This window comes from Mustelus asterias, chromosome 10, assembly GCF_964213995.1.
Source record: "Mustelus asterias chromosome 10, sMusAst1.hap1.1, whole genome shotgun sequence".
In the NCBI taxonomy this organism is placed as follows: domain Eukaryota; kingdom Metazoa; phylum Chordata; class Chondrichthyes; order Carcharhiniformes; family Triakidae; genus Mustelus; species Mustelus asterias.
The window spans coordinates 93,931,930-94,064,618 of record NC_135810.1 but is presented as its reverse complement, the minus strand read 5'-3'; the positions used below and the strand labels follow the sequence as shown (position 1 = coordinate 94,064,618).

The 132,689-nt window shown below is 44.0% G+C and overlaps 1 protein-coding gene across 1 annotated transcript; it reads right to left on the bottom strand.

Annotated features, from left to right (window-relative positions):
* Positions 1 to 21,909: 21,909 nt before the first annotated feature.
* On the bottom strand, positions 21,910 to 108,141 carry LOC144499464 (relaxin receptor 2-like). Its single transcript, XM_078221452.1, has 17 exons — positions 108,132 to 108,141; positions 104,838 to 104,984; positions 102,203 to 102,280; positions 101,407 to 101,512; positions 96,017 to 96,088; positions 91,691 to 91,762; positions 79,966 to 80,037; positions 74,611 to 74,682; positions 71,650 to 71,724; positions 71,421 to 71,492; positions 67,435 to 67,506; positions 67,272 to 67,343; positions 66,833 to 66,904; positions 58,385 to 58,614; positions 53,823 to 54,233; positions 45,442 to 45,660; positions 21,910 to 22,157 (listed from the first exon to the last, which is right to left on the bottom strand). Exons 1-17 carry the CDS (start codon positions 108,139 to 108,141, stop codon positions 21,910 to 21,912), a joined length of 2,100 nt encoding a protein of 699 aa, XP_078077578.1.
* Between the last annotated feature and the right edge of the window lie 24,548 nt (positions 108,142 to 132,689).

Genomic DNA, 132,689 nt, shown 5'->3' with positions numbered 1-132,689 from the left:
ACAGGCCCTCCAAACCTGCAGCGACCAGGCTGTCCATCTGAATTGTAACCCCCTACCCTTTCAGGGAACCATATGCCTCTATTCCCATCCCATTCATGTCTCTCTAAAGATGCCCCTTAAAGGTCACGCTCATGCCTGCTTCCACGGCTTCCCCAACAGTGAGTTCCAGGCACCCACCACCCTCTGAAAATAAACGTGCCTCGTTCACCTCCTTTAAACCTTGCCCCTTAAACCCACGCTCCCTAGAAATTGCCTCATTTTGAGTGGAGGATTGACAAGTGCTCACTTCTTGACGGCAGCCTGACCATGCTGTCTCTGACAGCCCGGATATCCCGTTCCCTGGACAGCTCCAACTCCCGCTCTTCAAAGGGGGTGAGGACCCGGAGGTCCGGCTCCCCACCTCCTGTCTTCGCCTTCTCTCGGGTGTTATGTTCGGTCTTCTGTGGGGACAGAAGGAGCCATGAAAGAAATGATGGTGTGACCAAAGCGGCAACTGCCTCCCAGGCCGCATTGCTATCAGCCCCTCTCATGGCAGTTCCCAAGCCAACACTCCAATGTCGGGGGGGGGGGGGGAAAGAGAGAAACAGGTGCACTTTGGGCAATGCTAGACTGGCAGTGCCACCCTGAGACCTTGGCACTGCTAGCCTAGCACCTGAGCAATGTCTACTGGGTGACTTGGCACCATCCACTGGGCAGTGCCAGGGGGTGGGGCTCGTGGGGACAGTGCCAGGGTGCAGGGCCAATGGGGGGTTGGGGGCCAATGTGGAGTGGGAGGCCCACTGCCATGCTGCCTATGATCGGTGGGGGAGACAACGGGGGGCGTGATTGGTCTGAGCAGCACGGGGGTGGTGGGGGCTGCATTTCGGGCCGCAGGCCCCTGCAATTGCGGGGGTGTGGTGCTGTTTGAGGCTGCCTGCAGTAACAGAGGCCTGACAGCTCTCTGTCAGACCCTTGCTACTGCTAACGCGCATGTGCAGCATCAGAGGTCTGCACATGCGTAATACCTCCCTCCCTCCCTCTTCGCCGGCTGGCGAATTAAGCCCAGCCCACCGCCTCTAGTGGCTAGAAACTAACTAGCTCATCTTTTCAGAGACTAAGTGCATAAGATTGGGTGTAAAAACATGCCCAAAAAACGGATCAGGAACTCTCCCATTTTCATGTTAGCTGTACATTTAGAATCAATCTCATAAAATTCCACCCCCAGTCTTTACTTAGCCTTACATTTATTTTCAGTGCAAAACAATGCACACATACACCTTCTGACTCAACTGTAGGGGAGGGGAGATAGTGGCATAGTGGTAATGTTACAGTGGGGGAAACAAGGTGTTTGATACTTGAGTTAATTGGACAAACATTGTGTTTATCCTTAACCAGAGTCAATGACTATGAAATAAGCAGTGCAAGGACTGGAAAAGAAATGTAAATTACAGTGTCTGAATTCAGTGTCATACATATCAGGTATAGAAATAGAAATATAGAGAACAATTGATTGACAGAAGGAAAGGTACAGAAAGGAAGTAAAAAAAACATTTAATTTAAAATTTACACTTCTAAAATCTCTAGCAACAATTAAATACTGACCTCGACTTTCTGGGCTAAATACATAGTATTTATGTATTCATTTTGGGGAATTAGACTCCACACTTCTAATTTCTAATTTTCAGTGTCAGAGGTTGATTAGCAATAATTGCCACTTACCACATGGTTAAAAAAATGCTTATACTGACACAAAAAAGACAACTTTCTGTGGTGAGTTTTGTTTGTTTCTATTGTTCAAACACAGCAACTTTACGACAATCAATGATAATAATAATGTTTTTTTTCAAGAAAGGCTGCATTGTAGAGTGACTTAATTTTTAAAAATTATTTTGTTACATGGAAACATGTAACAATCTGGTAGTAACAAAAATAGGCAAACAAATTCAACTGGTAACAGGATATTAAAACAATATTAAATTAAAATTATATTAAAATTGCAAACCAATACACCAGTGCTTAACTTTTTCCTGCTCGGATTCCTTTTTAATACATGAAAATTGACAGAACCTCACAATGAGAGTGGGGAGTGTCGGGGAGGGGGCAAGAGTTGTTGAGTGGGGAGGGGAGAGCTGTTGGGGAGAAGTACCCTTGCCTGAGAGCGGGAGGTGAGTTGTTGAGCTGTGGATTTGTTGAGAAGGGGGAGGAGAGTTGTTCAACAGGTGGGGTCACAAAATGTTTGTTTTTTTAAGCAGCGTAAGGGGAAAGGGAATATTTTTTTCCACAATGGTCTGGCAGGCTCCAAAAGAGGTAGAAATGAGACATCAGAGTTCAAACATCCAAACCACAGCAAGAAAAAAAAAGTGTACGCATATATCATGGGGCCTTGGAACCAGTCCCAAGGCTGTACTGCCAGACTCGTTGATCTATAGTCACCATTACTGCCTTGGAGCTTATAACCTCAATTGCTCATCCCATGGCCCCACTCAGGTCATAGCCCACAGTTTGACTTTAGAACCCCTGCAACACACCATTCCTACATTACAGGCACTGGAGTATATATAGATTTCATCATTTAAATACTCAATTGAGGACCCAAAACATGTAAGGAATAAGAAAATAAGAGCTCATGGCGTAGGGGGTAACACATTAACTTGGATAGAGGGTTGGTGAGCTGACAGGAGACAGAGAGTAGATGTAAATGAATAATTTTTGGGTTGGCAGGATGTAACGAGTGGAGTGCCGAAGGGATCAGTGTGGAGTCTAAACATTTTACAATTTATATTAAAGACTTGGATGAACGAACCAAATGTATGGTTGCTAAATTTGCAGATGATACAAATGTAGGAGAGAAGTTAAGTTGTAAAGAGGATATAAGGAGTCTGCAAAGGGACATATGTTAAGTGAATGAACAAAAAATTGGCAAATGGAGTATAACGTGACAAAATGTGAATTTGTACACTATGGCAGGTAGAATGGAAAAAAAGCATATTATTTAAATGGAAAGATTGCAGAACCTGAGGTACAGAAGGATCTGGCTATTGTTGTGAAAGTCATACTTATCTTGTTGAGTGTGAAGGTTGGAAACACCATGTCTCGATGGACCTTAGACTTTCTGCGCATATGCAGGCTGGGAGCAGGTTGTTTGACATATTTTACATTCTTTGGGCTAGTGACTGTGCAAAGGAAGAAGGACGCAAAACTCATAGCCAGTAATTGTCCAAGAGAGAGGGATATGGGAGAGGGGAAAGGGAAAGATTCCAAGAAGTGTTCCAGGTGAGGGAGAGGTCCAGTTAAGTTCAGTCAAAGGGAAGGAGCAGAGAAGGAGGCTCTAATTAGATAAAGTCTGCTTCTTGCAGCCCTTTTAAGTGAAGTGGACTTGGGAGAAGCCCTGCTAATCAAGGAAGGCTCAAAAGAAATCCTGAAGATCCAAGAAGGCAGCTGAAGCTTGGATGACTTCATGTTGCGTTGGGGCAAAGGTACCCCTTTGGAGCAGTAGTGTTCTGTTTGGCACAGCCAAAGAGCTAAGATTGTGCTTGTAATTTGATGCTTGTGTGTACTTGTGAATCCAGGGGAATGGGATCTCGGAATGTAAGATCGAAACTTTGCGAGGTGGACTGTCATTGAAACCATCTGACTGTTGGAGAGAATTCCAAAACAAGATGTTCAAAGGTAAAGACTGGAAACCCTTGTGAGAGAAAGAGGGTTTCAGTGAGGTTGGTTCACTCATAATGTGATTAACGTCCGGGTGGGTTGCTGAGAAAGCCGTGGAATTTGTTTTGGTCACTTCTGTCATTTATTGTGCCTTGTGGTGTGCCTGACCACAGTTTGCTTGTTAGTTCACATTGACCTTATACTCAAACAAATCGGGGTATGTATTAAGATAAATACTGTAAATTGAGTTATCATAAAGTTTATTTTTGTTTATTCAAAATCAGTAGAGTTTTGAGGCTTTATTATATTAGTTTAAATCTCAAACTTGGTCTACTTTAATTAAAACATTATTGGTCCTTAACCATGTCTCAGCAATAATTTGAGGTATGGTCGAGGACTGTAAAAGTGTTTTAGTACGTGAATCACAAAACGTTAGTGTGCAGGTACAGCAAATGATTACGAAGGCAAATGGAACGATATTGTTTATTGCAAGGAGGATGGAATATCAAAGTGGGGAAGTTTTGCTATGGTTGTACAGGCGTTAGTGAGACCACATCTAGAATATTGTGTACAATTTTGGTCTCCTTATTTAAGAAAGGATAAGCATTAGAAGCAGTTCAAAGAAGGCTCATTCTACTGATGTCATGGACAAAAAGACAAAGGGAATGTAAATGGTGGTGATCATAGTGAAGAAGGGTGCTGATAGCGGCACATTAAGAGATCAAAACATGTTAATGGCAGAACAAAGGTAAGCAGTGAGTCAAAGGACAACCTGGGACAGGCAACAGATGGCCTTAGTGGGGTAGGGCGTGGTGGGGTGCAGAGAGGGGAGACAGTGGTAAGGGGAAAAAAATGGAAAGTGGGATAAAGTAGAGGATGGTAAAATTAATCAATGGAAGAAAGGAAAATAAATGGATAGAAATAAAAATGGGGTGAAGGTGGAGGAGGGAGTTCACAGTCCGAAGCTGTCGAATTCAATGTTAAATCCAGAAGGATGTAACGTGCCTAATTGGAAGATGAGGTGCTGTTCCTTCAGTTTGCATTGAACTTCACTGGAATATTGCAGCAGGCCAAGGACAGACATGTGAGCATGAGAGCAGGATGGTGTGCTGAAATGGCAAGAGATAGAGAGGTCGAGGTCCTGCTTGCAGACGGACCAAAGATGTTGTGCAAAGCGGTCTCCCAGTCCATATTTAGTCTCTCCAATACAAAGTAGACCTAATTGGAAGCAGTGAATGCAATAGACCAGATTAAAGGAGGTGTACATGAAGTGCTGTTTCCCCTGAAGAGTGTGTTTAGGCCTGTGGATGGTGAGCAGGGAGGAGGTTCAACAAGTTAAGACTGAACTCTCTCCTCTACCTTCACCCCATTTTTATGTCTTCCATTAATTCATTTTTCCATCCCCTATTTTATCCCACTTCCCATCTTTTTTTTCCCCTTACCCCAGTCTCCCCTCTGAAAACCCAATAGGGCGATCTGTTACCTGTCCCAGGTTGTCCTTTGACACACTGCTTACTTTTGTTCTGCCAGTAACACGTTCTGATTTAACATACTACTATCAGCATTCTTCTCAGCCATGGTCACCACCATTTATATTCCCTCTGTCTTTTTGTCCATGACATCTTTGTCAATCTCTTCCTAGCCTTCGCCTATCGCTGGCCCTCTATACAGTCCCTACTGCTTCAACCACCACAACCCCCACCACAATAGTATCAATCTTATCCTATTTCCAGTTTTCTTCAGCTCTAATGAAGAGTCATTCAGACTCAAAACATCTGCTCTGTTCTCTCTCCACAGATGCTGTCAGACCAGCTGATATTTTCCAGCATTTTATCTGTCTGTTTTTGTTTCAGATTCCAGCATCCGCAGCAATTTGCTTTTATCGTTCAACTGATACCATAGATGTGGGGTTATCGTATAAGAAAAGGTTGGGCAGGCTTGGCCAGTGTCCTTTGGAGTCTAGAAGATTGAAAAGTCATCTTATTGAAACATACAAGATCCTGAGGGGACTTGACTGGGTGGATGCTGAAATGATGTTTCCTCTTGTGGGAGAGATGAGAACAAGATGACAGTTTAAAAATAAAGGGTCTCCTATTTAAAGATGGAGCTCGGGAGGATTTTTTTCTCTCAGAGTCGTGAATCTTTGAAACTCTCTTTCCCGGAGGTGCTGGAGGCAGTGTCATTGAATAGTTTTATGATCGAAGTATATAGATTCTTGACTAACAAGGGAGTCAAAGGTTCTCGGGGGTAGGCAGAATGTGAAGTTGAGGCCACAGTCAGATAGGCCATGATCTTACTGAATTGCGGAACAGGCTCAAGAGGCTGAATGCTTACTCCTGTTCTGAATTCATATGTTTGTATGGCTACATTGATACCATTCTGTCCTACATCTTAAAGGGTTGAATTTAGTCCAACCTCTGAATTGTTGCCTTAATTTCTCTGGATGTAGTGGTAACCAGTTCTAAAATTAGGTAGACTGCATAAATGGTTTTCTGAACTCTGTACAAAGCATATTGTTCACCTGGCCGTCCCACTTCAAATCAGCTTTATGTATATTCAAGATTGTCGAGCCTTTTATATCTCTGCCAGGGTGTAATTGCCTAACTTCATGTCAAGGGAAATGTGCTCATGTGGACCAAAATTTACTTGCATGGTATTACATTGAGTGACACTTTTTAGTGGTGGTGTACTGTTTCCCTCACAGCAATTACTAAGATTGTAGAAATTTTCCTGAACCTCATCTCTGTACCACAGGGCCTAGACTGTACCTTTCTTATTATCCACGTATTTCTAGTATTTGAAGCCAGAAGAAGAAAAAAGCAACATGCACGAGGATTAGGAAAACAACAGGCCTTAGCCAAGTACTCTGAGGCATGCTTGCTGTTAACTGAACACTTTCAGTTTGGCAGCTACAATATCTGATATAAAATGCAGTCATGAAGGAAGTCAGCAATCCATTGGACAAGAAGCTCATGTATACTTAACTTTATCAACTTCTTAAACACAACTATCAGGGGGCAGCACAACTTAGACCATAAGTTTCGCATGTTGGTATTTAAGCTCATCGGCTCGAGATCGGAAGTTACTGCACAATCCTGTGCATAAATGACAGTAGTTATTCTGACAACATTTGGCCCATTAAACAATTTGCATAAGAAAGAACGTAAATTGATATGGCACGTTCCACAATGTTTGGACCTCCCAGTCAGTGAAGCAATAATACGTTTCTGAATTTGGCACATACTTCGAGTTTTCCTTGACTAAAAAGTTCCTGTAATACTTTTAAAACCGTTTTAACGATTATTATTTCTACATCAAGTCTACTTTCATTTTCATTCTTTATTCGTATAATAATGCATAAAGGAAATTATGCCTTAAAAAGGGAAGCGAAAGCATAACATAACTTTAAATTAACTTTACTGAGCATTACAAGCATATTTAATGTAAGAAACAACACGTTGAGATCATTGTGAAAATTTCGAAATGCTTTTGTTCATAATTACTACATGCAAACATGTTAATGAAGGAGTAAACGGCAAAAGAGTTAACACCTCCCAATGGATATATTTAATTAAATGTAACCATGGAGGTTGAAAGCAATATTTATTATTCATCAAGTTATCCTTTGTTTTCGGGGAGGGGCAGGGGGTGGGGTGGGATATTATGGCAAACGAAAATCCCAACACAACACTTGAGGTTCAAAACAATGAATTGGGACGAGAAGGTAAAAAGGAGAACCGATGATAATGTGTTGCTCTGGGCTCTCTCGGGAACTTATCCAACTGGTAAATTATCCACTTATTTCCACGAAGCTACAAACGGAGAATAAAATGTGTGGTGATTAAAACTAATTCGCAAAAAAACAATATAGTGAGCATGAATGAAATAAAATAATCACTTCATTCTGCACGGACTGCACCTGGATCTACACAGCAAATATCTAGTTCCATACCGTTTAGCCGTTGCTTCCAACTGTCACCATCATTCAGCCTCGCGCTGGCCGCCGTTAACTGCCACTCGTTCCATTCCAGTTGCTGCAGTTCCCACGGCGACCGCATACCTCCCGACCCTCCCCTCGACTCAACTCAACCTGCTCAGCAGCTCGCCCCGCCTAGCCCTTCCACCCATTGGTTAATCGGGACGCCGCCCGGGTGGTTCCTTTGATTGAGTGGTCAATGGTGATGTCAATCAAATGTGGTTCCCGCCTCTCCAGCTTGGTTGTCGCCCTCTTTCAGCGGCTCCAATGCATCAAGGTTCCACCTCGGTCTTAAAGCCCGCCCATCGTCACCAGCCAACTCAACCTGAAAGGAGCTCGGGTATCCTGTTGTCATGGCAACCCCATGTGTTTAAGGTACAGATTGACGACAGCAAACTCGGGTAAACTTTGTTTCTCAGTAGGGCTTGTTACTGATGTGCGGACCCTGATCAATGAGTTTAAAATTCTTGAAAGCAAATTACTGAGAAATCCACACAAGAGTTTCTGTCCTAATCCCACAGAGCGCACACGCTTTTTGGGATCCCCTCCCATCCTCGCATACCCAATATCGAAGATGTTTAATTGAAGAAAAGAGGTTGATAGAGTTTCTGCTCATCAATGTTGGGATTATTGACATTCAAAAACGAAAAAAACCATTTTTGACCACCCAGTGATTGCAAATTACTTTGGGTGGAATTTCAGCTCGCATGAAAACGGGAGTTGCTGATCCGTTTTTCGGAAGAGTTTTCACGCTCAATTTTTAAAGTTTATTTATTAGTCACAAGTAAGGCTTACATTAATACTGCAATGAAGTTACTGTGAAATTCCCCTCGTCGCCACACTCCAGCACCTGTTTGGGTCAATGCACCGAACCAGCACGTCTTTTAGACTGTGGGAGGAAACCGGAGCACCCGGAGGAAACCCACGCAGACACGGGGAGAATGTGCAAACTCCACACAGACAGTGACCCAAGCCAGGAATTGAACTTGGGTCCCTAGCGCTGTGAGGCAGCAGTGCTAACCACTGTGCCACACTCAGTCTTTGAATAAATGGCCTAGACCATTTATAGCTACTAGAGGCAGTTCGCCACACAGCCAGCAGCTCAGATCGGAGCCACAAACTGCGCATGTGCAGGAAAAGCAGGACAAAACAGCTCTGCTGACAGAACCCCCCCCCCCCCCCCCAGGCCAGATACAGCCTCCCCCTCACGGACATCAGAGACCCCCTCCAACATTACTGACCCCCTTGCCCACCACACCCCTACCCCCACACCCTCTTGCCACTCTCCCCAGCCCTGATAGCTGACTGACATGACCCCCTCCCCTGCCCCTAATCATCATAGAGGCACAAATCCCACTCTCCCTCCATCAGCACACCTGAAAGAGATGACTTGGCTTCCCCTCCATGGTAACAAGGCAAACTGCTTTAAAGTCGCTGGAATGCTCTAACAGACTCGTGACTCCTGCAGCTGATCTGCCCTAACAAGGGAGAGCTCCATAAAAACCCCAAAGATTAACATCAGGCAGGCAGTACAGGAAAATGGCCTTGAGGAAGAGAGCCCCCAGATTTTCCGATGCTGATCTTGCCAGAGTGCTGGAGGCATTGGAGGCAAGGTGGGATACCGTACCAGAGGAAGGGATGGAAACACAGCTTGGGAGGTGGTGTTTGCATGCATTAGTACCAGGGCACTGGCCAGGAGAACCAGGAAGCAGTGATGCAACAAACTGAATGACCTCATCTGGGCAGCAAGGGTGAGTGTTTTACCTCATCGAGCATCTTCCCCCTAAATGACCCCCAGATCCCCCCACCCCCAGTACTCTGCATGCATTCAGCCCCTGACCCCCAAACACCTCCCTTCCCCCCTCCCAAGGGTATCAGAACCCTTGCTCTCTGAGGGCCACCTCTGAAATCCTGCAGGACTCGTGCCATCAGATTTTACATGGCTTCTTCTGTCCCCACAGGAGAAGAATACCCATAATCGCCAGGAGAGGACGAAGGTGTGCCTGAGATCCAGGTCCTCAGCCCCTTTGAGGAGTAGGCACTGGAGCTTGCAATGGGGGAAGGCATGCGGACCATTAGCAGCAGCATGGTCAGGCTGGAGCATAGAAGTGAGCACCTGCCAATCCTCCACTTGTTGGAGAAATGTGAAATAAATTGCAAGCAGCCCAGATTCCTCTCCCTCCCTTGCACATCGAGGCCCCTGTCCTGTGTTGCAAGAAGGGACCCTGATGCGCCTAGGCCATCTGGCATTGCGGCCTCCCACTGCTGCTCCCACCCATCCTGCCCCTGACATCTCGGATGACTCCTCGAGGAAGCGGATGAAGGCACCTCTGAGGCTGGTACCAGTTTTGCATCAGCTTCCACCTCGCAATCGCCATCTTAGAGACTCTCACATCGGTGGCTCAAGTTAGTGGCGAGGCATCTGGGTCACTCTCTTGTGCACACGACACATCTGCTGATGTACATCGGGTGGAGGAGAGAACGTCCGAGGCCTCCGCCATGCGGGGGCCTGCCGGAGGCGAGGACTCAGCTGGCCCCAGGCTACGTGCTGGGCCTCTGGGATCACTTCTCCTTTAGCTGCTGGAGATGCAGCAACAGAGCCAGGCAATGCAGGAGGGGCTGACAGCAACACTGGACCAACTGCAAGGCTGTTGGGAGGAGTCCCATAGTGGACTAGCTATTCCCTGTCTTACGTGGTTCCCAGGCCAACCTTGCAAGGGTGGTGTCCGCGGCGGAAAGCCTGGAGCAAAAAATCCTAACCATGAGTGGCAGGTTCCAAGCAATAACCGAGTCACAGCAGGTCATGGCAGAGTCCCAGAGGGCCATAGCCAAGTCACAGCAGGCCACAGCTGAGGGCCTCAACAGGCTTCTTGAGATTCTGTGGCTCATGGCTAAGAGGCTTAAGAGCTTGCAGGAGACCCAGCGGTGTTGAAGTGGAAACTTTTCCTGCTTCTTGGCTGTGAAAGATAGACTCTACAAAATTCGTTTCGTCAATATAACAAGCATTTATTTACTAATAACTGCATGCAGTATTTGGCTGAGACTTGAGGTCAGACAGCAGTTGATACAGTGGCTGATTCTTCCACAAGTCCGCAATTATACAAAGAATCACTTCAGTATTTATACATAATCATTATCAGTTTTCATGACCAGAGCATTTTCAGGAATTCGATTAGTAATAGAATTGTGAGCAATATCATTAATCAGGTTTTAACTTGCTGACCTACCAGAACTCTTTGTCTCATTATTCATAACCTTATCTTGTCCTTTGATGGAACAGAAGGTCGGGTGACTCCTTCCTCCCTGACCTTATCTTGTTTTATTTACTCATACAGCTTTATTAACTCTTACAAGGGTCTGGCATTTTGAAATAGCTTTGGTCAGCCATTCTTTATATTGTAATAAATAGTTGATCAATTTTCCCACCATGCCCTTACTTAGTTCGTACAACTTCACATTCCCTCCTTTTGTCATATCATGACAACTAATTAAATCGGTATATCTAGGACCCGATTAATGATGCATTAACCAAGCAATCCTATTCCCAGTAGCAGTAGTAGTAGTAGCATGAAGGCCTTAAAGATCCAATCAAATAATCCGTGACCCAGCCACCCTAACCAACCCGGTGGGTTGTAATCATGAAATTCACAGCCAATCTTTTGAATTTGATCAGCCTGTCTCTTAATATGTTCGGTCAGGTTGGTGATATTTTCAGAGGCATCTGGGATATAAGTACAGCATTCCTGACCTACAATGGCGCACGTTCCTCCCTGCGAGGCTAACAGATAATCCAAAGCCAGTCGATTTTGTAATGCCACGGTCTGGACAGCCACTAGCTCAGCCGAGACCTCGGCCAGTGTCTGTCCAGTTGCCCTGGCTTCTGCCGCTGTTACGTTTGCCAGTTGTTCCAATGCTGAGGCCATAAGAATCAGTTCGTTGGCTGCCCTGCCCCTTGTTAGATAGGTTTGCTACTGGTCCTTGCCACTCAGCTGTAAGGTTGCATCTACTTTGCCCCATCAACTTTCCTTTCCCTGATTTACTAAAACATAGGGAACCTCGCACATCATTCGAGGGGACGGTAAGGGAGGGTGGAAGCAAGGCATGATTATAAGCAGGCTGGTACCAAGCCGAAAACCTAATCATTTCATAGCCAGCCGATTTCCAGTCTCTCATGTCTCCCCCCCACCCTGTTCGGTTTTGATGTAGAATCCATTCAACTGTCTCTTCTATAGGGAATGGAAGGGATTGGAGAGGTATTCCTTCCCTAGGATGGACGGGGATGTGGGTACAAACCCAACACTGGCTTACATTCAATTTTTCAGCATAAATATATGACATATATAAATAGGTATTGGCATGCAGTCCCCGGGTAGTTCGCTTTTTTTTTACTACCGAGTGGCCATTAAGGCCAAATAGTCCAGAAAGTCCAAAAAATATAATGAAGATCTTCATCCTGTGTTCGTATCTTGATTGGAGACAATCTTCTTGCAGTTGGATAGATGCATCCAACTTGGACGTCCTTCAAGCTTGACAGAAGTCGGTGTGGTCAGTACTACTTGAAAAGGTCCGCTCCAGCGTTGTCCCAGCTTCTTTCTGTCCCAGTTCTTCACCAATACTTAGTCTCCGGGTTCGATCACTGGATATCGAGGGGTGGCTATCACTGCTGGTACTGGGAGATGGGCTTGTTTCACCTGTGAGTGGAGAAACTTCAGAGAAAGTGTTAAGTGCTTCGAATAATTCTGCATCTGTTCCCCCATCACATGGAGGTCTACTCCCTCCAGGGGTTTGTCATGGGCATCCCAGGGAGTCCTCATTGGCCGACTGTAGACTATCTCTGCAGCTGACAGTCCGGTCCGCGAATGAGGAGCCACTCGCATGTGAAACAGTGCCAAGGGCAATACCTTTAGCCAATTTAACCCAGTTTCTTCAGTCAATTTAGATAATTTTTCTTTTAAAGTCCCGTTGGCTCTTTCCACAATTCCAGCTGCCTGCGGATGATGCGCGCAGTGCAGTTGTTGTTTAATTACGAGTGCTTCGCACAATTCCGTATTGATCCGAGCCACAAAATGTGGTCCATTATCTGAGCTCACCATTTTGGATACCCCAAAACGGGGAATAACTTCTGATAACAATAACTTCACCACCGTATGTGCAGTACAATTTGTGGTGGGGAAGACTTCAATCCATTTACTAAACACATTGATTATTACTAGACAGTATTTATAGCTATTTACTTTTGGTAATTCAATAAAATCAAGCTGTATACAGACAAAAGGACCATCTGGCAAGGGAGTGGTTCCGGGAGGGCATTTAATGCCTTTACCCTTATTATTTCTCATGCAAATGAGGCATCGATCCAGCCGCGTTTGCACTGCTGTATTCAAATCTGGGTGCCACCAAGTCTTTAGAAGTAGCTGTACCATTCCCTCCTTGCCGAGATGGGTACAAGAATGCAAATAATCAATAAGTACCAGCAATAAAAAATCCAGAATACAAACTTGACCAACTGGGGTAAACCAGAGGTCCCGTGCCAAGGAGTGCGAACACCCCATTGACTTCCATAGCGTGCACTCAGAATCAGAGGCGTCCCTCTGTAATTGTTGAACCTCAGTTATCTCTGGCATGTTCTTCATCCCCAATGCAGGTACCCAATTTAGAGCCTGATTATCCCCAGTGGGAACAATCACAGAGGCCTTAGCAGCTGAATCAGCACGGGCATTCCCTAATTGCACAGGAGTGTCCCCCTTCATGTGCGCAGCACATTTAATAACAGCCAATTGACGAGGAAGCTGAACAGCATCGAGGAGAACTCCTCCTCTTCCTCTGTATCGCCTGAATAGGGAAACAGCGGCATGCCAGAGCAACTGGGAGGATCCTCCTGTTGTTTAACCTGATGGGCTAGCCCAGCCTGCCTAACACCCGATGATTTCGTGCCCCCACCCTGTCGTTTTGTCCCCTGATGCTTCCTATCCCAAAGTCCACATTCTAATTTTAAAGTTTCCCAATCCTTAGGTTTCCCATCCACACACTCATCAATCCCTTTTTTGCGGGCGTTATCCCTCCAACTCATTAATAGTGATTGTTCGTGGCGCCTCTTTTTTCCAGTTTGAAATTAAAGTTTTCCATTTACAACCCGCATTTTTCTCCCAAATAGCTTTTTCTGCAGCAGCGCAATTTGCCAAGTTCCATGTGCCGTCGAGTGGCCAAATATCATTACCTAATTTACTATTCAGTGCGGCAGATAAGCGACGTAAATTTCGTTCTTGAGTAGGGGACTCAGAACACATAAAAAGCAATGGAGAATTGCCCCCCGTTTTGTCTAAATTCTGTCCCATAGCGTCAGTATGCTGTGCCCCTGGCAAAAATGTTAAAAAAAAGAATTCCTGGTACCAAAGTCAAATCACAGGGTCCCTGACCCAAACTATTCAAATCACAGGGTCCCTGACCCAAACTAATGAAATTACATGTTCCCTGACCCAAACTAAGCCTGTGTAACCCTGATCCGGATGTAAAACGAGATCAAGGGGTCCCTGACCTCAGGCTAGCCACAATTGGGTCCCTGACCCTAAACACAATCGGGTCCCTGACCCTAAACAATCCACTCACAGTCTAAATTAAACTCAAATACCGTCACCTGTTAGCGTCCTCCGTCCGGGCCAAGGGGTCGTAGCACCGATCTGAGCGAGAGAGAGAGAGACCAAGGCGAATCTTACCTTGTGCCGGCGTCCGTCTTTTCCCTCTGGGCCGTGGCTCAATCACTTCTTCAGTCCCCCACGGAATTCACTCAGGGTATTGGTTTCTGCTCACAGCGCAAAATGTTGAAGTGGAAACTTTTCCTGCTTCTTGACTGTGAAAGATAGACTCTACAAAATTTGTTTCATCAATAAAACAAGCATTTATTTACTAATAACTGCATGCAGTATTTGGCTGAGACTTGAGGTCAGACAGCAGTTGATACAGCGGCTGATTCTTCCACAAGTCCACAATTATACAAAGAATCACTTCAGTATTTATACATAATCATTATCAGTTTTCGTGACCAGAGCATTTTCAGGAATTCGATTAGTAATAGAATTGTGAGCAATATCATTAATCAGGTTTTAACTTGCTGACCTACCAGAACTCTTTGTCTCATTATTCATAACCTTATCTTGTCCTTTGATGGAACAGAAGAAGGTCGGTGACTCCTTCCTCCCTGACCTTATCTTGTTTTATTTACTCATACAGCCTTATTAACTCTTACAAGGGTCTGGCATTTTGAAATAGCTTTGGTCAGCCGTTCTTTATATTGTAACAAATAGTTGATCAATTTTCCCATCATGCCCTTACTTAGTTTGTACAACTTCACAGCGGGACAGCACCGAGACACAGTGGGCTATGGCAGAAGCCTTTGAGAACATGGCCCAATCACAGAGGGTCATGGTTGAGGGGCTGCAGAGCGTGGCCCAGTCTCAGAGGACACTTGCTGCAGCCATTGACAGGTGGCCCCCAACTCAGAGGGCCATCTCAGAGGGCTTGACCATCATGGTAAGAACACAGGTGGTCCTCCAGGACTGGCAGGGCCAGGTGACACTGGAACTTCTGGAACTCACTGCAGAAGCACCACCATCCCATGGAGTAACCCAGGGGCCCACAGGAACCCCGAGGGAGGAGGAAGGGCTTGAGTCCATGCCAGGGCCTTCCAACCAGGAGACTGCAGCTGTGGCTACACCTTCTGTGGCTATACCTTCCTGATGTGGCATCTCAGGGGCAGCGGGAAGAGGAGGGTGTTCTGGATACGTCCCTGACACCTGGAAGTTAGGAGATACTCTCCACACCAAATCCACCCGCCCCTTGGCCTTGCATGGGGGTTTAGTGATCCCTTATCCACCACCCAGACGTGGGCCCAGGTGCCAGCGTGCATGCGGAGCTCAGCTAGGAGTCAGACTAATTTGCACCAGGGCATCATAATAATGGTGCATAACATAGAAGATAGAAGCAGGAGGAGGCCATTTGGCCCTTTGAGCCTGCTCATCCATTCATTACGATCATGGATGATCATCCAACTCAATAGCCTAATCCTGCTTTTTCCCCATAATCTTTGATCCCATTCACCCGAAGTGCTATATCCAGCCACCTCTTCAATACAGTCAATGTTTTGGCATCATCTACTCCTGTGGTAATGAGTTCCACAGACTCACCACTCTTTGGATAAAGAAATGTCTCCTCACCTCCGTCCTAAGTGGTCTATCCTGAATCCTCAGACTGTGACCTCTGAATAACGAGTTGTCATTACCCTCCTGCCTACCACAGAAATTCGCTAACACAAAATACCCAGGCCACCACTCTGGTGTTGCAATGTTGAAGGAGATTGGAGGACTCCAAAGGGACAAAGCTTGGGGGAAGGGTGGGGGGATGAAATGGAACCCACGTGTGACAACACAGGCCCCCAGTGACCAAAGTGCATGTTGATCAGGGACTCCCCTTGCACGTCTCATCCTTGCTGTCTCCAGCGCCTGGGTGGTGTTGCTTGTCGTCGTCGGCCTCCTCCTCCTCTTCCTCCACCTGCTGGATGGCCTCCTCCTCAACAACGCCCAACTGGTCGGCCTCCACGTCCTCCTCCTCAAAAAAGGTCTCCTCGCTGCTGCGCCAGGTTGTGTAGGGCACAGCACACCACCACAATGCGGACGGTATCAGGGGGCCAAATTGGAGGGCCCCGTCAGAGCGGTCCAGGCACCTGAACCTATGCACTGCTCCACTATTGAACAGGTAGCAACGTGGGCCTCATTATATCGGGTTTCCAGATCAGTCTCACGCCTCTACACAGGCGTCATCAGCCAAATCCAAAGTGGGTACCCCATGTCCCCCATGAGCCATCCCTGCACCCTGGGTTCCTCTTCAAAGATCTCCGGGACATCAGAACCCTTTAATATGAAGCTGTCATGCATGCTGGCGCAGACGTGCATGATGTTCAGCTGATGGTCACACAGCAATTGCCTATTTATTGAATGGAAGCCCTTTCTGTTTATGAATTTTCCTGGATTCTTCACCAGGGCCTTGAGGGTGATGTGGGTACAGTCTATAGCCCCCTGCATATTTGGCATCCCCGCGATGGCTGCAAATCCTGCAGCCCGGGCTTCCAGCTGGGCTTGGTCCAGGTCAAATTTAATATACTGGCCAGCCCCCCGGGCATACAGGGCATCCGTGACCTCCTTCACACACTTGTGGACGGATGGTTGAGAATGCCACAAAGGTCTCCACTGTTGGTCTGGAAGGACCTGGTGGTGTAAAAGTTTAAGGCGGCCGTCACTTTCACACCCATTGGGAATGGGTGCTCCCCCATGCCCCGAGGTGCCAGGTCCTGAAACAAATGGCACACATGTCACATTGTCTCCTTTCAGAGTCGGAGCCATCGGCAGCACGCGATGTCCGACAGTTGCTCGAAGGACACTTGCGTGCGGAACTGCCGGGGTCTCCGCTCCCTCCTTCTCCCGCCTCCTCCCTCAGGGCGAATGGTGGCCACGTCCTGCCTCCAGTGGCCATCTCCCTCTACTCCTGCAAGTGGTAAGGCCTGGGCCTCTCTGTTCACAACTCATCCTCCTGCTCCTCCTCCTCAGCTCCAGCAGCAACCAAAAGAACAGCAAGATCAATGGGTTGCATTGCAAAAGCTATCTCGTCAATCTGAAAGGGTGAGGGGGGGGGGAATTTGGGGAAGGGAAGACACAGATGGAGAGGTTAAAGAACTCAGCTTGCTCCCAGCCCAGCGACACACACTCCCCATACCCCCCCCCCAGCAACACATACTTCCCATACCCCCCCACAGACCCCCAGCAACACACACTCCCCACACCCCACCCCCACATACCGCCAGCAACACACACTCCCCATACTCCCCCCCACAGACACCCAGCAACACACACTCCCCATAGCCCCCCTAGCAGCACATACTCCCCATACCCCCCACAGATCCCCAGCAACACACACTCCCCATATCTCCCCCATTGACCCCCAGCAACACAAACTCCCCTTACACCCCCACAGATCCCAGAATGGCAACACAGCCCACCCATTTCCCCCTCCCCAACTCACAAACACACATCCAGGACCCATGCAGTCATGGCCACAGACAGTTGCTTTCCAAGTTCTGAGGCTGCAGCACTGGCATTTCCGAGGGTTTCCAGCCTATCCCTCACCTGAACCAGTGCTTGCTGCTGCCAGCACTAGGACCCAAAGTCAGTGCTAAGATCCGAGGTCAGCGCTCTGACCCGGGTTCGTGCTGAGAGTTCGAGGTTGGACCCATGAGCAACAACAACCAACAACAACAACCCCACACACTCGCAGGCCCCCCCGACCCAAAAGGCAACATGGCCGCCACGAAACAACCCCCTCTGAGCAGCACCTGGTAGGTTAAACGCAGAGACTTACCTCCTTGCTCACCCTCACTGTTCAAGTGCCTGAAACCAACTTTTATACTTGAAGTGTTTTTCTGACCAATCCGGCTGCAGTGAATGAAGCCGTTAAGGCAGGCGAGCTGGGACGATTGGGAGTGAAGCTCACTAATGATATTGTGATGAAAGTAAAAAAAATACAAATTGACGTTTTTTCTGTTTTGGGCGGGCTCCCGATCATGCCAATTTTGTTTCTCGGTAAAATGGGAATGGGCGTGAAATCGGGCCATTCCTGCTCATTGCATCACACCTGATTTTACAGCATTTTTCTGCTGCAAAACGGGCGCAGTGAGGTCGTAAAATTCCACCCTTTGAGTAATATATAAAATAGCATATTTTGATGAACATTTAATTATTCTGATTTGACAACATGTTTTAATGTTTAACACTAATTGGAAGAAGCAGTGAGGGTGGCAAGGACACAGAATGTTTTCTGGGTAAGGAAATTTAATGTCCATCACCAAGGGTGGCTAGCTAGCACCAGGACTGAGCAAACTGTGAAGGACATACCTGCTAGCTCGGTAGTGAGTAAAGCAAAGAGGCAGGAAAACCTACTTGTCCTCGCTCTCACCAATCTACCTGCCACAGATGCACCTGATGTGGAGATGCTGGCGTTGGACTGGGGCAAACACAGTAAGAAGTCTAACAGCACCAGGTTAAAGTCCAACAAGTTTATTTGGTAGCAAAAGCTCAGAATTGGTAGAAGAGACCACCGCATAGCAGGGCCCAGGAAGGGGGGTACACCTGGTGCTAATCACTGTGCCTTAAGGGTGGTGGAGGGGCTTAGGCAACACTGTCCACATTTTGAAGTGGCTGCCTTGTACTCGCAAAGAAATGTAGACACTCTGCTCCAGGACAAGGTTCCAGTGCTTGAAGCCCAGTTGTCCTGGAGCGAAAGCCTGATTCCATGTGACTATTTGTTTTGACAGCATGGGTGCATTCTGGGTGATATATTCTGCTATTGGCTGGCATTCTTGTCCTTCCCCACGTGCCCACCCCCAACCTCCATGCAGGCATCAGCCAATTAACAGACCACACGAGTCCAGATGGGGAGGCCAAGCGGGGCGACGGTTGTAGAAAGTGGACAAAGACAGCTGGAGTATTAGACAGGGCTGAGAGGAAATGTGTCTTGCTGTCTTCATAGTGAATCCAAACTCCTTTTTTAGAATTAATTCATGGGATATGGACATCACAGGCTAGGCAGCATTCTTATTGCCCCATCCCTAATCACCCTTCAGAAGATGGTAGTAAGCCACCTTTTGAACCGCTGCAGTTCATGTGATGTAGGATGGTACACCCACAACATTGTCAGGGAGGGAGTTCCAAGATTTTGAACCAGAGAAGGAGTGCAAATATTATTCCACGTCAGTGTGGTGTGAGATGCTTGGAGAGGAATTTGCAGATGGTGGTATTTCCATGTGTCTGCTCTAGATGGTAAAATACATTGATTTGGAAGGTGCTGTCAAAGGAGCCTTTGTGAGTTGCTGCAATGCCTTGTGTATACGGTACACACTGCTGCAACTGTGTATCAGTGTGGAGGGAATTAATGGTTAAGTTGGTAGATGGGGTGCCAGAATTGAATACAATTCCACAGTGGGCTGCTTTGTCCTGGATGGTGTTCAGCTTCTTGTGTGTTGTTGGAGCAAGCTCATCCAGGCAGGTGGAGGGTATTCCATCATCCTTCTGACTTGTGCCTTGCAGATGGTGGCCAGACTTGGAGAATCAGGAGATCAGTTATTCACCACAGAATTCCTAGTCTCTGACCTGTTCTTGTAGACACAATATTTATGTGGCTTACCCAGTCCAGTTTCTGGTCAATGGTAAATCCCAGAATGTTGGTATTGGGGAATTCAGCAATGGTAATACCATTGAATGTCATGGGAAGATGGTTAGATTTTTTCTTGGAGATTGTCATTGCCTGGTATTTGTGTGGTAAAAATGCTACTAGCCACTTATTAGCCCAAGCCTGAATGTTGTCCAGGTTTTGCTGCATACTTATTTGGACTCCTTCAGTAACTGAGGAGTTGCCAATGATGCTGAACATTATACAATAACTGGTGAACATCTCCACTTCTAACTTTCTCATGGAAGAGGTCACTGATGAAACAGCTAAAGATGTTTGGGAATAGGACATTACCCCAAGGAACTCCTACAACAATTTTCCGAGGCAGAGATTGAGCTCGAGCAATCAACTATTCTTCTTTGTGCTTGGTATTCCTACAACCAGTGCAGAGTTTTCCCTCTGATTCACATTGTCTTCAGTTTTGCTAGAGTTCCTTGAACCCAAACTTAGTAAAATATTGAGTTGATGTTGAGGACAGTAACTCTCATCTCCCATCTTGAGTCCATCAACACATTGTCACCTTTGGACAAGAACTCAGTGGCCCTGGTAGAAGCCAAACTGAGCATCAGCGAGGCTATTGATGTGTAAATGTTGCTTGATAACATTGTCAATTAACTTTTTCATCACTTTGTTGATGATTGTGAGTACACTGATGGGGCAGTAATTTGCAGGTTGGATTTGTCCTGCTGCTTGTGAACAGGATATAGCTGGACAAGGTTTTACATTGTTGGGTAGATGTCAATGGCTTGGTGTCTTAGCGTGTGGAGCACTCGCAAAAAAGTGGATAAATTAACGCGCAAATAAATCTAAACAGGTATGATATAGTCAGGATTATGGAGTCATGGCTGCAGGGTTACCAGGGATGGGAAATGATCATCCAGCGGTATTCAGCATTTTAGTAAGGACAGACAAAAAAGAAAAGGTGGTGGAGTTGCGTTGGTGGTTAAAGAGGAAATTAATGCAATAGTGAGGAATGATATTAGCTTCAACAATGTGGAATCTGTCTGGATAGAGCTGAGAAACTGTAAGGGGAAAAAATTGTTAGTGGGGTTTATATGTGGACCCCTTCAACTGCAGTGGTGATGTTGGGAATGGCATCAAACAGGAAATTAGAGACACATACGATAATGGAATATCTGTAATTATGGGTGATTTTAATCTGCATTATAGATTGGACAAATCAAATTAGTCACAATACTGTAGAGGAAGAATTCCTGGAGTGTATATGGGATGATTTCTGAGATCAATAATTGAGGAACCAACTAGAGGACAGGCCATCCTGGATTGGGTACGGTTTAATGAGAAAGCAGGTGCTCCAGTGATGCATCACTAAATTTGGCTGCTGCACGCTTCCTCCCTTTGGATGCCCTTCGTTATCTGCAGCTTTCCTAAACTGAGAGAGTGTGAACAATGTGCAGGGGTGCCTTTTAAATATGACAGCTGCAATTAAGGAGTTCTGAAGTCACAGCCGTGTGGATAAATTAGAGGCCGCCTGCCAGAGATATGGCGTGATCCCCATGGATTACTGATTACTTAAACTAGGAGCGCACAATAATTTTTAAAAAACACCATTGCAGTTGGCGGGTACAATGCCTGTTTTTACATCTGCTAATGGACTCTATCGATTTCAGAGAAAGTACAACATATCACAATTGATATCGGATATCTAGCACAGGCTTCCCATTCTTTTTCACTGACTACTCATTTTAACAAGAATTTCACAAAATAATGAAACACAGTCAAATTAAATTTAAAATTATTGTACTATAGAACTTATTTATATTGAAGAAAAGGAATAGTACCAATCACCAACATCGTATGCAAAGCTTTAAGAGAAACCATTTTCAGGTAGTAACAGCTATATGAATACCAAAAGCACTTGCCTTCTTCAAATCCAGCAGGTTTAGAACTATAGAAATGAAGGCACACTCAAAAGATAGGCAACAATTACTGTATTCAGTAATCCCCTTAATCAGCTGATCTGTAATTTTAAATGATGCTTCCATACTTAATGTTAAGAATGTTCTACAGTGTCAGCGATGTCTTGAATTCATTACATCTTCTACAGCAGGCACCCTTTTTAAAAATCCAAGTTTAACTGATGAAATTGATTGTCTTGAAGAACTCTCTGTCCACATGTTCTTTCCATCAATTTTTTGATGTTTGCACATAAATTGTTTCATCTTTTCTCTGAAGAAACTGGTTGTAAGCGTGTAGAGAATTGGGTTCAATGCACTGTTTATTGGGAGTATGAATATAACTACCCATGATGTAATTGTTCCTGAAAAATTAAGAAAATACAAACAAAAGTATATTTATATTTTTAATCAACATTTGTGAACTGAAATATTAAAAAAAGAAAGTTTATGTAGGACCTTTCACTCCCTCAGGGTAACCCAAAGCACTTTAGAGCCATTGAAGTACTTTTGAAGTGTAGTTACTGGTGTAGGAAATGCAGCAGCCAATTTGCACACAACTAACTCCCATAAACAACAATGTGATTATGATCAGATAATTATTTTTGTGAGGTTGATTGAGGATAAATATTAGCCAGGACCCCAGAGATACCCATTCCTCCTTGAAATTATGCCATGGGATATTTTACTTTTACTTGAAAGGATAGACAGGACTTCAGTTAATTGTCACGTCCAAATGATGACCCCCTCCAACACTGCAGTACTCCCTGAATAATGCACTGGAATGTCAGCTAAGATTCTTGCACTCAAGTCTCTGGAGTGGGACTTGAACCCATAATCCTCTAACTCAGAGGTAAGCGTGCTACTCACTGATCCATTGCTGACACTGCATTTAATTTAAAAAATATAAAAAATGATCTAAATATTGCAAATATTGGTACAAAGCACAGCTGTATATCATCCTCTAATTTGTTTAAAGATTCAACTTAAAGGCATATCTATATTCTTGAATGAAGCAAAACATTGATTAAGATGCTATTAATAACTGAAAACATACTTTAAAAATTGAGTTTTATTGAAGGGCAGAAAGCTATTTGGGTCAGTTTGTTAACATATTTTCATTCTGCGATTCTAAATAATATTTAGTAATACCATTCTACACCAGCAAGTGGCTCCCTTGCACTTTGTAGCACATGACTTTTAAAGAAAAGATTTTGTATTTATATTCCTCTTTTTGCAACCACAGGTTATAAAATTAAACAGGTAAGGAAATTTCAGATGCGTTAATCAACAGTTTTTCCCAAAGCTCTTGGGATTCAGGAATGGTGGCATTTGGAAAATTTCACATTCAATTTTTTTTAAGAAGGAAGATAGACATCAGTTCATGGCAGACCTGTCAGCTTAGCATTTATTGTGGGGAAGTTACTGGAGTATATTATCAGAGACAAGTGACTAAGCACTTGGACAAGTATCCGTTGATAAAAGAGGGGCAGCATAGAATATTTGAAGGTTCCAGATAACCTAATTACATTTTTTTGAAGTGATCACACCAGTATGGTGGAGGGAGGGGGGGGGGGGAGAGGGGGTGGTTCTATGAATGTTGTCTATATGGACTCCGAGAAGACATTTCATAAAATTCCAGACAACAGACTTGCAGCAAAATGGAATTGGAGATAACATTGAAATTTGGGTTGATAATTATTTGGGTGATGGGAACAAATGATTACGGGTGGGATTTTCACCAATCAGGATGACTCAGGAATCCTTTAAAAATGGCGGGCAGGTCCTGTTTCTGGGATACCCAACCGCATTTCTGGAGTTTCTGATTTTTGGGAATGCTTTTTTAATGGTGTGGGCTGATTCAGGTCACGAGCCGGCACCCTGCAATTCCTCCCTGGCTGGCTCCATTGTGGAGGTAGGCATGATCTCGTCTTTTGCAATTTTCATGAAACTGGGCCTGCTTTTCAAAAAGTTGTGGTTAATGGTATCTCAGTGATGTTGTAAACCATAGTTTGCAAGAGGGAAAATAAGTTCAACAGATCCTCATCATGCTTCTATAGAAGGCATGCCTGTCACCCACCCAATGGCTTTTCATGTTACCATCTCAAGGTATGTAATGAAGCAACTCATATAGCCCCTCATGCCCTCTATGCCAAGCTATGGCACCTGCCTGCTCATTCACCCGCTACATATAGTGTAGAAGCAATTAATCCAGTACTGATAATAGGATGTAAAAAAAAGTTTTATAAAAATAGTCATTCTTTGATGATTTTCCACTTTCTTAAAAACTCCTTTATACCCAATAGCCAATAGCAACATCATTAAAGCAAAATACTGTGGATGCGGGAATCTGAAACAAAAACAGAAAATGCTGGAAAATCTCAGCAGGTCTGACAGCATTTGTGGAGAGAGAATAGAGCCAACATTTCCAGTCTGGATGTCCCTTCTTCAGAGCTCGAAACAGCATTTTTAATTTTTGTTGCCAATAGCAACAACAATTGTTCAGACTCTTTGAAGTTTGTTGAAATTTGGGGGGCGGCATGGTGGCACAGTGGTTAGCACTGCTGCCTCACAGCGCCAGGGACCCGGGTTCGATTCGTGGCTTGGGTCACTGTCTGTGTGGAGTTTGCATGTTCTCCCTGTGTCTGCGTGGGTTTCCTCCGGGTGCTCCGGTTTCCTCCCACAGTCCAAAGATCTGCGGGTTAGGTGGATTGGCCATGCTAAATTGCCCCTTAGTGTCAAAGGGGATTAGCTAGGGTAAATGGGAATTATGGGGATAGGGCCTGGGTGGAATTGTGGTCAGTGCAGACACAATGGGCCGAATGACCTCCTTCTGTACTGTAAGAGTTTATGATTCTTTATGATTTAAGTATCAATAGCCACAACTGAATGCACTTGAAACCTTTTTTATATAAATAAGCATTGTAAAATTGATAGCATAGATCAGAGAACTAGAGTTGTCAATCAATCAATGTTTTCCCTGGGGCTAAGGTGTTTCAACAGGCTAGTGAATTTCTATGCTCTAAACTGTTTATATTTAAGTGGTTGCATGTTTGCTTTAAGAGCTGGTCACATGATTTGATGGTGATGTATTTGGGGTGTTTCACAGGCTCCTGTTTAGTTTCATTACAGGCAACAGCTCCTACAATAAATCATGTCCATATTTTGAATTCACGTGTGCAAAGCACATCTTTTTCGTTTGTTTAAAACTCACAACCCCTAACATAAATAAAGCCTCATTATGTATGAATGGATGAGGTGTGGGGAGTGTGTGGTGGGTGAAGGGATGTGAAGCATGAGGACTGGAGGGCCTTTCTGTTTTTATTATAACTGGGGTGAAGTCCTATAGGAACAAGGTGGACCTTTTAAACAGCTCACCTCCACACCTGACAGCCCCTATGGCTGCCTCCAAATTTTTTCTTGAGTTTGCTGGCTTGACTGCAGCTTGCACCAACCCCACACAAATGAAAATTAATCTTTGTGAGTACTCTCCCCTGAGGTGGGTAGGCTGTGCCAGGAATGTTCCTGACTTCTGCCACCCACCTTGAGGATGGAAAGCCAGCCCAAAGGGCTTATCTCTGATTATTGGGATGCAACAGGTGTTCTGCACAGAATTTGCATTGGGATATCAACTTTACACCATATTTATTAATAATTTGGAATGAAGAATAGAGTTGTACATCCACAATAAATTATATGGATAAGAAAAGGAAATTATAAAGGGATATAGACAGACCAAAATAGTGGACAAAACCATGGCAGGTGTTATTAATTTGGAAAGTGTGAGATGATCGACTTTGGATCTGGAAAAAAACTTCTATTGCAGTTGTTCTACAATGTTGGAGGTATTAACTTTTAGATGAGATGTTAATCAAGGCCCTGCCTGCCCGCTTAAGTGTGCTGTGGTACTAAGGGGTTTGCTCTGGCCATAGTTACACCTCAACTAACATCACATAAAATGAATACTTGGTCATTTGTTTCATTGCCAGTTATGGACCTTGCTATATGCAATTTAGATGTTGCATTTCGCTATATTGCAACAGCGACTACACTTCAGAAGTCATTAATTGGCTGTGAAGGTAATTGGGACATCCTAAGGAATGTAGAAACTGGAGTTGGCCATTCAACTCCTTGGACCTGTTATACTATCCAATTAGATAATGGCTGTTTTGTATCTCAATTCTGCTTTTATGCCATATCATTTGATGCTGTTAGCTAATAAAATACTATCTAATGCAGAGATTTTTGACCAAACATGCAAAGTGAACAGCATCACAAATTTTGTCAGCAGTGAGATTCAAACACATACCCCAAAAAGAATGGAGCTCAATGCCAACACCTTACAATCGTACCAATATGTATGCTTCAAAAGTGCATGAACAGGGTTAGCCTTCAAGTTTCAGACTTTTAAAAATTGTTTTCTAATAAAGAATTTCACGTACTAAGATGTTATTTGAAAACTACATGCATTTTCATTACTTTTCAATTTAAGTAATTCTATGATGGCAACTTACTGCTTCAGTTCCCCTCACTTGCTCACACAGGAAGCAACATGTCACATTTTGAATGCAATCAGTGATTATTGTGCAAGGCAACATTTTTTGGTCAAAATCATGGATGTTATATCAGTCCAAAATGATTTAGGAAATATATTGTCATGCACATGTATATCCAAAATGCCACATTACTACTATTACACCACAGTCATTGTAACAAAGCAACATTATGTTATTATGCAGAACATGGGGAGATCTGGAAAACTACACTTGATGTAAGCTCCATTATTTCAAAATGTATGATTATTTTGAACTACTGGGAGCCACAGGACATAACAATGGAACTCCCCACCATATAGCATTTTGGGAGTACCTTCACCACTGCCATCTTCTAAAGGGCAATTAGGGATGGGAAATAAATGTTGGCCCTTTCATTGATGTCCATGTTCCATGAACAACAAAAAGGTTCAACTACTTAACTTAAAGGACAGTTTTATTAAGTGACATTGAAAAAAAAGTGAAAATATTCATCTTTAGTACTGTACAATGAAACAAACAATATAGATTTATAATAAACTTTTAAATGTATATAGCAGGCAAATCAATGTAGTACAATATATTTGCTATAAGCCATGGGAGCTGTATCATACAAAGATAACACTATGAAAGAGTTATATCAGTTAGATGATCATCAAAATCTTTCAAAAGCCATATCAGGATAGAGAATCAAGTGCTACTACTTTTTATGCAAAGAATGGCAGTAATGTTTAAAAAAAGGGCAAAGAAATTACAAAAACAAAACTTTAAAAAACTCAGAAACTTTATGGTATGCAAAAATAAAGCTATTGCAAACATTAGGAAATAAAGGGCGCTATCATCTGGCACTTCACGCTGGCAGGATTTCTCCTACCATTTCACACTGCCAAGCAAAATGATTTGGGGAGGACATATAATCCCAGCAATAGGCTTGGAATTTTCTCATGTTTATTACCACAAATATGTGAGTGCTGTAGAGACAGTTTTCAAAAATGGTAGCAGATGCATGGGAACACGACCACCTGCAAATACCCTCACAAGCCACACACCATCTTCATTTAAAACTTTATCCCTGCCACTCTTTCGCTGTTGCTGGGCCAAAATCCTGGAATTCCCTTCCTAACAGCACTATAGGTGTACCTATACCATTTGTAGTGCAGCAGTTCAAGAAGGCAGCTCACCACCATCCTCTCAAAGGAAAGTAGGGATGAGTAATAATTGCTGGCCTTCTTTCACACCCATGTTAAAATAAAGTTTACGAGCTTGCGAGTAATTTTAAAAATACATCATTTCAGTGTGACCTGTTTTATACATTACCAAGCTACTGTCAATCCCACTGCATCCTGAATCGCCCAACATGTCAGAACGTCTAAGTAGCAAGTATGAAATATCCAATGGGCATACTCATGTACTGTATTATAATGGATGAAGCAGATGAGCAGTAAAGAGTGAGGTATCATGGCAGAAAGCAACAAGCCTCACTATTACCCCTCCTCAAGGGGTAATAGACAGACATCACAGTTTTATGGAAACATTTTAGAGCAGTTATGTGTCAACAGACCTGCAATTCTTCAAGGAAGCGATACACCTTCTGTTTACATTTTGAGTGCATTACAGATGCAGATTAGTTTATGTTTTATGTCACCATGCTGAGAATGCAATCAGATCACTGTTTTCAATGAATGATGACTGGCCAGAACTACTGTACAAATTATGAGCATTATTTGTTTGAAATATTGTTTTAAAATCTGCTGGATTGCTTTTTAATTGCTGTAATATGAATCTGGAAGGCTGTGGTCAATCCTGTGGAGTTGGTAATCCTAGGGAGCATCTTTAAAGAGTAACTCTTGGCTTCAAGGGGCTAACTGCTTGCTCAACTGGGAGGTATGAAGACTTGTGGGAGATGTGACTGACAAAGAATGAAGGCATTGTGACAGCCTCCAAGATATTTTGCACAGACATGCATGAAACCTCCCAATGGCCATGTACCAGCTAAACACTGATGGAGTGGAATCCCGATTAATGAAGACCATCAAGAAATTGACGATGCTTTGATTGCCACATGTGTGCAGTCTATGACTCCCTTTACCTATGGTCATAGGGTGGAATTTTCCCATCCCACCTGTGGGGTTTGGTGGCAGGAGGGGGCAGAGAATCTTAACGAGAGCCAAAAGTTTGGAAACAGCCAGCGTAAAAACCTGTGCAATTCTCCAAATGGTGGGTTGCAATTCTCCCAATGGTGGCTTAATGGCATGTCGGTTTTCCTTCTGCCTGGTGGCATGAATGCTAATTGCATTCATTTGCATGTCATGAATGCTCATATATGGGGAGGCAGTGGCAAAGTCACTGGATTAGTATGCCTAAGACCCAGGGTAATACTCTGGGCACCCAGGTTCAAATCCCACCATGGCAGATGGTAAAATTTGAAATGAATTAATCGTGAAATCATTGTCAATTGTTGTATTCTGTTTCATAAATAGAGTCCCTTTAGATCAACAGGTCACTATGTACACCAGGAATGGTCCGTAAATACTTGACCCAACATTGCGAGCTTTGAGTTAAAACGCTGACTTGGGGAGCTTAATATCAGAATTCATTTTTTGATTTTCCCACTTTTTTTCCCCCATCTTGGGTTGTCCACATAGAACATAGAACAGTACAGCACAGAACAGGCCCTTCGGCCCACGATGTTGTGCCAAGCTTTATCTGAAACCAAGATCAAGCTATCCCACTCCCTATCATCCTGGTGTGCTCCATATGCCTATCCAATAACCGCTTAAATGTTCCTAAAGTGTCTGACTCCACTATCACTGCAGGCAGTCCATTCCACACCCCAACCACTCTCTGCGTAAAGAACCTACCTCTGATATCCTTCCTATATCTCCCACCATGAACCCTATAGTTATGCCCCCTTGTAATAGCTCCATCCACCCGAGGAAATAGTCTTTGAATGTTCACTCTATCTATCCCCTTCATCATTTTATAAACCTCTATTAAGTCTCCCCTCAGCCTCCTCCGCTCCAGAGAGAACAGCCCTAGCTCCCTCAACCTTTCCTCATAAGACCTACCCTCCAAACCAGGCAGCATCCTGGTAAATCTCCTCTGCACTCTTTCCAGCGCTTCCACATCCTTCTTATAGTGAGGTGACCAGAACTGCACACAATATTCCAAATGTGGTCTCACCAAGGTCCTGTACAGTTGCAGCATAACCCCACGGCTCTTAAACTCCAACCCCCTGTTAATAAAAGCTAACACACTATAGGCCTTCTTCACAGCTCTATCCACTTGAGTGGCAACCTTTAGAGATCTGTGGATATGAACCCCAAGATCTCTCTGTTCCTCCACAGTCTTCAGAACCCTACCTTTGACCCTGTAATCCACATTTAAATTAGCCCTACTAAAATGAATCACCTCACATTTATCAGGGTTAAACTCCATTTGCCATTTTTCAGCCCAGCTTTGCATCCTATCTATGTCTCTTTGCAGCCTACAACAGCCCTCCACCTCATCCACTACTCCACCAATCTTGGTGTCATCAGCAAATTTACTGATCCACCCTTCAGCCCCCTCCTCTAAGTCATTAATAAAAATCACAAAGAGCAGAGGACCAAGCACTGATCCCTGCGGCACTCCGCTAGCAACCTGCCTCCAATCTGAAAATTTTCCATCGACCACCACCCTCTGTCTTCGATCAGACAGAAGTTTAACAACACCAGGTTAAAGTCCAACAGGTTTATTTGGTAGCAAAAGCCACACAAGCTTTCGGAGCTCTAAGCCCCTTCTTCAGGTGAGTGGGAATTCTGTTCACAAACAGAGCTTATAAAGACACAGACTCAATTTACATGAATAATGGTTGGAATGCGAATACTTACAACTAATCAAGTCTTTAAGAAACAAAACAATGTGAATGGAGAGAGCATCAAGACAGGCTAAAAAGATGTGTATTGTCTCCAGACAAGACAGCCAGTGAAACTCTGCAGGTCCACGCAACTGTGGGAGTTACAAATAGTGTGACATGAACCCAATATCCCGGTTGAGGCCGTCCTCGTGTGTGCGGAACTTGGCTATCAGTTTCTGCTCAGCGACGCTGCGCTGTCGTGTGTCGCGAAGGCCGCCTTGGAGAACGCTTACCCGAATATCAGAGGCCGAATGCCCGTGACCGCTGAAGTGCTCCCCAACAGGAAGAGAACAGTCTTGCCTGGTGATTGTCGAGCGGTGTTCATTCATCTGTTGTCGCAGCGTCTGCATGGTTTCCCCAATGTACCATGCTTCGGGACATCCTTTCTTGCAGCGTATCAGGTAGACAACGTTGGCCGAATTGCAAGAGTATGTACCGTGTACCTGGTGGATGGTGTTCTCACGTGAGATGATGGCATCTGTGTCGATGATCCGGCACGTCTTGCAGAGGTTGCTGTGGCAGGGTTGTGTGGTGTCATGGTCACTGTTCTCCTGAAGGCTGGGTAGTTTGCTGCGGACAATGGTCTGTTTGAGGTTGTGCGGTTGTTTGAAGGCAAGAAGTGGGGGTGTGGGGATGGCCTTGGCGAGATGTTCGTCTTCATCAATGACATGTTGAAGGCTCCGGAGGAGATGCCGTAGCTTCTCCGCTCCGGGGAAGTACTGGACAACGAAGGGTACTCTGTCCACTGTGTCCCGTGTTTGTCTTCTGAGGAGGTCGGTGCGGTTTTTCGCTGTGGCGCGTTGGAACTGTTGATCAATGAGTCGAGCGCCATATCCTGTTCTTATGAGGGCATCTTTCAGCGTCTGGAGGTGTCTGTTGCAATCCTCCTCATCCGAGCAGATCCTGTGTATACGGAGGGCTTGTCCGTAGGGGATGGCTTCTTTAACGTGTTTAGGGTGGAAGCTGGAGAAGTGGAGCATCGTGAGGTTATCCGTGGGCTTGCGGTACAGTGAGGTGCTGAGGTGACCGTCCTTAATGGAGATGCGTGTGTCCAAGAATGCAACCGATTCCGGAGAGTAGTCTATGGTGAGCCTGATGGTGGGATGGAACTTGTTGATGTCATCATATAGTTGTTTCAGTGATTGTTCACCATGAGTCCAAAGGAAGAAAATGTCATCGATGTATCTAGTGTATAGCATCGGTTGAAGGTCCCGTGCGGTGAAGAAGTCTTGTTCGAACCTGTGCATGAAGATGTTGGCATATTGAGGTGCGAATTTGGTCCCCATGGCTGTTCCGTGTGTCTGGATGAAGAACTGGTTGTTGAAGGTGAAGATATTGTGGTCCAGGATGAAGCGGATGAGATGTAAAATTGCATCTGGAAACTGGCAGTTGTTGGCGCTGAGCACTGAGGCCGTTGCAGCAATGCCATCGTCATGGGGGATGCTAGTGTAGAGTGCCGAGACATCCATTGTGACGAGGAGCGCTCCTGGTTCAACTGCTCCATGTGTGCCGAGTTTCTGTAGGACGTCCGTCGTGTCGCGACAAAAGCTGGGGGTTCTTTGTACAATGGGTTTCAGGATGGAATTCCCACTCACCTGAAGAAGGGGCTTAGAGCTCCGAAAGCTTGTGTGGCTTTTGCTACCAAATAAACCTGTTGGACTTTAACCTGGTGTTGTTAAACTTCTTACTGTGTTTACCCCAGTCCAACGCCGGCATCTCTACATCATGACTTCGATCAGACAGCCAGTTACCTATCCAATCGGCCAACTTTCCCTCTATCCCACACCTCCTCACTTTCATCATAAGCCGACCATGGGGGACCTTATCAAACGCCTTACTAAAATCCATGTATATGACATCAACTGCCCTACCTTCATCAACACACTTAGTTACCTCCTCAAAAAATTCTATCAAATTTGTGAGGCACGACTTGCCCTTCACGAATCCGTGCTGACTATCCCGGATTAATCCGCATCTTTCTAAATGGTCGTAAATCCCATCCCTAAGGACCTTTTCCATCAATTTACCAACCACCGAAGTAAGACTAACCGGTCTATAATTACCAGGGTCATTTCTATTCCCTTTCTTAAACAGAGGAACAACATTCGCCATTCTCCAGTCCTCTGGCACCACCCCCGTGGACAGCGAGGACCCAAAGATCAAAGCCAAAGGCTCTGCAATCTCATCCCTTGCCTCCCAAAGAATCCTAGGATACATTTCATCAGGCCCAGGGGACTTATCGGCCTTCAGTTTATTCAAAACTGCCAGGACATCCTCCCTCCGAACATCTATTTCCTCCAGCCTATTAGCCTGTAACACCTTCTCTTCCTCAAAAACATGGCCCCTCTCCTTGGTGAACACTGAAGAAAAGTATTCATTCATCACCTCGCCTATCTCTACTGACTCCATACACAAGTTCCCACTACTGTCCTTGACCGGCCCTAACCTCACCCTGGTCATTCTTTTATTCCTCACATAAGAGTAAAAAGCCTTGGGGTTTTCCTTGATCCGACCTGCCAAGGACTTCTCGTGTCCCCTCCTAGCTCTCCTAAGCCCCTTTTTCAGCTCATTCCTTGCTAACCTGTAACCCTCAATCGAGCCATCTGAACCTTGTTTCCTCATCCCTACATAAGCTTCCCTCTTCCTTTTCACAAGACATTCCACCTCTTTCGTGAACCATGGTTCCCTCACTTGGCCATTTCCTCCCTGCCTGACAGGGACATACCTATCAAGGACATCCAGTATTTGTTCCTTGAAAAAGTTCCACTTTTCATTAGTTCCTTTCTCTGACAGTTTCTGTTCCCAACTTATGCCCCCTAATTCTTGCCTAATCGCATCATAATTACCTCTCCCCCAATTGTAAACCTTGCCCTGCCGTACGGCCCTATCCCTCTCCATTGCAATAACAAAAGACACCGAATTGTGGTCACTATCTCCAAAGTGTTCTCCCACAACCAAATCTAACACTTGGCCCGGTTCATTTCCCAGTACCAAATCCAATGTGGCCTCACCTCTTGTCGGCCTATCCACATATTGTGTCAGGAAACCCTCCTGCACACACTGCACAAAAACTGCCCCATCTGAACTATTAGACCTACAAAGGTTCCAATCAATATTTGGAAAGTTAAAGTCCCCCATGACAACTACCCTGTGACCCCCACACATATCCATAATCTGCTGAGCAATTTCTTCCTCCACATCTCTATTACTATTTGGGGGCCTATAGTAAACTCCTAACAACGTGACCGCTCCTTTCCTATTTCTAACCTCAGCCATATTACCTCAGTGTGCAGATGCCCCTCGAAGTGCCTTTCCGCAGCCGTTAAACTATCCTTGATTAACAATGCCACTCCTCCACCTCTTTTACCAGCTTCCCTACACTTAGTGAAACATCTATACCCTGGAACGTCCAACAACCATTCCTGTCCTTGTTCTACCCACGTCTCCGTAATGGCCACAACATCGTAGTCCCAAGTACCAATCCACGCTCCAAGTTCATCTACCTTGTTCCGGATGCTCCTTGCATTGAAGTAGATACACTTCAACCCACCTTCCTGTCTACCGGTACCCACCCTTGACCCTGATACCTTCCCCAATACCTCACCACCCTCACTGACTTCTGGACTACAACTCCTTTTCCCACTCCCCTGACAAATTAGTTTAAACCCCCCTGAAGAGCCGTAACAAATTTCCCTCCTAGGATATTGGTGCCCCTCTGGTTCAGGTGCACCCCGTCCTATTTGTACAGGTCCCACCTTCCCCAGAATGTGTTCCAATTATCCACGTATCTGAAACCCTCCCTCCTACACCATCCCTGCAACCACATGTTTAACATTTTCTTGTTATATTGGTGGTGTTGCTCTGAAGCACCAGTCGCAGGTAGGTCCATCCTCAGATACTGTGAGGCGCGGAAGCCTTGCATCAGTCCCTCAACTTCCCACCAGCTCTTCTTGTGTTGGCTGCACCAGTGCAAGGCCACGGGGTCGACTGCCCCTTCAAGGGTAATTAGGGATGGGAAATAAATATTCGCCCAGCCAGCAACACTCTCTCCCACAAAAGAATAAAAAAAATTAAAACAGCTGCTCACTGGAATATCATCAGGCCTTCCAATCTTGTGTCTTACACCAGCTTCAAACTCGTTTGAAAAAGAGTGGAGTGCACATGGCACTTGAGACTTCGAGGTGATTCTATCATCCATAGTCCAGCTGCCATAACTCTGTACCACTTTTGTTGCACTGAATGCCACTCTGCTGGCCTCCAGCTTTATGCCAAGGTTGTCTTTTTGGACAGAACTGTGCTGTGAGACCTATGGACCCTCCAGTTGGACTGACTCTGACCAATATTGTGCCAAGGATTGCAGACTGCAGGGGCCTTCTGCTCCCGGTGCCTGCCACCATTGTATCAGCACTTTGGTATGGGACTCATGCACCCTCCACTCCGACCACTGAAGTTCAACCCAAGCTGTAGTGCAAAGTGAGAGTAGGACTGACGAGCACATGGGGAGCAATGGGGATGGAAGATTGTGCAGGGGTGGGGGGGAGGGAGAGCAGGGCAAAGGGTGGGGGGGCAATGGAAAGCAGAGGGAAGACAGCGGGGTGTAAAGCTGGACTCAGATAAGGGTATATGAAATGTTGGCAAACAAGGGGGGTCAAACGGATACCACATTGTTTATTTGAAGGGGATGCATGCAGACACTGGAATGGGGATGTACTGTTAGTGTGGCACATTAGGGATAGTTTGCACCAACATTCAGAAGTTGGGGGTGATGTGGTTTTGCTGGTAACTCTTTCTGATTGCCGAAGCATGGCAGGTCAGCAAAGTAACAGCTGGAAAGGAAGCAGGGCAGCTTCTCAGCTAAACCGCAGAACACTGGAATCTTAATACTGATTTTTCACCTGCTGAAGTCAGTATTCCTGGAATCACAAATCATAATGGTTGCAATGTTCCACATCCGCTCCTCATGAATCAAGCCAGAGAATGATTGGATTTGGATGATTTACTTTTGGATTCCATTCACATTTCTAATCTGTGTGAATGTATATGCGTGTTCTTTATCATTCTTCTCACATTTGCCAGCTAATAATCTTTGACTGAAGAAAGCATTAAATTGGCTTATTTTGAAAGATAAATATATTGGGCTGGGAAAAGGTATCCTCAAGGAAAGAAATCCTTTTTAAATTAATCTTGCTGCAATCAACCAAGGGGTTGAGTAAGGAAATTTATCCCTCCTCAACCGAGGCATAACAATTTGATGGTATAGCATCCGGAAGGGAACAAGTTGAGGAACCTCACCTGGGGATAGTCAATGAGGAGCATCTGCTGCCTGGAGGTAGCCACTTCAAAGAATGGAATGCAGAGCTACTTTGGTTTAATCCTTTCATTCATATCTTATCAACCCTAACAGGCTCCAGACATCAGGGCTGGAATTTTACCGCCCCTCCCACCCTGGAACCAGGGCGGGCAAGGCTCGCAGAGCAGAATTCTCTGTTGGCCTTGGGCAGGATTTTACGAGCCTCACCCGAGCAGGGTCTTAGAATCTCACCCCAGATTTCTGGAATGGATCGTTTCTCACCTCTATGCATGTGCTAGAGTCTCAGGGGTAAGGTTGTATCAGGCACAATGCAATCAAGCACCCAGAGCTGTGCAGCCCCACATCCCCATGGGACACACAATCAGAGCTTCCCTTTCTGCACTCCTTAACTATTGTTTTCTTCATGTTTACTTTCAGAGAGAAGGCAAAGGACTAATGGATCCAGGGCTCAATGCTATATTTATCAGAGTCCTCATTCAGTGGAGTAAGTGAAGGAGAGAGAAACATCAGCATGCACATCTCCAGCAGGAGGCACTGCCTTGGGGACATGGCCAACTGGAGCCAGAGCATGAACAGAAGGGTGAGGAGGAGAGTCTCAAAACAGCAGAGGTGACTCACCACACCGAGGATTTATCATCAAAGAATCTTCTGCTTACAAATGAGTGAGAGGCAATTCTGGGCATGCCTGCGATTGTCCAGAGATCTTGTATATCACATTTGCCATAGGTTCCCCCTGCCAGTGGCTTTGAATGTTACAGCAGTGCACAATTTCTTTGCCTCTGGGTCTTTCCAGGGATCTACAGGGGATCTGCATGGCATCTCTCTGTCCACAACGCAAAGGAGGTGACTGATGCCCTTTATGTCAGGTTTGCTCTGGCCAGGGATAGCCAGATTCAAAGATTCATCGGCTTCGCAGCCATCTCAGGCTTCCCAAAAATGCAGGGTTCCATAGACTGAACCCGTGTGACAATACAGGTTCCTGGCAGCAGCCCTTAATGTTTGTAAACTGCAAGGGCTACTATTCCATCACTGTGCAAGTCATTGATCGTCTCTACTTCCACCAGCCTAATGGGCAGTGGATTTATTATCATTGCTACTCACTGAATAAAAAGGTTCTCCTTCAATCGTTTCTGCATTTCTTCTAAAAAACCTTAAATTGGTGTCCCCTAGTCACAATATTACCAATTAATGGGAACAGATTTTCCTTATCTACCTTATCCAAACCTGTCATAATCTTGTACAGTTCAATCAAATCTTCCTTCAGTGTATTTTGCTCTGAGGAAAACAAACCCAGCTTCTGTAACCTAACTTTGTGGCGAAAATCCATCATCCCTTGGACCATTCTGGTAAATCTCCTCTGCACTCCCTCAAGGAACCTCACATCTTTCCTTAAGTGTGATGACCATAAATGGACATAATGCTCTGGTTGTGGCCTAACTGGAGCTTTATAAAGATACAGCATAACTTTTCTGCCTTTGTATGCAATACCTTTATTTCTGACGTCCATATTCTCATATAGTTTGCTAGCCTTTGCTATCTCAAAATCTCTTGCCACTTTCAAAGATCTAAGCACATACATCCCCAGCATCTGGGAAGCAGGCATGTGGAATTCAGCCAATGCAGCAAATTTTGGTTCTGATTCTGACTGTCCTCATAAGTTACAAAGTGACATAAGTGACAGCCCTGGCAAACATGGCATCAGTCTCTGCGGGGGTGTTATTATGGGCAGTAGATTATGCCCAGTCTGCAGAATCGTCAGCTGATTCCTGGAAAGAGCTGAAAGTGAATAAATTCAGGGCAATGCATGTTCAGCTGATCCAATGGAAAGGAAGTCTTGTTCCAAGAGACTGCAGATGTCAAAAACTGCACCTGCTGTGAAGGCTTGAGCCTCCTGAGACCCTGTTGCTCAGTCATGTGGAGAAAATTCTCCTCTCCATGTGTAGCCTCTGATGGGGGTATCTGTTCTGTGGACATTTCATTTGTTCATGGGATGTGAATATCACTGGCTAGGCCAGCATTTTTATTGCCCATCCTTGATTACCCTTGAGAAGGCTGTGTTGGGCTATCTTTTTTAACTGCTGCCATCCATGTGCTGTTAGGGAGGGAGTTCCATGATTTTGACCCAGTGACAGTGAAGGAATGGTGACATATGAAGAATTTTCCAGCCCACACCCCGTCATGGATTCCTCTGAAGTGAGGCTGGCAAGCCATTGAAATTTCCATCCACATTGGCTGGATTGGAAGATCCAGCCAGCATTAAGGGCTAGAAAATTCTGGCCATAGTTCCAAGTCAAGATGTTGTGTGGCTGGCGGGGGCGGGGTGGGGGGGGGGTGGGTTGCGGTGGCGCGGGGTGGGAAGGGAACGTGTAGGTGGTGGTAAAAGCAAAATACTGTGGATGCTGGAATCTGAAACAAAAACAGAAAAAGCTGGAAAATCTCAGCAGGTCTGACAGCATCTGTGGAGAGAGGATAGAGCCAATGTTTTGAGTCTGGATGACCCTTTGTCAGAGCATTGTTCCCATGCATCTGCTGCCCTTGTCATTCCAGGAGGCAGAGATTGCAGGTTTGGAGGGTCCTGGCTAAGGAGCCTTGGTGAGTTGCTGCAGTGTATCTTGTAGATCGTATATATTGTTGCCACTGTGTGTCAATGGTGGAGTGAGTGGATGTTTAAGGTTTTCTCTTATTCATTCATGGGTGTGGACATCACAGGCTAGACCAGAATTGATTGCCCATCCCTGAGAGCAGTTAAGAGTCTGGAATTACATGAAGACCAGACCAGATAACGATGACAGATTTCTTTCCCTAAAGGACATTAGTGAACCAGATGGGGTTGTTTTTATGACAACCGACAATGGTTTTGTGTAATTATTAGATATTTATATTTTTATTGAATTCAAATTTCACCATCTGCCAGAATCTGGGTCCCCAGAGCATTACCTTGAGTCTTCTGGATTAGTTGTCCAGTGACAGTACCACAATGCCACCACCTACCCAAGGCAGGGGATGTGGTGCCAATTAAGTGGGCTGTTTTGACCTAGATGATGCCAAGCTTCTGGAATGTTGTTGGAGCTACACTCATCCAGGCCAGTGGAGAATATTCCATCACACTCCTAACTTGTGCTTTGTAGATGGTGGGCAGGTGTTGGGGAATCAGGGGGTGAGCTACTCTCTACAGAATTCCCAGCCTCTGACCTGCTCTTATAGCCATGGTATTTATGTGGCTGGTCCAGTTCAGTTTCTGGTCAATAAGAACCCCAGGATGTTGATAGTGGGGGATTCAGTAATGATAATGCCATTGACTGTCAAGGAGTGATGGTTATATGAGACTGAAAGCAGATCCAGCAATTTTCCACTGATAGCACAAAGGGAAATTTACAGGCATCTTAATGATGCCTGTTGATGATTTTCTATGGAGAGGTTTTGTGGAATTTGAGCAATTTATTATAATAAAAATAAACTTTTGAGAGAATGGGTGTTGGTTAGGAATGAGACATTTGTAATGTTATATTCTATAAATAAATCTAGTATTAAGTAAGAATTGGCATCTGATTTCCTACTTCACCGGTTGTCTTCAGAATGAATTAACACTTGATGCCAATGTTACTGAAAATCACAGCAGCTCTGAATTTCTACATCTCTGGCCCTTCCCAAGGTACCCCCAGGAACACGTACTAGATATCGCAGGCTGCTGCACACCACTGCATTAAGGGAATGATCCACATACTCTTTAAAAGAGCTGGAGAATTTGTATGATTCTGAGCTGACCTCGATAGCTCTGAGCTGTCTGACTCCAGACCCATTGCAGGCTTCCCACTTGTGCAAAGTCTAATAATTGTATAAATGTGGCCATCAAAGATCCATCAGACCGGCCTACAGATTTCATCAAAAGGACTTCTTAAACTCCATAAACATTCAGCTGGCATGTGACTACCAGAAGTGCACCCTGCAGGTGTGCATCTGTTCTCGAGGGAGCAGTCATGATGCATTTGTGCTCTGGCACTCCAGCCTACCACAGTTGATTGAGCTCCTTGCACAACTGTATGGATGGAATCTCAGTGACAGTGATTCTCTCCAGGAATCCTTTGCACTGAAGCTGAAAAATGGTGCAGTGCTTTCCAAAGGTAGACAATAAGCCTTCTCAAGACATAATTCTGTTGCCTGTGTCATTCTTGAGGAACTCTGCAATATGATCTAGTAAGGTTTTCCAGAACCCATTGTCATTTTCTGCACTCTTCACAACCGAGTGCAGTGAAGCCTTGTATGCAGACAAATGGAGGAGACTTCCGATGGGGGGGGATTATGGGGCAGGAGGCAGGACAGCAACATAAGCCTCCTTGTACGAGAAACCATAACCTTGGAGATAGATGCTAGGAATGTTCATGACAATATTATTCACAGCTGCTTCCAGCAGCCTTCTAGTCTCTGAGCTGCCTCCCACCCACCTCACTGTACCGCAAGCCCACGGATAACCTCAGGATGCTCCACTCCTCCAGCTTCCACCCTAAACACATTAAAGAAGCCATCCCCTACGGACAAGCCCTCCGTATACACAGGATCTGCTCGGATGAGGAGGATCGCAACAGACACCTCCAGACGCTGAAAGATGCCCTCATAAGAACAGGTTATAGCGCTCGACTCATTGATCAACAGTTCCAATGCGCCACAGCGAAAAACTGCACCGACCTCCTCAGAAGACAAACACGAGACACAGTGGACAGAGTACCCTTCGTCGTCCAGTACTTCCCCGGAGCGGAGAAGCTACGGCATCTCCTCCGGAGCCTTCAACATGTCATTGATGAAGACGAACATCTCGCCAAGGCCATCCCCACACCCTCACTTCTTGCCTTCAAACAACCGCACAACCTCAAACAGACCATTGTCCGCAGCAAACTACCCAGCCTTCAGGAGAACAGTGACCACGACACCACACAACCCTGCCACAGCAACCTCTGCAAGTCGTGCCGGATCATCGACACAGATGCCATCATCTCACGTGAGAACACCATCCACCAGGTACACGGTACGTACTCTTGCAACTTGGCCAACGTTGTCTACTTGATACGCTGCAGGAAAGGATGTCCCGAGGCATGGTACGTTGGGGAAACCATGCAGACGCTGCAACAACGGATGAATGAACACCGCTCGACAATCACCAGGCAAGACTGTTCTCTTCCTGTTGGGGAGCACTTCAGCGGTCACGGGCATTCGGCCTCTGATATTCGGGTAAACGTTCTCCAAGGCGGCCTTCGCGACACACGACGGCGCAGAGTCGCTGAGCAGAAACTGATAGCCAAGTTCCGCACACACGAGGACAGCCTCAACCGGGATATTAGGTTCATGGCACACTATTTGTAACCCCCACAGAGTTTCACTGGTTGTCTTGTCTGGAGACAATACACATCTTTTTAGCCTGTCTTGTTGCTCTCTCCACTCACATTGTTTTGTTTCTTAAAGACTTGATTAGTTGCAAGTATTCGCATTCCAACCATTATTCATGTAAATTGAGTTTGTGTCTTTATATGCTCTGTTTGTGAACAGAATTCCCACTCACCTGAAGAAGGGGCTTGCAGCTCCGAAAGCTTGTGTGGCTTTTGCTACCAAATAAACCTGTTGGACTTTAACCTGGTGTTGTTAAACTTCTTACTGTCTCCACAACACAACCATCTTTCTATGTGCCAGGTATGACTCCAACCAGAGAGAGCTTGCCTCCTGATACCCATTGATTCCAGTTTTGCTCGGGCTCCATGATACCTCACTCAGTCGAATGTGGCCTTGATGTCAAGGTCTGTCACTCTCACTTCACCTCTGGAATTCAGCTCTTTTGTCCATCTTTGAACAAGACTGTAATCGGATCAGGAGCTGAGTGATCCTGGCGAAACCCAAACTGGGCGTCACTGAGCAGGTTATTGCTGAGCAGGTGCTGCTTCATAGCACTGTTAATGACCTCTTCCATCACTTTACTGATGATCAAAAGTAGACTGATTGGGCAGTAATTGGCCAGGTTGGATTTATCCTGCTTTTTACCTGGGCAATTTTCCACATCGTCGGGTAGATGCCACTGTTGTAACTGTACTGGAAGAGCTTGGCTAGGGGAGCGGCAAGATCTGAAGCACAAGTCTTCAGTCCTATTGCCGGAATGTTATCAGGACTTATTGCCTTTGCAGTATCCAGTGCCTCCAACCGTTTCTTGATATCACCCTTTCGGGATTTTAAAAAAGGTATTCTTTCATGAGATGTGGCCGTTGCTGTCAAAGCCAGCATTTGTTGCCAATCCCTAATTTGCCTTTGGGTAGACTATTTCAGAGGGTACTTATGGGTCAACCATATTCCTGTGGATCTCGAATCACAAACCAGTTAAGAATGATAGTTTCCTTCCCTAAAGGCCATTAATGAACCAGATGTGTTTTGCAACAATCAACAATAGCTTCATGGTCAAAATATTGAAATTAGCTTTCAGTCCCAGATTTTTATTAACTTAATTTAAATTCCACAAATTGCTAAAGTGGAATCTGAACAAATATGCCCAGAGTATTAACCTAGACCTTTAGGTTACTGGTCCAGGGATATTTCCACTAGGGCCACTGTCTCCCCTAATAATAATAGAACAATGGGATCTGCACAAAATAGAAGAGTTTTAGATAAACAGGTTTACAGTTTTGACGATAAAAGTGTAACCTGATGGTTCAAAGGACTACCTCTGTATCAAGCTAAGGACAGTGGCAGCTGCAAAGAACAGGATGTGCAACTATGGAGCAAGCATGGGAGTTGATTGAACAGCGTTTGTTGCTATAGCTTGAGCAGACAGTATTTGAAAACAGACCCCTGGGTGTCATGTTCCTGAGAATTATGATCCCTGACGGAGGTATGAGTCTTCAGCATTTGTGTCCAAAAAGACAATGATAAATTAGCGCCTGTCCTGTGAGTATGTGACTGGGAGCATGATCAGTGCCAGTGAGATCTGTATAAGAAGAAGAAACATCGGCAGCAGTAACCCAGGATCAACCACTGTAGAAGAAGCAGCAAGACCCCAAGTCTGGGACTCAGAGACATTGGAACAAAGCCCATCAGAACGGAATCTGATCAGTTTGCCTCATCATGGGTAGCAGCTCTAAGTCCAAGTCCAAGTCATGAGTTTTGATATTTTGAGCTTTTGATATCTTTTGGATTCTTTGTGAAAGAGGTTAAACACTTTGTATATAACGAAGTAAAGACAGAGGTTGAATACTTTCTGTATAGTCATGTTTGATGCCTGGTGTATTAAAGTTTTGTAGTGGAGTTTGGTGTACTTTTGTGGTGACTTGGCAGAGTAAAATACAGGAGACTTGTTGCACAATAATTCGAGAGTTTGAGTGTCTTTGTTCACGGCATCAATTGACTCGAGTTTGAGGGCAACTGAAGTTAGGCAGGAGTAGTCAAACCAGGAGATCATGAAGGCATGGTTAAAACTTTCGGCAACAAATGAGGTGAAGCAAGGGTTGAAGTGGGAAATATTTTGCAGGTAAAAGAATGGTAGTCTTTGCGATTGAGAGGATTTAGGTTAGAAACTCAGCTCAGGATCAAAATAGAGTACAAATTTGCACATCAGTGCATTTGGGGAGGTGGATGGAATAGATGGCAAGGGTGCAGAATTTATTTGAGCCATCTGCAGCAACAGTATGATTAAATATTCATTGTGTTATTATTGCTCTGCATAAATTCTGCTAGTAGTGGAATTATACCATGTTCTAAAAGTGACGTAGCTCATGTGGGAAGCCACCATTTTATTTTACTTTTAGTTTACTTTTTTTATGTAACATTTTTATAACATTTTCAACAGTATATTTTTATTAACATTTTCATGTGGGATAAACCCTACTGAAGCTTCAACTTTCACATGGGATAAACCCTGCTGAAAGCTTCACTCATGCTGGAACCATCTTACAATATTACATGTGCTGCTCTGCTCATCACGTACTCACATTGTGTGATTTAGCTTAGCAAAAGACCACTAACTCGTGCACAATGCATAATCAGAGGATCAGACTAATCAGTGTTGACCACCTTATGTGATGTGTTTAATTAACCAATGAATGTAAACGTGTGTTCTCTGGAGTAATAATACTGTGTAAGAACAATAGAAAGGAGGGAGACTGATGACATCTTGTGAGGGGACGGGGGGGGGGGGGGGGGGGGGGGGGGACGGGTGCGAACGATACTGAAAAACTGGTGTACATCTTGAATGAATGAACTAATAAACTTGTCCAAGACATACAAGGTGTCAGTGAATTCTTGAATCTAACACTCAGCTGCTATCATCTGTTCTAAAATTACCTTAGTTGGTGTTTCAATCCGTCGATGGTCAATTGGATACTGCTATGTTAAATTCTGAAGATTTTCAGTAAATCTTTACACTGTCTGATGACTTAGGGAAATAACCTAGCTAATTTGATACATTTTCACCCAATGCAGGTTGTTCTGAAATAAACAATGCTATAGTAATAAATTTAATATTGGGGTGGTCTTATTACTATTCCTTAACAAATACATCTAAAATAAATGTTTCTAAACATTTTAAGTTTAAAAAAAGACTCTAATACTGCTTGTCCTTTAACCTTTCTGCTCTATTGTCTGTCTTTTTATTTCTAGCTTTTATTTTAACTTTGTTTCTGTATAAGCTAATCTCATTTATTTATTTTTCCTTTAAAAGTCCCATTGAAACATAGGGGGCCATTTTCCAACCTTGCTACACCTAGTGCAGTTCGTGCTTATCCTGGAAAATAGCGTGCGGGCCTCAAAATCAGCTTCACACCCGACGCCAAACAGTTTGCAATTATCCCAGTCCCTTTCTAATGGTACAAACTGGATTGTACCCAGAAAGGGCGCGAGGCCGAATAGCATATTAAAGTAGCAGTTAAATATGCCCATTTGATACCAGATGCTCTCAGCTTCTGGGACCTTCCTACGCTCGGCACGACACGAGAGCGGTGAGAATCACTATTGGTCTCCACTAACGGAGACCAGGCATGATGGCCACGCTATTGGGCCCGGAGGCCATTGAAGCCCTCAGGTGGTCAGGGACATAGCTGGGCAATGCCCATCACGCAGTTCCCACTGGGCATCCCAGCAGTGCCAGTTGAGCACTGTCAGTGTGGCTGGGGCAGTGGCAAGGGGATGGGCCCTGAGTGGGTGCCATGACAGGAAACTGTGCGGGGGGGGGTCATTCAGGGGTGGAGCATGAAGGGGGATGTGTCGTGGGTCACGAGAGTGGGGCCTGTCGGGACTAATGAAGTGGAGAGGCATGTGGTGGGGGGGGGGGGGGGGGCGGTCATGAAGAGAGACTCATTGGGAGGACTTCAATGTCATGATGCCAGTGGCATTGGGGAGGGGGCAGGGAAACATGCTGCCGATGAAGGGGGATTCTCAATGTCCTTGGGTGGAGGAAAGGTGTCTCCCAGTGCCCTATGATATTGGGGTGCCCTTCCAAAATGGCACCTGAGTGCTTTGCAGCTGGGCTCACCAGCATATTTAGGCCCCACCTCCCCCAGAACCGACACGCCACTCACCGCTCTCCTGAAAAATAACTGAATGTGGGATGATTGATTCTGGACCACGCCTGACAGACCGGCGAGGATCACTCCGGTATTCTCGCTGTTATGACACATTTTTGGGGGGAAAATTCCACCCAGAATATATTGTTTCTTCTTCAATTTTGAAAACCTGAAACCCTGAAAGTTGATACAATTTCAGTGTGCAGCTTCAATTCTACCTGCATAAGTCAACTTACAGAAATACACTAACTACTACCAGAAATATTGGTGTACAAATGCAGCAAATTACATGATCAAGAAAACATTGAACCTATCTTTTTGTAACAAACAATTTACTGCGCTTTCATTAAGGGAAAGAAGCAAAACAGAAGTTAGAGATACCTGGAATCTCCACCTGTATCAATGAAAGGACTTTTAAGAGAAAAATTGGGATCCAACAAAGGGCATCAGAAAGTACTATGAAGAAAAATCTGTAAGCCACTGCAACTTCACTTCGAATATGCCTTTTCATTTCTGGTGTCTGGATTCCAGTTTTGTGCATGGAATAAAACATGCTTGAGTAAGAGAAGACAATTATGACGAAGGCAACCAAGTTCAAACCTATCAGAAAAAAAAAGAAAATGTTGCATAAGTTGGTATCTAAGGAACTATTGCTGATAATATCTATTTATTTTTCTCCGATATTTTTCCAATGCATTCAAGACATAAGCAAGTGATCGATTCCCAGCCACTTTCTCATGTTACTGTTAAAACTAGCATTAAAATATTTCTAGCAGCAACACAGGATCACAGAAAAAGCAAATTTATTTGTCTACTAGTTGATCATCTGTAGTGTTACAAGGAAACAAAACCAAGGACAATTTGAATTGAGGAATCAAGACCAAATGTAGCTTTTAGATGAAATAGTCACAGAATCATGGAATCCTACAGTGCATTAGGAGGCCATTCAGTCCATCGAGTCTGCACCGACCACAATCCCACCCAGCCCCTTTCCACATAACCCCATGCATTTACCCTAGCTAGTCCCCCGACACTAAGGGGCAATTTAGCATGGCCAATCCACCTAACCCACATATCTTTGGACTGTGGGAGGAAACCGGAGCACCTGGAGGGAACCCATGCAGACATGGGGAGAACATGCAGACTCCACACAGACAGTGACCCAAGCGGGAATCGAACCGGGTCTCTGGTGCTTTGAGGCAGCAGTGCTAACCACTATGCCACCATGTCACCTGAGAGCTTAGGGATATTGGACTAGGAAATACATATATAACTCAGCCCCCATTTTAAAGTTGTACATTCTGTCCTTTTATTTCCATTGTAAATACTAATCTACAATTTACAATGGAAACTGTGTAAACCTGGTTCTCTCCTCCCAATAGGGGCACTATAGTAAGATATGACAAAGGCATGAAACTACATGAGCAATTTCCATTGTAAGAACAGGGAGATTCATAATAGAAAAGATTGCAAAAATGTGCACACGTTTTTTATATAAAATATTAATTGATAACATTACACATGGAAAATGAGGAAAAATTGTCACTTTCTGCCCTCATGTTGCTGTTTCTCTCTATCAACTTGTCTGCTCTGTCTCTTTCTCTCATGCTTTTCTCTTTTTAATCTTATTTGCTTCTCCCTATTCTTTTCTTTCTAAGTTACAGATGGAAGGTGGTGAGTTGATGAAGAAGACAACAATGGCTTCAAGCTGTATTTGCAGTAATGGTGGCAAGGAAACTATAGTCCCCATAGATTGTGTTACTATCTAACCCTTGACCCAAAAACCAATGTATCCTCAATCTCCACCTCATCACATGCGCTATCTCTTCTACTGCTTATTTTTCTCTCACTTCCAATGATTGATCATTAACTCTATGTAGCAGGACCTCCGCCATCAGGTGGCAATGGTGCAGACAAGTAGCAAACAGGGGAACTGGTTGGTCCCTGACAGCCCCTCCATGCAGGAAGCAGTATCTTTGTCAGGCTGGAGTAGGGGGGGAGGGGTTGGATGTGGAGCCAGGCATCATGAATAGCAGGCTAAAAAAGGAACAAAGAACCTGGAATAGTGGCTTGATGCATGATTGAGCAGTCCAAAGTCTTGTTCATTGTCTGGAGAACCGGTGAGGGAAAATGGACCAAGAATACAGCTGCTAGAGACTAATGAACACTGTTTAGGTAGCACAGAACCCACCACATCTGAGACGCTCTAAGGTGATGATCCTTCATAGACTGGATGACAAGGTAATCCAGCTCATGCAGTTGAGGGGGATTAGCACGAAGAGATCCCACTAACCATCATTTCTGCTGGATGCTTCTGTTTCTGCTGCTGTACAATGAACTCTGTTGCCTGGCTGATTAGAGACCAGGAGTTGAGCTCTTGATAATTTCCTGATGTGTTGGAGTATTGGGCTACAGTAAATGTCCATAATAAATAGTTTGCTCGATGAATTAAGCTTTTCCATGAATGTACATAAAGATTTGATACCGATGAAATAAAGGATCCCTGTTTTAGAACTTAGATTTAAAGTTTATTGACTAATGTTACAAGTAGACTTACATGAAGTTATTGTGAAAATCCCCTAGTCTCCACACTCGGGAGACTATTCGGGTACACCGAGGGAGAATTTAGCATGACCAATGTGCCTAACCAGCACATTTTTTGCATTGTGGGAGGAAACCGGAGCTACCAGAGGAAACCCACGCAGACACGAAGAACATGCAGAATCCGCAGATAGTGACCAGAGCTGGGAATCGTACCTGGGTCCCTGGCGCTGTGAGGCAGCAGTGCTAACAACTGTGCTACCATGGTGCAGTCCTTGTGCTTGAATTTCATGTTACTCTTATCTTTAACAAATACCCACTCAACCCCGTATTGCACCTCTTGCTTGCTTTACTATCCCGTCATCTCAGCTTAACTTGCCATCCTGCCTCCCTCCATTCCACTTGTTCCTATGAATAGGAGATGATGTAAGACTGAGGGTCATCACTCTTAATGAGATATTCTCATTTTCTGCATCCTTACCATCCATGATTTATGAGGATGATTGTTTGCTTTTAAAATTCAATTGGTTAAAGTATACTTCTCCATTTCAAACCCCGTTCCCTACTTCAACCTTTTCTCTCTCAACCTCCCCTTTCTTGCAACCTTCTCTCTCTCAATTCACTTATTGTATCGATGTCCACTTCTTTCCTTTCCCTTTTACTCTCTCTATGTTTCTTTAAAAAGATAGAATGAGGAAACAAAATGTTCTATAGCTTCTGCTCAATTTGTATCTGTTTCTTTAACCCTGTTTGATATTTGTTAGAAATGAGAACCTCTGTGCCACAGATGTAAACTATTAGCATTAACATTTCTAAATGCCAACAAAACAGGCAGAGATAATCAGCTTTGAAATATAACTAGTTATTTAAATTAAACATTAGCCTATACAACTATTCTATTCCACTCTATCTCAGCTCCGATGCTCTTTTCTCCATTAGAACAGTGGTTACACTTTGAGAATACTCATTGGTTGCGAAGTGCTTTGTTTGGGACATCTTAAGGTTGTGAAAGGCACTACATAAATGTAGTCTTGCTTTCTCAGTTCATTACATGTCTTGAAGTTTGTAGAACAGGAAATGAAAACTGCAATGAGCTGAATTTAATGATGGCAGTGACCCTATCCATTGGTCAGAAAGTTGGCCAATCGACAACAATGGTCTGCCACAGACATTTTCAGAAGCCCCAAAGACATTAAATACCAATCTGGCAGTTGACTGCATTCCACCAGGGCTTCCGTGCATTTAAGTAGGGAGGTCCCATCGCCAAGAGCTGCCAGCCAATCAAAGGGTTGGATGAACAAGTAAAAGAAAATAAGTCACATAAATTCACAGCAGACTTGAGATTAATATTTCTTCAAAATAAAAAAAAGGTTCAGAATCTCAAATTATATTTGATAAAACTTACAGGAGTTAACAAGCTTTAATTGTTAACTCTTATATTTGGATAATATACACTAATTAATAACTCCAAAAAAAGTTGCTGCAGCTTCATGAATTGAAGTAATTGTCAAATCATAGTTATTGAAATAATGAGTGATAGAGTACCTTTGGAAAAAGTTCAGAGGAGCAGGACTAGATTGGCACTGAGTTTCAAAATTCTTTAGTTATCATGATAGGAAGTCAACTCATTTTACAGTAGAAGTCTACAAACTCTAGGAAGATTTGATTGAGGCAGTTAAAATAATATAATGAGGGCAATTTGAAGTGAATACATTAGGTAAAACCAGTTTCGGGAAATCTAGAGCACTAATGCTTTTTTAAACAAAAATGAAAGCTGTTGGGGCCAGTTTGTTAAGTATGCTCAAGAGGGAGATGGACGTGGCCCTTGTGGCTAAAGGGATCAAGGGGTATGGAGAGAAAGCGGGAGTGGGGTACTGAAAGTGCATGATCAGCCATGATTATATTGAATGGTGGTGCAGGCTCATCGGGCCGAATGGCCTATTCCTGCATATATTTTCTATGTTTCTTTGCTGCTATGTATCGCCCTGGTTGCTATTGGGTGATGTGGTGTGTATGGGGGAAGCTATAGTGTTTAATTGCAATTTAAGCTGGTTGGAATCATACTGGCACAAAGGAAAATGGCTGTGGTGATTGGAGGTCAATTATCACAGTTCCAGGATATCATTGCAGGAGTTCCTCAGGTCCGTGTCCGAGATCCAACCATCTTCAGCTGCTTCATCAATGACCTTCCTTCCATCCTAAGGTCAGAAGTGGGAATGTTTGTTGATGACTACACAATGTTCAGTTATCATTCATGACTCCTCAGATGCTGGAGCAGTCCATGTCCAAATGCAGCAAGATCTGGACAATATCTAGGCTTGGGCTGACAAGTGGCAAGTAATATTCATGCCAAAAGAGAAAATGCTGGAAAATCTCAGCAGGTCTGGCAGCATCTGTAAGGAGAGGAAAGAGTTGACGTTTCGAGTTCAGATGACCCTTTGTCAAAGCTAAAACGCATAGAAAGTGGGAGATATTTATACTGCAGGGTGAAGGAATGAAAAATGAGTCATAGCCACAGAAACCAGGGGAAAAGATTGCTAATGGCTGTCCACAGAGAGAATAAAGGGTGTGAATGGCCAAACGGCAGAGAAGCTAAAATGAGGGAGCCTCACTATTCATGCCACACTAGTGCCAGGCAATAACCATCTTTAACAACAGAGGATCTAACCACTGCTCCTTGACATTAATGGCATTACCATCGTTGAATCTTCTACTATACCATTGACCAGAAACTGAACTGGACTAGCCAAATAAATACCGTGGCTACCACAGCAAGTCAAAGGCTAAGAATCCTGCAGCGAGTGTACCACCCACAAGATGCACTGCAGGAACTCACCAAGATTTCTTAGGTAGCACCTTCAAAACCCATGACCACTACAAGTGAGGAGAAAAGCAGCAGATACCTGGGAACACCACCATCTGGAGGTTCCCCTCCCAGTCATTCACCATTCTGACTTGGAAATATATTGCTGTTCCTTCATTGTGGCTAGGTCTAAATCCTGGAACTCACTCCCAAACAGCACTGTGGGTGTACCTACACCTCAAGGATTGCAACAGTTCAAGAAGGCTTCTCACCAGCACCTTCTCAAGGGCAACTAGGGATGGACAATAAATGCTGGTCTAGCCAGTGACACTCACATACCTTAAACAAATAAAATGAGTGTTTGAGATAGAATTAAATGAATCAGCTAGTCTTTTCCTGTGCATCATTTTGTTCACAATTAAGTTGAAAAGGATATGGTGGTATCATGATAATGCTACTAGACTAGTAACTTGGAGCACAAGGCCAATGGTCTAGGGTTCACATCCTACCACAACAGCTGGTAGAATTTAAATTAAATTAATTAATTAAACAAATCTGGAACTCAAAGCTAGTCTTAGTTTTTGTGCTATGGAATTATTGATTGTCATAACCCATCTACCAAGAAGGTAGATGAGGGCAGTGCAGTTGATGTTGTCTACATGGACTTTAGCAAGGCCTTTGACAAGGTACCGCATGGTAGGTTGTTGCATCAGGTTAAATCTCACGGGATCCAGGGTGAGGTATCTAAATGGATACAAAATTGGCTTCTTGACAGAAGCCAGAGGATGGTTGTAGAGGGTTGTTTTTCAAACTGGAGGCCTGTGACCAGCGGTGTGCCTTAGGGATCAGTGCTGGGTCCACTGTTATTTGTCATTGATATTAATGATTTGGATGAGAATATAGGAGGCATGGTTAGTAAGTTTGCAGATGACACCAAGATTGGTGGCATAGTGGACAGTGAAGAAAGTTATCTCCAATTGCAACGGGATCTTAATTAATTGGGTCAGTGGGCTGACGAATGGCAGATGGAGTTTAATTTAGACAAATGCGAAGTGATGCATTTTGGTAGATTGAACTAGGGCAGGACTTACTCAGTTAATGGTAGGGCATTGGGGAGAGTTACAGAGCAAAGAGATCGAGGGGTACATGTTCATAGCTCCTTGAAAGTGGAGTCACAGGTGGACAGAGTGGTGAAGAAGGCATTTGGCATGCTTGGTTTCATCGGTCAGAACATTGAATACAGGAGTTGGGACGTCTTGTTGAAGTTGTACAAGACATTGGTAAGGCCACAATTGGAATACTGTGTGCAGTTCTGGTCACCCTATTATAGAAAGGACATTATTAAACTAGAAAGAGTACAGAAAAGATTTACTAGGACGCTACCGGGACTTGATGGTTTGAGTTATAAGGAGAGGCTGGACCTTTTTTCTCTGGAGCGTAGGAGGCTGAGGGGTGATCTTATAGAGGTCTGTAAAATAATGAGGGGCACAGATCAGCTAGATAGTCAATATCTTTTCCCAAAGATAGGGGAGTCTAAAACTAGAGGGCATAGGTTTAAGGTGAGAGGGGAGAGATACAAAAAAGTGTCTGGAACAAGCTGCCAGAGGTCGTAGAAGCGGGTACAATTTTGTATTTTAAAAAGCATTGAGATGGGTAAGATGTGTATAGAGGGATATGGGTCAAGTGCGGGCAATTGGGATTAGCTTTGGGGTTTAAAAAAAATGGACAAGTTGGGCCAAAGGGCCTGTTTCCATGCTATAAACGTCTATGACTCTATCTGGTTCACTAATGTCCTTTAGGGAAAGAAATGTCTTTACCTGGTCTGGCTTACGTGTGACCTCCAGAGCTACCTATGGGGTTGACTCTTATCTTGAGTCTCAGGCTCCTTCATCAGGTGAGTGAGGACTTGTGTTCACAAACAGGTCATATACGGGACACAAACTCAATTTACAAGATAATGGTTGGAATGCGAGTCTTTACAGGTAATCAAGTCTTAAAGGTACAGACAATGTGAATGGAGAGAGGGCCGAGCACAGGTTAAAGAGATGTGTATTGTCTCCAGCCAGGACAGTTAGTGAGATTTTGCAAGCCCAAGCAAATCGTGGAGGTGACAGATAATGTGACATGAACCCAAGATCCCGGTTGAGGCTGTCCACATGTGTGCGGAACTTGGCTATCAGTTTCTGCTCAGCAATTCTGTGTTGTCGTGTGTCGTGAAGGCCGCCTTGGAGAACGCTTATCCTTTGATCTTCGGGAGACAATACACACCTCTTTAACCTGTGCTTGGTCCTCTCTCCACTCACATTGTCCGTACCTTTAAGACTTGATTACCTGTAAAGACTCACATTCCAACCATTATCTTGTAAATTGAGTTTGTGTCTGTATGTGACCTGTTTGTGAACACAAGTCCTCACTCACCTGATGAAGGAACCTGAGACTCTGAAAGCTAGTGCCAAATAACCCTGTTGGACTTTATCCTGGTGTTGTGAGACTTCTTACTGTGCTTACCCCAGTCCAACGCCAGCATCTCCACATCACAGATAAATGTTGACCAGGGCAATAGGAGAAATCATCTGCTCTTTCTCCAATAGTTCCACAATATCTTTTATCATCATTGGAAAGGTCATAAAAAGTGACACCTCTGACAGTGCATCATCCCCTCAGTCCTTTAAAGGGCGGCACGGTTGCATAGTGGTTAGCAGTGCTGCTTCACAGCTCCAGAGACCTGGGTTCGATTCCCGGCTCGGGTCACTGTCTGTGCGGAGTTTGCACATTCTCCCCGTGTCTGCGTGGGTTTCCTCCGGGTGCTCCGGTTTCCTCCCACAGTCCAAAGATGTGCGGGTTAGGTTGATTGGCCAAGCTAAATTGCCCCTTAGTGTCCTGGGATGCGTAGATTAGAGGGATTAGCAGGTAAATATGTAGGGATATGGGGGTAGGGCCTGGGTGGGATTGTTGTCGGTGCAGACTCGATGGGCCAAATGGCCTCTTTCTGCACTGTATGGTTTCTTCTATGGTATTGCATTGCAGTGTTAGCTTTCATGTTATTTTTTAGATCTCACAGGTTCGTGCCGTGGAATACCTTATTTTGCCTTACTATTTAACATTTTATAGTTTGCTGCCCCAATAATGGATTGTGAAGTGCAAATATTAGCCATATTTGAGAATCTTTGCTTTAATTTCAATTTATTGTTGGTATGGACATTTACTTTAGGCACATTATTTACTCATTAAAAATACACATAAATGAATAATGATAAAAAGGAAAACTACCCTATTACAAAAGTTGGAAATTGAATTGAAATTGAATTTGTTTGAGAATTTTTGCATTGCTTGTGTCCTGTACATTTTGCCCGCTGTATTATTTCTACTGACCTAAACAGACCATAAAATGATTCATTAAAATATTATAAATTCATACCAAGGAATATTCCGATAGAATAGCCTTTTGCAGCATCCTTTTCAACTTGGTCTGCATGAAGTGGAAAACAAACTCCATTTCTTCCATAGTAGTTCCCAAATATTTCTTCATTCCAGAGCGGAATTATAGCAATAGAGAATCCAATAAACCAAATTGTAATGAGTGTTATCAACGTCTGGTACTTTCCTGGCTTGACATTACTGAATGGGAAAACAATGACGATGTACTTCTCCAGACTCAGATAAGTCAATAAGAGAACTGAGACCTCAGTAGAAAGCATGGCCAGAAATCCTATCATTCGACACTGGATACTGTTCATCCATAGCTGTGCATGTCTGTTATATTCTCCACGGTATTTGACATCAAAAATTCCAACAAAGAATAGATATACTCCCATCAGGCAATCAGCACCTTGTATATAAAAAAGGGAGATATACAACTTTCAAATGTTAGGTATTTGCATTTTGTTGTAATATCATCAGTTATAACTTTAGTAAAATGAAAGGAATTGTACAAATTTTCATTATCTAGCTATCTAGATACATTGGGTTGGTTAACTGTGTCTTGTGATCTAAGAACAATTGTTCCCTAAGCACAAAACACAGAAAGAGTGTTGGCAACTGTTGATGCTGGGTCTCTCACTCCAAACTTATAAACTTCTCAGTATTAACTGGGCCTCCCCTCAGGAAGAGGAGAAACAAATGCCTGCACTTGCTACAGGTGAAAGATAAGTACTCCTGTAGTATTGAGGTGGGAGGAGGCATATCCAGATTTGCACTGCTGATAGAGCTGTTCTTTGCCAAAACTGCTCACTCCATGATTAAATTAAGTGATTTCTTAACACATACTGATTTAAATTATTTTGAAAAATATTGACATATTTTAAAATATGTGTATAGGTTGTGACCATTGCTGGCATGGCCAGCATGCATGACCATCCCTAATTGCCCTTGAGAAGGTGGTGATGAACACTGTCCTCAATGTGATGTGGATACACCCATGTATAACTACTAGAATGTTGATGGTAAGGGATTCAGTGATTTTAGTGGTAGTGAATGTCCAAGGAAGATGGTTAGATTCTCACTTGTTGGAGATGGTCATTATCTGGCAGTTGTGTGACATGAATGTGACAGTGGTGGCTCATTGGTGTAGAGGTAACTGGTGGCTCATTGGTGCAGGGGTATGATTCTTGCTTTGGCTGTTGCAAACAGTGAGTTTGCGAGAGATCCTGGGTTCAAATCCTGGGTGAGCCTTCATTTTGGGGCGGCACGATGGCACAGTGGTTAGCACTGCTGCCTCACAGCAACAGAGTCCCAGGTTCAATTCCGGCCTCGGGTCACTGTCTGTGTGGAGTTTGCACATTCTCCCTGTGTCTGCGTGGGTTTCCTCCGGGTGCTCCGGTTTCCTCCCACAGTCCAAAGATGTGCGGGTTAGATTGATTGGCCATGCTAAATTGTCCGTTAGCATCAGGGGGATTAGCAGGGTAAAATGCATGGGGTTGCGGGAACAGGACCTGGGTGGGATTGTGGTTGGTGCAGACTTGATGGGCCAAATGGCCTCCTTCAGTACTGTGGGGATTCTATGATTCTATGAATGTTATTTGTCACTTACCAGCGTAAATCTTAATATTTCCAGGCCTTGCTGCATGCAGAAGTAGACTACTTCATTGTCTGAGCAGTTACAAATGGAACTGAAAACTGTGGAATCATCAATGAACATCCCCATTTTGAACCTTATGATGGAGCACAGAATATTGAGGAAGCAGCTGAAGGTAGTTGGGCATCACTGGCTAGGCCAGCATTTATTGCCCAACCCTAATTGTGCTTGAGAAGGTGGTGATGGCTTTTGAACCTTGGTGAGTTCCTGCAGTGCATTTTGTAGATAGTACACACTACTGCCACTGTGCATCAGTGGTAGAGGGAGTGAATGGTTGTGGATGGGATGTCAATTAAGTTGGCTGCTTTTTCCTGGAAAGTGTCAAGCTTCTTGATTATTGTTGGAGTTGCACTCATCCAAACAAATGCTATCTTGATGCTCTCATGTCATCTGTTTACTATTTACATAGATGATCTGGAGGAGGGGACTGAGTGTAGGGTAACAAAGTTTGCTGACGACACGAAGATAAGTGGGAAAGTGACTTGCGTGGAGGAAGCGGAAGGTCTGCAGAGAGATTTGAATAGGCTGAGTGAGTGGGCGAGGATCTGGCAGATGGAGTATAACGTTGGCAAATGCGAGGTTATTCACTTTGGAAGAAATAATAACAAATTGGATTATTATTTAAATGGAAAAAATTACAACATGCGACTGTGCAAAGGGACCTGGGGGTCCTTGTGCATGAGTCGCAAAATCTCAGTCTGTAAGTACAACAGGTGATCAAGAAGGCAAATGGGATGTTGGCATTTATCGCGAGGGGGATAGAATATAAAAGCAGAGAAGTCTTGCTGCATCTGTACAAGGCATTGGTGAGGCCGCAGCTGGAATACCGTGTGCAGTTTTGGTCCCCTTACTTGCGAAAGGATATATTGGCCTTGGAGGGAGTGCAGAGAAGGTTCACCAGGTTGATACCGGAGATGAGGGGTGTAGATTATGAGGAGAGACTGAGCAGATTAGGTTTGTACTCGTTGGAGTTTAGAAGGCTGAGGAGTGATCTTATAGAGGCATATAAGACAATGAAGGGGCTGGATAGGGTAGAAGTGGAGAGATTCTTTCCACTTAGAAAGGAAACCAGAACTAGAGGGCACACCCTCAAAATAAAGGGGGGTCAGTTTAGGACAGAGTTGAAGAGGAACTTCTTCTCTCAGTGAATCTCTGGAATTCTCTGCCCACTGAAGTGGTGGAGGCTACCTCGTTGAATATGTTTAAGCCACGGATAGATGGATTTCTGATTGGTAGGGGAATTAAGGGTTATGGGGAGCAGGCGGGTAAGTGGAACTGATTCACTTCAGATCAGCCATGATCTTATTGAATGGCGGGGCAGGCTCGAGGGGCTAGATGGCCTACTCCTGCTCCTATTTCTTATGTTCTTATGTTCTTATCTCTGGAATTCAGCTTTTTTGTCCATGTTTGGACCGAGGGATTAATGAGCCCTGGAGTTGAGTGGTACTGGCACAACCACAGGGAATTGGGGGGAGAGGGTATTGGTGAGGTGGGTTAAGGGCTGGGGGGGTGGAGTCATCTGCAAGTCTATAATCCTATAAAAATATGGGGCAGAATTTTTCGATAGGACCTGAAGCATTAACAGGGAATGCATGCTGGCTGATCGCAGCAGCCCAGCAGCTGTTAAACAGCCTGAGGTGTATTAATTGACTCAAGATGGGACTTCTTGTCCCAGGATGGCACAGCGCCAGGAACCTATGTTCAATTCCTTGGGTGACTATCTGTGTGGAGTTTGCATGTTCACCCTGTATCTGCATGGATTTTCTTTGGGTGCTCCAGTTTCCTCTCACAGTCCAAAGGTGTGCAGGTTAGGTGGATTATGCGGGGTGTTACAAGGATAGGGCCGGGGGTGGGGCTGGGTAAGGTGCTCTTTCGGAAAGTCAGTGCAGACTCAATGGACTGAATGGCTTCCTTCTGAGTTGCATTTCTGCCCTTCACTGGATCATGCCTCAGGGAGCAACCGACCAAGCGGATTGACCTGCAGCTCAGAAGTTCCAGGAACACTACTGACAGCAGTGGCCAGGGCTGGGATTGCATGTAGTTCCCAGATTCTGAGTCCAGGGTCCTGGATGAGGTAAGTGCAGGTGATATCATGGTAGCTTGAGGGGGTCTGGCGAGAAGGGAATAGGGAGGCCAGGGAGGGAGGGAGCATGCACCTGTGGGAGCTCTTTTCCTGAGGCCCAAGTATGGTAACCTGCCAAGCCTCCCACCATTGCTTCTGAATTCCTCCTCCAAGCATCAAAATTGAGGCTGTGCAGGAAATGGCCCTTGTGGTCAATAACTGGCCACTTAAGGGCTTCAACTGATGCAGGGATGGGCCCTAGGTTTCCCACCTCCACGTAAAATTGCAGACAGGCCTGGGTTGCAAACCTGCCTGGAGGGGACTGTAAAATTCTGCCGATGGTAGACAGATGCTCCCTTCCCTTTAGATTATTGACTAATTCAGGCTCATGTAGCCTCTCATAGATTGGACTGGTTCTAGGCCCAGACACTCACGATGACCCCATTTACACCATTTAACTGGTTTGTATTCCCATTTGCTTTCGCAGTATCACCTTTCAAAGTTATTCCAAGTTCCTGTAAAGAATGTGAATGTAGAAACTCTCAATTGAGAGGTCCCTACCACTAGCTACACATACACCTCCTCCAATGTGAGTGCCCTTGTAAGAGTGAACAGAGGTTTAATCTTTTACAAAGTCACATACTAATGTTTACAGGTCCTAATTATTTTGGTCCTTTCCACTTCAGTTCCATTAAGATGTAACAGAGGTGTGCCAGAATAACCACAGAATATCAGACTGAATATTACTAATAGAAGGATAATGTGACAAATCTGCAAACGAGAAAGTATTACTGCCTGTTTTTTTGCAATGCACTATTAACTTCAAGAAAGAAATTTTACTTACAACATAAAATTTTTATAGACATCGCATGCAGTTTGTTTTCGGCTTTAATAAGTGACCTCATAAAAATGACGAAAAGGTTTCCAAAGCACGTGAGACAAGCTATGACCCAGACAAATACTCTGAGGATGATGTTTGCTAGTAGGTCTTCAAAGGAAGATATGCCATCTGTATTTGGTTGACAACTGCGTACGCGAATAGAATATGCACAGTACTGAAACTTATTGAAGTATCTGTGAAGAAAAATAGCACAAACCACATTACAGTCATAAGGTGATGTTAACAAGGGTATAACAAGTAAGAATGAAAAAGCTGAGAAACTCAGCAGGTCAGGCAGGATCTGTGGAGAGAAACAGAGTTAACGTGCAAGGTGGATGACCTGGTGAGTTTTTGCAGCTATTTTGTTCGTACTTCAAATTTCCAGTTTTTTATTTTTAATATAACAAGGTAGTTTAATTGAAATTAGCATGGAATCATTAGGAATGATGGGAAAGAATGGACTGCAGGAATTTCCACGGGCTTAATCACTCTTGCAAGGAATTCCCTTGGTGGTTCTCCCAATCAGTCATTGTCATTTTGACGCAAGACAGGTGGAAACCCCATATAGGTGCATGAATATAGTTTTTGCCAATCTTCCACCACAATTACAGGGCACCAATTGCAAGCATGCCTGGGGTAATTCCTAACTTCTTCCTCAATCCTCATTGCTCATGTTTACAGCAAAAATATAACAAGCAAGCACAACATAGTGGTCTCTCTAAACTGAACAAATTAACACAATTCAAGGAAACAATAGATTTATTCAGAGGTAAGAATCTGAAAGGCATTTGGAGCGGTTCACAAAGTGATTTGTATGTAACATTGTTAGGAAATCATGTTAAAGTGCAAAACATGAGAAATCCAAAAATTGGGAATATGTTCTGGTGGCTGTATGGTTCCAGAAAAACAAACTATTTTAAAATGGAAATTGTAGAAAGGCTGTTGGCTGAGTTGATGGAACTAACGTTTTGGATGTGCTGATTAGCCTAACAACACAGTGAAGAGATGTTTACCTAAGGCAAGCTGATAACAATGGAACATAGAATGTTAAAAGTTAAAGCAAAGATGGTAAAGTTCAAAAGAGAAGATGGGAGTGAATTTCACACATTCTAAAAGGCGGATTTATGTAATAAAGGTAATTAATAACTTCTGAGAAGGTTAGTTCAGGTAAGGGAAGATCAAAAGGAAAACCAGTATATCCTAGGCAAGTTCAGTTTTGATACTGCATTCCACAGCAGCAAGCTGTGTCCATCCCAACAAGCTGTGACTAGAGAAAGCCAGTTGCCTCTATCGTAAATCGGAAGCAACCCCAAAAGATATAGGTGCCCTGGGAACTTAACATCCAGGGATATTTGACCTTTCAGAATGACAGGAAGGAAGGAAAAGGTGGCGGGTAGCATTGTTAATAAGAGATGAAATTAGGTCAGTTGTGAGAGATGATCAAGGCTCGTATGACAAAGAATCCATTTGGGTGTAGGTGCAAAACAGCAAGGGAATGAAGACATTGGTAGGAGTAGTATATAGACCATCAAACAGTAGCCATGCTGCAGCAAATAATCAGAGCATGTAAAAAGAATAGAGCAATAATTATGGGTGACTTTAAACTTCATGTTGATTTGGTTAAGCAGGTTGAAAGGGTAGCTACAACAAGGAATTCATAGGTTAAGTAAGTGGGCAAAAAGTTGGCTCTAGGAAGCTATCCTTAATGCACTCTAGCAATGTCATGGAGCCAATCAGGGAATAGGTTATCTTGGATCTGGTAGTGGGTAATGAGGCAGATTTAATTAATGACCTCAGCGTAAAAGATCCCCTTGGAAGTAGTGATCCAAACACAATAGAATTTATATTCAGTTTGGAAGTGAGAAACGTGGGTCTGAAACAACTTTATTTAATTTAAGTAAAGGGAATTACAATGAAATAAGAATAGAGTTAGCTAAAGTGGACGGGTTGGATAGATTAGCAGGAAAGACAGCAAGCAAGCAGTGACAAACATTTAAGGAGGAAATTTATGACTCTTAGCAAAAACATATCCCAGTAAGGAGAAAAGAGTCTAAGAGAGGGATAAACCAAACATGGCTAACCAAGAAGGTTAGGTAGATTAGCCGAACATCTATTGTTGGAAAAATGTTGGAATCAATTATTAAAGAAGCAGTAGCAGCACATCTGGAAAATCAATCTAATCAAACAGAGTCAGCATGGCTTCACAAAATGGAAATCATGTCTGACTAATTTATTAGAGTTTTTTGAGGAAGTCTCAATCAGAGTGGATAGAGGAGAACCAATAGATGAGTTGTATTTGGACTTCCAGAAGGTGTTTGACAAGGTACCTCACAAAGGGTTAAGTCACAAGAGAAGAGCCCATGGTGTTGGAGGTAATATATTGGCAAGGATAGAGAATTGGCCAATGGGCAGGAAACAGTGAGTGGGGATAAGGGGTTCTTTTTCAGATTGGTAGCCTGTAACCAGCAGGGTTCCACAGGTTTCAAAGGCTCTGACGAAGAGTCATCCAGACTCGAAACATTAGCTCTGTTCTCTCTCCACAGATGCTGTCACACCTGCTGAGATTTTCTGCAGCATTTTCTGTTTCTGTTTTTGTTTGGGGTTCCACAGGGATCAGTGCTGGGACCACAGCTGTTCATAATATATAGCATTGACTTAGAGGTAGCAAGAGAATGTACTCTAGCCAAAGGCAAGCTATGAAAGGGATACAAACAGTTTACAAAGAAATATTGATGGGTTAAGCAAGTGGGCAAAAAGTTGGCAAATGGAGCATGATGTTGGAAAATATGAAGTTTTTCATTTTGGAATGGAGAACAAAAGAACAAAGTATTATTTAAATAGGGAAAAACTACAGAAAGCTGCAACACAAAGGAACTTGTTGGTACTTGTGCACGAAACACAAAGCTAGCAGCAGGTGCAACAGGCAATCAGGAAGGCTAATGGAATGTTGTCCCTTATTTCAAGGGGGTTGGAGTATAAGAGTAGGGAAGTCTTGCTACAACTGTCCAAATTACTGGTGAGACCACATCTGGAGTACTGTGAGCAATTTTGGTCCCCTTATTTAAGAAAAGATAGTATTTCATTGGAGGCAGTTCAGAGAAGATTCACTAGGATGATCCCCGGTATGGAGGGATTATCTTATGTGGAAAGATTAAACAGGTTGGGACTCTACTCATTGGAATTTAGAAGAATGAGAGGTGATCTCATTGAAACATATAGGATTCTTAAGGGACTTGACAGGGTAAATGCTGAGAGGATGTTTCCACTCATGGGAGAGTCTAGGATCAGAGCGCATAGTCTCAGAATTAAGGGGTGCCAATTTAAGACTGAGATTAAGAGGAATTTCTTCTCTGAGGGTTGTGAGTCTTTGAAACTCCTTTACACAGAGAGCTGTGGGGGCAGAGACCTTGGTCGCGATCTTACCATTTTGCCCGGCCAGCCGATGGGTGGGGCAAGCCAGTAAGATCGTGAGAGAGCCGAGAAATCAAAAAGGGTGTGAGGCTGATTGTAATATTTAAATTCTATGCAAAATCAAATTTAAATATTACAAGCAAACCCAGAACACTATCGTCTGAGCTCACCTGCCTCTGCGGCCTTGCTGGTGAAGTTCTCACCAGTGAGGATCATGTATGGTCCCCATCAATAAGCATGATGGCCCCGCCGATAGGATGGAGGTCATTCAGACCACCCCCCCCCCAGAGACCGGGAAGGGGGTTTGCCTCTCGGGCAGTTCCAGCCCGACACTGCCTACCAGACATCCTCAAACTGCCAGCCTAGCACCCTGACAGTGTCCATCAGACACCAGGCAGTGCCAAGTAGGAGGCGCCTGAGGGGGGCCTATGGGGAGGGGGCCAATTCGGGGATGGAGACACTGTGCGGTTTGCAGCCATGATGGGGGGGGGAGGGTTGCTGCGGGCTCTGCAACCGCGATCAGCAGGACATGCAGTGCACTCTGCAGTCTGTGCACAGGGGGGGGCTCAGCTGCGGAGCTCCATGACAGTGGGGGAGGCATGCGGGAGTTGGGGGAATTCAACGGCCCACGTGGGGTTTACGCTCAGTCCAGTGGGGATGATCAGCTGCAGAGGCCCATGGTAGCTGAGGGAGGCAGTCACTGATAGGTCTCTGTGTTCACAGAGCATAGAGATCTGAGCATGCGCAATGGTGTCCTCTGCTGCTATCTGCCAGCTATAGCAGCAGCGAGGGCCCCGCCCTCTCCCCTGCTGGCAGAAAATGCTGGCTTCATTTTTTTGACAGAGGCAAGAACCATTTTTAACTCACCCAAAATACAACACGATTCTCTCTGTTTTCACACTTTTTGGCACTTAGAGTTTTTTTGATGAGATTGCCCTCCTTTGTGTATATTTAAGCCTGAGATAGATAGATTTTTGATCAGTAAGGGAATTGGGAAAGTGCAGGAAAGTGGACCTATTGAACAGGAGAGCAGGATCTAGGGGTCGAAAGGCCTACTCCTGTTCCTATTTCTTATGGTCTTGTCTGTAGTAACCATTGCTGAATTTTGCTTATAGATTTAAAACAAATGGGATGGTGTTTGGGGAGGTTTCGCTCTGAGGTTAGGAACATAGAGGGATTTGGAACTGAGCAACTTTAAAGATACCGTACATAGCCATTAATATAGTTAAGTGTATTTTTAGTCGACTTTTTATGTGTTTTACTGCTTTAACAAACATTTATTTTTGTTTAAAATCATCACAAAAATATCTGAGACATCCTTCACTGGTCTTCACATCTGTCCTCATGCTATACCAAATTGCAAATTAGAGTTCAGAGCAGACATTCCAAGTTTCTCTTCTGGGATTTGGAATACCCTAGCATTTATCAACTGTGCTCTTAACAACAAGTTTATAATATATTGTGAAGATCTGCATGATAATACATGTAATGACACTGCAGTATTTCAAATGAAGAAATAATTGATTACTTTTTTTTAGAGTTAGCCCTTTTAAGTCCAGAAATTTTTGGCTTCCAAGTATCAGACTATGCTCATAGGTGAACTTTAGCTGTATCTGCCTTGAGAGTGCTTTATATTGCTGCAATTTTTAAGTAAAAGTTTACAGCCTGGACAGGGAATAAACAGAAAGCCTACTATTAATACTGAAATAATATATTATTGTTCAGTAAGAACATCAAGGGTTAAGAAGCAAAGGTAAGCAAGTGGATTTAAGGCACTGATCAGCTAAGACTTTATCGAATTCTGTAATAGGCATGAGGGCTGAAAGGTCTACTTCTGTTTCTAGAATGAACTTGAATACTTTAATATGGGTGAAGTTGGTTTTGAATTCCATATGTACTAACAGAATTGAAAAAAACAATAGCAAGCTAAGTTTTAAGACAAAGATTTTTTCACTTTTATGTCCAATCTTCTTTCTTCTCTGAACAAAGCGGCCCAGAAGTTGGCCATATGCATTCAAAGACACCACCAACAAGCCACTGACACAGAAAAACATACCGTGAGAGAAAGTAACAGTGATGTTGAGGAGGAACAATAGAATTAGGAACTAAGCATTGGTGCTGAAAATTAATGAAACTGGAGGTTGATGACAAATCAGCATGTATGTCAAACTGAGAGTAAATCCTGAATTGTATGGTACACAGAATTTGACGGCATAGTTTTCAGCAGAGGCTTTTAGAGCACAAGACTGCATTCTTCAAATATTTGTCTCAAATTTAAAACACTGGAGGATAGTATAGTTAGGGCTAACAAATGATTATATCTGAAGTCCTCTGTCATTGAGCACGTGACAACACCATTGACATCTAGAATAAAGATCTCAGTTATGCAGGTCACAAACAGACTAGCAGCATCTCTCTTTATTGCCCTCACTGTTACTATGAAAATCTTGAGGACCAAAATCCAAGAAATAATTGTAGCCTGAGTAACTCTTACATGAGAGAATGATCCCAAGACCTTATTGTTGCCTATTGTTTTACACTGGATGGGGAGTATGTGAATGTGCCCATGAGCAGTGCCATTCATTGAGTGACATGTGAACAATTTACAACATGCACAAATGGCAAGTAGGTACCGCTTCTGAATGCAAGGAGCCCTTAGCAAAGAATAGGTCAGGTTTCTGTATAGATACAGGTATGGTTTGCAGTATTTTTTGTAACTCACTAGTCTATGAAGCATGCAACATTGCTATTCTTCAGAGAGTTCACAACAATACTGCACACAAACCACCAAAATGTAGCTCATAGTACAGAAATAGCTAATGTAGCAGGAAAATAATTTAATCAAATGTATCTTAAGCAAAAACTTCAAAATTTATTGATTTTAATGAGGTAGATCTTTCATCCAAATTAATCTTAGATGATGGCATGTAAAAACCTTGTCCATGTTGAAGTCCAAACCTAATTAGCGTGGGGGGGCCAGAGGACAGTGAAAGGAAAATCTGAGTCCTGGGATTGGTTGTAGGACACTGCCATATCAATAAATGTGGCCTGTCTCCAGGCCCAGAAAAAATATAACACAGCAGCTAACGTAGTTGCAGAGAGATACGGGGTAAGAAACAATAGAGTAAAGGGTTATTTTTGTGGTGTTTAAAGAAGCAGTCCAGCCTCTGGCCCAGCAAATATAAATGAGTCAATAACAGAAAATGCTGGAAAATCTCAGAAGATCTGATAGCATCTGTGGAGAGAGAATAGAGTTAACATTTTGAGTCTGCATGGCCTGCTGAGATTTACCAGTATTTTTTGTTTTTGTTTCAGACTCCAGCATCAGCAGTAATTTGCTTTTATAAATATAAATGAGTACCTATCTGTGGGATTCTCTTCAGCTGGACTGCCAGCTGAGACTGGGCAGAGCATGCACAGAGTCCTAAAATGGTATAGTATCATTGGACTTCAATTTAAATACCTAAATGAACTTTATTTGCAAAAGGTGGCTGTCCAATCTACCCATTTCAATTATGCTAGAAAAAACAACAGTAAAAACTAGGTTGTAGGAATTTCCCTACATTTTGGAGTGCCATCCTCCCATTTCTGGCAGACAAGCTGCATCAGAATTCTCCCCAAATATACCTTGCAATCTTCCATTATTTCTTGTGAAAATGAAGTGTCTGGCATCTAAAGGTTAAACCAGCAATGTGACTGACTCTTGTAACAGCCTTTGTGGATGCCTTATGGCATAAAGGTTCGGGGTAATGTTAACCTTTGTGTCACTGGGTTGTGCAAGATTGATGAGAGGAGAATTTCTTTTTGCATTAAGCATGATAATTCATTGGATTTGGATGTTTTTTCTGTTCCCATTTTTATTCTAATGTCATCATCAGTCTAGAAGAATCTTGGGCTGTGTTGTGAATAATTATAAACTTCCTCGAGGAAACAGGCATACTTATCATACAAGGCTGTACGTTAGCCTCAAATATAGCTGGACGTCTGCAAAAATGGCTGAAGTCCTGCTGCTGTGATCCCAGTTTGGCTGATGGTGAGATCAGGGCAGGCATATTCCTGGCAGAGGTCCCCACCAGGGGTGTCATGCCTATTAAAGATGGTGACCTTCCCAACAAGAGCTGCTGGTCCAATCAAAGTGTAGTAGTTCAGCTGCCTCACCACTAGCAGCGGCCAGTGCTAAGGCTGCAGTGTGAGGTGAGGGCCTTTCTATGACCGAGGCACCCTTGGCAAGGGTATGTGAGGATGGGGTACACCTGAGCTTGTGATTGGGGAATGGAAATGGGTGTCATGAGATATAGACAGCACTGTTGCTGCAGAGGCAGCTTTGCCACCATGGGGTCCCTCTAAGGTTATGGAGGGCCTAAAAGAGAGAGTATCCACCCCTGAACCCACCAGGAAACTGCCAGGTTTCCCTGAACTGTCTTCCCAAGCGGTAGCAGCCTGCAGAGTTGGGAAGCAGCCCTTAACTGATCATTAAAATAACTTAGTTGGACTCTGGGCAGGTGGCCTATTTGCCACCTTACTGGTGGGAAGACGCAAGGCCTGATGCCTTCACATGCCCACCACCCAAACTACTGACAAAGGCCTGTTAGAATTCTGGATGACATTTTAAAAATGCTTTTGATCCAAAAGGGATCAAATACAATTTGAATAGGGGGGCCTCCAGCAAACGAGCTGTAGCAAAGATGAGGGATCTGAAAGCATCAGCCAGACAAGTTTGTATAGGACAAATTGTTGACAGCATGATGTGTCTCTTTTGTCCCATCTATTACACCTGCAGCTCCGCTTTTGAAATCCAATTAGTACACCAACTTCTTGTTTTCTCTTCAAAAATGCATTTACAAATTGTGGGATGAATCATTCTACAGCAATCTCAACAAATATTTTAACTCATTAAAAAAAGCATTACTACTTTCTAATGCATGTTTAATGATACATTAAAAGCTGTTGTATTTAGCTAAGAAAATATACAATGTGGTGAATCTTCAGCTGTTTACTTACATATGTTCTAAGCTTGTCATGGACTTAAACATTCGGCTTTCTATGTTTGTGATTTCTATTCCTTTAAGACTGCTATTAAAGGAAAATGGGGAGAAAAGCTAAGTTAAATACTAGACAGGTCATTAAGTAAAAAATAGCAAAATGCTAGAAACTTATTCATTTATTGTGGTGTCCGAAAATTCTTTTTATATAAAAAAATGTATAAAGAAGTGTTAAACTTCTTTTCAAACAGTAAATTCTCATGACAGTATTTTTCTTTTCAAAATGAAGCCGTATCATTCTATGCAGTCATTCGCTTGTTTAATCTCTTTTTTGACTCAAGCCAAACTATATAAAACTAAATTAGGTCAGGAGTTACATCTTATGGTTGATGTGTAACATTTTATTTCCTTTGACAAAAATATTAGCTTGTATTCTTCGAAATGTCATAGTAACTTACAGAGATCTAAGTTGGTTAAGAGTATCAAACTGTTCAAGGTGAATAAGCTTGAGGGGGTTGTTAGATATATTCCTGAAAGAAATGAATAATTATTATAAATTTTTTAAAAAATAAAGTAAGTGACAACGCATCAAGTATGGTAACACTAACTGGTTGTACTTACAATTTTATCAGTAATTTAACATTTTTGAAAATATATTTGGGCAGTTCCTGAATCTTGTTTGATGATATTTCCCTAAGGAAAATACAAAATAAGTGATCACAAAATTGCTGGTTATATTATTTGTTTAGCAGAGCACAATAACTTCACAGTGCAATTAGATTGTTGGTGCAGAGAAATTAAAATATTGATATAGTAGATATCAGAAATAATCGGTGGTTCACACATCAGAAATAAATCCAAAGATGCATATATAACTTTTTTGCAGCTAAAATACTTTGGGCTGGATTTTCACGGAGTTGAAAGGACTCCTGAACCATTTAAAAATGGCTGGTGGGACCCAAGTGCGGGATTCCCGTCCATACTCTTGAATTGCATGCAATTCACAATTTTTGCTTGTGTGGGCTAAGGGGTGGGTAACGTACTTGAACCCTGCGCTCCCAACCTGGCTGGCCCCATTGTGATGGTTTGCATCCCCTAGTCCCCTACAAGTTTTGTGGGTCAGCTTCTCCATGAATCATGGCTCATGGTCCCCCAGAGGAATTGTGAACTATTGTCTGGATTTGGGAATCTTTTGAAAGGTAAGTTGAAAAATGCTGTCCCATGCCCCCACACTACCTCCATGCCAATTCAGTGCCAATACAGGTCCTCACCCCCACTCCCAATGGTCTCTCAATCCTTCCATGTCAACTCATAGCTCTTCTATTAACTCAATATAGACTCTGTACAGGAACGATGAACCCTATAGTAACAGAGATATGTGCGAAACTGCTTAGAAAAAGAACCCATTTATAATTTTTAAAAACTGGTATTCATACAAACTGTATAGTCAGTTAAGCAGACAATTAAAGTCTCAAAAACAGACGCTTTAAGGACTTGACACGGACTCAACTGGCTGAGGAATGAGGACATAGCTGTTAGATTGGACCTGCGGCAGGTGGTGAGGGAACCAATAAGGTGGTGAGGGGCCCTTTCCAGCAAGGCAATAGTGTGCTTACCCACCAATTGGCCTATTTTCTCTTGACGTTAATCAGATTAGCTTTCACACTCCATTAATTGAGTAACATTTAGGTCAGTAATGTAATAGGAATGACAGAAAATAAAATCTATCTAAACAATAATGGTAGCACACTCTTGCTAATTGACTACTCACTATTCCTGATTGTTTTATTCTGCTTTCACTTTATTATCTGGGGTAAATTACTTTACTGATGGGGAAAATCTTTTTGTAGCTTTGATAAATAAGAATCATGTTGGCATTTTCACCAGGAGTAAAAGCTAAATACTTAAGCTGGTATTTCAAAGTTAGGAATTTTATATATACACACATTATTTACAAATTGAGTGGATTATATTAGAAAACATGCAAACTTACAGTTCTACCAATTTATGTAGAGGGGCAAATGCCATTTCTGAAATAGTTGTAATTTCATTATGATGAAGGTACCTAACAATGAAAAAAAAAATCACAATTGTATTTCTATTAATTCAAATTGGTATGTGTATCTTCAAATTCTTTCAAATAGAGTGTTTTTTTATAAATATAGTAAAGTCTATAATAAATACTCAGAGATTTATTTTATCTTGCCATGGCTCCTGAGGTCTGTCTATATGGGATATGGGGTGAGTTGGTATGGAGGGTGGTGATGGAGGAGCATGAGTTGGCACTAAGTTGGCATATGGTCTATAAAATGCAATAGGGATGAATGGGGGTTTATAGGTTGGCATGAGTTGACATGAAGGGTATGTGATTTGATTTGATTTATTATTGTCACATGTATTAGTATACAGTGAAAAGTATTTTTTCTTGTACGCTACATAGACAAAGCACACCTTACATAGAGAAGAAAAGGAGCGAGTGCAGAATGTAGTGTTACAGTCACAGCTAAGGTGTAGTGAAAGATTAACTTAATGCGAGGTAGGTCCATTCAAAAGTCTGATGGCAGTAGGGAAGAAGTTGTTCTTGAGTTGATTGGTACATGTCCTCAAACTTTTGTATATTTTCCCGATGGAAGAAGGTGGAAAAGAGAATGTCGGGGTACATGGGGTCCTTAATTACACTGGCTGCTTTTCCAAAGCAGCGGGAAGTGTAGACAGTGTCAATGGGTGGGAGGCTGGTTTGAGTGATGGACTGGGCTTCATTCATGAGCCTTCATAGTTTATCGCAGTCTTGGGCAGAGCAGGAGCCATACCAAGTTGTGATACAACCCGAAAGAATGCTTTCTATGATGCATCTGTAAAAGTTGGTGAGAGTCGCAGCCGACATGCCAAATTTCCTTCTTCTGAGAAAGCAAAGGCATTGGTGGGTTTTCTTGACTATAGTATCCACATGGAAGGACCAGGACAGGTTGTTATGGCCATACATGTTGGCAAAAGTGCATATGTTGGCATAGAAGGCAAGGGAGGTGGTGGGTGGGGTGCACGAGTTGACATGGATGAGGCATGGGGAATGTGTGGGAGTTGAGCGGGTATGAACATTACACAACATCTGCACCTTCTGCAACTCATCTGCCACTGAAACTCTCATCAATGTCTTTGTCAACCAGAAACATTCTTCCTGCTCTCCTGGGTGCCTCCTATGTTCCACCCACTATAGTCCTCAATTGATGATTTGGTACTCATCCGTGCTGAAGGATGCAGAGGCACCAAATAGAGACGAGATGGGTGACTTTAATGTCTAGCATCAACAATGGTTTGTTAACGCCATCATTGACCAAATCCTAAAAGGACATAGCCATCAGAATGGATTTGCCTCAGGTGCTAAGGAATCAACATAAGAAAGTAACTCTCTTTTCAGTTAATCATAACGCTTGCCAACTAGTTTAAAATGGATGGAAGGTCTGGTAGAGGTGACCCAGTGGCATCAATCTTAGTGGATCTATAACAGAGGACTATGACATCCCAAATATCAGAAACAGCAGGGTAAGAAGTGCTAAGTTGTTACATAATAAAATATCAAAATAAAGCTTTCCAGTCCTACAACTGAGAATGCTGATGGACTGTCAAGCAATTAACAGCAGATGAAGCCTCCATGAATATCCAAATTATTAACTATGGTTCAGTTGGCATATGAATGGAAGAAATGAGGAAAAATGCAGAGTGGATGACCTTGCTTGCCCTCCTCTCGAGTTCTCCTTCATCAATGTCCAGTCAATTCTGTTTACCCAATGTGTGACTAAGAAATAGCTGTGCGCATAAGACACAGCAAAAGCCTTAACAACATCCTGGGTATACTGCTGAATATCTGTTTACCAGGGCTATCTACTCTTCTGACTACACTGTTCCACCGCAGTTATGATACTGGTTCAGGCAGATGATCGCCTTGGTATGTCCTGTTAAGAAATTCCTGATAAACCTAACCTCATAATTTCTAGTTGATCAGCATTTTCTTAATCATCAGTAAACGTGGAGCCACAAAATAACACCTACTCTCTGATAAAATATTCATTAATGCTCAGTTTGGGTTCTCTGTGAAACACTCAGCTGCCAACTACATCAAACCCTTGACAGCACCTTCTAATCTTGTGATCCCTGCCACTTACAAGTGCAAAATACCATAGATTTGCCATTTCAATGAAAAACGAATGGAATATAATCCCCAAAACACTAGTTGAATTTCCATCAATTCCCACAATCCTAACATAGAAACATAGAAACTAGAGACTATGTAATAAAGATAGAATTTGATTTATTTAGTCATGATAAACCAATAGGTCGAATTATGAATGGACAGAATTGCAGAATACAATACCATAGTACAATACCATAGGTACTGGGTTAAAATCCCAGTACATCACGTAATAAAAATAACTTGAATTATTCAGTCACTGTAAATCAACAGCTGTGACAATAAACTCTCAGATATTTTCATTCTAATTCTTATAATAGCACCAACAAATAATAAAGTGGATGAGTGGACTTCACTAATTTGTGTATTTCTCCCACTGTTTTTATCTTACAAATAGATATGTCTGCATAAATATACTTACAGCACAATCAGTTTATCACATTTCAGGAAAGTTGAATAATCTAAAGACTTGATGCGATTATTGTCAAAATCTCTAAAAAGAAAGTTGGAATCAAAAACATTTGAGCAGATACAATAGGGTTAATTAGACCACAATAAATGTTTAGAAAATAACAGTACATCTGAAAATCTGAAAACACTCAGAAAGAAACATATCAACTTTATAAACAAAGGAAGTTGTATTCACTCACAGCCATTGCACGTTTGGGATTTCAGCACATATTGATCTTTTTGGCAGTTTTTCCAGTAAATTGTTAATCATGGATCTAAAAAAAGATGGAAAATAGAAAGATGGCTTATTAATTAAACAGGTATTTGCACCAATCCTCACTATAGAGGATACAAGCAACATCCCAGAAATAGCTGTAAATCATGAATTGGAAGATAGGGAAGAACTCAGGAAAATTACAATCATCAGGGAAGTGGTACTTAGCAAATTGTTGGCGTTGTGGGCTGACAAATCCTTGCATCCTGATGGACTTCATCCTATTGAAATAATTGATGTATTGGTTCCAATTTTTCCAAAATTCCCTGGATTTGTAAAGATACCATTAGAGTGGAAAATAGCAAACGTAACTATTTTATTCAAAACATCAGGGAAACAGAAGTAGGAAACTACAGGCCAGTTAGCTTAACATCTGGCATAAGGAAATACTGGAAACTATTATTAAAGATTTTATGGTAGGGCATTTAGGAAATTCAAGGCAATCTGGCAGGGTGAACATGGTTGTGTGAAAGGGAAATCATCTTTAACCAATTTATTGAAGTTCATTGAGGGAGTTATATGTGATGTAGAAAAAGGGGAACCTGTGGGTGTACTGTACTCAAATTTCCAAAAGGTATTTGACAAGGTGCCTCAAAGGTTTTTACAGAAAATAAAAGCTCATGGTGTAGGGGTTAACATATTGCCATGGGCAGAAGATTTGCTCAATGACAGGAAACAGAGGATAGCCATAAGTGAGGCCTTTCCTAGTTAGCAGGATGAGACAACTGATCTGCCATAGGGATCAGTGCTGGACCCCCAGCTTTTTTTTACAATTTATATAAGTGATTTGGATGAAGGGACCAAAGGTATGGTTGCTAAATTTGTTGATAAGGAAAGATATGTAGTAAACAAAAGTGTGAAGGGGACATGAGACTGATGTTGTATCCCCTGGAGTTTAGAAGAGTACGAGGTGACTTGATTGAAACCTTAAGATCCTGAGGGGCCATGACAGGATGGATGTGGAGAGGATGTTTCCTTTTGTGGGAGAATCTAGGAGTTTGTCCATTTAAGACAGAGGATGTCTTATCAATATATCAAATGATTTACTGATATATAAATCATGACACGGTAGCACAGTGGTTAGGGGCAGATGGTAGCGCAGTGGTTAGCACTGATGCTTCATAGCTCCAGGAGCCCAGGTTCAATTCTAGCTTTGGGTGACTGTCTGCATGGAGTTGCATGTTCTCCCTGTGTCTATATGGGTTTCCTCCAGGTTCTCTGGTTTCCTCCCACAGTCCAAAGATGTGCAGGTTAGGTTGATTTGCCATGCGAAATTGCCCCTCAGTGTTCCAAGATGTGTAGGTTAGATGGATTAACCATGGGAAATGTGTGAGATTACGGGGATAAGGCCTAGGAGAGGGCCTGGGTAAGATACTCTGTCAGAGAATCGATGCAAACTCGATGGGCCGTATGGCCTCTTCTGCACTATAGGGATTTTATGATATTAGTGAGTGAAACAGAGATCATGACAACTCTATTAGTAGGTTAGTTAGTGGTCAAAGGAAAAAATGATAAAGGGATACAAGAAAAAGGCAAGTATATAGAATTATGATTGTTGCTCACATGGAGAATAAATACAAACTGAATGTTTGAATCATTTTCATATTGTAATTTCCATTCTTTAATTATTTTTTGTTTTCTCCTCGTGTCTGCGTGGGTTTCCTCCGGGTGCTCCGGTTTCCTCCCACAGTCCAAAGATGTGCGGGTTAGGTTGATTGGCCAGGTTAAAAATTGCCCCTTAGAGTCCTGAGATGAGTAGGTTAGAGGGATTAGCGGGTAAAATATGTGGGGGTAGGGCCTGGGTGGGATTGTGGTTGGTGCAGACTCGATGGGCCGAATGGCCTCCTTCTGCACTGTAGGGTTTCTATGTTACTTTCTATGTTACTTCCAATAAAATGAAGCAATACTAGTTCTATCTTCATCTTAAATTTTACACTAGCCATGATAGTTTTATTACCAGGGCTGTCTTTGAGTTGTGTTGTATCCATGGTTGTGCCAGCTTTTGTCAGTTTTGTTCTTTAACATATTACAAGATGTCTGATATGATTTATTTACTCTATACGGGTATATTTGGGGCTGCAACATGAATGAGAGTGTGGAAGAAGCAACAGAGGTAAAACAAAGTGGCTGATTTATACACAGGTTTCAAATTTCAGGTTGTAGGCCTCCAATATGAATTTGAGGCAGTTGTGGTTATCATTGTTGAACAAAGTGGCATTGTGGAATCTTGTGTGACACTTCTCTTTCTGGTCATGGTTGCAAAGATAAGCAGATGAAATAAATAACTTGTCCAAGTCTCAAAATATTTAGATGGTATATTTGAATATTTATTTTGTGCTCACAGTGGCATAAAGTCATGTAATGGCGAAATAAGTAACTCCAAGAGAATAAACAAAATGGCTCACCAGTAACATTAAACTCTATAGGTAAGATTCTCCAGCCTCCCAGCTGCATGTTTCCCACAGGAGATGGTGTGTTGTTGGCTAGTGGTCCCACCGCTGGCCCCAGTCCCATTAATGGGAATTCCTATTGACGTCACCCCATGCCAGCGGGAAACCCGTGGACGGGAATGAGCTGCCGACGGGACTGGAGAATCCCGTTGGCATAAACGGCCGGAGAATTCTGGCCTATATATTTCTTTCTTGTGAGCTATACATCTTCTATAATTATGCATTCGGCACTGAATACTATATACAACACAAAAATGTTAAAATAAATCAGCCTTATTCAGAACAATATCATCAGTATATCAGTTACAACCAGCTGAACATCTTTAAGAAAGAATGAATGTCAAGAGCACCAAAACATCAACTGCAATAAATTCACATGATCATAAATAAAACCCTCAAAATATTTACCAAATTGGAAGGGTGAAAAATATACTTACAAAATAAGCAAAGACTTTAGTCCAATAAATAACCGTGGTGAGATTTTTGATATTAAGTTGTCATCAAGCGATCTGAAAAAAGAATTACAATATTTCAAGCAAGCTGAGCAAAATATGCAATGTTTAGATTTTATTAAGTTGCATATTACACAGTTTGACATAGAATGTACAGCACAGATACAAGCAATTCAGCCCAACCAGTCCATCCCAGTATCCTCCACATGTGCCTCCACCCACCCTTCTTCGTGTAATCTTCTCTCTCTATTCTTTTCTCTCTTATGCATTTATCTATTTTCCACTAAATGTACGAACTACTTGTGGCCGTTAGTCTACATTCTATAAACACATCCTGGGTAAACATTTCTTCTCTGAATTCCCCACTGGGTTTAATGGTGACTATCTTATATTTATGACCCAGAGTTTTGGGCCAGAATCTTATCACCGTTCACGCTGGTGGGATTTTCCCATCCTGCTGCCGTGAACAGAGATTTGGCTGGCCGCCAAATTCACTGCAGCAGGAGCATAGCGTGAACAGCAGGTAAGATCGCCCCCATGATCTCTCCCATCTCTCCTACTGTGGCTATAGTCAAGTATTATAGGATGCATAAAGGATTTCGGAACTTGTTTGAAGCAACATTGAATGCCATGTTGCAGGCATTCACAGAGTAAAAGAGCAAGAAAGATATGAACCTTCATAAAACACTGGTTCAGCCTCAAGAGGAATGATGGGAAGGTTTTAGAAAGGTTGCAGAAAAGATTTTTGGGAATGGTTCTGAGGATGAAAGGCTTCAGTTATGTGAAGCTGCGGCTGTCCTCCTCAGAGAAGTGAAGATTGAGAGGAGATTTGTTAGAGGTGTTCAAAATCATGAGGTTTGGATAGAATAAATGGAGAGAAAATGTTCCCATCAGCAGATGGTTGAGTACACTAAGGTCATTAACAAATGAACCAGAAGGGACATGAAGAAAAAACTGTTTTATGCAAAAAGTGGTTTGGATCTGGGATACACTGCCTGAAAATGTGGTGGATTCAATTATAGTTTTCAAAAGGGAGCTGGATAATTTACTGGATAAATAATAATAGGGCGACACGGTGGCACAGTGGTTGGCATTGCTGCCTCACAGCGCCTAGCATTGCTGCCTCACAGTGCCAGGGACCCGGGTTCAATTCCCGGCTTGGGTCACTCTCTGTGTGGAGTCTGCACATTCTCCCCGTGTCTGTGTGTGTTTCTTTCGGGTGCTCTGGTTTCCTCCCACAGTCTGAAAGACGTGCGGGTTAGATGCATTCGCCATGCTAAATGTTCCCTCAGTGTACCCGAACAGGCGCCAGAGTGTAGCGACTAGGGGAATTTTACAATAACTTCATTGCAGTATTAGTGTAAGCCTACTTGTGACACTAATAAATAAACTATAAACTAGTTATCTAAAGAAAATAGATTTCACAGGACTACAGCATAAAGGCGAAAGAGTGGAACTAACTGAGTTATTGTTGCAGAGAGCTGACACAGAGACAATATGCTGAATGGCCTCCTTCTGTGCTGTAACCATTCTATGTTTCTAGCATAGATACCTTCAAGGAACTTGATAAACACACAAGGGAGAAAGAAGCTGAAGTTTACACTGATAGTGTAATCAAGAAGGGTATATCCCATATTCCGCTCAACTCAACGATTGACAGTTCTGATGCGCCACAGCGAAAAATTGCACCGACCTTCTCAGAAGATAAACATGGGACATGACCGACAGAGTACTCTGTCATCCAGTACTTCCCCGGAACGGAGAAATTATAACATCTTCTTTCGAGCCTTCAACATGTCATCGATGAAGACGAACATCTCGCAAAAGGCCATCCCCACATCTTACCTTCAAACAACCGCCCAACCTCAAACAGACCATTGTTCACAGCAAACTACCCAGCCTTCAGGAGAACAGCGACCACAATACCGCACAACCCTTCCACAGCAACTCTGCAAGACATGCTGGATCATCGACATGGATACCACCATCACACGTGAGAACACCACCCACCAGGTACATGGTACATATTCATGCAACTTGGTCAATGTTGTCTACCTCATACGCTGTAGGAAAGGATGTCCTGAGGCATGGTACTTCGGCGAGACCATGCTGACACTACGACAGTGGATGAATGGCTACCGCACGACAATCGCCAGGCAGGAGTGTTCCCTTCCAGTCAGGAAACACTTCAGCAGTCAAGGGCATTCAGCTTCCGATCTTCAGGTAAGTGTTCTCCAAGGCGGCCTTCAGAAGACATGACAACGCAGAATTGCTGAGCAGAAACCGATGGCCACGTTCCGCACGCACAAGGACAGCTACAACTGGGATCTTGGGTTTTACCAACAATTTGCGCCCATTTTCGGACGCAAAATCGCGGTAAAGTCGGGTGTGAGACCTTTATCGTGATCTGCACCCGCGTCCGCGCAGATCGCCACTTTACCGAGACCTGCGAATGGCAGGGATCCTTCCACGCCAAATCGGGCGCAACGACGATTTAAATGCATTTGCATGCATTTAAATTGAATTAATGAACTGCCCGCCCAACTCTATCAGCATTTCCCCCTTTACCACCGCGTTTGCCGATCCGGAACCGCGCTTTTAGGGACCTGCTAAATAAAAGTCTGAGTCGGGTGCTCCAGCCTCTGAAGAGCGCGTACAGAGTTTCCAACGGCTCTCTGACTCAGATCATTGGTGGTGGGGGAGGAGGGAGGCGGGTCAGATCATTCTCTGGTTCGAGGGGGGAGGAGGGGAGTGAGGTTGGACCATTTTCTGTGGGGGGGGGGGGTGGTGGCGGGGAAGGGAGTGAGGCTGGATCGTTGTCTTGGGCGGGGAAGGAAGTGAGGCCAGATCGTTGTCTTCAGGGAGGGGCGGGGGGGGGGTGGGGGAGGGGGTGAGGCCAGATCGTTGTCTTGAGGGGGGTGGGAGAGGGAGGAGGTTAAGATGTATCTCGGGAAGGGTGGGGGGGGGCAGATGGATCTCTGGTGGGGGGGCAGATGGATCTCTGGTGGGGGGGCAGATGGATCTCTGGTGGGGGGGCAGATGGATCTCTGGTGGGGGGGCAGATGGATCTCTGGTGGGGGTGGCAGATGGATCTCTGGTGGGGGGGGCAGATGGATCTCTGGTGGGGGGGCAGATGGATCTCTGGTGGGGGGGGGCAGATGGATCTCTGGTGGGGGGGGCAGATGGATCTCTGGTGGGGGGGCAGATGGATCTCTGGTGGGGGGGCAGATGGATCTCTGGTGGGGGGGCAGATGGATCTCTGGTGGGGGGGCAGATGGATCCCTGGTGGGGGGGGGCAGATGGATCCCTGGTGGGGGGGGGCAGATGGATCCCTGGTGGGGGGGGCAGATGGATCTCTGATGGGGGGGCAGATGGATCTCTGGTGGGGGGGCAGATGGATCTCTGATGGGGGGGGCAGATGGATCTCTGGTGGGGGGGGCAGATGGATCTCTGGTAGGGGGGGCAGATGGATCTCTGGTGGGGGGGCAGATGGATCTCTGGTGGGGAGGCAGATGGATCTCTGGTGGGGGGGCAGATGGATCTCTGGTGGGGGGCAGATGGATCTCTGGTGGGGGGGCAGATGGATCTCTGGTGAGGGGGGCAGATGGATCTCTGGTGGGGGGCAGATGGATCTCTGGTGGGGGGGCAGATGGATCTCTGGTGGGGGGGCGCAGATGGATCTCTGGTTGGGGGGGCGCAGATGGATCTCTGGTGGGGGGGCGCTGATGGATCTCTGGTGGGGGGGGCAGGGGGGTCCACTGCCACTCTGCGGGTGATCGGTGGGGGGGAATGGGGCAGGGGTGGTGATTGGTCTGGGTAGTGGGGGGGGTGAATAAAGGACAATACACACACACATCACTGTCCCCCTTATCTACCACCCCCGCTACCCAGATCGATCGCCACCCCTGCCCCCCTCCCCCCCAATCACCCACAGAGTGGCAGCAGACCCCCCTGCGCGCCCCGCACCCCCACCAGAGATCCATCTGCCCCCCCACCAGAGATCCATCTGCGCCCCCCCCCCCCCCCCCCCGGAGATACACCCTCGCTTCCGCTTGTCACTCCCAGGTCGCTTTCTCCACTTTCTGCAGCTCGGGAGCGATATGACACGGGCACGCTTTTTCCAATTTTTTTCTAACTGCGCATGCACAGTTCAGAGCTCCGATCATTCTGGCAGCGCTAAGCCCCGCATACATTAATAGCCTGGGCTTGCAAAATCCTACTAACTCTCCTGGCTTGCGACAATTCACAGCTCTTTAACCTGTGATTATCCCTCTCTCCACTTGCACTGTCTGTACCTGTAAAGACTCACATTCCAACCATTCTCCACATTCCAATCTGTAATTATCTTGCAATTGTGTCTTTGCCTATATATGCTGTGTTTGTGAACCTTGCTCTCCACTCACCTGATGAACGAGCTGTGCTCCAAAAGCTCGTGATTCCAAATAAACCTGTTGGACTTTAACCTGGTGTTGTGAAACTTCTTACAGTCTTGAACCTTAACGGATTCTATAATTCTATGATAACAACTGTCATTGCAATGGAAATATTAAGATTTATCACCCCTGTGGTTCATAGAATACTACAGCGAAAGAGGAAGCTATTCTGCCGATTGGTTCTGCACCGACCTTTTGAAAGATATGGCCCATTCTCCCATGCATTGATCACGGCCAATTCACCTTATCTGCACATCTTCGGAGCGTGGGAGAAAACCGGAGCACTCTGCGGAAACCCACGCAGATATGGGGAGAATGTGTAAACTCCACACAGACAAGTCATCCGAGGCCAGAATCGAACTCAGGTCCATTGCGCTATGAGGCAGTAGTGCTAATCACCGTGCCACTATGCCACCCGATGTCTACATAGTCATCTGCATTGTGGCCACAAGGCTCTTGTCACAGTGCTGAGCGTCCCATCACCAAGGTCAGTGATGTTAATTCCAAATGGAGAGTTTTGATGGTCCTGGGGGTTGGGTTGGCTCCGGCTGGGGGCAAGGGTTTTGTCTCGGCACTATCCCCTGGGATGGGGGGGTCCCGTGGCTGGACTGCCTCTTCTAGCCCTGGCAGACCTGAAGATCACTCCTGGCATGGTGATTTCAGGCAGCTCTCTGTGCAAAATCTCCATTTCTGCCTGTCATTTGTGAGAACCCACGGCCATAATATTCCATTTAAAAATAAATGTTTATCCTATTCAATGTTTAATTAAAATATACTGAAAAACATTCATTAAAAATGCCTTGAAAGTTATTTAAAATGAATTGGAAATGATCACACTTAAAATATACTGTAAAATTAGTGATACTGAAGCCAATATAGAAGTATTTTGACAGTGGTTGATACATACAAAAATTTCAGGTTATGAAGGTCTTGAAATACTCTTGGCTTCAGAGCTGTGATCTGATTCTGACTGATGTACCTAGAAAATAAAATGTAATATGCAATCAAATAACCTTGGAAAAAAGGCCATTGTAATTATTTACAGTAGATTTATAAACGTTAAAAAATTGGAGATGATATTAAGCAAATGACACAGATAACAAGTCCTCCTCAACGCATTGTTAAACTGCACTGCAGTGCAAGATGCAATACTTGAGGGATGACATGTCATTAATTGACTACTATTCTAAAGAAATATATAGTCCCAATAAATTTATGAAGGAGGCAGAGGAAAATGCAATCGAGGTCCTATTCCCAATAAATATAAATATAAATAAATATAATTGATAGATATTCTTTTTAAAGGCAACCAAACAAAACAAAATAGTTGGAGGTAAAGATGCTAAAGTTTATGCAAGATATTTTTAGGAATGAAAAAGCTTAGCTTTGTGATAACAGCAGGCTTGCTAATCCATAAACCTAAGTAATATCAGACCAAAGCCTGCATGCTAATTGCAGCTGGACAGCAGGAGGGCTCTGTTGCTGTGGGTGCTTCATTTAATAGTATGGGAATAAGGGCTCTCAGCAATCATTACCCTAACTATCATTAAGTGCCATTTAAGCCAGTTCATTATAAATGTTCCCAAAATTCCAAATATATTATGAAAAAAAAATGTAGAATGGCTGAATCCTTGTCCCCAGGTCTCCAGCCAACTATGTGTGTTCTACTTTGGAAGAGAGAATAAAAACTCCATCTTAAATGTTGTTCTAGATCAATGTTTTCGCTTCCTTTCAGTGTTAGCACTAAATGTGGGTCAGTACTTTGGGAGTAATCGCAGATGGGAGCAGAAACTATCGCAAGGAGGTCAGAAGTCGGTTTCACATGGTTGTGAAAGAAGTTTGCCATTGTGCGCTGCAGCCTTTATCACTGCCTCTGTCGATTTCTGGCATCATACTGGGCTGAAAATTGCGCACTCAGATGAGTGTGGCCAGAATTTCAGGGGATAATAGTTGCTGACACTGGAACCCACATTTGCTGACGAGAGATTGACAGAAAGAGGACCTTTGGAGACGAATGCTGACTCATTGTTACTGCAGAAAGGAGACCATAAGGAAGATGGAGCCTGGATTGATTGCTGCCTGCATAATCACATACAGGCAGGAGAGAAGGAGAAGATTGCAACAAAGTCACCTGGCTTGCCAAAGGGAGAAACGAATCCCTCAAGACTAAGGGTCAGTAAGGCCCTCAATGGATGCAAAGGATGAAGTTCACAGAAATTCTGTGTAGATGGCTCTCAAGACCAAGGGTGTACAGCATTCACCTGTCTAAGCTGCAGATAAGCGAGAGACAATTTCATTGATGTCTCTGCATTTCCAAGGAACTGGTGATTTAGATTTGCGACATTCCCCAGGAATTAGTGCCATAGGGACTGGGAGGACATCCATTGTTGCTGATACTGAAAGTAATGGCCGCACTCAAGTTCTATGCCATTAGCCACTTCCAGGGCTCCACTGGGGACCTTTTGTCTGCAGGATCTCTCAAGCGTCCACACAAATGCATACATGAAGTTACAGATGCACTTTTGGCCAGGACCCAATATTACATCAACTTTGACAGAGATCAAGCAAGCCAGAATGCCAGAGCACTGGGCTTTGCTGAGACTTCTGAATTCCCACAAGTGCATGGAGCCATGGAGTGCAATCATAGGGCTATAAAGCTCCCTGGCAACAGGCACCCCAATATATAAACAGGAAAAGCTGTTTTGGTCAATGTCTACGACTATAGGAACATTTTCATGCACATTTGTGTCAGATACCCAGGAAGTATCCATGGCTCATACATTTTGACTAGATCATAGATCCTGGACATGTTTGAGGGATTGCACAGTATTCAGTGTTGACTCTTCGGTGTCAAAGGTTATCCACAAAGGACGTGGTTGCTGATGCCCATGCAGCAGCGACAGAATCGTGCAGACAGAAAGTGCAATGAAACTCATGTCCTGTGGTGAACCATCGTTGGTTCCCACTGGATAGTACTGAGCCAGGGTCTGGCCAGTACTACAAGGATGTACATATGTTACTGTTGGGTTAGGGATGGGTTGTGCTACTTGTTGCTGTTGGGGTTAGGGTGGGGTTGTTACACCTTTGGATTGTAGTGTTGTGGTACATCCCAGTCGGGCTCCGCCTCCTGGGAGAGGTATAAAGGTCCCTGCTCTGGCTGGGACCCCTCAGTCTGGGATCGTGTATATAATTGTTGGCTGCTTCATTACAGTAAATAAAAGCCTTTATTTCCTGAGCATCTAGCCTCGTGTATGATAACGCGCATCAATTTTATTTACTGTTGTTAAACTCTCGTCGAAGAAAAAAAAAAGAGAGTATGGAGCAGATACTGAAGCCGGAACGCCTTACACTAGATCCACGTGCAGTGGGCGCCTCTAACACCTTCGACCACTGGCTGAAGTGTTTCGAAGACTACCTGGCAGCCTCCGCAGCGGTCACCACAGATGATGACAGACTCCGGGTCCTCCATGCGAGGGTAAGCGACACTGTCTACCTCGCGATCCGTGCGGCCACCGATTACACAAAGGCCCTCGAGCTTCTGAAGAAGCGTTATATCAAACCGCCCAATGAAATACACGCTCGTTACCTCTTAGCCACTCGACGACGGCAGTCTGGCGAAACGATGGAGGAATATGCACACGAGCTCCTACAGCTAGCCAGGGGCTGTAACTGCAAAGCTGTGTCAGCTGAGCAGAGTATGAACGACCTCGCCCGAGATGCGTTTGTGGCGGGAGTCGGATCGTCGTACATTCGACTTAAACTACTGGAGAAAGGTAACCTTGACCTTACCCAGGCAATCGAGCTAGCGGAGATGCTGGAGACGGCCTCCAAAAGCCTAGTATTGTATCCTGAGGACCACGTGGAGACAACGTGGCAGGAGCAGTCGCCAATCCCTCCTCGTCCCTCGGGTTTGAAATGCTGCGTAATGGCGTGCTCACACTCGTGCCAGACGACGGCAGCAGCTCCGGGCGGCCCGCGGTGTTACTTCTGTGGGGGAGCGAAGCATACTCGGCAACGGTGTCCCGCTAAGGCTGTGTTGTGCTCCGCCTGCAGTAAGAAGGGGCACTAGTCGAAAGTGTGCCGATCTAAATCTAGGAACGGCAGTGCGGCCTGCGATTCTTCAGAGCTCGGCTCTTTGTCGTCGAAATCATCGAGGGGTTCATCCACGTGCGAGGCCAGGACGACGCCATTACGGTCGACGGAGTCGGAGGCGTGTGACCAGCAGGGGTCGCTGAGCTTGGCACCATCACCCATGTGCGACCTATGGGAGCGGCCATGTTGGTCGGCACCGACCGCGAACGACCAGCAGGGGTCCTCCTCGTCGATTTCAGCTGCCTGCAGTGGCGCTCATGAACCAACGGTGGCGTCGATCATCCTGGACCAGGCCAAGCCTCATAGACTTGACAAATCTATGATGAACATCCAGGTAAATGACCACGTGATTTATTGTCTGTTTGACAGCGGGAGCACTGAGTGCTTTATCCACCCAGACACTGTGAAGCGGTGTGGACTCCGGATTCAACCTGCCAAACAGACAATCTCTATGGCATCGAGGTCCCGGTCTGTCACCGTGCTAGGGAGTTGCGTGGTAACTTTGACGGTGCAAGGCACAGTTTACGAGCGTTTCAAGCTCCTAGTGTTGCCGTACCTTTGCGCGCCAATACTTCTCGGACTAAACTTCATGGTCCACTTGAGGAGTGTAACCCTACAGTACGGTGGGCCACTCCCTTCACTGTCAGTGGGAGAACAGCAGCCTCCAAATTGCCCAACGCGCCCCGCCTGTAGCCTCTCGACGCTGAAGATCACCACACCCTCCCTGTTCCAGAATCTTGTGCCAGGCTGCAAGCCCATTGCGACTAAAAGTAGGCGTTACAGCGCTGAGGATCGGATCTTCATTCGATCTGAGGTTCAGCGGCTCCTCAAAGAAAGGATCATACAACCCAGCGCTAGTCCGTGGAGGGCGCAGGTCGTGGTGGTCAAGAGCGGGAACAAACCCCGGATGGTCATTGACTACAGCCAGACCATTAATCGATACACGCAGCTGGATGCGTATCCCCTCCCGCGCATATCTGATATGGTCAATCAGATTGCGCAGTACCGGGTGTTCTCCACCATAGACCTCAAGTCTGCCTGCCACCAACTCCCCATTCGCCCAGAGGACCGACAATACACGGCTTTTGAGGCGGATGGTCGCTTGTATCACTTTCTCAGGGTTCCCTTTGGTGTCACCAATGGGGTCTCGGTCTTCCAGCGTGCTATGGACCGAATGGTGGACCAGAACGGGCTGCGGGCTACCTTCCCGTACCTGGATAATGTCACCATCTGCGGCCATGACCAGCAGGACCACGACACGAATCTCCTGAATTTCCTCCGCACTGCATCTCGCCTGAACCTGACCTACAACAGGGAGAAGTGTGTGTTTCGTACGCGCCGTTTAGCCATCCTAGGATACGTGGTGGAAAACGGGGTCATTGGCCCTGATCCAGACCGTATGCGCCCCCTTTCTGAACTTCCCTTGCCCACTAGTGCAAAAGCACTGAGAAGATGCTTAGGCTTCTTCTCTTATTAAGCGCAGTGGGTTCCCAATTACGCGGACAAAGCCCGTCCGCTCATTAAATCCACGACTTTTCCCCTAACGCCAGAGGCCCGATTGGCCTTCGATAAATTAAAAGCCGACATCGCGAATGCTACGATGCATGCTGTTGACGAGTCCATCCCCTTTCAGGTGGAGAGCGATGCATCTGATTTCGCCCTGGCCGCCACACTTAACCAGGCGGGCAGGCCCGTCGCATTTTTTTCCCGCACCCTCCAAGGCCCCGAAATCCGGCATTCAGCGGTGGAAAAGGAGGCCCAGGCCATTGTGGAGGCCGTCAGGCACTGGCGCCATTACTTGGCGGGAAAACGGTTCACCCTGATCACGGACCAGCGGTCCGTGGCGTTCATGTTTAATAACACGCAGAGGGGCAAGATCAAGAATGACAAGATCTTGCGGTGGAGAATTGAACTCTCCACCTATAACTATGACATCATGTACCGTCCAGGGAAACTCAATGAGCCCTCGGATGCCCTCTCGCGTGGAACATGCGCCAGTATACAAGAGGACCGTTTGCAGGCTCTCCATAATGACCTATGCCATCCTGGGGTCACTCGGCTCTACCACTTCATAAAAGCCCGCAACCTGCCTTACTCGGTGGAGGACGTCAGGTTCGTAACAAGAAGCTGTCGGGTTTGCGCGGAATGCAAACCGCACTTTTTCCGACCTGACCGGGCACATTTAGTCAAGGCCACTCGTCCCTTCGAGAGACTGAGTGTCGATTTTAAGGGCCCCCTTCCCTCAACAGATCGGAATGTGTACTTCCTCAATATCATTGACGAGTACTCTAGGTTCCCTTTTGTTGTTCCCTGCTCTGATACATCCGCTGCCACGGTTATCAAGGCATTCCGTGATCTCTTTACCCTGTTCGGGTATCCCGGCTACATTCACAGCGACAGGGGCTCGTCGTTCATGAGCGATGACTTGAGGCAATTCCTGCTCTCATACGGGATTGCCTCTAGTAGGACCACGAGCTACAACCCTAGGGGTAACGGACAGGTGGAACGTGAGAATGCTACAGTCTGGAAGGCTGTCTTACTGGCGTTGAAGTCAAAAAGTCTTCCAGTCTCCCATTGGCAAGAGGTGCTCCCTGATGTGCTCCATTCTATTCGCTCACTCCTGTGTATGGCAACCAATGCTACTCCCCATGAGAGGATGTTTTCATTCCCTCGGAAGTCTTCCTCGGGGACCTCATTACCGTCTTGGTTGACGTACTCAGGACCCGTCCTCCTGCGGCGACATGTAAGGGCCCGCAAGTCCGACCCGTTGGTCGAACAGGTCCATCTCCTCCACGCCAACCCTCAGTATGCCTATGTGGCATACCCTGACGGGCGAGAGGACACGGTCTCGATCCGAGACCTGGCGCCAGCAAGGGACGTTGCAACCCCCGTTGCTCCCATACCCCCTGTTACAAACCCCTTAACTCTTGTTTCTCCCCCGGACACGGCACGGGCAGCATCGGGACCATTGCTTAACCCTTTTACTCCCGTGTACAGCTTGCCTGAGTCCAGAGGATGGTCGCCACTTCGGGGCGTGTCAGGACTCCATGGACTACCGTCACCTCAGGGTCAACCGGCCTGTGAGTCCGTGGAAGAACAGCTGGACGCCGCCTTGGGGAGAACGCCACCGCAAGTGCCTACTCCGGTGTCACCGCCGGCATTGAGGAGGTCACAACGACGGTGCGGTCCCCCTGACCGTCTGAACTTATAGACTGATGACATTTTATTCTGTTTTTTTTGTACCCCACCGGCCTTTGTTCTCAAAGGAGGGGTGAATGTGGTGAACCATCGTTGGTTCCCACTGGATAGTACTTAGCCAGGGTCTGGCCAGTACTACAAGGATGTACATATGTTACTGTTGGGTTAGGGATGGGTTGTGCTACTTGTTGCTGTTGGGGTTAGGGTGGGGTTGTTACACCTTTGGATTGTAGTGTTGTGGTACATCCCAGTCGGGCTCCGCCTCCTGGGAGAGGTATAAAGGTCCCTGCTCTGGCTGGGACCCCTCAGTCTGGGATCGTGTATATAATTGTTGGCTGCTTCATTACAGTAAATAAAAGCCTTTATTTCCTGAGCATCTAGCCTCGTGTATGATAACGCGCATCATGTCCCCATCTGAATATTGATGGAGTACACCATAGGCACCTTAAAAATCTAACTCCAATGCCTGGACAGACCTGGCAGAGCATTCCTGCACGCTCTCAAAAGAGTCCCACAGATCACTATGGCTTGCTGCCTGCTGCTGCAGAGTTGGGAGGACTTGCCAGGTGCCAACATGGAGGAGTTGCACATCTCTGATGAGGAGGACATCAAAGGGAAGGATGTTAATTCGAGGAAGAGGAGACTGCAGGGGATGATGCCATGGCATGGGTCAGACAAGGCAGGTGTGCCATCAGATTCCATGAGGACGATGATGAGTTGTAGTGTGTACACTCTTGGACAAGTGCTCTCCATCATGAACACCAGCATTGCTATTCGTCTCATTTCTGCCATGCAATTCAATATGAGAGTGAATAGTTGCACATCAGGCTCACATTGTCCTGATCTTGTGAAGGATGATGAAGTCTCAGGAGCGCATGTCATTGCTGAGATGTGGTGCTAACTGGAGGAGGGAGTCCTGGTATCAGATGTCAGAAGATGTCACCTCCAAGCATATCTCTAGCATCACAGTTGTCGTGGCAGAGTACAAGAACTAAGACCTTTTTCACTGTCCTCAGAGGGCTTGCAGCTGTATGTCTTGAGATTGACAAAGCTCCTCAAGGAGATCCATCTACAGCAACGGACAATGTATTCTATGTAGCATCAATGGTGAAACTTATAGGTGACACTTGGGCAAAGGCAACTGGGGGCATTCTGCAGGTGTGCATCTTATTCTGAGATGACTCAGTCCTCTGTTACCCTCTTCTCTAGCACATTAACATCTGCACTCAGTTAGGAATGTTGGCCTGATTTTATCTTCATTTAACTATGCTGTGGACCTCCTGAGGATGACAATGTTCAACACCGCTTACAGGCCAGACATTTAAATGCCTCCTCTTTAAAACACATATTGTGTCCCTCATGACTCTCGAGAACTCCAAAATGCTCAAGCACCATGAAGCCCTCAGAAGACATGTCATGCTAATAAAGAGCAGACTTCAGCTTCATCCTTACCCCTATCCTACTGCACCCCTCAACATTGACTGAAATTATGACACGACATCCAAAGGGTCTACTGACTGCCACAAATTACCATTTGTTATTAGCATTATGCATCGACATAGAATAATAGGATCTCTACAGTGCAGGAGGCGGCCATTTGGCTCATCGAGTCTGCACAGACTCTCCGAAGGAGCATCTTGCCCAGGCCCAACACTGGCCCTATCCCTCTAACCCTGTGCATTTACCATGGCTAATCTACTTAACCTGCACATCTTTGGCTGTGGGAGGAAAACAGTGCACCTGGAGGAAACCCATGCTGACACAGGGAGAACGGGCAAACTCCACACAGGCAGGCAGTCAAGGCTGGAATTGAACCTAGGTGCCTGGCACTGTGAGGCAGCAGTGCGAACCATGTGCCACCGTCTGCCCTTGGTGAGTGTTTAGGTGATGGGATGCACAGCGCTGTGGTGAGAGCCGTATGGTCACAATCCAGACAATTACAGGTTGAGAAACACTCAAGGTTGTATGTTTGAGTGCAAAGACAATAATGTGGCCGAGAGGGGTAGTTCTTCAGCACCTTGAGATGGCAAGCTGACCCCACTTATTGGGGAAGCACCAAGATAGTGGTAGGGTTAGAAAATCTAAGAAATATTAGGAGCACGACAATGGCATAGGTGTTAACCACATGCTTATAATGCTCATCAATCTATACAGAATGCAACACATTTCACATCTACTCTAGTGTATGATTCCTCTCTGTGAGTTGTGTCTCTGTCAAACAGATGTGCCACCATAGACCCTCCCCACTAATCACATATGTCACTATCATGTGCCTCTCGTATATGTGGTTTGCTTCCATTGCACAACAGTTTCTACTCATAGGTCATTCCCAACATTGGCAATGCATTATCCTTCATGTAGGAATTCCTTACGGGAGATTCTGGCACACATGCTTTGTAGGGTCGTGCACTGCTATTCCTTGACTGTAACACTAAGGCTGATGTATACTCTCAGCTCATCTGCTTTCAGAAAAGGATAAGGTGTAGTGCAGAAAGAGAGATAGAGAAGGGTTATATATCTTGGAACTCCATGTACTCTCTGCACTACAAGCTATGAGTCTCTCCTCAGAATTTATGTGTATTCCTATGTGCCAATTGCATTTCTGACTTTCCAAATGCAGATGTGGTAAGCTCACCAATAATTTTGAGGACCATGCCCCCTCAATGTGCCTTGGCTATGCCTCTCTCAGACACCTCACAGTTATGCCGCTAATGTGTATACCCTTGAGATTGTATTATCATTCAATTGACTGCCGAGCGACTGCTAGACTCCAGTCACAATGTAGGGCTGCAATGCTATGTCTGGCTGCCAAGGTTAATGATGATGACTGCAAAAAGTGATATATTGTGCTCAAGGTGGCCTTTGAGGATGACCTGGGAGCACATATGGTGGCTTTAAACAATGCAGAGCAATCATTTGCTTCGGAGCAGTGATCTGTAAACATGACATGTATTATCAGTTCTCAGGTTAAGGCAACCTTGAGATCTTCGTGATGTCTGAGCCTTTTGCAGGTCCTCAGAGACATCCATAATGGCAGACTGCAATTGCTAAAGAGGGGGCAGTGTAATGTGCGGCAACAGCTCTTGGGATCTCATTTTTACATGATCCACATCCATATAAATGGTGAGGTTAATGCAGGCCATCATCAGCAAGTGCCAGATTTCATACCACTTGTGAAGAAGGAGATATGAAGATCTCAGTCATGTCTAAATAGTTAATGCTATTCTAATGTGAGCTCTAACGAAGGATCATTTATACTCGAAACATTGGCTCTATTCTCTCAGAGAATATGCTGTCAGATCTGTCAGAGATTTTCTGGTGTTTTCTCTTTTTGTTTCAGATTCCAGCATCCGCAGTATTTTGCTTTTAGCTTATGTCTAAATAGTTGACTGGAAATGTGCATTCCGTCTGCCCCATTCCCTGAATCAAGGCCTCAGTGTGCAGCCCTAGCCCCTTGTGCTGTCGCTGCCCAAATGGCTCATTCCCCAAGTTGCAGCTGACTTGAAACTACCCATGCTTTATCATTGCTTCATCCCCAACCCCCCCCACCTTAGAGCGAAGTGCTGTTCGCAGCTGAGCCTGATGAAGATTTCTTGGTGCCAGAAGTGGAAAATCTTGCCTTATGTTAAGTATAGAGTTCCAGGATTTTGGAGGTGATCTTACCACCATGCCATGCCGACTGATGGGCGGGGCAAGCCAGTACAATCACGAGTGAGCCGAGTAATCGGGTTTGCGCCCGATTTCTCAGCTCTGGCGATCTCACTGGGCCTGGATATCTGGTGAGATCAGTCGAGGCTGACGTCAATATTTAAATTCTATTTAAAATAGGCTCACTTGCCTTTGCGGCCTCGTCGGTGGGACTAGAGACCATTGAGGCTCCCTCGGAGGTCAGGGGCAGAGGAGGGATGAACTTTGGGTGGTGCCAACCTGGCAACCCTGCCAGTGCCAGCATGGCACCCTGGCACTGCCCACCTGGCATCCTGGCACTGCCCATCAAACACCGGGCAATGTCAAGGGGGCAGGGCCTGGGGGATGCAGGGCCAACTGGGAGAAGGGTCTGCAGTGAACTCTGCAACCATGATCGACTGGTCTGTGTGGGAGAAGGGGTGAGCGATCGGCTGGTCTGTGTGGTTGGGGGGGTAGGTTCCTACGTGGGGAATAGGGGGGGATCAGCTGCAGAGACTTGCGATAATGCGGGGGGGGGGGGAGGTGAGGGGGTCACCAGCTGCAAAGGCCAGCGGTAGCTGGGGGAAGCAGTGACTGAAAGATCTCTTTCTTCTGAGCTATTGTACAGACTAGAGAGATCTGAGCATGCACAACAGCGCCCTCTGCTGCACACTGCTGGCTTTTGGTGAGCTTTGGCCCCACCCCCTCCTCCTGCTGGCGGGAAACAGATTTTGCTTTTCTTTTCAGCGCGAGATAGAATTTGATTTTTAACTTGCTCAAAAAAACAGCGTGATTCTCTCCTGTTTTCATGCTCATTGGGCACTTAGAATCCTTTTAGTAAGATCACCCCCTTTGACTCAGTGATGACAGAGGAATCATGCAAGACTAGGAGGGGAATGCGGATTTGATACTGTTCTCTTTTGTTCTTGTCTTTCTAGATGATGGGTGTCATAGGAGATGAAGGTATGCAAAGTGAGCTTGGTAGATTCATGCAGAATATTGTGCACCAAAATGTAGCAGTGATAAGACCATAAGGCATAGGAGCGGAAGTAGCTCCACCAGTGATGGAGGGACGATGTGATGCAGAATTCAATGTTAAGGATGTCAATCAAGTAAATTGCTGTGTTCTGAATGAAGTTGATTGTCTTGAGTACTGTTGATCCTCAAGATGTTGATAATGGATGATTCAACATGACGATGCTGTTCAAGGTCAGGGGAGGATGGTTAGGTTTCTTTCGCTGTACACTAGCCTGGGTTTAAGTTGAACTGTCTTACCAATCTGTGGGAGAGTATGTTGGACTATAATGTATTACTTAAATATACATTTAGACAGAATTTAAATAAAACTTCAAACCTTTAAATTCTGTTGACTGAAATATGAAAGTTACACATTTGTTTGAATTGAGCCTATTTCACTCATATTTAAACGTAACAATAAATTCTGCTTTGTTGTTGTTCTGCTCTGAGCAAAGCTCATGTTCAAAATGCATGCAGGCAAGAGATAGGGTTACACATTCGGTTCATGCTTGAATCATTGTTGGAAGTAGTCTGTGAATTAAATTTCATTTCATTTAGTCAATTATGCTAAGCCTGTGTTTATGATTAAACATACAAATATTTATTAGACATGTCCCCAAGCATTAAAATAAGTGACTATGTATCAACTGCTTACTTACAATCGGCTGAGTTTGTAAAGTCCAGAAAATGCAGTTTTTGCGATGAATCTGATCTGATTATTCTGCAAAAATCTGCAAGGCAATGTAATAACAATATTGCAAATGTCTTCACAATTACATTGTTAAAGATAATTGTTTGGATTTTGTGATTGGAATGTGTTGAGCCTGTTGGCAATCGCTGATGCTCTGAAACAGACAGCAAATTCTGAAGCTCTCACATGCAGAGAAAAATGTGGAAACCCTGATGTTAATGTCACTGCTGCTATGTTTATTCAAATGTCCCCCAGACAGCAATCATTTCAAAATTGCGAACTGATAAGAAATTCTGCATTGTGTCATAAAAATCCTTTAAAAAATGATATCTCAGTTAAGAACTAGGAGCAGGACAGGACCATATGGCGTTATGAGCCTGGTCTGCCATTCAATAAGTACAAGGCAGATTGTGGGCTTCAACTCCATTTACCTTCCCAGTCCCCACATTCTTGATTCCCTGAGAGACCAAAAATCTGTTCAGCCCACCTTAACTATATTGAATATTGGAGTATCCACAACCCACTGGGGGAGACAATTGCAAAGGTTCACAACCCTTTGAGTGAAAAAATTTCTCCTCATCTCCATCCTAAATGGTCAACCTCTTATCCTGAGACTGTGTCCCTGAGTTCCAGATTCCACAGTGTCTACCTTGTCAAACCTCTTCGTAATCTTGAATGTTTCAATGAAATTACCTCTCTTTTCTGAACTCTGGAGAATTTAGGCCTAATTTACTCAGCCTGTCATCATAGGACAACCGTTTCACCCAAGGGCCAATTTAGTGGACCTTCAATGTACTGTCTTCAATCCAAGCATTTCCTTCCTTAAAATGGAGACTAAATTAAACACAGTTTATAAGGCATGGTCTTAGTGTGGCGAAACCTCTTTATTCTTGTATCCCAATCCCATTGCAATGAAGAACAACATGCTATTTGTTTTCTTCATTGATTCTTGAACCTGCAAGTAACCTTTCGTGTTACTTGTATGATACATCTCTTTGAACATTAATATTTATAAGTTTCATGCCTTCTAAAAAAATTCTGTTTTTCTATCCTTATTACCAAAATGAATAATCTCACTTCTTATTTTAATCTAACACTATCCTTAACTTCCTTAGTAAGCCATAAATGAATCTTTCTCGCTGAGTTTGTTTTTCAGGTGAATGTATTTTTGTTGAATATTTTGAATCATTGCTTTAAATGTTTCCCAATGTTTATTTACTGTTATACCTGTTAGTCTATTTTTATCAGCCTTAGTTAGCTCTCCATTCATACCTATGCAATTGGTTTGATTGGGGTGTAATTGCATTTTGAACAACTTACTAAATTCATGGTAACTGCTGAATAGCATTATTGGCCATGAAAGAGTAATTTTACATATGTTCAATGTTAAATTCCTCCAATACAGAAAGAAATACCACATTTTAATATAATAATTTTGGAAGAAGTTTGATTATAATATTTTGGCTTCTAACTTGCAGCAGATCGCGTGTTGAAATGGGTAGCATCCTTACCTCTCTGCCAAAAGCTCTGGGTTAAATTCCCATTCCAGGGAAGAGAGGTACATTCACAATGTGGCTAAGCAGGTTAATTGTCAATCTGTAAATCCTTCCAACACAGAAATCGAAGCGGAGCTGCCCAATATGTTCAGCAGTTCATTTAAAGGTCATTTAAATGCTATTAGCGGGCCCAGAACTGAAATCTCAATTGAGCCCCCCCCCCGCAAGCGGGTCAGGAATCGGGGGGGTGCACTTTGGGCATTGCCACCTTGGCAGTGTCAGCCTGGGCCCCCTGGCACTGCCCAAGGGGCAAAGTGCCAATGCCCAGGGGGCATCTTGGCACTGCCCACCAAGCATGGGGCAGTGCTAAGGGGGTGGGGCCTAATGGGGGGCGGGGCCTGCTGGGGGCGATCGGTGGGGGTGGGAGATCCCGCTGCCACTCTGCACTGGGATCTGTGACAGAGAGAGGGAGGCCTCGGGTTGGGCAGCCTGCGCAGGAGGCTGCGGGAGGGTGGGTTGGCCCTGTGGGGGAAGGGGTTCAGAGACAGCCAGTGTGGGGGTGTTGGGAGTCAGGAGGACTGGAGTAAGAGGCGGTCCGGTGGGGTGGGGGGGCTGGCCAGCAATTGAGCTGGCCAGTGATCGGGAGGTCGATAATGCTGGGCCACTGCGCCTGCGCCGATCTTGGCACTGACAGGTTGGCGCATGCGCAGTGGCCCCGCTCAGCGGTATGCTGCCGGCCTCCTGGGTGGGAATAGGCCCCACCTCCTGATTTTCAGAGTGATTCATGCTAGGGCTCTCTGTGATGCACAGATTGTGGGAGATTCATTTTGAAACTTCTGCTGAAAAAACAGAAGGAGTTACTCCAGTTTTTATGCGAATTCAACACTTAGGATTTTTTTGGGAGAATTGCCCCCCTTATTTTTAAACTGTGTCTCCTAGTTCTAGTCTATTCTAAAAGGGCAAATATTATTTTCCATTTGTTTTTTTATCTCTCTTCTCTTTCACCTTATCCACAAATCTTCTCTTTTGTTCTTTCCTCCCTCTGCTTTCCCAGCCTCTACAGTAACGCCCGATTTTGGGTTGTTCTGTTATAAGTCCTTTCACTTTAACACTGCAGATATAATGAAGCCAGTGTGCGCACCTAGGGGGCAATCTTACTGATTGTCACAATGGTTGATCGGCATGGTGAGCCGGGAAGATCGCGAGAGGCAAAAAACTGGGTTCGCGCCTGGTTTCTCGCCCCTTGCAATCTTACCGGCCCCGATCAGCTGGTGTATTCAGAGAATTTTAATATTCACTCTCTGATTTAAATATCATATTAAATATTATTAAACACAATTGTCCGGGCTCACTTGCCTTAATGGCCTCGCCAGTAGAGGTCCTCACCATTAAGGATCAAGTCTGGTCCCCAGCAATGGGGACCAGTGATGGCCTCACCAGTGGGACCAGAGGACATTGGGGCTCCTCGGGTGGTTGAGGGCAGGGGTGCGTAGTGCCCATTGGGCAGTGCCAGCTTGGGACCCTGACACTGCCCACCAGGCACCAGGAGTTCTCAAGTGGTGGGACCAAAGGAGAGGGAGGGGAGGAGAGGGTGCACGTGGAGTCTGCGCACTCTGCATCGGGGATCGCTGGGACGGTGATTGATTGGGTGGGGAATGAACTGGGGTGGCGATCCCAGAAGAAAGGGTCCATTATTTAGCACAGAGATAAGGAGACATTTTTCACTCAGAGGGTTGTGAATCCAGGTGTGAATCTAGGTGTCCAGATCATCAACAACCTGTCCTGATCCCCCCAGGCCGACATTATAGTTAAGAAAACCCCCAATGCCTCTACTTTCTCAGAAGGCTAAGGAAATTTGGCATGTCAGCTACGACTTTCACCAACTTTTAGATGCACCATAGAAAGTATTATTTCTGGTTGTATCACAGCTTGGTATGGCTCCTGCTCTGCTCAAGACCGGAAGGAACTACAAAAGGTCATGAATGTAGCATGACCTTCACGCAAACCAACCTCCCATCCATTGACTCTGTCTACACTTCCCACTGCCTCGGCAAAGCAACCAGCATAATTAAGGACCCCACGCACCCTGGACATTCTCTCTTCCACCTTCTTCCGTCGGGAAAAAAATACAAAAGTCTGAGGTCACGTACCAACCGACTCAAGAACAGCTTCTTCCCTGCTGCCATCAGACTTTTGAATGGACTTACCTTGCATTAAGTTGATCTTTCTCTACACCTTACCTATGACTGTAACACTACATTCTGCACTCTCTCGTTTCCTTCTCTATGAATGGTATGCTTTGTCTGTGTAGCGTGCAAGAAACAATACTTTTCACTGTATGTTAATACATGTGATAATAATAAATCAAATCAAATTTTAAAAAATCTTTGGAATTCTTTATCCCAGAAACAGTGAGTTCTCCATTGTTGAATATATTTATGGTCTGTCGGGGAATTAAGGGGTATGGGGAGGCAGCAGCGAAGTGGAGTTGAGGATGAAGATCAGCCATAATCATATTGAATGGCACAGCAAGTGAAAGGGGCCTTTGGTCTACCCCTTATGTTCTTATCTTCTCTAATTTTGTTTTGGAAATATTAAAAAAGTAAGATTTTCCACACTATACATATGACATCCTGAGAACAGTGACCAATTAAACTTGAGATAATTTAAATTTGACATTCAAAATAGTATTTAAAAATTAAGCAATATTATGAAAACAAGAATAAATAAAGCTTGCAAATTCAGAAAATATATCAAAACTAAAGCATGATGGAAACAAAAGATGGAAATGAACTCACAACTGTTCCAGGTCGTTGTACTTGATGAAAACATCAGCAGGCAGGCTTTTGATTTTATTGTTCTTCAAAGATCTATTGTAGAGAAAAGTACTTTCAATATTTAAAGTACAATTGCTGTGGTGTAAAATCTCTTTCAGCGTTAGACATGCAGATGGTGGTAAGTTGGCTCAGAAATGGTATATCAACAACAGCATGTGTATAAAGAATCACATAGGAAATCTTTAACATATGGCATTTGTCCAAAGGTTCAAGCAATCAAATAAGACATGGGGGCAGAAAAATCACAACTGTGTGATCCCTAGATTCTACCTGCTGCTTAACCTGTGGAGGTTTGCAAGGTTAGGAAGCAAGACCTCACAGGCCTTGAGGATTGGCCCTTTTGCCATGTGGTGACATTGCCAAGCTGGTATAGACACCTTAGGGACCAGAATTCCAAAGCCTGTTGGGGCTGGGCAGAGTATCGCCGTGGGAGAATAGTGTGTCGGCCTCCTGCCTGCTGGCCATTTTCAAAATGACCGGGTCTGAGGCACAAAAACTGTTGGCCCACAAGTGACAGGTAGCCTATTAAGGGACTTAATAAGGCCCCTTCCTTGCATTAACTGGCCCTCTGTGGTCGAAACACCACCATCCCACGCTCCTCTCCTACAATTCAAAATTTCAGCAATATTAAGTGTTAAGAGGGCAACTCCATTTTCAATCACCCTCTCTCTTCCTTAACAAGTTGCAGTTCTCTAGTATCGGAGGGCCCTGAGTTTGCTCTCTAGCATTAGAAGCCATCCCACCACCACTAATTGAACAACTAGCATGCCCTTTGCCCTTTAATTGTCTGATCATGCAGCAATGGTCAAGTGACTATTTCCAACACATTGGCGGTCAGAATCCATATTTGATCCTAACATCAGGGTCCCAATAAGAAATGGCAAATTAAGCCCCGGATAGCTATTCCATATTCCAACTTTTGACCAGACTGTGCAATTACACAAGTTTACATAACCGAAATCACGAATAACTGTAAACATAGGACATTATAAAATCTGATATGAAGTGTGCCAAAACATTGTAGCATTGTAGCATAAAATCTGATATGAAGTGTGCCAAAACATTGTAGGGCGGCACGGTAGCACAGTGGTTAGCACTGCTGCTTCACAGCTCCAGGGTCCTGGGTTCGATTCCCGGCTCGGGTCACTGTCTGTGTGGAGTTTGCACATTCTCCTCGTGTCTGCGTGGGTTTCCTCCGGGTGCTCCGGTTTCCTCCCACAGTCCAAAGATGTGCGGGTTAGGTTGATTGGCCAGGTTAAAAATTGCCCCTTGGAATCCTGAGATGTGTAGGTTAGAGGGATTAGTGGGTAAATATGTGGGGGTAGGGCCTGGGTGGGATTGTGGTCGGTGCAGACTCGATGGGCCGAATGGCCTCCTTCTGCACTGTGGGGTTTCTATGATTTCATTACAGAAAGTCAGGTTATGCAGACTAGGGGATTAATTTTCCAGTCCCGCCTGCTGCAGGAATCATCTCGAGTAAGTCGCAAAAATTGGCGGACCATTTAAAGGTCCGTTGACCTCTGGCAGGAATTTCTTGGGGCCATTGTGACCGGAAAATTCAGCCCAAGATTTCCATACAGGTAATTCCAGAAATTTTCTCGGGATAATGGCAGCAAAGTGGGACACCAAATCCCCTCTTGTTCTTTTCAATTCCAGAAAATAGAGGCCTAATTTACTCAGACTCTGATCAGCAGACAACCCTCTCATCCCAGGGACCAATTTAGTGAACCTTCACTGTACTTCCTCAAATGCAAATATATCCTTCTTTAAATATGGACACCAAATGCTGAGTTTTTCCACTTGATTCCCACAGAAGAAATGTAGGTCCAAAACCAACTGATGTTAAACAAAGCCACTCGGCGGTCATAACATGCTACACGTGTCCTCAAGAAGAGGAGGGTGGGACTTGCACCCTCTAGAGCTATCCCATATCTGATTGGCAGGCAGCTTTAACCGGAACTCAGTAGTGGACATTGAAATGACTGCAAGTAGGCCCCGTGCTGATATGGATGTGGCTTCTGGAGCGAGCTAAGTTATGAGGATTTGAACAGGAAGGGATGGGGTAGCTGAGAGAGGAGGGCAAGGGAGATGGGCCCATGGGTTTTGCTGGTTGGATAGTAAATGACAAAAGGAGTTTATAACTTGGGCTGGGGTTGGGGTGGGGGGAACCCTCAAAAGGAGGTAAATTCACTTGTTTTCCACATTTAACCAGTTGAGTTAAAAAATGACTTTCCCACTCCTACCCGTCTGCCCAGGCCTGTATCAGGGCATGTGTAACATAATATTTGGGTCAAATGGTGTGTGATCAGGCTCATTGCCCGCTTACTATTTTTAAAACAATGATAAAAGGTATTTTGGGTTATCACCATGTTTTTTGTACTTGCTGCCCTTTACTTAAAAGTTAAAGTTTATTTATTAGTCACAAGTAAGGCTTACATTAACACTGCAATGAAGTTACTGTGAAATTTCCCTATTTGTTTTGTTTTCTAGCTCAAAGATATTTCTCTTACTCTATGGGGCGATCTTATCTTTGCACTCCTCCGGCCAGTGGGCAGGACGAGCCAGTAAGATCGCGAGAGAGCCGAGAATAGGGTTCGTGCCTGATTTCCCGCCTCTCGTGATCTTACCAGACCAGATATCCGACGTGATTGGGTGTGAGGCTGATTATAATATTTAAATTTATTTTAAATCTCATTTGCATAGGATTAGTGAGCCTGGGATGGAATCGTCCGGGCTCACTTGCCTTTGTGGCCTCGTCGAGAAAGATTCTCTCCAGCGCTGATCACATATGATTCCCCATCCATGGGGACCAGACGTGATGGCCTCGCCAGTAGAACTAGAGGTCATTGAGGCCCCCCAGGAAGTCAGAGGCAGTGAAGGGTGTCCTTTGAGAACACTTTAAACAAGTTATTTCAACATTTTGTTCTGTTTTAGAATAAAGTAAAAAATATATCAATGGTTGTAGAATGGTATGAAAGTGTGTTCTCTTTTTATGAATTATATGAACTGACATTATTTGTTTTAGAGCTCAGTTTGGGTTCAGCTCTTTACCTCATTACAGCCTTGGTCTAAACAAGGACCAAAGAGCTAAGCTAAAGTGGTGAGGTGTGAGTGACTGCCCTTGACAGCAAGGCAGCGTTTGAGTCTAGTATCAAGGAGCCCTAGCAAAACTGGAGGCAAGAGGAATATGGAGAGAAACTTTTCTGCTGGTTGGAGTCATTCCTGGCACAAAGAAAAATGATTGTAGTTGTTGGGGGTCAATCTTCTCAAGTGCCAGGACATTAATGCAGGTGTTCCTTAGGGTAGTGTCCTAGGCCCAACCATCTTCAGCTGCTCCATCAATGATCTTCCCACTGTTATAAGATCGAATGTTGGAATTTTTTGAGGATGTAGCTGGTAGAGTTGATCGAGGAGAACCAGTGGATGTGGTTTATTTAGACTTTCAGAAGGCTTTCGACATGGTCTCACATAGCAGATCAGTATAGTTAAAGTGCATGGGTTTGCAGGTAATGTCTTAATAAAGATAAAAAGCTGGTTAGTAGATAGAAAGCAAAGAGTTGGGATAAATGGGTCTTTTTTCTGATCAGTAGGCAGTGACTTAGTGGGGTACTGCAGGGAGCTGTGCTAGGACCCCAGCTGTTCGCATGATATATTAATGATTTTGAAGGGGGGGGCTAAATGTACTATCTCCAAATTTGCAGATGATACAAAGTTGGATGGGCGGGGGAGCTGTGAGGAGGATGCAGGGATGCTTCAGTATGATTTGGACAGGCTGAGTGTGTGGGCATATGCGTGGCAGATTCTTGAATGTGAGGTTATCCACTTTGGTAGCAATAATAGGAAGACAGATTATTACTTGAATGGGTGTAAATTGAGAGAGATGGATACTCAGTGAGAACTTGATGTCCTCGTGCAACAGTCACTGAAAGTAATCATGCTGGTACAGTAGGCAGTAAAGAAGGCAAATGATATGTTTGCCTTCATAACAAGAGGATTTGAGCATAGGAATAAAGATGTTTTGTTGCAATTGTATAGAGTGTTGGTGAGGCCATGCCTGGAGTATTGTGTGCAGTTTTGGTGTCCTTATCTGAGAAAGGATGTCCTTGCTATAGAGGGAGTACAGTGAAGATTTACCATGCTGATTCCTGGGATGGCAGGCCTGTCATTTGAGGACAGACTAAGTTGATTAGGATTATATTCACTGGAATTTAGAAGAGAGAGAGGGGATCTCATAGAAACTTATAAAATTCTAACAGGGTTAGACATGGTAGATTCAGAAAGAATGTTCCCAATGGTGTGGGAGTCCAGAACTAGGGATCATAGTTTGAGGATAAGGGGTAAACCTTTTACAACTGTGGTGAGGAGAAATTTCTTCACCCAGAGGATGGTGAATGTGTGGAATTCACTACCACAGAAAGTAGTTGAGGCCAAAACGTTGTGTGATTTCAATAAGAAATTGGATATAGTTCTTGTGGCTAAAGGGATCAAGAGATATGGGGGGGAAGGGTCAGGGTCAGGATATTGAATTTGATGATCAGCTATGATCATAACGAATGGCGGAGCAGGCTCGAAGGGCTGAATGGCCTATTCCTGCTTTCTATATTTCTATGTTCTATGAGGCTGGGAATTATGTTGCGAGTGACTCACCTCCTGAATCCACGAAGCATCTAAAAGGCTCAAGTAAAGAATGTAATGGAATATTCTCTACTTGTCTGGATGAATGCAGTTCTAACAACCCTTGAAGGTCTCGACACCATCCAAGGCAAAGCAGTCCGATTACTTGACACTTCTTCCACCACTTTAAAATTCACGCCACATAGTGGCAGCAGTGTGTATCTTCCGCAAGATGCACTGCAGCTCCTCACCAAGGCTCCTTCAACAGCACCTTCCAAACTCATGACCTCAACTATCTAGAATAACAAGGGCAGCAGATGCATGGGTACACCACCACCTGCAAGTCACACACCATTCTGACTTGGAACTATATCAGCCATTTCTTCAACTTTGCTGGGTCAAAATCCTGGAACTCCCTTCCTAACAGCACTGTAGGTGTTCCTATGTCACAAGGACTGCAGAGGTTCCTTCCTAACAGCACTGTCAGTGTTCCTGTAACATAGGGACTGCCGAGGTTCAAAATGGCAGTTCACCACCACCTTCTCAAGAACAATTAGGAATGATCAATAAATGCTGGTCTAGCCAGTGACACCCACATCCCAAACCAAAGTTTTTAATATTTTGTAGATAGAAATTCCACATTTCCACAAGGGTTGTAATGTATATGAAAAGTTTACCATTGATATCAAAAGATATACTTAACAAATGGAATTAATGAAATTGATAGATTTGCTTACAGCAAGGTCACGTTTACTGAAACCGGTGGCACATCGCATAGGTTCACATCTACACATTCCAATTCTGTTTCCCGGCAATCACATTTCTGTGGGTACTCCTTAAGAACTGGAAAACAAGCATATATCACATCTGATAACATGCAAAAGAATTCTTAATAACTTTTGTATAGTTGCTATAGCTTATTTTTTGAATATCAATATTAAGACATAAGGTTCAGGCTGACAAAACTTTAGATATTCAATATGGGCCAATTAAACTAAATCTTACTAGGGATTATTTTGTCTGCCTACTTTCCTTGTCACACTGAAAATCAGGGTATTGAACAATAAAAAAAACAATTTCCTTGCCTCAATTTTCAAGAGGGTCTTGAAATGCACAGCCAGGCTCCCACGTGAAACAGGCAGAATTTTTAATTCTCTCATTAGTATTAAAATTTATTCATATTCCAGCCCAACCCCATTCTTACCTCCCCCAGCCTACAACCCTCCATGAACTCTTCATTCTCCAATTTTGGCCTGTTGCATGATTTCCATTTCATTTTCACCCACTGCTTGCATTCATGCCTTCAGCCATCTAGGCCCTGAATATTTAAATGATCACATCCTCAGGGATGAGGTTAAGGAACTGTAGAACTAGTAAATGGAAATTCCATCTCGCTGACTTCTGGCACATTTATTGGTAAAATCTTAATCTTTTAATGTTACAAATAAGGTTTTGGTTTTATCAGGTTTAAAAAAAAACAAGGAACAGATAAACACTTTTTAGAAAACTGATGTTTAAGACCAAATCACTTACAGCAATCTTTTGAAATGTTTTCATTTTGAATTGCAGGTATGACCTTTTCAAAAATGTCTGACAAGCCAGTATAATCATCTAAAAGGATAACAGAGCACATTTCAACATTTAGACACGAAAGGGTATTTGGAGCTGACACTGTGACAACTTGTTATCCCAGGATTGGAATTAAAATATAAACTGCATTTGAATACGTCAGTAAGTAAAGTAAGCTAAGAATTTGGACCGGAGGATAGAAATGGTAATTAGTGACAAGCAAACTTAGAATATATCTTCAAAAATATTTTGCTTCAATATATTCATAATAATGTACCAAACATGTTAAGATGACATAAAACTATTAGGGCTATTCAAAATACGATTATAGGTTATGATGCTGGAGCATCATAGAAGGTGAGTTTCAGTGGAATTTTTCAACTTTTGATTTTTTCACCCGTTTAGAATCATGGCAGGTATAAAGATAATGTAAACATACAACATAAATTGCTGATCCATTATAATTTTGCTTTACATCAATATGTACCATTATAATTCCATGCACTCCTTTGACATACCCCGGCTTGGGACTGTTTTTGCTGTAGATATCTGGATGAGTATTCACTTTGATTGTCCCATGAGTGTACCAGAAGAATAAATTAAACGGGTACCTTTAGCACCTTCATATTGTTTCTGCTTTCCATCTCACTATTGGGCATTAGTAAACCACAGGCATGTTGCACATATTTTATGCCCCTTGGTCTCAAGTGTTAAATAAGTGAGGCTCATCAAACGTACATGGGCTGGTCAGATTTGTATAGCTGAGCCCCACAGAGTTAAGGACAATGTTAAGGGAATTTGGGAAACTTCAAACAGTTTTCAGTGCAGAAGTTCAACCTAAAATACACCAACACATTAGCTATAACACGGTAAACTTTTTCTTTGTCTGGTTCACCTGTATTCATTTCAGGAAATAATTTTGCACATCATACAATGAGAATGCTTAAAAATAATGTTCATTTATTCACTGTAAAGTTGTGTCAGAATACCTGGGAAGGCTTCAAAAATGTTTCAGTGGAAAATTGCAATCAAAAATACACCAGCTTTGGTATGGTGAAATACGCTTAATAGTTATTTTTCCATATGTACTTCACTCGTAAAAATTTCAGCCTGGCAGACAACGACACTGCTTTAAAATAAGGCTCATTTGTTAATGGCAAAATAATAACTTCCATTCCTTGGAAGGGCATAGCTTGGAGGTACCCCAGAAGATCTGTTGGGATACACCCCAGAGGTCCCCATGCAAGGACTGCACAGGAATTGCCCGGAGAGTTTAAATTTCCAATGGGAAATTACCCTGCATCTGAAATTATCCATTACTTCAATTTAAATCGGAGACTTCAGATGGTTCTGATTCCCTGAGCAAAAAAGTACCCATGAAAAGGACTAAAGAATTAAAACCACTTCTAATGCCTGGGTAACAATTCTCCCATTCCCCGACTACCCTCCCCACTCTCCGGCAACTCTCCCCACTCCCCGACTATCCTCGCCTTTCCCCGACTACCCTCCCTCACTTCGACCATCCTCCTACTTCATGACAATACACCCCACTCCTTGACTACCCTCCTCACTCCCCAACTATCCTCCCAACTCCTCGATTAGCCTTAGAATCCCCTTTTACACTCCCATCTCTCTGATTACCTTCCTGCACACCACACCCCCACCTACCCTCCCAAACACACCCCGCCTAACCACCCTCCCAACCCTAAATTCTCTTACTCTCTGACTTCTCATTACCGTGAAAAGGGAGTATAGTTTCATTTCACTCGATGATCCTCTACTGCACCGAAGGCCTCCAGGAGCAGCTAAGCTGCACATTTGTCACCAGGCCTTGGTTGGAAGTCCAGGCAAGAAATATGCAGCTTCAGACTAATGTAAGTAAAAAGTGGCAATTTGACGGTGATTACCAGTCCACGGATGTTCTGGCCCATTATGTTTTAAAAGTTTGCAATATACAGCGAATCTGTGCATGGCAATTACCATTCCCTTTACATATTCAATTATAACTCACATTAGAAGCTGATTCTTGAGTAACATTTAGAAATTAATCTAGATTTTAAAGCTGTTTGATATTTTGCAATTATTGCTGCGAAAGAGTGCAGGAACAAAACTAGGTTCAAAATCACAGTGAAAAGTCAGGTTTAAAAAATGAAGGGAAAATAGCTTAAGGTACCTCAATAATTATGGCTTAACAGAATGTTCTGCATTTATTCAAATTTGGGTTTGTGGGGTGATCTCCCACTCACCTGACGAAGTAGCAGCGCTCTGAAAGCTAGTGGCATTTGCTACCAAATAAACCTGTTGGACTTTAACCTGGTGTTGTGAGACTTCTTACGGTGAACATGGGGTCATGCGTCACACAGATAAACAAAAAGAATTCCATATCTATCCAAAACTGGGTAAATCTATTACTTTGTAAAGTTTTGCAACTTCATAACTAAGGCAACTTCCTTTGAATAAACAGCTGATCCAAAAAACACATAACATTTCAGATTATAATAATCGTTCCAACAATGTTTTTTTCTCAAACTGGAATTATATGCAATGGAAATGGCAGTGTGAGGTGTTACACTGTTTCAGATGATCAAAAGTATGTTACCACAATCTGCCTCATCAGCTCCGTTTTCACAGTCTTTAACGTTATTGCAATACAATGACTGCGGTATACACACTGAGAGACTGTCACAGGGGAAAAATCCAGTTGGACAACCACGCGAGTCAAGGATGAATTCTGACATTGCATGTTCTAAAGGGGAAAAGAGAGAGAAAGAATAAATCACTGAAATTGTTTTACCTGAAGACCTACTCTTGTGAAAAAAAGGCTCACATCAAGGGTGAACAACGGATCATTGAAATCATTCTCGGATTTCAGCAAATTAAATCCAGGAATCACTAACTGACACATATAGCATCAAACGGTTTGATGAGGGCCAACATTTGATTCAAAAATCACTTGAAAGAACAAAATCATTTAAACATTTGTTTCCTTTTTCCAATTTTCTCTTACTTTCTAGTAGAGGTTTACAGCATGGAAACAGGCCCTTCGGCCCAACTTGTCCAACTTGAGGGTTCTGACCCTCAAGTGAGCAAAAATTCATGTGTGTGTATGAGGCTGTTCATTCACAGTAGGCATCACAGTCAAGCCAGATCATTTTTTCACAAACCTGAGCACATGCAAATTTTTCAATTGTAGTTACGGAATTGCAGTAACAAGCAGGAGCCCTGACTGTTCTTGCTTTTCTCCCTGGCCTGAGGCTACCATTGCATAGCCCTAGCTGAATCATAGAATTGTTATAGTATGTTAGAGACCAGATCAGAAACTCCAAAGTACATTATGAAGTTAGCCTGGACCCTAACTTCTCCTTTGATTTTGGCATTATGGTGAGCAGTAGGTGTTTTGCCCCAGGTATGATTCAATTGAGGAAGCTTTTATTGAGACAAACTTTATTTAAGAACACAGTTAGAATATAACAAAAAGACTTAGCATAACTTTTATCATTGGAAATACTTAAACATGACAAGTATAATTCTTAACAGCTAACTATCTCTATTGTTCCAATGTAAGTAATACCCCACAGATATAAATCCTTTTTTAAAATCATCACCAAAACAGATATGCTCACATGGATGCCAGATTTCCCGCCGTTTAACACCTCCGGACAGAGATCCAGATAGACACCTGTCTTCTGACTCTCATACAACCACCTCCAGAGAACGATTCACTCCAAACAGCAGAATCTCAGAGAGAATTATTTCCTGGCAGATTCCAGTCTCCAACTCCACAGAGAGAAAGAGATACAGAGAAAGCAACCTCTCTCTAAAGATCCCAAGCAGCAGACTGAGCTTGATTTCTCTGTGTAAGCCTCGCTCCACCCAGTCACCTGATTTTTCTGTCAATCAACCTAATCAAGTCCCACTCTGCAAAATCCCTCGGGAAAACACTAAAAACAATAGAACAGCATTAGTCCGGATTAAAACAAACATTCTAGCAATTAGGAGCAATTATGCTGCTGCAGTAACAACACAGGGCTGCTGGGTACAGACTATGCAACACCAGTGTTAGAATAGACTGTTAAAACATTCTGCACAGAAACATGACAAATACATTTCTTAAAGGCACAGTATTGTTACAAGTAACATACAAACACACAAGTTAGGAGCATGAGCAGGCCATTCGGCCCTTCAAGCTTGGTCCAATAGCATATAAAAAGACCATTTGACCCATCATATCTATCCCCATACTCTGCAAGTGTAACTCATCTAGTCCTACTCACCCTACAATTCCCTGTGGCCCCGCAATTCTTTTCAGATAATTATCCAATTCTCTTTTGAATTCCTCTGTTGAATCTGCCTCCACCACACTCTAAGGCAGTGCATTCCTCATCTTGATGTGTAAAAAAAGTTTCTCCTCATATCACCATTGCTTCTTTTGCCAATCACGTTAAATCAGTATCCTCTGGTTCTTGATCCTTCCGTTAACGTGAACAGTTTCTCTCTACCTACTGTGTCCAGACACCTCATGATTTCGAACACAGCTTTCAAATCCTGTTACAATCCTGTTATAACTGGACACGAAGATTCGGGAATGGAACCCTGGCTGAAAAGACTGTAACTTTTACTTTTTTTTTCGAAAACATGGAGGGACAGAGTCATAGAATAATGGCTAATTAATTATAACAAGTAAAAAGCATTTATTCAACATGAAAAGGTTGATTATGATATAATACTCCTTTACTCCCACATAACGTCACAGACATACACAGATTTTAAGGTTAACATGGGTTACAAAGTATATCATGGGCTATAACGGTCTCAGTAACACATAGTCCCTTTCACCACACAGGCTGGCTGTGGTCAAACATAGATTTCTCCTCAAAGTTCCCCCAGATGATTCTTATGCCATAAGCCACCTTGTTTCACTGAACACAAGCTTCCACACAAGTGATTTAAAATTCCACTTTTGAAGACACATTTTCAAATCTTTTAAACAATGCTTTCCCTCAGCTGCTTCCATCTATGATCTGCTTCCAGGTTTCACACCTTTCCCTTTAGGTTCCTTTATATAAAGCCTCTTGCACAAAGTCCAAAGTCCAACCACCAATTTCCACAATTATTTCAAACAATGTCTCACAAACTGTAGTAATTTCTCTCAAAACTTCGCACTACTGCTGAGATATTTCTGGCCTCTCATGATCCAATGCCTTTTTAACTCTGTGACCTTACTGAAGAGTAACCTCTTCTGGTTTCCAGTTTCCTCTGTTCCATTAACTTCTGACCTCTTGGAAACTTCTCTTCATTTCTCTAGTTGCCCCAACTGTGACTTTTTAGATCTCTGCACACTAGTTTTCTTAACCATCAGTACATGGTACGGCTTTTCTTCTAGCATATCTGAGACAAACATTCCCTTTCTAGCTTTCTAAAACAACTGCTTCTTGCAGTGCTGTGAGAGCTGCCTTGTCTCTCATTACTTATCTCCAACTGCTAATGAATTCAGTTAAAACTGCACTCACAAAAGCTTCCTGCCTTAAAGATGTCCCTACTGCTAAGCAACAACTTTATGCTTCTGCCAGATTTTATTTACTTTCCACTACATAACTTTTATACAAACACATACACCCACCCACACACCCACCCACACACACACACACTCACAATGCACAATAGAAACACAAGTTGAATTTAAACCAAACCCCCCACACATACAAACACCTTTGTCCAGCTGGAATTTAACTATAGGTTTACCTTTCCTTACACAGAGACACTAAATTAAACCCAGTCAAAACTATACCTTATTTCTAATATTTACCAATAGAAATATAAATCACTTAAAACTACTTTTGTTTTTCTAACAACATAACCTTACCTTCTCAGGAGCAGCTCCAGTTTCTCTTACCTATCCACATTACTGAAGTTTCTCACCTTGGAATCATTCTCAGGAATCTTTACTGCATCCTCTCTGATGTGTTGACATTCTTCCTAAAATGGGGTGCTCAGAACTGGACACAACACTCCAACGGAGTTTGAGTCAGACTTTTAAGGTTTTCCTTGACTTTTTTTTGTGTGTAAGTAATGCACACAGATATCATGGTGGATTTGATTTGCACTTTTAGATGAGTTTTGAGTTTGTTTGAATATCAAAGGGAAGTCAGAGGTGACAAAAAACCCTTTGAATCAGACATCGAGTCAAGCCAGAAAAATCTTGAGGCTGCAAAAAAGCAGTCTTGTTCTGAAGTCTTAGGTTTGCACAGCAGAACGGGAGAGAGTTTGAGAAGACAGTATTGTGTTATGAGCCAGGCAAGAAAGTCCAAGGTGTTTTATGAAGTCAGCCTAGACCATACGTTTTGCACCTTGAATTTGGCACGGTTGAGCATCAGGTGTTTCACTCCAGGTATGATTCAAGTGACCCACCAGGAGGCTTTTATCAAATAAAATGCATTTAAGACTACAGTTAACATATAATAAGAAAAATTAGCATAGCTTTTCCCAATTAAAAAAAATACCATGATATAAACCCATGGTATAAACCTTAACAGCTAATTATAATGTCCCAAGCTAAACAACACCCATAAACATACATCCCTTTCTATGCTCACTCAATGCTGGATTTTGCAGCTTTTTAACTTATCCAAACTACTTTCATAACTTTGCAAGGACCCTTAGGATAATGGCTTCTAGATGTGTGTAATCTTTATTAGTAATGTCATATTAATGTGAAAGGAGTTGACTGTGTTTATGCTTAGTCAATTTTGCTCATCGAAATGCAGCTTACTATATGTTTTACTGAAAAGTATTTTTTACATTAATTTCTTGTGTCTATCCCATATGTTATAGGCCTTATTTCTTTACAAATAAGCCTTTTACTTTTAAAATCCCAAAGTTTCACTGGATTTCATGCTGCTGAGTTTAGTATATTTTCTTCTTGTTTGCACAATACAAAAAAGTGTGCCAAGTTTCCCTCTGGGATTTGGTTTGCTCAGTATTTAATATCTGCTGTTGCAATAATGGCACTATGACTGAGACTAGCTTTATATTCCAGATTTATTCATTAAATTTCAATTCTACCAGCTGCTGTGGAGGGAACTGAACGAATGTCTCAATGCATTTACCCAGGTCGCTGCGCTACCAGTTCAGCACCATCTCCCCCAGCAATAACCTGTTCACTGACACTCAGCTTGGGCTCCACCAGAGCTACTCAGCTCCTGACCTCATTAAAACCTGAGTTCAGACATGGACAAAAGAGCTGAATGCAAGAGGTGAGATGATATTGACTGCCCTTGACACCAAGGCAGCTTTTGACTGTGTATGGCATCAAGGATCCTTATCAAAACTGGAGCCACTGGGAATCAGGGGCAGAGTGGAGGGGGGGAGGTGAAATATCCACTGTTGTATTCACATCAACACAAAGGAAGATAGTTGTGGAGGTCAACCATCTCAGTCCCAGGGCATTAATGTGGAAGTACTTAAGGATAGTATCCTAGGCCCAACCATCTTCAGCTGTTCATCAATGACCTTCCTCCCATCATAAGACCAGAAGTGGGAATGTTTGCTGATAATTTCCCAATGTTCAGCACCCTACTCATTTTACTGTCATGCCAGCCTGCAGAGAGGCCAGAAGTGGACATCATGAAAGTGCCATTTCTTCGATACCGAAGCCTTCAAGCTAAAGAGCAGAACATCAAGTGCCTTTCTTTGATGCTGAAGATGCAAAAAATGTTCTCATCAAGCAGGGAGTTGAAGTGTCCGCCACAGATTTTGAAACCATTCTCAAAGCCTCTTTCAAAGGAACAAATAAAACTATCCTTTTGGCAACGGGTTTTACATATTCTTACCCATCAAACTACAGGAAATGTTACCCAAATGGAGACCTTGCTTCCACTTTTAACAGACCTATAATCCACAGATGCCCAGAACACATCTGTGCTGATGTGCTATTTCCCAAAGGCAATGCAGGCCAGGTGCTGCATACACACACACACGCGTACACACAACATATTGGAAGGTTTAAAATCTTCTGCTGATTCCAGAGTCTCAGCTTTGCAGTTAACACCTAATTGGATTATTATCTAAGTGGAAAGAAATTACAAGATGCTGCTGTGCAGAGGGACCTGGGGGTCCTTGTGCATGAGACGCAAAAACCCAGTCTGCAGGTGCAACAGGGGGGTCAAGAAGGCAAATGGGATGTTGGCCTATATCGCAAGGGGGATAGAATAGAAAAACAGAGATGTCTTGCTGCATCTGTACAGGGCATTGGTGAGGCCGCAGCTGGAATACTGTGTGCAGTATTGGTCCCCTTATTTGCGGAAGGATATATTGGCCTTGGAGGGAGCGCAGAGAAGGTTCACCAGGTTGATACCAGAGATGAGGGGTGTTGATTATGAGGAGAGACTGAGCAGATTGGGTTTGTACTCGTTGGAATTTAGAAGGCTGAGGGGGGATCTTATAGAGACCTATAAGATAATGAAGGGGCTGGATAGGGTAGAGGTGGAGAGATTCTTTCCACTTAGAAAGGAAACTAGAACTAGAGGGCACAGCCTCAAAATAAAGGGGGGTCAGTTTAGGACAGAGTTGAGGAGGAACTTCTTCTCTCAGAGGGTGGTGAATCTCTAGAATTCTCTGCCCACTGAAGTGGTGGAGGCTTCCTCTTTGAATATGTTTAAATCACGGATAGATGGATTCCTAATCGGTAAGGGAATTAGGGGTTATAGGGATCAGGCGGGTAAGTGGAACTGATCCACTTCAGATCAGCCATGATCTTATTGAATGGCGGGGCAGGCTCGAGGGGCTAGATGGCCTACTCCTGCTCCTATTTCTTATGTTCTTATGTTCTTAACACATTACTAGCCACAGTGAATGCTCATTCGAATGAACAGAGTATCCATGTTCAGATTTCTTGAGTTAGAGGCATTTCCTCTGATGTGGAGGGTTTTTTTGAATACATGATTGTTATTCCTGGTCATCTCTCAGGGCTCTAATGTCTCAAAAAAAAAATACAGTAAGAAGTTTAACAACACCAGCTTAAAGTCCAACAGGTTTATTTGGTAGCAAAAGCCACACAAGCTTTCGGAGCTCCAAGCCCCTTCTTCAGGTGAGTGGGAATTCTGTTCACAAACAGGGCATATAAAGACACAGACTCACACAAGAGGACGGCCTCAACTGGGATATTGGGTTCATGTCACACTATCTGTAACCCCCACAGTTGCCTGGACCTGCAGAGTTTCACTGGCTGTCTTGTCTGGAGACAATACACATCTTTTTAGCCTGTCTTGATGCTCTCTCCACTCACGTTGTTTTGTTTCTTAAAGACTTGATTAGCTGTAAGTATTCGCATTCCAACCATTATTCTGTAAATTGAGTCTGTGTCCTTATATGCTCTGTTTGTGAACAGAATTCCCACTCACCTGAAGAAGAGGCTTGGAGCTCCGAAAGCTTGTGTGACTTTTGCTACCAAATAAACCTGTTGGACTTTAACCTGGTGTTGTTAAACTGTAACCCCTTTATATATCCCGTGAGTACTATTAAACAATTAACGTACAAATTAGGTCTAAACTGTGTTTACCCCAGTCCAACGCCAGCATCTCCACATCAAAAAAAATAGGCATTGTGATCTCAGTTGGAGATATGACCTCCAGTGAGTAGAGAATGATAAGGAGATAAAGGAGGAGGGTGAAAGAAAGAGAGAAGCACAGGATACGCGATGTTGCATGACAGGGACAGAGCAGTGCCAGACTACAAGGGTCCAGTGGAACTCAAAGGTTCTCAGCTGAGCTGCAGGCAGTCTGATGGTGCCCCTGGAGTCTACAAGCAAAGATTCAGCTACCTGCAACTGACCCAGACCTAATGCAGGAGAAGGCGCAGGCTTTTAAGAACTATGGTAACATCACTCTGACATGATCAAAGGGGAGATCTCCTCCAACTATGTTGGGGGCCATCTAATGTCTGTCGCATTGAAGGTCAACATGTTCAGCCTCTCAGTTTCAGTCCAGTAATAAAAGATGATGCAAGTCCAACTTTTTCATAAACACACTTTATTCTCTTTACAACTCCACATTCACACCCAACACCCAGTGCCACCTGTAACCCCTTTATATATCCCGTGAGTACTATTAAACAATTAACGTACAAATTAGGTCTAAAGTGGAGGTTGCAGTTAACCCATTCCTAACACAATGTGGCACTGAACTTCTTTCCAGGCAGCCTGTGGAGACTTGAGTGGCATCACATAGCTTGCTGCACACCACTGCATAAAGGTCATATAAACTTATAATCAAGGAATAGGAATAGGCCATTCAGCCCCTTGAGCCTGCTCTGCCATTTAATAAGATCATGGCTGATCCGATAGTAACCTCAAATCTGCATCCTGCCTAACCCCAATAACCTATCAGCCCCTTGCTTACAAAGAATCTCCACCTCTGCCTTAAAAATATTCAAAGGTTCTTCTTCCATCACCTTTTCAGGAAGAGTGTTCCAAAGACTCAATGACAGAAAAAATGTTGCCTTATTTCTGTTTTAAATGGGTGACCCCTTATTTGTAAACAGTGACCCCCAGTTCTACATTCTCCCACAAAAGGAAACAGCAGGCCGGAAGAATCGTGCCCATTACATTTCATACACAGGGTGCTGCTGTAAAGTGAAACTGTGCTGCACTGTGTAACAAACCCAAATTACTGTTAGCATTGCAGGGTCATCACAAGCAGTACAATCAAGCAGGCAATCAGTCTTCTAAAAATGCACTTCAGATATCTGAATCGTTCAGATGAAACTCTGCAGAATGGCCCAGCAAGGATAATAGAGGTGCACTGCATGCTGCATAACATCATGCAACAGAGGAGCCTATTACTGCAAAACAACAATGCCACGTGTGGAGTTCCAAACTCTGAGGAGGAAGCGGAAGCCCATGTCCATTCTGAAGATTCTATAACTGAAGAGGATGAGGAGGATGGCAGGGCAGCTGAAAGGGATGGTCATGTAGCCAGGACTGGCTTTGTATGGGAGAGACTCATCACCTCAAGCATCTTTGTGCAATATAGGTTCACCAAAAGGTCCTCTATCCCACATTTGCCATCAGCCAGACCCTGATGAGTAACTTTCAACAAAATAACCTTTGACATTGATACACAATTATTCAGGAGATTTTCCATCCCTGATAAGGGAATATAAACAACATTATTGGGCTCTATTTTACCATTTTGATTCTAAGTGCGGGGCAGACTTGAAACTGGGAGTGTTTCAGATCCGACTTTTAGACCCGTTTTGAGGTGCCCCTTTACGCACGCTGCCTACAGAAATATCAACGATTCCGAATTGCACCGCACAAGCCTGTGGGCGGGGCTTAATGCACCCGAAACCCTGCAGCTCCGATCGATCGGTGCCTCCAACTGCGCATGTGCAAAAAAGAATGATAGAATGCTGCTCCCCTGCCACATCGCTCCCGGGCCGGATAATGTCTCCCCCTGGCCCCCCACAGACATTACCCCACCCCCACAACATTACTGACCACCTAATCCCCCCACATCCTCGCCATCCAGACCGATTGTGGGCCCCTCCCCCCTTCCCCCCACTGATCTCAGGCAGAGTGGCAGTGGACCCCATTTCACCCCCCGATCTCAAGCAGACCCACCTCCCCCCCCCCCTCACTGATCTCAAGCAGAGAGCTGTCAGATGCTTGGCACTTAGCTCCTCACTAACACTCACTGATGGAGCGACGAATTGGACTTATATGGAGTATGTCTGTTTTGCACCGATTCCGGATGGGCGAACAGTGGTAAAGGGGCAAGTGTTGATAAAATTGGGCGTGCAGCCCATTAAATCAATTTAAATACATACAAATGGATTTAAATGGCTGTTGCACCCATTTTGGGAGTGGTCCCATTCGCGGCCATTTTTGGGCCTTGGTAAAGGGGGAACCGGTGCGGAGGCGGTCGCGGATCGCGCTACTCACCTCATGCCTGACTTTACCAAGTTTTCGCGCTCGAAAACTGGTGCAACGCGATGGTAAAATCGGGCCCATCAGTTACATTAAAGTGAGTGCAACCCTCACCATCATAAGCATCAGCCTCAGCATATTGCAAACAAACATAGTAATACATCCTTCATAACCTGCCCCCTCACATAAGCAAAATGCCTGTAAATGAGACACCAAAGCCTGTGTATAATCCACCATGCTCACAATGCTGAGAGTGCCATAATGATGTAAAATTTCATACCCAATGCATGCTGGTATGTGCCAACATTCATGCAGATAAGCCATAATACACAACTGGACCTTGGTTTTTTTGTCTCACCTGGAGTTATGGATTCTCTTTTCCTAAGAAAGATTAGATTGTGTGTGAGGTGAAATAATTGCTGAGGATGGAAGGTGAACATTTGAGGAGGGTGACTGTGAAGAATGGATGTGAGAGGGCAATAGGATCAGAGTGAGGGCAAGTGCTGTCTCCTAAAATGTTAATCTGAGGAGGAGGAGGAGGCTGGAGATAAAGGAATACATATGACAGCAGGCAGTCAGAACTGAGCTTAGCAGAGGAATGCAGAGCAGGTGAGAAAATGATGGTTGTGAGCTGAGAGTTCGATAACACTCATCTTGATGAATGTCATGAGGCCATTCGATCTTGTGCGGAACTGAATCCTGATCTTGGGCACCACATGCTAGCTCCTCACTTCTTTTGTTACCTGCAGCCATGCCTGCTGGACAAGGTTGGCTGGCCTCCTTCTCCATCCTTTGGAATTGGATTTCTCTCCGTGCCCTCGTGGTCTGAAACATGGGCCACGGTTCTCCCAAAAGCGCTGAACTGGTGGGAAAACTGTTCTAGATCCCGATTGTTTTGTCAGTTCAAGTTCTCACCCGAATCTCCCCACTCTGTGCACTACAATTGTGAACCTCATTAAAAACCCAGGGGAGCGGGGCTTATTCATGCCGGAATCTGACAGTTCTGGAACTCTGTGCATGAACAGTGGCCCCAATCTGTCAGACTCTCCATTTGCTGGCCAGCTCGATCACTGGCCAGCACGGGGTCCCCACAGTGCTGCCCCTCAAGTCCCCCTCCACGGCTTGATTGCAGCCCCCACAACAATTCCTGGGCCAGCCCTGACCTCTCCCCGCCCCAGAGCGACCCGATGCCCAGGCCCCACCCCTCAGCAGTGGCAGTCCTCTCACCCCGGCAGACCCCCCCCCCCCCCCCCCCCCCCCCACAGATCTCCCCGGGGTCAGATGCTGCCGCCCCCCAGGAGGCAGGCCTCTCCCAGCAGACCACCACCGCCCCCGCCCCCCCCCCCCCAATCGCTGCCCTCCCTCCATCCCAGAACGATCCCAATGCAGAGTGGCAGCGGGACCCCCCACCCTCACTGATTGTCCCGGGGATACCAAAGCCCTTTGGGCAGTGTCAGGAGGCACTGACTGGCACTACCAGGGTGCCCATGCCCAGGGGGCACGCCCCCCGTCACCCGACCCCCTGGGGGGCCCCAATTGCCCCCCCTTCATTCCGGCGGGTTCTAATGCTAGTTCCCCGAATGTGGGGAGCTACTCTAAACCCCGCCAGAATGAAGTACTCCTGGTGGGGTGGGAGATTCAATCGGGACCGGTAAGTTCCCAATAATTACATTCAAAAGACATTTAAAACATATTAAAAACAGATTCAATTGACTTACCTGCCTTCCCGCCGGTTTCCAGTGTGGTCTGGCCTGCGACTGTTTGCCGGCTCTGGGAGATGCACAGATGTTCCCGGCGCATGCGCAAATCCTGGAACAAGGCCGGCGATGCACATCTCCCACTCCGACCCACCAGAAAAGGTGCGGGTTGGAATGGGAGAATCGCGGCCATGATTTCCAGGGACAAGTATGAGATTTGGAGGAGCAGGGGTAGGGCAGTGGATGTTGTCTACATGGACTTCAGTAAGGCCTTTGACAAGGTCCCTCATGGCAGACTGGTGCAGAAGGTGAAGTCGCATGGGATCAGAGGTGAGCTGGCAAGGTGGATACAAAACTGGCTCGGTCAAAGAAGACAGAGGGTAGCAGTGGAAGGGTGCATTTCTGAATGGAGGGCTGTGACAAGTGGTGCTCCTCAGGGATCAGTGCTGGGACCTTTGCTGTTTGTAATATATATAAATGATTTGGAGGAAAATGTAACTGAATTGATTAGTAAGTTTGTGGACGACACCAAGGTTGGTGGATTTGCGGATAACGATGAGGACTATCAGAGGATACAGCAGGATATAGATCGGTTGGAGACCTGGGCAGAGAGCTGGCAGATGGAGTTTAATCCAGACAAATGTGAGGTAATGTATTTTGGAAGGTCTAATACAGATAGGAAATATACAGTAAATGGCAGAACCCTTAGGAGTATTGATAGGCAAAGGGATCTGGGTGTACAGGTACACAGGTCACTGAAAGTGGCAATGCAGGTGGAGAAGATAGCCAAGAAGGCATACAGCATGCTTGCCTTCATCGGCCGGGGTATTGAGTTTAAAAATTGGCAAGTCATGTTGCCGCTTTATAGAACCTTAGTTAGGCCGCACTTGGAATATAGTGTTCAATTCTGGACGCCACACTACCAGAAGGTTGTGGAGACTTTGGAGAGGGTACAGAAAAGATTTACCAGGATGGTGCCTGGGATGGAGGGCATTAGCTATGAGGAGAGGTTGGAGAAACTTGGTTTGTTCTCACAGGAGCGACGGAGGTTGAGGGGAGACCTGATAGAAATCGACAAGATTATGAGAGGTATGAACAGAGTGGATAGTCAGAAGCTTTTTCCCAGGGTGGAAGAGTCAATTACTAGGGGGCATAGGTTTAAGGTGCGAGGGGCAAGGTTTAAAGGAGATGTACGAGGCAGATTTTTTACACAGAGAATAGTGGGTGCCTGGAACTTATTGCCGGGGGAGGTAGTGGAAGCGGATACGGTAGTGACTTTTAAGGGGCGTCTTGACAAGTACATGAATGAGATGGGAATAGAGGGATATGATCCCCGGAAGAGTAGGGGGTTTCAGTTAAGTCGGGCAGCATGGTCGGGGCAGGCTTGGAGGGCCGAAAGGCCTGTTCTTATGCTGTAATTTTCTTTGTTCTTTGTTCTTTGCTCAGCCTTCCCATGTCTAACCTACATGCAGTTTTCTCTTTCCTATCGTTATTTTGAATGCTTCACTCGGTAGTGCCATTGTGAGCCCTGCTGGAATCAGTTTAAATTGAGATCCTTCATTCCTTGTTTTGGCGTTGTATCCCTGATAGGTCAGGAAGCCAGAGACAGGATGATCTGGGATTCAATCTGAGCAAAGTCCGCCAATTAGGGAATTGGGTCCCTGATGTGTAAATGGTGCTGTTGTTCCAGCAGGGACTAAGTGCCAAAAATTCCTCCCTGTGATAGGCACATCTGTGGAATGAAAGTTGCACAGGACTTTGGTTTGCTTAATTACTTTTGAGAGGTGGGAGTTTGTCCAAGAGATATTTCTTCTTGGAGTTCATTTGTTGCCTTCTTCAAGAAAGTTAGATAAATGAATAGAAGGGGCGTTTTCCCAAGCTAAGAAGGTGGTTTCAGGTGCCTGGGGCGAATTAATCCCCTAAATTGATATAGGGTTGCGACCTCAACATAATCCTGCCTTCTTTCAGCTTTCAAATTATTGGGTTAGAAGACAAGTGTGGAATCACTGTGCAGATGGTGGTTGAGTAACTAAAATATGCAAATATTTTCACCAAGGATTCTGCTTTCAACAGACAGTGGACTTATTTCCCAAGCTGTCAGCAATTCATCAGGGTCACTAAGGCACGTGCACTACTGGGGTGAGTGTTTCTTTTCAGTGAAACTGAGACCAACAAGCTGGGAAGCCTTTGATCAGTGAAACAGAACAACTGCAACAATGACCAGATAATCACTTTTGTTGCTGATTTCTTTGACCACTTCCATCCACACCTATATGGTTAGAGAGGTTAACTTCTGTCCTTGGGAGAGCGAACATTTTTGCAGCCTTCCAGATCCCACTGCAGGAACTCCAGTTAAGAATAACAGACAAAGTGAGAACATTTTCCAGGTCCTCTCCATTTCCATGGCTGTTGCAGGCTTAGAAATCTATGTCTTATAACCCATGCAGAGATCCCTTCAATTAGAAATCCTTCCTTTGACAGATCCACCGCACCATCCTGCCTGCCGTTGGTTAGGGTACTCGGAGGGCCTCAGGACCTTGATGTCGGGGTGAAATTTGGATCTCAGGCCAGCCCTCACAGCAGCAGGATCAGCTTGTGATTTTGTCACAGATGACCTTCTAATTGGCTGACACAGGTTCATCATTTAATTAAAGGTGGGGGCTTGCGTCTTGATACTCCAAATCCAATCAGGGGGCTGACATCTCTGAAGCCTCGTTAACACCATGAGGAGAGGTGGGTGCTGGTGCAAGGAGACTTCAGGACAAAAACAGAAAATGCAGGAAAATCTCAGCAGGTCTGACAGCATCTGTGGGGAGAGAATAGAGCCAACATTTCGAGTCTAGATGACTCTTCGTCAGCTGATGTTATGCACAGTTCTGGAATAGAGTGAAAGGAATATAACTCTGTACCTAACTGCTGCAACTCCTAAAGTTTAAGTTTATTTATTAGTTACATGTAAGGCTTACATTAACACTGCAATGAAGTTACTGTGAAATTCCCCTAGTCGCCACACCCCGGCGTCTGTTCGGGTCAATGCACCTAACCAGCACGTCTTTCAGACTGTGGGAGAAAACCGGAGCACCCAGAAGAAACCCACGCAGACACGGGGAGAACGTGCAAACGCCACACAGACACTGACCCGAGCCGAGAATCGAACCCAGGTCCCTGGCACTGTAAGGCATCAGTGCTAACCACTGTGCCACCATGCCGCCCACCTGGCACAGGACTACTTGTATAATGTTCTTCAGAAGAAATACAGGGAAACGTTCCATTCTTCATCATTCATAGTCCTTCACTTTATTATTATAAGAATTGTCAAAACACAAGAAAACATTCAGTTTGTTTTCCAAGGATAATCACAAGTATAGGATTTCATAAACAATTAATGTTCCTATCGTTCAAACATCACACTTGATATATCAATTACTGCACATCATTACTGTCTGTTTTAATGCAATGGATATTTGCTCTATTTATGGAAGAATTCATTTCAAAGATGCTGCAATTAAAATGATTCATCTTAGAGGAAAGCATCTCTTGTGGTTATCAATGCAGCCAGCTCTGATCAATTCCATAGATGAAGAAGAGTAGAGGTTTTTCAAAATAAAATCTTGAATTATTTTTAGGGGTTCCAGAGGAGTGGGCGTACCCTTCCAGAGCCTGCAAAAAATAATTTGTGCTGCTGATGCTCTGAAAATCTGGCCCTCCATGATTAAAACCGCCCACTCGGCGACATACCATGCTGATGGCAGATCCAGCCCAATTTCCAGTGTTCAATCTGATGAACTCCACTGGGATGACTGGTTGGCACCCTGCAACTTGCCTGTTCTATTTAAATCAAGCTATTGCCTCAAAGTTCCAGGGACCACCTCACCAGCAGAATGGATGACTGATAAGTGCACTCCGCCAGTAGTCTGTCAAAATCTTTCTCTGCATGTGCATAAAATGACTTAAATTATGTTAGACAGATTGCATATAAAAATCCGACAGGCACTATTATATTTCGAACTCCCACTCTAACAGAACTGTGGCTGTATCTATGCCACATTGTTATGGATCAAGTCAGAAACTCCAAAGTGTTTTATGGAACCTGCCTGGATCATATGTTTTGCACCTTGAAATTGGCTAGGATAAGCAATGATATGTTTCACCTCAGGTGTGATTCAAATGACCCACTAAGGAGCTTTTATCAAACAAAGTTTATTTAAGGATATAGTTAACATGTATGGAAAGATAATTAGCAATAACTTTTATCAATTACAAACAAAAACAAAACAACCGCAATAATGTAAAACCCTTAACAAATATAGCTAAGATGTTCCAATCAAACAAAACCCACACACAAAACCCTTCCACAGGTTTAACACAGCAAAGACTAATGCTCATGTGATACTGGAATTGAGTCCTTTGGTTGAGGAATTGAAACTCCTGACTTCTCAGCCTTGTGACTGCTAGCAGCCCTTTGGATACACTCAGAACAGTTTGAAGTCAGAACAGCTTCCCAGAACACCAGCGAGACACTCTGGTCAAGCCACCAACAGCAGATTCTCTACTCCAGGAAGGCAGGAAGCCTTGCTTTCAACTAACCAGCAGAATTTCCAAAACCAGTGAGAGAGAGAGACACTGCTTTCAGTCTGATGCCCCTTCTAAAACTAACTCTGCAGCTAAACAGAAATTCACTAGGAGGAAAAACAACTGTCCAAAACACATGACCTTCCTCCTAACAGTGCAGGGTCATAAAACAGTCCAGAGTAAAAATAATCAAACCCCTTTAAAACCACTGAAGGAGCAATGTAAGGGCTTCTATAGACAACTCAGCAACACAGAGCTGAGAGCTGCAGAGAACATGATTTTTTAAAAAAACCTCTTAAAGGTACACTAACACCACAACATGGACTGCAACAGTCCAAGAAGGTGGCTCACCACCACCTTTTCAGTTGGAATTAAGAATGGGCAACAAAGAATCTGGCCTAGCCAGCAATTCCCATGCCCTCATAGAATCATAGAATCCCTACAGTACAGAAGGAGGCCATTTGGCCCATCAAGCCTGCACCGACAACAATCCCACCCAGGCCCTATCCTTGTAACCTCCCTTGTATTTACCTGCTGGTTCCCCTGACACTAAGGGGCAATTTTGCATGGCCAATCAATCGCACATCTTTGCAATGTGGGAGGAAACCGCAACACCTGGAGGAAACCCACACAGACACGGGAAGAATGTACAAACTCCACACAAATAGTGACCTGAGGCTGGAATCAAACCCAGGTCCCTGATGCTGTGAGGCAGCAGTGCTAACCACTGTGTCACCATCCTTTGAAGGAATAAAGAGACTGAGTTTGTAACGTTCCATTATCATCTTATTAAATCTAAGTAATGTAAGTAAGGAGACATGTGTAAACTGCTTTGGCTGACAAAACTTCTCATGCAGGGTTTCAATGGCCCTGATAACTATCCCCGTCCCAAAGCATACTGTCAAACTTTATCACATCACCGGTAGTTTCAGAAGACAAAGTTACTGAGACAAATAAATTCACACTTAGTCATTGGTTTGATTCATATCGAAAGCATATGCACCGATCTTTGTTCTAACACATTATAATGATTTCAACAGCACAAAATGTCCAATTTAATAAAATCAGTAATAAAACCATTGGAAGAAACAGAACTGAGAATAGATTTATGTAAGTTATTATCTTCAATTCAACATAGAGGAGAATGACCTTGCTCAGCTTTGTGAATCTTTTGTTAAATGGGTCACGTACCCTAATTTTAGCTTATTATTTACTTAATTAGTGTTGAAACCAGGTTCAAAGTCTGGAAAAGTACATCTTTGTGCACAATATTTCTTATCCTTTTTGAGCTATAAAGAATAACCATCACATCACATGTATGATGGCATGGAGGCACAGTGGCTAGCACTGCTGTCTCACAGCGCCAGGGACCAATTCCAGCTTTGGATGATTGTGTGGTGTTTACACGTTCTCCCATGTCTACATGTGTTTCCTCCGGGTGCTCTGGTTTCCTCCCACAGTTGAAGTTGTGTAGGTTAGGTGCATTGGCCATGCTAAATTGCCCTTTGTGTCCAAAGGTTTGTAGGTTAGGGGGATTAGGGGGGTAAATAGGTGGGGAAACGAGGATAGGGCTTGAGTGAGATGCTCTGTCGGAGCGTCGGTGTAGACCTGATGGGCTGAATGGCCTTCTTCTGTGTTGACATTTATTACAACAAATAGTGACACGATAAAAGGAAATGTACTAAATCAAAATCCCCGATGGAATTACTATGGCTTCTTGGATTAGTGGCCATTTGAAAGTTAAGTGGACATAATAATTAAATTTGGGAATTTTCGAACAGTCAAGTCCTTGAACAGTTAGTGTTCAATGGTTGCTTATGATTTTTACAGCAAGTGACATTTCCTCTGTAGCACTACTAATGGCTTTCAGTAATAATTGTACGCAATTTATAAAATGAGACGTTCATTTTGAATTGACAAGAAGTACTCTTGGAGTTTCTGATAAAGTATTGGCTTAATCAGTTCTATTTGGTGTGCTCATTTTTGTCAGGGTTACTTTAGGTCCTTGCTGTTAGATAAGTAAAATCAATTTCTCTGGAGCACGACTGAGCCAATTGCATAACTGATTTTTGATTACCTTGAAATGACCCAAGTAGAATCTGTTCACCCTTCAAGATCAATTGCAGAATTCTAACCAAAATTCTGAAGCTGCCCGTCTCCTTACTTACATTACTTAAATTTAATAAGATTATAATGGAATATTACAAACTCAGTTTTTTTTTTAATGCCTTCAGAGGATTTGGGAATTGATGGCTAAGCCAGCCTTTCTTTTGCCATTCCTAATTTCCCTTGAAAAGGTGGTGGTGAGCCACCTTCTTGGACTGGTGTAGGTACGTCCACAGTGCAGTTAGAGTAGAAGTTCCAAATTTTGACCCAGCAACAGTAAAGAAATGGCAATAAATTTCCAAGTCAGGATGGTGTAGGGGAGCATGCAGATGATGATGTTCCCATGTGCAGTATTAGCTGCCTTTGATGGTAGAGGTCATGGGTTTGGAAAGTGCTATTGAAGGAGCCTTAATGAGCAATGATGGTTGTAGACATTACACACTGCTGCCACCATGAGGGAGTGGATATTGGAGATGGTAGATGGGGTAAGGGGGTGAGGTCCTCGCCACAGAATGTTTAGCCTCCGACCTGCTGTTGTAGCCATAGTATTTACATGGCTAGTCCAGTTTAGTTTTTTGTTCAATGGCAATACTCAGGATCTTGATAGAGGAAGATTCAGCGACGGTAATGCCATTCAAAGTCACGGGGAGAGGGTTAGATTCTGTCTTATTGGAGATGGTCTTTACCTGGCACTTGTGTGGCATGAATGTTACTTGCCACTTTTCAGCCCAAGCCTGAATATTATTCACATCTTGCTGAATGTGGGCATGAACTGCTTCAGTATTTGAGGAGTTGTGAATGGTGCTGAACATTATGTAATCATTAGCAAACATTCCCACTTTTGACCTTATGATAGAGGGAAAGTCATTGATAAAGCTGATGAAGATGGTTGGGCTTAGGACACTCATAAGCATGATGACAGTATAGGTTTTCGTTATAAATTTACCTCATTTTACACATTTCATTCTGTAGCTGTTCACAGTTACTTAATTCACGATCAGCCCTTCATAGATACGAGCATTTGAAATAGGAGAAGGATGAAGCCATTCAGCTCCATGAACCTGAATCACCATTTGATAAGATCATGCCTGATTTGATTGTGGCCTCAACTCTACTTTCCTTTCTATCTCTTTTAACCTTTGATTCCCCTGTCACTCAAGAATCTATCGAGCTCAGCCTTAAAAATATTCAATGACTCCGCTTCCACTGCTCTGAAGAAAATAATTCACTAATAATGACCCTCAGGGAAAAAAAAATCACGTAATCTCAATCTTAAATGGGACAAGTTACAAATTGCTTGCAACGCATCAGCATTAAGGATAGGTGAGTCATCTCTCACATCCTACCCTTAGGAGAAAAGGAACCGACAATCTTCACTTTATAAACTCTTACAGAAACGACTTATGCTCAGCTGGAAAGAGAAACTTTGAGCATTTAATTTGGAGTAAGAAGATTTCATCACTACCTTTATGGCCGTCATTTCACACTTCTGACAGAGCGCCAACCCTCAACAACAATCTTTAGGCTGTATTCCTTATTTAGCAGCTAGTACATTACAGAGATGGCCTTTGATATTATTGACACGCACCTACAATATTAAATATCAGTAATCGGAGCAATCTGCGAGATTGCAGTTACAAATCAAGCAAGAACCGAAAGAAAATTTTCTCAACATCCTATATATCTCACAAGTGGATAGTATACCTGTGATTTCAACTCAAGTCCAGTGATGGGGAAAGTTATGGATAAGCTCCTAAAAGAAACAATGACAGAAGACCATCGTAAAAGCCCAAACTTCAAGCCTTAAATCACAAGAAGGCTTGAGTTGACAGTCCAGAGTGGAGTTTTATTAAGGGAAGTCCGAGTAATTATTTCTCCGTGCTGGCATGGAAGATTCCTTGAACAGCTACACGAAGGACATCCAGACGTGATGAGAATGAAGGAACTGGCACATAGTTATTTTTGGTGGCCAGGATTAGATACACACACAGATCAAAGGGGAAGTAGGGCAATGTCAGTCCTGTGCAAAACTAAATAACACTCCATCACTACAACCCTTATATCCATGGGAATGGCCAAAACACCATGGCAGAGATACACATAGATTACTCTGGACAAACAGAGGGGCACCTGTTCCTAGTAATTGAGACACATAATCCAAATGGCTGGAAGCTTTTATCATGAAATCAACAACAGCAGAATAGACCATTGAGAAGCTGGATGAAATATTTGCTAGATTTGATAGACCAGAGCAAATTATAAGTGACAATGGGACACAGTTCACTTCCAAGGAGTTTGAAGGCTACTTGAAAGGAGATGGAATACAACAAGTTGGCTCCATACCATCCATCTACCAATGGATTGGTTGAATGAATTGTACAGTCATTCAAACACTCAATCAAGGCATCGAAGGACCAAGCTACATTGCCAAGACGAGTAAATAACTTCTTGTTGTCCAATAGAAACACTGCACACATGACAAAACAGAGTTCACCAGCAATGCTGTTTTTAAAAAGAAAGCTAAGAACAGTGATACCACCTGACACTTCAGAGATTATCGAACAACAACAAAAAGCATAGATTTCTAGGAGGGAACAGAAATCTAAAAAGAGAATATTTACTGAGGGAGAGAAAATACTAGAAAGAAGCTACATTACCAGTGAAAAATGGGTACCTGCCATTACCTTAGCAAAAATGGGTCCAATATCTTACACAGTATAGATGGATGATGAGAGAGTTTAATGATGTCATGCTGACCAGATACTAGCCTCATGAAGTGAAATCACTGAAGCTTCACAAGAGGTATTTCCATCAGAAATGCAAATTAGTGATACCTCTGAACAGAGACTAACCACAAAGACAAATTCAGATTCTGTTTCTGAAGAATCTTCAACACCAATAGAAAGTGACACCGAAATAGTTTCACATGAAGAATTACAAATAGAAGAAAATGAGGCCACTTCAAAGGTCTTGAGTAGCTAAATTCCAGAACATTGAGTACAACCCAAAAGATATGGATGTCCACCTGTCTTAATAATTATATATGGGAAACAATGGTGCTAAATAATACATCCACTGTTTAATTGGGTCTGCTGTTGAAACATTAAGAAAAGTTGTCATTTGGGCAGTAAAGTAGTAAAGGGGGAGGGATGTTATGTATTTAAAGTGGCTGCATCTCTTCTGGTATAAGGTCTGATGACCTGTAGTGACATAAGCAGAGGGACTTGCAGGCTTTTGAGGCTCTTTGATCTTAGAACTGGACCAAGCAACATCTCCTAAATAAACCTGCATCATATTTGACTTAAAGCCACAAGTGTGACACCTCATTAGTTTCCTCTTTGCTGTAATTCAGCCTGGCCATTAGGTCTGGCTCTAACTTTTACATGTGCTCTGAGACCGAGGCTCCTAATGAGCAGAAAGCGTTTCTCCAAATCTTGGCTGTCTTTTCCCCTTAATATCTTGAAAACTTCAATCAAATCACTCCCTTTCTAAATTACAGGGAATCCAACACTAGTTTTTGTAATCAGTGCTCATAGCCTAACCACTGCAGTCATAGAACATAGAACAGTATAGCACAGAACAGGCCCTTCGGCCCACGATGTTGTGCCGAGCTTTATCTGAAACCAAGATCAAGCTATCCCACTCCCTATCATCCTGGTGTGCTCCATGTGCCTATCCAATAACCGCTTAAATGTTCCTAAAGTGTCTGACTCCACTATCACTGCAGGCAGTCCATTCCACACCCCAACCACTCTCTGCGTAAAGAACCTACTTCGGACATCCTTCCTATATCTCCCACCATGAACCCTATAGTTATGCCCCCTTGTAATAGCTCCATCCACCCAAGGAAATAGTCTTTGAAAGTTCACTCTATCTATCCCCATTATCATTTTATAAACCTCTATTAAGTCTCCCCTCAACCTCCTTTGTTCCAGAGAGAACAGCCCTAGCTCCCTCAACCTTTCCTCATAAGACCTACCCTCCAAACCAGGCAGCATCTTGGTAAATCTCCTTTGCACTCTTTCCAGCGCTTCCACATCCTTCTTATAGTGAGGTGACCAGAACTGCACACAATATTCCAAATGTGGTCTCACCAAGGTCCTGTACAGTTGCAGCATAACCCCACGGCTCTTAAACTCCAACCCCCTGTTAATAAAAGCTAACACACTATAGGCCTTCTTCACAACTCTATCCACTTGAGTGGCAACCTTCAGAGATCTGTGGATACGGACCCCAAGATCTCTCTGTTCCTCCACAGTCTTCAGAACCCTACCTTTGACCCTGTAATCCACATTTAAATTTGTCCTACCAAAATGAATCACCTCACATTTATCAGGGTTAAACTCCATCTGCCATTTTTCAGCCCAGCTTTGCATCCTATCTATGTCTCTTTGCAGTCTACAACAGCCCTCCACCTCATCCACTACTCCACCAATCTTGGTGTCATCAGCAAATTTACTGATCCACCCTTCAGCCCCCTCCTCTAGGTCATTAATAAAAATCACAAGTAGCAGAGGACCAAGCACTGATCCCTGTGGCACTCCGCTAGCAACCTGCCGCCAGTCCAAAAATTTTCCATCCACCACCACCCTCTATCTTCGATCAGACAGCCAGTTACCTATCCAATCGGCCAACTTTCCCTCTATCCCACACCTCCTCACTTTCATCATAAGCCGACCATGGGGGACCTTATCAAACGCCTTACTAAAATCCATGGATATGACATCAACTGCCCTACCTTCATCAACACACTTAGTTACCTCCTCAAAAAATTCAATCAAATTTGTGAGGCACGACTTGCCTTCACGAATCCGTGCTGACTATCCCGGATTAATCCGCATCTTTCTAAATCCCATCCCTAAGGACCTTTTCCATCAACTTACCAACCACCGAATTAAGGCTAACCGGCCTATAATTACCAGGGTCATTTCTATTCCCTTTCTTAAACAGAGGAACAACATTCGCCACTCTCCAGTCCTCTGGCACCATCCCCGTGGACAGTGAAGACCCAAAGATCAAAGCCAAAGGCTCTGCAATCTCATCCCCTGCCTCCCAAAGAATCCTAGGATATATTTCATCAGGCCCAGGGGTCTTATCGACCTTCAGTTTATTCAAAACTGCTAGTACATCCTCCCTCCGAACATCTACTTCCTCCAGCCTATTAGCCTGTGACACCTTCTCTTCCTCAAAAACATGGCCCCTCTCCTTGGTGAACACTGAAGAAAAGTATTCATTCATCACCTCTCCTATCTCTACTGACTCCATACACAAGTTCCCACTACTGTCCTTGACCAGCCCTAACCTCACCCTGGTCATTCTTTTATTCCTCACAAAAGAGTAAAAAGCCTTGGGCTTTTCCTTGATCTGACCCACCAAAGACTTCTCATGCCCTCTCCTAATTCTCCTAAGCCCCTTTTTCAGCTCATTCCTTGCTAACTTGTAATCCTCAATCGAGCCATCTGAACCTTGTTTCCTCATCCCTACATAAGCTTCCCTCTTCCTTTTTGCAGGACATTCCACCTCTTTTCATAGAATCATAGAATCATAGAAACCCTACAGTGCAGAAGGAGGCCATTCGGCCCATCGAGTCTGCACCGACCACAATCCCACCCAGGCCCTACCCCCACATATTTACCCACTAATCCCTCTAACCTACGCATCCCAGGACTCTAAGGGGCAATTTTTAACCTGGCCAATCAACCTAACCCGCACATCTTTGGACTGTGGGAGGAAACCGGAGCACCCGGAGGAAACCCACGCAGACACGAGGAGAATGTGCAAACTCCACACAGACAGTGACCCGAGCCGGGAATCGAACCCGGGACCCTGGAGCTGTGAAGCAGCAGTGCTAACCACTGTGCTACCGTGCCGCCCTTTTGTGAACCATGGTTCCCTCACTCGGCCATTTCCTCCTTGCCTGACAGGGACATACCTATCAAGGACACACAGTATTTGTTCCTTGAAAAAGTTCCACTTTTCATTAGTGCCTTTCTCTGACAGTTTCTGTTCCCATCTTATGCCCCCTAATTCTTGCCTAATCGCATCATAATTACCTCTCCCCCAATTATAAACCTTGCCCTGCCGTACGGCCCTATCCCTCTCCATTGCAATAACAAAAGACACCGAATTGTGGTCACTATCTCCAAAGTGCTCTCCCACAACCAAATCTAACACTTGGCCCGGTCCATTTCCCAGTACCAAATCCAATGTGGCCCCACCTCTTGTCGGCCTATCCACATATTGTGTCAGGAAACCCTCCCGCACACACTGTACAAAAACTGCCCCATCCGAACTATTAGACCTACAAAGGTTCCAATCAATATTTGGAAAGTTAAAGTCCCCCATGACAACTACCCTGTGACCCCCACACCTATCCATAATCTGCTTAGCAATTTCTTCCTCCACATCTCTATTACTATTTGGGGGCCTATAGTAAACTCCTAACAACGTGACCGCTCGTTTCCTATTTCTAACTTCAGCCCATATTACCTCAGTATGCAGATCCCCATCGAAGTGCCTTTCCGCAGCCGTTAAACTATCCTTGATTAACAATGCTACTCCTCCACCTATTTTACCAGCTTCCCTGCACTTACTGAAACATCTATACCCCGGAACGTCCAACAACCATTCCTGTCCTTGTTCTACCCATCCAAGAATCATTTCCTGTCCATTACTCCTGCTCTCACCTCTTCTACTCTATTCTCTGACCTGGTCAATAATTTTCTTGAATAGTGGAATTACATGAGCAATTCTCCAAACTAAAGGAACCATTTATGAATCTAGGGAGCTTAGAAGATTAAAATTAAGCACCTATAATGTTCTCACCTACTTCCGTTAAAACTGTGCAAGCGGTACTATTTGGTCCTGGGGGTTTTCTCACTCTTATTTTCTTAATTTCTGTTAAATTTGGTGAGTTTCTGTCCCTGGTTCAATGTTACTTTCCTTGGAATGTTTAACATACTAACCTCTTCCTCAACTGTAAATACTGATAAAAATCAATTATTCAACATTTCCACTATTTCCTTGACAATATTAATATAACCAACTGTCAGACCCTGTTTGGTCCTGATCACTATCATTTTTTCCCTAATTGTTAAAAATTGATTTGTGTTGATCTAGATAATCCTTGCAAATTTCTTTTCATACTTTCCTTCTGTAATAGTTACTACCGTTGTGTCACCCTTTCCTGTTCTTTACCTTTCCCGGTTTCCTGAATTTGAAAACTTACTTGCATGTTTTCTTTTAATAGGAGTAGTCTCCTATCTCTTTTGTCATCCATGCTTTTTTAAAAAACAAGTAGAGCTCTTGTCCCCTAGCAGTATGAACTGGGTCGGTATCATGCTAAATTATTTTTGAACACCTCCCACTGATTTCCTGTCGGTTTACCCATTAACAGGATTCCCCAGTTTACTGTGGACAATTTCTATTTCATTGCATTAATCTCATTTTGCCTAAATCTTATTAGTTACTAAAAACTTGAGTAGAGGATCAACACTGGTTTGAAGAAGAGTGCAGAAGGGGATGCCAAGAACAGCATCCCAACATTTTTAGGCATACCTAAAGAGTATAGGGGGTGTAGGAGTAGAGTTAAGAGAGAAATCAGGAGGGCAAAAAGAAGACACAAGATTGTTTTGGCAGATAAGGCAAAGGAGAATCCAAAGAGCTTCTACAAATACATAAAGGGCAAAAGTTAACAAGGGAGAGAGTAGGGCTTCTTAAGGATCAACAAGGTCATCAATGTGCGGATCCACAAGAGATGGGTGTGATCCTAAATGAATATTTCTCATCAGTATTTACTGTTGAGAAAAGCATGGATGTTAGGGAACTTGGGGAAATAAATAGTGATGTCTTGAGGGGTGTACATATTAGGAGAAAGAGGTGCTGGAAGTCTTAAAGTGCATCAAGGTAGATAAATCCCTAGGACCTGATGAAGTGTATCCCAGGACATTGTGGGAGGCTAGGGAAGAAATTGCGGGTCCCCTAGCAGAGATACTTGAATCATCGATAGTCACGGGTGAGGTGCCTGAAAATTGGAGGGTGGCAAATGTTGTGCCTTTGTTTAAAAAGGGCTGCAAGAAAAAGCCTGGGAACTTCAGGCTAGTGAGCCTCACATCTGTGGTGGGTAAGTTGTTGGAAGGTATTTTGAGAGACAGGATCTACAGGCATTTAGAAATGCAAGGACTGATTCGGGACAGTCAGCATGGCTTTGTGAGTGGAAAATCATGTCTCACAAATTTGACTGAGTTTTTGAAGGGGTAATCAAGAAGGTAGATGATGGAGTGCAGTTGATGTTGTCTACATGGACTTTAGCAAGGCCTTTGGAAAGGTACCACATGGTAGGTTGTTGCATAAGGTTAAATCTCATGGGATCCAGGATGAGGTAGCTAAATGGATACAAAAATTGGCTTCTTGACAGAAGCCAGAGGATGGTTGTAGAGGGTTGTTTTTCCATCTGGAGGCTGTGACCAGTGGTGTGCCTCAGGGATCAGTGCTGGGTCCACTGTTATTTGTCATTTATATTAATGATTTGGATGAGAATATAGGAGGCATGGTTAGTAAGTTTGCAGATGACACCAAGATTGGTCGAATAATGGACAGTGAAGAAAGTTATCTCCGATTGCAACAGGATCTTGATCAATTGGGCCAGTGGACTGACGAATGGCAGATGGAGTTTAATTTAGATAAATGTGAGGGGATGCATTTTGATAGATTGAACCAGGGCAGGACTTACTCAGTTAATGGTAGGGCGTTGACGAGAGTTACAGAACAAAGAGATCTAGGGGTACACGTTCATAGCTCCTTGAAAGTGGAGTCACAGGTGGACAAGGTGGTGAAGAAGGCATTCAGCATGCTTGGTTTCATTGGTCAGAACATTGAATACAGGAGTTGGGACAGCTTGTTGATGTTGTACAAGACATTGGTACGGTCACACTTGGAATACCGTGTACAGTTCTGGTCACCCTATTATAGAAAGGATATTATTAAACTAGAAAGAGTGCAGAAAAGATTTACTAGGATGCTACCGGGACTTGATGGTTTGAGTTATAAGGAGAAGCTGGATAGACTGGGACTTTTTTCTCTGGAGAGTAGAAGGCTGAGGGGTGATCTTATAAAGGTCTATAAAATAATGAGGGGCACAGATCAGCTAGATAGTCAATATCTTTTCCCAAAGATAGGGGAGTCTAAAACTAGAGGGCATAGGTTTAAGGTGAGAAAGGAAAGATTCAAAAGTGTCCAGAGGGGTAATTTCTTCACGCAGAGGATGGTGAGTGTCTGGAACAAGCTGCCAGAGGTAGTAATAGAGGCGGGTACAGTTTTGTCTTTTAAAAAGCATTTAGACAATTACATGGGTCAGATGGGTATAGAGCGATATTGGCCAAATGGGGGCAATTGTGATTAGCTTAGGGGTTTTAAAAAAAAGGGCGGCATGGAGGAGTTGGGCCGAAGGGCCTGTTTCCATGCTGTTGTGGGAAAATTGCCACCGGAGTCAGACTGGAGGTTCAACAATACAGCTTTATTTAACGAAGCTTCATGGAGAAAGGCACTGCACTCTGCAGTACTTCAGCAGCTACCTTCTCTCAATGATACAATAGGAGTGGTTCATTTTTATACTTTTCAGACAATGGATAGTCCTGACATTAGCCATTTAACACATCATTATAGCTGAGTAGGATCGATAGTTTAACACATCGTTACAGCCAGACATATACAGACATTTGCTTTTAACATCGCCTTGTTTCATAAAATGGATACATTTCCTCCTTCAGTGACTTAGTTTCGGTCTATACATACAGCAATTGGTTTTCCTCCATTTATGTTTTCCCATTCCCATTAATGGCTAATCTCTTTATCAGTCCTTATTGTCCTAGGTCTGTCCTTATCTTAAAGTGCCTCGAGCCCTTACTGGCTTTCTGCAGTATCTGATCCCTGCATGTTTAACTTTAAATAACTGTCTGTCTGCATGTTTTAATTTCAAGTAGCTGTCTGCACTAAAAGTCAGTGCCTGCTTAATGTCCCTTTCCCACGTAACCTTTTTATGTGCCAGGCAACCATTTTATGTGTCAGGTACCCATCTTTATGTTTTTCCCCACTTCAATGCTGTAAACCTCTATGACTCTATGACCTAAAAATGAGGTGTCAACTTGGTGAAGCT

Coding starts and splice junctions, on each gene's coding strand:
- LOC144499464 (XM_078221452.1), bottom strand. Junction 96,089..101,406: donor TCAGTAAACGTGACCTTGCT/GTAAGCAAATCT, acceptor TCTCTACAATAG/ATCTTTGAAGAACAATAAAA. Junction 71,725..74,610: donor CTAAAGTCTTTGCTTATTTT/GTAAGTATATTT, acceptor ATCTTTTTTTAG/ATCCATGATTAACAATTTAC.